This window comes from Talpa occidentalis, unplaced genomic scaffold, assembly GCF_014898055.3.
Source record: "Talpa occidentalis isolate TD23 unplaced genomic scaffold, MPIMG_talOcc4v2.1 talOcc4.2, whole genome shotgun sequence".
NCBI lineage: Eukaryota > Metazoa > Chordata > Mammalia > Eulipotyphla > Talpidae > Talpa > Talpa occidentalis.
This window is the reverse complement of record NW_023602073.1, coordinates 26912261-27054433: the sequence shown is the minus strand read 5'-3', so window position 1 is coordinate 27054433 and position 142173 is coordinate 26912261. Positions and strand designations below refer to the sequence as shown.

General features: G+C 49.0%; 4 protein-coding genes across 7 annotated transcripts; all 4 read left to right on the top strand.

The window, feature by feature from the left end:
• Positions 1-12569: 12569 nt before the first annotated feature.
• Positions 12570-15487, top strand: LOC119251071 (popy Class I histocompatibility antigen, A-1 alpha chain-like). The gene is made up of 7 exons (XM_054698446.1): positions 12570-12753; positions 13062-13340; positions 13480-13755; positions 14316-14591; positions 14712-14828; positions 15108-15140; positions 15270-15487. Exons 1-7 carry the CDS (start codon positions 12690-12692, stop codon positions 15311-15313), a joined length of 1089 nt encoding a protein of 362 aa, XP_054554421.1. The 5' UTR covers positions 12570-12689; the 3' UTR covers positions 15314-15487.
• Positions 15488-42968: 27481 nt separating this feature from the next.
• LOC119253123 (patr class I histocompatibility antigen, A-2 alpha chain-like) lies at positions 42969-45775 on the top strand. The gene is made up of 7 exons (XM_037520770.2): positions 42969-43085; positions 43392-43670; positions 43874-44149; positions 44739-45014; positions 45135-45254; positions 45532-45564; positions 45695-45775. Exons 1-7 carry the CDS (start codon positions 43022-43024, stop codon positions 45736-45738), a joined length of 1092 nt encoding a protein of 363 aa, XP_037376667.2. The 5' UTR covers positions 42969-43021; the 3' UTR covers positions 45739-45775.
• Positions 45776-60660: 14885 nt separating this feature from the next.
• Positions 60661-101124, top strand: LOC129146391 (uncharacterized). 4 transcript variants are annotated; one of them, XR_008553048.1, is made up of 6 exons: positions 60661-61651; positions 62435-62586; positions 86283-86359; positions 89889-89994; positions 94387-94485; positions 100800-101124. XR_008553048.1 is itself a non-coding variant. In XM_054698444.1 (6 exons), exons 1-6 carry the CDS (start codon positions 61641-61643, stop codon positions 100812-100814), a joined length of 465 nt encoding a protein of 154 aa, XP_054554419.1. In that variant the 5' UTR covers positions 60661-61640; the 3' UTR covers positions 100815-101124. The 4 variants fall into 4 exon arrangements, 3 of the variants coding, with proteins under 3 accessions (XP_054554419.1, XP_054554418.1, XP_054554420.1); XM_054698444.1 differs by having other exon boundaries at positions 62435-62591; XM_054698443.1 differs by lacking the exon at positions 100800-101124 and adding an exon at positions 96549-97343 and having other exon boundaries at positions 62435-62591.
• A 29858-nt stretch (positions 101125-130982) lies between these two features.
• Positions 130983-131900, top strand: LOC119251069 (olfactory receptor 14A16-like). The gene has a single exon (XM_037518570.1). It carries the CDS (start codon positions 130983-130985, stop codon positions 131898-131900), a length of 918 nt encoding a protein of 305 aa, XP_037374467.1.
• Positions 131901-142173: the final 10273 nt, after the last annotated feature.

Genomic DNA, 142173 nt, shown 5'->3' with positions numbered 1-142173 from the left:
CTGGGGGGAGGGGGGAATTGGAAACCTCACAGCCAGGGCAGGCTCCGGAGTCTCCTCTCCTCTGAGCCCTGATTCTCTGACTCCTCACAGAGCATCTCACCCCAGGAAGCCGCGCCAGGACCCCCAACTCTGCCCATCTCAGCTCCCGCACCCTCCTGGCGGAGCCACCAGAATCCGGAACAGCGCGGCAGCGCCCCCGTGTGGCCACAGGGCTGAGCACAGGAGCCCAGAGCTGCCCTTTCTCCTGCTCAGCCAGGCCCTCCCCAGGCTCCCTGGGTCCCCAGCAGCAGGACAGGGATCTGCACACAAGGGGGCGCCCAAGTCCAGTGTCAGGTCAGAAGTCCTCAAATTTTCTTCCTAGTGAGGCCTATGGTCTAAGGATAGAACCAAGTTTCCAGGTTTTAACAGCTGATTCCCAGATTATGGGCAGATCCTCCAAATATTCCTTAAGTCTTGGAATGGAGCCTTTGACTCCAGAGTCTCTGTAATTTGTTTCTGTTTACAAGGGTGAAAGCACCTCCTCCTGGGAATCAAACTTCAATTTCCCCAGGAGCCCAGGACCTCACCCAAGTAAAGAGCAAGTTTTCTAGAAAAAGGCAAAGCCCATGAGCTGACCATTGAGCCATGTCTTGCAGCAGGGGGCAGCGGAAATGATCCAACTGGGGAAGAGCTGGAGGTGGTATGTGGGTGGACTATTGGTGGGAGCACCACACCTAAGGGTAACAATAACTATAGAAAGATGACCCACTATGTAAGAAAATAAATAAATATATATATTTTAAAGTTCACCATCCTTGAATGAGGGGCGGACAGAGGAGAGCCCCCAGGGCATGGCTAGGAAGATGGGGAGGCTCCTGGAAATGGAGCAGAGGATGAAAATGGGGACTAGGGGATGGGCCCAAAAGGAGTGGTGGGGGCACCAGAGAGGATGGGGCCAGGACGGGCAGCATCGGGGACACTGCCGGGAGAAAGTCTGTGTGGGTGACACGGGCTCTGGCTGGGGGCTGGGAGAGTCTCTGGTTTCTCCTGGTAGAACTGCAGAGGGGTTGACTTTATAACTGACCAGTAAATTACTCGTTTGGGGCCTTTTCCTTTCAATGCAGGGCTTGTGTGACTCAAACACACATGCTCAGGCTGATGAAGGAGAGAGATGAAGAGAAGACAGATGTTTGGAGGAGGCCCCCATTTCCTGAGCCAGAACATCATCCTCAACTCCACCAATGCTAGGAGCCAAGAGGAGGGCAGAGCAAGGCCTGTGCTGCCCTGGAGGACCAGCCCTGGGGGCTGATTCTGGAGCTCCAGGACCCCACTCCCTGTAGGCGAGCCTGTATGAATTTTAAGAGGCAAGGAGCAAAAAGAAAAGACAAGGTTATTATTAGTATTGGCCCCAATAGTGGGAGGAGCCATGACACTATAGGAATTTGAAACCATGTCAGCGGAGAGTTGGAGCCCCCACTTTCCCTTTCCACGTCTTTGCATAGTTTCATTAAGGCTTCCACATTTTTTTTACAATCCCTGACTCACTGATATAGTAACAACATTCTTCCCTGAGAAACAGGCAGAGCCTGCCGGTTTTGGAGAGTGGCCTGTGCCAGGGAGTTGTAATGATGCTAAGGACACAGGTTTTTCTAAGGAGGTATCTATCCTTTAACCGAAATGTTAGAAGTGCAGGAATGAAAGCCTACAAGGGCGTCAGTTTGCAAGCAGGGTTAGCTGTGACTGGAGTCCCACAGGGGAACTGAGAGTTGGGGAGTCTGGCAAGCAGTGTCCGTTATCTTGGTCGTAGTGGTATTGAGATTAATTGGAGCTGCCGCCAGTAGAGGCCTCTGAAGGGAAGCACAGAGGAAACAAGAGGAGGTATTTGTCCCAAAAGAGTCATTTAGGAAGGGTATAACATTTTGGATTATATGAATCCAGGTTGAGGGTGTCTCGGTCTTTTCTGATGATGTTAGCTGATTTTATAGGACTTGTTCCAAATGGAGCATGTCCTGGGAGACTTGGACCATGGCATTTTGTATCAGGACATATTCCCTTGAGATGGGACAATGTTGCCACTGGGTAGAAATGCCAGCCAGTATACCTTGCGGCTTGGACTCCCTGTACCCAACGTTGGTCTCAAGGATCTGAAATAGCAGAGTTAACTTGATTCGTATTGAAAACGGTATTATGATGGACGGGAGAGAACATTCAGCCTTTGTCTGGAAGGTGCACTGTACACCTTCCAGTAAGGGTAAGGGCACCCCCCATATTACCTGTAGGTATTTTTGCAGTGATTTAAGGTTTGATGGTAAAAGAAATAAAAGAAGGTGTTCATAGGGTTAGTAATCGACGAAAGAGTTATGATGAGCATGATAGGTGCTGTGCATCCGGCCTGTGGGCACTCCGCAGTACCCACCAAGTGGGTAGTCTCAGTGGATCCTGAGACAAAGGTCTCCCTAACTTTGAATTTCCATACACAGGACACTGGGCTCCGGGAGATTTTGACAAGAAATGCGCATCCTAGTAGGACCCAGGTTACGACATGCATCCTGTTTGTCTTCGGGGGCACGTTTGACACGAGAGAGATGGTGCCAGGAGGGGTCTCCCAGAAGTGTTACTGCTGCAGGCGTGGTGAGAATGACCGTGTGCGGACCAGTCTACGGAGGCTGCAGTGGCTTTGGCTGAAGTGATTTGAGCAGGACTTGGTTTCCCGGATGCAGTGGTGGGGAAGGTCAGTTGAAAAGGTTGAGATCCAAGGCAGGACTGGGGAAGTACCGGTCTGCGTGTTCCCAAAGCAGCTGCGGAGCTCTAACAAGAGTTTAGTCAAGTGATCCTTGATTAGCCCATTGGCGCGCCCCACTTTCCCTGAGGATTGTGGGTGGTGGGGAATGTGAAGTTTTCAGGTGATACCCAGAGCTGCAGAGACCTGCTGAGTAATATTTGATAATAAAGCTGGACCATTGTGAGATTGGAGAGATGTGGGGAGGTCAAAGCACGGGATAATGTGGTTAAGAAGGGCCTCAGTAGGGTCTCCCCTGGTGGCGCAGCAGTAGAGCGCTGGGCTGCAAAGCTTCCTGCAGCCTCTGCAGCACCGGTTCGATCCCCAGCCGCCGGGCGAGGGTCCCACATGGCTCGTAGACCTCTTCTGCCGCCCCCTGCTCCCCTCAGCAGTGTACTTCAGTCCTTCTGCCTGTTCTGCCCCCTGCTCTGGCTCTGGTGAATTCTCTCACCCTCCCACACTTCTGATTGTACCCAGTGCTTGTATAAATAAAATAAATAAATCTTAAAAAAAAAAATAAAAATACATTAAAAAAAAAAGAAGGGCCTCAGTTACTACCTGAGCCATTTTTCTAGCTGCAGGAAGACCTCAACCCAACCTGTTATTGTATCAACCATTGCTAGCAGATATTTAACCTTTTTGTGAGTAGGGAGGTGAGTAAAATCAACCTGCCAATCCTGTCCGGGTAAGTGTCCACGCAGCTGGTGAGCTGCAAGGCTGCTAAAAGCTTAAGGATAAGTTTAGCGTTCATGATGGGGGACCCCTTGGTGGAGAGGAACCCTCTTTCCTGCCAAATCGCAGCATGACTGTGAGCCATAAGGAAGGCATATTTTGGATCCGTATAGATGTTGACTTTCTTATGGTTGCTGAGGGTCAGGGCCCTGGTTAAATGCTATGAGTTCTGCCTTTTGGAAGGTGGTTTCTCTGGGCAGCTTTCCTGCCTCAAGTACCTGATTGATGGTAACAATGGCCTAGGCAGCCCTCCTTGACCTCGCGCATTTACACAAGAGCCGCCAGTCTACACACACAGTAGGCATCTGAAAAGGGGAGTCAGTTAAACCCAGTCTGGAGGTTTGCATTTTTTCCCCCAGGATTTCAGGACACGAATGGGCCACAGAAGGGGGCCAGAGACAGCCAGAGGAGTGGCTGGGTTGAGAGAATTAGACTGAATAAGACTCACCAGAGGGTTTGCGATAAAGAGCACGTGGAAGTCCTGTGAGCGGGAAGGAGTGAGAGTGAAGGCCGTGCGGGGAATGTGCTTGGGTAGGTCTTTTCAGAATAAGTTTGAGAGATTCCTGGGTGAGTAGAGCTGCCGCCGCCAGGGCTCTAAGGCAAGGTTGCCAGCCCCTGACGGTGGGATCCATCTGCTTGGAGAGAGAAGCGACAAGACACAGGGCTGGGCCCAGAGGCCAGGAAAGGACACCTGCCGCCATACCCCGACGTGCGTCTGTGAACAGGAGGAAAGGCTTTTTTGGATGAGGAAGGGCAAGGGCAGGCGCCCTAAGGAGGATATGCGTGAGTAAAAGGAAGGCCCTGCTGACCTCCCGGGGGATTAGAGACATCCTTTGGGGGAGGCTTTTGCTTCCTCATACAGTGGCTTGGCTAGGAAAGCAAAATTAGAGATCCAAGATGGAAGAATCCAACCAAACCTAAGAAGGAAATGATTTGTTCTGCCGATTCAGGGGAGGGAAGGTCCCGGATGGCCTGTTTGTGGTCCACCGTCAGCTGTTTGGAGGAAGGAGTTAGTCGAAGAGCCAGATAGACAGCTGTGGGAACTGAAAGTTGGGCTTTGGATGGGGAGACACGGTTTCCTTTTGAGCACAGGAAGGTGAGGAGTTGTGCAGTGTGTTGCTGAGATTGTGGAGAAGACTGCAGAGGAGGAGGCCAGCACATCCTGGAGGAGAGTGCTGGGTGGAGTATGACATGACAAGAGATCACTAGCTCATGCCTGACCAAACAGATGAGGGCTGTCCCAGAACCCCTGAGGCAGGACTGTCCAGGCCAGTTGCTGGGAGGCGTGTGTGTCCAGATCTTCCCAAGTAAAAACAAGTAGAAAATAACATTGAGGATCCAGAGGGATGGTAAAAAAAAAAGGCATCTTTGAGGTCAAGTACAGAGAAGCGTGTGGTAGAAGATGGTATATGAGATAGGAGGGTGTAGGGGTTGGCACTCCGGGATGGATAAGCACCACTGCCTTGTTAATGAGGTGAAGGTCTCGCACTAGGCAATTAGAACCGTCAGGCTTTTTTAACTGGGAGGATGGGAGAATTACAGGGCGGGTTGGTACGAGTAAGGAGTCCCTTTCCCAGGAGTTGTTGGATGATGGTTTGAGACCCTGACGGTGAGTGAGGGAGATTGGAAACTGGGGGCGAGAGGGGAAAGAGGGATCCTTGAGGCGAATGAGGACGGGGGTATGATGGGTGGCAACAATCAGGATAGAGATATTGCAGACCAGGGGGTGACAGTGGGAGGAGAGAGCAGGGAGTCCTGAGGAGGATCAGGAGATGTTTGGAGCAGTGGGAGGATAAGAGCAGCTCTAGGATCTTGGAACCATGAGTAGCCCTGAGTTTGGTCAGGAGGTCGTGACCCAGGAGTGGTGTGGGGCAAGAAGGCATGACTAGGAAAGAGCGGACCAGTGGTCCTGGGCTGAGAAGGAAGGCCGTCAACACCCGGAACCGAGACCTGAGGATAAACTTGACCGAATTAGGAGGGGAGGACAGAGAAGGTAACCCCCGTGTCAACCAGAAAGGAGATTGACTCACCTGCTACCTTGACAGTTACCCTGGGCGCCTCGAAGGTTATCGGAGTCGATGAGTCCGGGTCTCTTCAGTCCTCAGCCGCCAAACCCAACAGCGCCGGTGGAAGTGTAGCAGGGGCTGGAAGGACTGGCCCACCACAGCCAGGCGTGGAGGTGTTAGGGGGAAAGGATGTCCTGAGCTAATCCCATACAGGCTTTGTGGACCCCACCCCCACTCCAGACCAAAGCCATCAAGACATTAGGAGAGACAAATCCCGTCACCACCAAAGGGAAGGTGGCTGGGACCTGAGGGTGGAGTTAAGCAGCCAGGTTGGATATAAAAACCAAACACGTGGGCCTTGGGGTCTCTCGCTCTGTCGCTCGCCTCCTGGCTTCATGGCTGGTGGCTCACGGCCAGCTCTCAGAGTGCCATTTGGGATTCCTGATCAGCGGATCGGGTAGGACGCATTTAAAACTTTGTCTCCCGTTTTTCACCCAGAGCTGTACATTTCCTCATTTGCCCTTCCCTTGTAAATAAACCTTTTATTAAGCTTTCGCGTGTGCCTGCAGTAGAGTACTGGTAAGTCCTTTTAAGCGCGGGGGAGAGGACCCACAGTCAGGCACCCCGTTTTGTATCAGGGCTGCCCTATAACAGAGGGACAGTCACTTTTCCAGTGACCCTGGATGTTGTAGATGGGGCATGGTCCTGGCGGAGAGTCGGGGTTGGGCATTGTCTGGACCAGTGGCCTTTTCGGACACATTTGAAGCAGGCTCCCAGCGGCGGACGGTTGGGGCCCATTGTCGTCCTCTGTCGGGCGGCAGGTGCTGCGGTCGTTGGAGGAGCTGGGCCTGGCGGTCTTAAGGCAGCTACTAGGGCCTGAGCTTGAAGCTCAGCCTTCTGGTGATTACGGAGTTCCCTCTCTGCCCTGTCCTGTTCCTCCAGGTTGTTAAATACTGTAAAGGCCATATTCAGCAGATCCTGGATAGGGGTTTGAGGACCTACATCAGCCTTCTTAAGCTGTTTATTAATGCCTGGGGCTGACTGAGATATAAAATGCATAGCCAGGACTGTGGCGCCTCCAGGCAAGTCAGGGTCAAGCCTGGTATAGCGCTGGAGCGCCTCCGTCAGGCTAAGGAGGGCAACAGGGTTTTTTGATGCAGACTGGGTAATCTTTGTGAGCTTAGTAAAGCTTATAGGTTTAGGTGCTTCCTGTTGGAGACCAGCTAGGAGACAGGTAATAAAACAGTCTAGGTGAGCCCAGCCCCGGGGGTCCTGCCTGTATCAGTCTGGAAGTCCCACCTTGGCTCTGGGCTGGGAACTGCTGCAGAGCCTGGGGGCAAGGTTGTGTCAGTCAAAGGGACCTGATCTGCATGGTCTTGGGCCGACCTAAAAACACATTCCCTTTTATTAGAAGTCAGGGTGGAAGAGAAGATCACATGTAATCATGACTTGTAAGGTCATAGACTTGGGTAAGATAACGAAATTTGTGGGTGTAGGGAGTTAAAGAGCCAAGACGCGTTTCAGTCTGGGAGAGGTCAGACAGAGAAAGGAACATGGACTCTAACTCCTCCTTGAGTCCCACCCACTTCCCTGAGGAGAGGGACAAGAGGATAAGCACAGAGAGGGTGGGGAGGTTAGGAGGTGAAAAGAAAGGGGAGGGAGGGACTGGATTGGGGAGCTGGAGGAGGAGAAGATAGAGAATTTGGAGTATCAGAGAACGCGGAAGAGGGGTTCGGAGAGGGTGTGAAGAGTCTGAGAGGAGTCTGGAGACTTAGAAAGTATGGCAAGTTCTCAGGAGGGAAGGAAGGGCCGGAGCACAAGAGAAAGACAGCCTGGGCCTAAGGGAATTTCGGGCCACTTTTTCTGCCTACAGCAAAGGTTGTTTAAGTCAGTTAGAATTTTGGGGTCAAAATGTTAGGGGGAAAGGATGTCCCAAAGCTAATTCTATACAGGCTTTGTGGACCCCACGCACACTCAGACCAAAGCCAGCAGGACATTGGGAAAGACAAATCCTGTCACCACCACAGGGAAGGTTGTTGTACCGGGGTTGCCCTGTAACAAAAAGAGCCCATTTCTGGCCACCTAGAGCCATTGTCCAGTTCATATATGGGCCAGGCCGTGGTGCAATAAAAAATTGTTACAGGACAGGGAGAGGGGCAGCCCAAACCCCGCAAACCTGCCTATTCTAAATGGGTTCTGCCATCCGCCGCATCAACAGAAAACATAGGAGACTTTAAGGGGAAGGAACTTTAATAAAACTAGGAAACAATACAGGTAAGGCAGAGTCTAGTTTCTAAATGAAGCACCCAAAGTTACCCGTCCCCTCGTGGGTAAAAGTCCATCCATATGGGATCGGCCCAGAACAAGGCCCCAAAGCCTGCTACAAGTCTAAAGCATCTTCCAGTGGGGACCCACAGCAAAGGGTCACAAACAACCGGACAAGCCCGGAAGGAAAAGAGCAAAATCAACATCAAGATAAAAGCTGCCATTGTCACCTCCCCACAGGTCTCACCCACATCTGTGTCACCCAGTCCACGACCAAAAGACAAGTGCAGTTTCTTTACGTGTCTCTAGGCTCCATGCACCTCCTCCAGGTCTCCTGGCTCCATCCTGCTTCCTTCCTCAGTCTCTTCTGCAGCTTCTCCTCTTCCTGCTCAGCTCCACCCTCCCTTGGGTGGGGCAGGGAACCTCCCCCTTTCCTGGGGACCACCCTGTTACAAAATGAGGCGCTTAGATCTCACATCCGGCTTTAAATGTAGAGGGCCAAGGGCCTTTAGGAGGCACCCCAAGGGGGTGTCTGCCAGAATGGGGGATTGTGTTGACCCCATAGTGAGTGTCCCTCTTAGGATCTCAAACGGAGGGTCGGGGAGGGAGGCTGGAGTCCCAGTGTCCCTGGCCCGATCCTCAGGGAATTGAGCAGGAGAGTGAAAGAGGAAGGCGGCGTCCTGCCGTCCTCTTTACCTCCAAGAAATAGGACAGGTCGTGCCCCTGAGGAGACGTCTCACCTCAGAGGGAGCCCCAAATGGAAAGCGCGCATCAGGAAGGGGTAGTGATCGCTGAGTGAAAAGAAGAGACCCCCATGATCCAAGGGATCCTAGAGGCAACAGCTCACCCTGGGAGAGTCAAGAGCCAGGCGCTGGTGGTCCACAGGCCGGCCGGGTCTTTTCGTTCTTCGCGATTATTTGGCAAAGTGCCCTAGGAAGAGAAGGTGGGCCGACAGGAGGAAGAGGAGGATGGCCCCTCCAAGGGAGATGGGAAGAAGTTAAGGCGGAAGTGGCCACATGGATTGGAGTTACCAGGGAAGCCCGGTAAGGGACTCGAGCAAGTCCCTGCTCCGCTCACGTGGCATGAGAGGCAGCGAGGGCCCGTTCTCCCGCAGGGAGGGTGCCCGGGTCGTGCAGAGGCCATTAAGCCTTAGTGAGCTTGGAGGGGTTCTTGGCTTCCAGTTCCACAGGGAGAGGTAGAAAGAGGGAGTGAACAAGAGGGAGAGTGGAGGGTTTGGGACGGGGCAGGGTCCCCACGCGGGATTGAACCCCATTCCCGGCCAACGCACCAGATGAAAGATTCGGCGCAGTAAAGAAAAGGAGAGCCAGGCTAAATTTCTCAAAGGAAGGGAAAATTTATTGCGCCGCTGGCGGACCTTGGGACCCAAGGTGGGAGTCCGTGAAGCCACACACATTGTCAGGGGGATGCAGGCTTTTATAGGGTGAGGAGGTCAGACAGGGAACTGGGTTTGTAGGGTGGGGGGAGTTTCTTTGTCTGAGAAATGATTTGTAGGGCAGGGGGAGGTTTATTATCTGAATTCTCTAGGCAGGCTTCAGCATTCCTGTTCCCAGGTGGGCTTCCTGGTGGGTTTTTGCATTCAGGCCTCCTGCATGGACCTTTCAGTAGTGAAACAATAGGTAACTTTTTTTAAAAAATCATACAATTGTATGATTATCCTTACATTTACAGAAAGTTATTTTCTTAAAAATGCTTTGTTAGCATACGTTGGTTATTAATATTCTAAAGTAAAGAAGTAATAATGCCAGGGACCAGCCTTGGCAAACTATCCTGTCAGGGGTTCCTGTAAGGATGAGAGGGCATGGGACAAATCTGGGTTAGGGAGGGTTAGGGACAAATCTGAGAGGGTTAGGGACAAATCTGAGGGATTAGGGGGAGGGGGAGTGAGGAGATGCAAACACTTGATCAGGGTACAGACATCATCCTGCTGAGGGTCTCAGCAGCCCTTTATATATTACAAGCAAACCCAGTGTTAGGGGGAAAAGGATGTCTTAAAGCTAATTCCATACAGGCTTTGTGGACTCCACCCCCACCCCAGGCCAAAGCCAAAGACACTGGGAACTCCAAATCCCATCACCACCAAAGGGAAGGTGGCTGGGACCTGAGGGTGGGGTTAAGCAGCCAGGTTGGTATAAAGCCAGACAGGTGGGCTTTGGAGGGGTCCCCCATTTTGGCTCTCAGACAGCTCGCAGAGTCCGGCCAGCTCTGAGAGTGCCTTTGGGTTTCCAGGTCGGCAGACCTGGTAGGACACATTAAAGACTTTATTCCCTATTTTCTCCCTGAGTTGTACATTTTCCTTATTTCCTTTTCCCTTGTAAATAAACCTTTAATTAACCTTTTGTGTGTGCCTGTAGTGGAGTATTAATAAGTCCCTGTAAAGCGCATGGGTGAGGACCCACAGCCAGGAACCCGTTGAATATCAGGGCTGCCCTATAACACCAGAGTACATAAGCATATGTATTAGAGCAGGAAGATAACAATCATCACACCTTCCTCTAGAACAGCCAGGGGTTTATTTGTCTTTCAGCAGAGGTTGTAATATATTTTATTTTGAAGAAGGCACAGTTGCTAAACAAAAGTGTTCTTAGAATAGTCATTTATCTTAAACAATCATTTTATTACCAACAAAAACTTTTGTGACTGAAACTAACATTTCTGTGTTTACCATGGTGAAGGATTAACTAAGGGCTGGGGAAACAAAGGGCAGGGAGTTACCTGGGGGAAGGGCGACAGAGGGATTTTTTCTAACTAACCTATAAAGTTGAGACTAACATATAACCATATTGTTACAGGGCAGGGAGAAGGGCAGCCAGACCCCACAAACCTGCCTATTCTAAGTGGGTTCTGCCATCTGCTGCATCAACACAAAACATATGAGACTTTAATGGGAAGGAACTGTAATACAATTAGGAAACAATACAGAAAAGGCAAAGAATATAGTTTCTAAATCTAGCACCCAAAGTTACCTGTCCCCTCGTGGGTAAAAGTCCACCCAAGCAGGATTGGCCTAGAGCAAGGCCCCAAAGTCTGCCACAAGTCTTAAGCATCTTCCAGTGGGGATGTTATAGGGCAGCCCCAATACAAAACGGGTTGCCTGACTGTGGGTCCTCACCCGCGCGCTTAAAAGGACTTATCAATACTCTACTGCAGGCACACGCAAAAGGTTAATAAAAGGTTTATTTACAAGGGAAGGGCAAATGAGGAAATGTACAACTCAGGGAGAAAAGTGGGAGACAAAGTTTTAAATGCGTCCTACCTGATCCACCGATCTGGAACCCCAAATGGCACTCTGAGAGCTGGCCTCAAGCCAGGAGCCATGAAGCCAGGAGGCAAGCGAGACCCCCCAAGCCAACGTGTCTGGTCTTTATACCAAACAGTCCATTAGCTAAGCCAAAAGAAAAAATATCTGGGGCATTAGAAGCGCGCGGTTGAGGACCCACAGCTAGGCAACCCGTTTTATATCGGGGCAGCTCTGTAACAATATGATTAAAGCAAAAAACAGAAGGCTTTTATATAGAAATCATCATCTAATAGTATATTGTTTTAATAAGATATTGATTCAATATTAAGGAACCAAGGGTCTGGAGGGTGACAATGCCAGACAAGCCACACTGACTCTTCCCTAGCCTCAAGCTCTCAATTAAGGGAGGAATTCTCCTAATCTAACAGAAGAGTTTTTCTACCTATTACTCCTATACTTATCTAGTCAGCCTAGTTTCCATATCTAACTTTAAGGTCAAGGGAAAATTCCTTTTTTTGTAAGACTGTTGATTGTTGTTTTAAGGAACTACAAATATTTCATCAGAGGCAGGGCCGGAGATGGTTATAGCTTTTGGTTCTCAGAATGGTTAATACGTGACATATCAGTAGTGGTAACATTGACTATTTCCAAGTGCATTATTTGTGCTGTCAAGGTTAGTAGCTTAACCAGTCACAAAATTGTTGTTGGCTTATTCTTGAATGCATACTCCAACAGCTACCATACCCATTGTCACTGAAAGGGAACTGTTAAAGGAAAAGGGAATCTTTCCCTGTTAAAGAGCCATAGACATGGAAATGTCAGTAAAAGACAAGCTTGCTTCCTTAACAAGCATATCTAAACAGGGCCTGGCAGCCTGCTAGGCTGGTTGTTCTCCTGGGCCAGTCTCAAAGATCTGCATCCTTCCCCTTTTCCTGTGTCAAGAATTTGTATGCTAACTAACCAATGTTATCAATGAATCATGCAGTGCCATTTGCTGTCAAATTGGTTATTCAGTAATTGATCAAACAGCATTTGCAGTTTTACTTTTAAATGCATATTTTAACAATGGTAGAAACTAGCCATAAACAAATGAGAATCTAGCAGGAGTCAGCTAAAGAGATTCCTGATTTTTCAGGAATCTGCCCCATGCCTGGACCTTTGTAAGACGACAGGAGTAGCATGGCTCCCAGCATAATAACATCTTTTTGAAAGGTTTTATTCTAGTAAAGTAAATATGTAAAGCTATAATCCACATGAAAAAATTATACATGGGATCCATAATAATTTGTGAGACGGTAGAGACATCCTGAAAGAAAAACGTTTGAGAATCGCTGACCCAGTTCCTGGGCCTGGATTCAGGGAGGCAACAGTGTGACAAAGGTCTTGGTGCAGGAGAGGAGGGGCCTCGGGGTGTGGCTCTCAAGGTCTCAGTCTCCAGGGCACTGTAGGGTTACTGTTGGGGCTTCCTCATCTCCCCAGTTTCACTTCTTCTCACAACCTGTGTCTGGTCCTACTTCCTGGATACTGGTGAATCACCCCAGGGCTCACTCCCCATTGCCTGGAGGTCTCCAGAGCAGCCAATCAGCAGCCCCGCGGCTCCCGTTCCAAAGCCCTCGCCCGCCCGCCGGGACTCCGTCTCCCCAGCCCGGGTGGAGGCGCGTCCTGGGGGATGGGGGGCGCAGCCCTCCTGCTCCTGCTCGCGGTGGCCGCCGCCCCGAGGGAGACCCGGGCGGGTGAGTGCGGGTCGGGAGGGGACCGGGCGCTACCAGAGGCGGGAGCGAGGGCGTGGGCGGGCGTGGGAAAGGCGCGACCTCGCCGCCGCCCTAGTTGTCCCCCCATCTCGGCCCCGCCCCGTCCTGGCCCCTTTCCGTCCCCCCGAGACCCCAGCCTCCTCTGGCCCCCCGAGTCTTGGCCATTTTCGTCCCGCAGGCGCTTTCCACTCTCACTCTTCTTTTACCCACTTTTGGTCTCGTGGGCGTCCCTTGGGACTCGAGCCCCCGAAAGGGAGAAGAATAGCCCGGGTCTCCCCTCCCGCCCCCAGGCCCCCACTCCCTGAGGTTTTTCCACACCGCGATGTCCCGGCCCGACCTCGGGGAGCCCCGCTTCATCTCCGTGGGCTACGTGGACGACACGCAGTTCGACCGCTTCGACAGCGATTCCCTGGGCCGGAGCTTGGAGGCCCTGACGCCCTGGGCGGAGCAGGTGGAGCAGGAGAAGCAGGAGGAGTGGGACGAGGACACGCGGATCCTGAGGGGCCACGCACTGTGGTACCGCGCGCAGCTGGACACCCTGCGCGGCCTCTACAACCAGAGCGAGACCGGTGAGCTGGCGCAGGGCCGGGCCGGGTCAGCACTCCCATCCCCACGGACGGGGGTCGCTCAGGGTCTCCCCCTCCAGGCTTCTCTGCAACCTGCCCGGGAACAGCCTGCGGGACTTTCACCCCTTTTCATTCTGGACAGGCTCTCACACCTTCCAGAGGATGTCTGGCTGCGACGTGGGGCCCGACGGGCGCCTCCTCCGCGCGTACAGACAGTTCGCCTACGATGGCGCCGATTACATCGCCCTGAACACGGACCTGCGCTCCTGGACCGCTGCGGACACGGCCGCTCAGATCACCCGGCGCCAGTGGGAGGCCCAGGGAGAGGCAGAGAGATTCAGGAACTATTTGGAGGGCAGGTACTTAACGTTGCTGCGCACATGCCTGGAGTACGGGAAGGAGACTCTGCAGCGCACGGGTAAGAGGGGCCTGGGGGCCTCCCAGTCCTCCCCTGCCTGGAATAACTGCGGGTAATGAGTCCTCTCTCGGGGGACTCCCCTGGGTTTCATGTTCTGCACCAGAGAGACTCCCAGAGACTCCTGCTTCTCCTGAAGGACAGTGAAGGGATCCAGTCTCTCCTGAGACACAGACAGTCCCTGACATCACATGTCACCGGGTCCTTTTGACCAGGGGCCTGTTTGAGAACCACAAGTTTTTCTCTCAGTCTTGTTGCTGGTCTGAGAACATTTTTAGTTATGTGATTCCTGCTTTTCTGTGTCATTCACCTTCCACCCAGGTCAGGAATAAAAAGTCTGTGTTCCACTCCCTCTGCTTCATCCTACCCTGGGTTTTCATCCTCATTCTAGGACTTTCAAGGTATAGGAGAATCGCACAGATTCCTCCAAATTAGCCTGTTTTTTACATTTTGTGCTTCTTCTTGCCACACCAGTTGTCTTGTCCATTGTGAGGATGGTCTCATGAGGATTCTTCAGTGTCCATAGGGAAACACAAAGTGAGTTTTCTGATTTACCACCTCAGATCCCCCAAAGACACATGTGACCCATCACCCCTCCACTGACCATGAGGTCACCCTGAGGTGCTGGGCCCTGGGCTTCTACCCTGCGGACATCACCCTGACCTGGCAGCGAGATGGGGAGGACCTGACCCAGGAGATGGAGCTGGTGGAGACCAGGCCTGGGGGAGATGGAACCTTCCAGAAGTGGGCTGCTGTGGTGGTGCCTTCTGGAGAGGAGCAGAGATACACATGCCACGTGCAGCATGAGGGGCTGCTGGAGCCCAGAGTCCTGACTTGGGGTAAGGAGAAGGATATGGGCACTGAGGCTGTTCTCAGGGCCATTAGGATCCCTTCTGGAGACCTTCAGAGGGTCAGGATAAGGTCTGGGGCTCAGGGTATGATCTTCCCTTCCCTTCCAGTGTCCCCTCAGTCCTCCATCTCCACCGTGGTCATCATTGCTGGCCTGCTTCTCCTTGGAGCTGTGCTCACTGTTGCTGCTGTGGCTGCAGCTGTGATGTGGAGAAAGAAACGCTCAGGTAGGAAAGGAACTGGGGGGATCTTGTCCACTGGGGGCTTTCAAGTCCCAGGGAGAACTTACCCTGCCTGGTTAATGGGAAGTACCATCCACACACACGTGTGGTGCCCAGAGGGTATTTGGTCCAGTCCCCCCTCACCTCCTTTCTTCATTTTTCCCAGTCCTGACCTGGGTCTTTAGTCACAGTTCTGGAAACTTCCCTGTTGAGCAGGATTAAAAGATTCCTTTAGGTCTTCTGACCTGACTGCTTCCTGGTCTCACATGATGTTTCTTCCCACAGGAGGACAAGGAGGAAGCTACACTCCGGCCACAGGTAAGTGTGGATCAGGGGTTTGATCCCTGAGCCCCTGGGGACAGTGTAAATGGACTCCACGGGGAGTCACCCTCATCAGTCCCTCCTGTGGTCTCATCTCTGACCAGGTTCTGTTCTGTTCTCAACCAGGCTGCGACAGTGCCCAGGGCTGTGATGTGTCTCTCAGCCCCTAAGGATCTTTAACAATGAACCTGATGAAGCTTCTGTTCTGCACACCCTGGACAGCAGTGGGATGGTGTCACTGTTGTTCTTAACTGTGATATTGAGCCTTTGTTCATATTTTTATTTTGCTATGTCTACATATGTTGCTATGTCTATAAATAATAAATATAAATATAATAAATAAAAAGATTTATTTATTCATGCATACAAGAACTGGGGTACAGGCCACATGCATGGGAGGTGATAAGATTCACCAGAGACAGAGTGGGGAACAGAACAGGCAGACTGATGAAATACACTACTGAGGTGAGCAGCGGGTGAGACAGGAGAGGTCTGCTGTGCCATGTGAGATTTGTGCCTGCCGGTCGGGATCAAACCTGCACTGCAGAGACTGCGGACAGCTTCACAGTACTGCACTGAACCACCAGTACCACCAGGAGAGGCCCGGAAGTCAATTTTTTTTTATACTGTTATATTGTTATAGTTGTGTTGTTTACTTCTGTGGGCCATGACTGCAGTATTGAGATATTTCAGGAGAGAGGCAGGAGAGAGAAGGGGAGAGAAAAACGCCAGAGTAGCCCAGAGTCAAGACTTACCTGGGGTTTGGAGGCCTCAGGCCTCCTGGCCCCCGGACACCCTTTCCTGCCTTGTACCTGATTGCTGCACTGTGGCCCCGTCCCCTGTAATAGGAGAACAACAAGGAATGTGACCCAGGGGCTCCAGCATACTCAATAGCTGCTGCACAGGAAGGCGCCATAATGCAGAGACCCCTGCGGAGAGAGAGGAAGCACGTTCACACCACACCCCTGACAGCACAGACAGCAACTGTTGGTGGGATAGGCCTGGGTGCTGCTGCCGTCACCCCCAGAAAGCCATAAGCAAAGCCAGGAATGGAATCTACAAGCACTTTCACTTTTCAGATCACTGGCCATTGATCTGAGAGAATGGGGGGCATCGCACCCTGAAGGGCCCGTTCCCCCATCTCATCTCCAGCTGGCCTTGTTATAATCAGTTACACACAGACAGTCACAGCAAACAGTCCATGTGAATAGCCCATCACAGTTGCTGCTCCTGGTATCCAGCACCTGAGACTAATTATCAGCTCCTGGCCTCACCCAGACATACACTATCATAGTGAGTTTGCATGAATTCAGCAAGAACAGAGATTATTATGCAGACCTTTTAATTTTGCTTTGTTGGAACTTATAGGAACCTCAGACCGAGAGCTTCTAAAGCCAGGAGTCAGGGCTCAGGACCACACCAAGATCTCACCATCAGACTTGGCCTGCGGTACCTGTATCTTTGGGGAAATCCCTCTCGAGTCTCTCAAGACATCTGGGGTTTCTAGCCCTGTCAAGGGGTTGCCTTCTTTACCTTCATGATAGATCCTTTGTACCCCCAAACAGGTGCCAGGTTATTGTTTCCTTATTGGCTCTGAAATCAGTCTGTTTTCTGATAACACTACATTCCAGACAAAGCCTTGATAAAACACCCATATTTCCAATTGTCTATTAAAGGGAGGCGGGAAATAACATTATTAGGTCTATACAAACACACATTTTGAAATTAGAAATCAGAATATTTAGTAAAAATTTTACATTTTGGGGGGAAGAGAGAGAAAAGCAGTTGTTTCAGCTTGCTCATAAAAAGATGTAAGATTTATGAATTAAGTTATGCACTTTTCTTTAGTTTCATGACAATCTGTATTTTTTTTCATAGTGTGAGAGAACTTTGAAAGAATTAATGCACATAGAAAGAAGAGAAGAGAGAACACGGGGAATAACACACCCTAAGTTACCCATCATCTCATGGGTAAAGACCCAACCACACAGTCTTGGCTCAAAGTAGGGCCACTTGCAGCCTGAAAGATCTCCCGAGTCTGAGGCGCCTGCAGGTGGGGACCTGGGAAGTGGATGAAAGGAGCCAGCAAGTCTGGGCCAAAAGGAGCAAAATTAAAGTACAAGGCAAGGGAGAGGTCGGTCTCCCCATGGGTCTCTTCCAGGCATCTCCTTCCACGTTTCTAAGTTCCTGGTTCAAGTCCAAAGCCAAGAAGCAAGGCGGCTTCTCCTGTGTGTCTCCGGTGCTCTCTGCACTGACAAACCTTTATGTTCTGAGCAAATTGTCCATCAGAACAGCCCGTCACAGCTGACACCCCTGGTGTCCATCATGAACTTGCCCCAGAACTTGCCGTCAGCCTCCCGGTTATCCTGCCTCTGGTACATCAGAGGGCGTCAGTGTCCGGCACTCTTTGGGACATCAGCAGGGCAGAATCTCAGTTTAAAACCAGAGCTTTAGTTCAAAGAAAACAGATCATGAGTCATGTAGCATGTACGTGCAGCCTGAGTGTGCAGGTTCCTATACCAGGTATGGGTCCCTCCTCCCTGGCCCCATCTCAGAAGGACAGAGCTAAGGTAGAGGACAGGGCACTGTCTGTGGTTCTCACCTGCCGCAGACCAGCCTCCGGCAAAATGTTGTGTCAGGTTCCTGAAAGGATGAGACAGCATCGGCGAAAACGGAAGGGCTAAGGGGAAGGGGATGAGGTAGTGAGGAGACACTGACACTGGATGAGGTGCAAGTATCTTCTGCAGAGAGACTCAGCAGGTCTTTATTTATTCATTTTTAGTAATCAGAAAAAAATGCATTATCATGTGTAAAGCAGAGACAATCAGCGTATTTTATTCCCATGGACTACTGGCTCCTACAGTTTTCAGCTAGATGGTAGCCATCAAGGTTGATAGATTAAAAAACCAAACCTAACACTAAAACTTATTATTTCAGCTAGACAATTACCTAAGACAGTGGATAGCCGCCAGTACATCCCTATCAGCTAAAGCCTAAGCATCAAAAGACTCTTCTATTCATATGGCCTTCAGCCAGAGACCAGCTTCTTCTCAGCTATCAGAACTTTTTCTACCTACAAACTTCTTAACACAGTAACTTCATTTAAAAACTTTCCTAAGAAACTTCTAAATAAAAAGGAACTTCTAAAAAAGCAAAAGAAGGACTTACTACAATAGTTGTGCCTGATTGCTTGTCAGATATGTACTATAAATCATCTCCCATTGTCAAGTGGGACAAATTGTTTAATAACTAATTTCTAAACAGATAATTGTCAATGCCAATTGCTTGCAGTATGCTGATACATATAATTTATTGCCTAATGTACTTTTCTGATAAATTTTTCTCCTTTTATGACCAAGAACAAAAAATAAAGGGATGTCAAATCTTCAGCCCCACGGTGTAAGGCACAAGGAATCTTCAGCCCCACGGTGTGAGGCCCTTTAACTTCGGCCCCAAGGTGTGGGCCCTTTAGCTTCGGCCCCAAGGTGTGGGTCCTTTAGCTTCGGCCCCAAGGTGTGAGGCCCTTTAGCTTCGATGCTTGCCAGTATCTTATCTGGCTGGGGCATCAAGGCCTCCTGCAGCACTCACCAGTGTGCTCAAGTGCAAGACCACTCAGGCTCAGGGAACAGCATTGAGCTTTCTTTTCTTTTTTTTAAAGATTTATTTAATGATGCATGCTAGAACAGGGGTGTAAGCCAGAGGTGCAGGGGTGAGAGGATTCACCAGAAACAGAGTTGGGAGCATAGCAGGCAGACTGAATGAAATACACTGCTGAGGGGAGCAGCGGGCAAGACAAGAGAGGTCTACTGTGCTATGTGGGTAGCTCCCTGGCCAGCCTGGTATCAAACTCATGTTCCAAAGCTGCAGATAGCTTCACAGTGCTGTGCTTGAACCCTTGCGCCACCAGGGAGTTCAGAGTTTCTTTAACAAACAGGAGAACAGGGAAATAAAGAGTTTCTAAGGCCTCCGGGGCCAGCTGTGTCACCTCACATAGTGTCCACAGTGTCCAATAGTCACAAATTAAGGCTGCCCGTGTGAGGTGGTACAGTCCCGTCAGGGAGGGCCTTGAGCTAGTGGCACAGCCACAAGCACTGGACCAGGATCCAACTCACAGTGGCATTGGGAGGTGCTCCAAGGGGGTGCTCATCTCTGAGGAGACACCCAGCAGGCACAGACACAATCTGAATGCTGGGCTGGATGGGAAGGAGGCAAAGTACCAGGAGGTGGTGTCGGACAGTCAGCAGCAATGAAGGTCTCAAAGGGGACCTTGCTGCTGTAGCCTAAGTGGGCTGCATGCCTTGGGGTGGTGTGGGGGTGACAGAGAGCCTCTGCTGCCAGATTGCCTGCTGCCTTTGTCCATGACACTGATGGGAGCTGGTGGTAAAGTGTTCACCCACTGTCACCCACTGCCACTCCCGCTAGCTGTCAGGGTGGCCTGGGCCCTGTTCTCAAGCAGCGGCCTCCTGGAGCCTGCCAGGGTGGGTGGGGTCCATTCAAACCCAGCTGTGTCCCCAGCTCTCATCCCTAGTCCAGTGAGGTGGCCTCATCAAAGCTGTCTTGTGGCACCCACTGCGGGCGGTCTTGGTGCTGCCCAGAAGCAGCTCCTCTGGGGGGCAGGGGAGTGGGAGCCTAAGCCCTAGGGGCTCCTGTGCTTAACCCTGGCTTGCTCTGGGGGAGGGGCCCTCAGAAGGCTGCCTGCCCCCTGACAGGAAACCCCCCTCTGCCACCCCCTCTCAGGCTGTGCCCACCAGCTCCCACCTGCACACGCAGGTGCCAGGGCAGGAAACCCCCACTGCTGCTGCCAGCCCTTTCAGATTCCTGTTCCAACTGGCCTCTGGCTGTGCCCACAGGGGCAACCCCACCAACAAAACCTGCATGTGCCACCACTCAGGGGCCAGGAAAGAGTTGGGTAAGCCATAGGGGTCTGAAGTTAGTGTCACACACTATACCATTATACACAAACATATACATTCACATGTATCTATTAATGCCTTTAGTAAATTTTACTTGGAAAATTTGTGTTGTGAATTTGTATCAAATGAGTGAGAAATCCAGGCCCTGCACATCTCTACTTCACAGTCTGAAATGTTGGGTGGCATCCTGACCCCTCTTTCTCATAACCCAGATGTCACATTAGGAAATGCTATAAAGTCCATCTCTAAATATATCCAGCTCCAGCGACTTCCTATTATTTTCCTGATCACAGCCCATAAAGCTACCGAATTTTCCATCTTAGAATCTGTGCATGTTTCCTGCATTTATCTTCCCACCTCTCACCCTGCACTGTTGATTCCACACAGCAGCCAGACTGGGGCTTCTAATGAGAAGTTGCAACATGTCACACTCTGTCCAGAAAGGTCCAGGATTGATAAGACATCTTACTCAGAGAAAAGATTATGAATTCCAAACCAATCTGCAGAGTCAAGCTAAATATTTGGCAATTATTTTCTTTTATAGAAAAGTATAGTTTTTTCATTTTAAAACATAGCAAAAGCACAGTGTATCAGTTTAGTTAAAAATCCAGTAGCCAAATATACAACTTAGGCATGAAGTTTCCCTTTGTAAATACATTTAGAATCACATAATTCTACGCTTACTACATAATGGTTTTAAATAAAAACCATCAAAATCTTTAGTGAAGAATTCCCACATCTGGATTTGAATCATTGTAGTATGGATATTTTTTAGAAATTCCAGCTTATTTCTTGATCAGTAACCATGTAACATTTGACAATGTCCCCAGAGAAGAAGCTTCTTGCGTGTGGGGAGATGACAGTGTCATCACACCTGCTAGGATGTGGGTCACTTGCATAGTCACTACTAGATTCTGTCAGATCTGCTGTCATGCTGAGGTTTCCCCGTGAACAAAGTACGACAAGTGGTCACTGCCGGACCCACACGGAAGATGGAGCTCACTCCTGACACCAGGCACCACCTGAATCCTGTATTTGTGTTTCCTTGTTATGGTGCTGAGCCTTGGTGTTATTAAACACAATGAGTTTTCCTTAATGAATGTGGTGGGTTAAAGCAAAAGAATATAACCTGGTCCCCTCAATCATTTACTTTCTCTCCACCTTTTTAAAAATTATTGATGGGACACTATAAGTTACAGGTTCACTGGCTGGAAAGACACAGTCATCTCTTAGGTCACCCCTGGTATTTATGCAGGAGGTTGGTTTCCCTTGGTCTCTCAGCATGACCATCCCTCAGCAGGGCTCTCAATGTGGAGTTTCAGACACTACCATTGCTATGTCCCCTGGCTGGGTATAGGTTATTTTCCCTCATTAAAAATATTTAATAATTGTGTGATAATCTGCTCAGCCTTTGTAACTTCTCCTTGGAATAACTTAATTTTTAAAAATATTTATTTATTTATTTACTTATTTGCTTATTAAAGATTTATTTATTTATTTATACAAGCGCTGGGTACAGTCAGAAGTGCGGGAGGGTGAGAGAATTCACCAGAGCCAGAGCTGGGAGCAGAGCAGGCAGAAGGACCGAAGCACACTGCTGAGGGGAGCAGCGGGCAGCAGGAGAGGTCTGCTCGCCATGTGGGACTTTCCTCCAGTGGCCGGGGAGCAGCCAGGGATAGAACCAGCGCTGCAGAGGCTGCGGGCAGCTTCGCAACCCAACGCTCAACCGCCGCACCACTGTGGAAGCCCTAACTTTTAATTTTTTACCATTCCCTGCTGGCTGCTGTGCTTTTCTTCTGTCTCCTTCTTCACATAACTGTGGGCCTTTCCCTTCAAAAGAGAAAGAATTTTTGAATGAGCCCCCAATTCTATCCCACAATGTAAAATATTGTCCTCAGTTGTAGTCAAAGAAGAGATGAAGGTGTGTATGGTGAGCTGAGCCATTAATAAATGGCCTTAAGATTTGAAGATACGAAAATCCCCATCATGAATGGAAACTGTCCAGTAATTGATCGAGATGTACACCCTAAATAAGCCAGCTTGTGGGATGAAACATCATGTGAGACCAGGGAGTAGTCGGGTCAAAAGTCCTAAAGGAATTTCTAATCCTGCACCGCAGGATAGTTTCCAGAACTGTGACTAAAAACCCAGGTCAAGACCGGGCGTGCAGGGGAGCACGTCCCCGCATTGGCATTTTAGAACAGGGACCTTTCTTCAGTAAAGACTGCTTGAAACCAACAGAAGGCTCCCGGAGGAGCCAGAGGTGAGCTGGAAATTTCGCCCAAGATGCCAGCCAGTACCAGCAACACAGTGTCCCAATGCACACGACAAATTAGAAAATAGGCAGAAGGGAGTAGAAAAACCACATGCAACCCAGCAACTCCTCAGGAAAAAAGCACACCACAAAAAGAAAACCACTCGCCAGATTGCAATGACAGTAACTTGGAAGAACTTCTGAGCCTTCCAGAAAGAGAATTTAAAACTGCCATGATTAAAAAACTGACAGAAGTAATAAAGGAAAACAATGATAAGGGAAAAATAATCAACAATCAGAAGAATGGAATTGAGTCCCTAAAGAGGGAAGTAAAAGAAATGCAGGAGATCAAAGAATTAATGGAGGCACTAAAGAACTCTGGGAAAATCAATGAAAGCAGAATAGATGAAATGGAAGAACAAAAAATACTCTTGAAGACACAGAAATAAAAAGAACCAAAACAGAAAAGGAAAGAGAAGTACAAAGGAAAAAGAATGAAAAAAGACTTTGGGAACTATCTGACTCCATGAGGAAAGGAAATATAAGAGTTATAGGAATTCCAGAAGGAGAGGAGAGAGATGTAGAAACAGAGAAAATATTCAAGGAAATAATTGAAGAGAAATTCCCAAACGTGAAGAAGGAGCTGAAAATTGATATACAAGAGCAAGAAGAACACCAAACTTCCATGACGAAAGGGAAAACACAGCAAGACACATAATAGTAAAGTTCCCAAGAATCCAAGACAAGGAAAAAATAATGAAGCTGACAAGAGGGAAGAAACAGAAAACATTCAAAGGAAAAACAATCAGACTGACATCAGACTTCTCCAAAGAAACACTATGGGCAAGGAGAGAGTGGAGGGACATAGTCAACAGACTCCAAGAAAACAGATGCCAACCAAGAATACTCTATCCTGCAAAGCTCTCCTTCCTCTATGAAGAAAGAATAAGGACCTTCCCAGACAAACAGAAACTCTGGAATTTCATTATGACTAAACCCCCCTCCAAAAAAATACTACAAGGAATCCTAAAGCCAGAACCTCAGAGGGACGAATGACAATGAAAGAAGGCCAAAAAAAAAAGTTATTAAAAGAATAAATAAATAAAATCAAAGGAAAGACAAACACAATGGCAAATACAGATGCTAACATATCATTATTAACTCTAAATGTAAATGGACTAAACTCTTCAATAAAAAGACACAGAGTCACAGGCTGGATTAAGAAACAAAACCCAATCTTTTGCTGTCTCCAGGAAACACATTAAGCTGCAAAAGATAAAAATAGACTCAAAGTTAAAGGATGGAAAACAATCCTACAAGCAAATGGACCAAAAAAGAAAGCAGGAACAGCTATACTTATATCAGATAAAACAGATTTCAAACTCAAAAAGATAAAAAGAGACCCCAACGGTCACTACATTATGATCAAGGGGACAATACTTCAAGAAGAAATAACACTCATTAACATATATTCACCAAACGAAGGAGCACCAAAATATATTAGACAACTATTGTCATCTCTGATAACAGACATCAGAGAAAACACATACGTAGTGGGAGACTTCAACAACCACTATCAACAATGGATAGATCAACGAGACAAAAAATAAGTAAAGACACTAAAGCTCTAAATAAGGATCTGGAGCACTTGGGCTTAACAGACATCTATAGAACACTAAACCCAAAAAAATCTGAGTACACATTTTCTCAAGCGCACAAAGATCATTCTCCAGGATCAATCACATACTGGGACATAAGACAAACATCAACCAAGATTGATGGCAGATAAACCAAGATTGAAATCATACCAACCATCTTTTCTGACCATGAAGGCATCAAACTAGAAATAAACCATAAAAAGAAGGCAAGGAACTCTCCTACCTCATGGAGATTGAAAACCACACTACTGGAAGACCACTGGACTAATGAGGAGATCAAAGAAGAAATTAAAAAATTCTTTGAATTGAATGACAAGGAGGACACCAATTTCCTAAATGTATGGGATGCAGCAAAAGCAGTAATAAGAGGAAAATATATAGCAATAGAGGCTCACATCAAGAAACAAGAAAGAACTCAAAGAAACAACCTAATCTCGAAGCTCAAAGATCTAGAAAAAGAACAACAAAAAAACCCAAAAACCAGTAGAAGAAAAGAAATGATAAAAACCAAAGCAGAAATAAATGAAATCAAAACTAAAAAAAGAATCCAAAATCAATGAAACCAAGAGCTGGTTCTTTGAAAAAAATCAATAAAATAGACAAACCCCTCGCCAGGCTCACAAAGGAAAAAAGGGAGAAAGCACAAATAAACAGGATCATAAATGAAAGAGGAGAAATCACAACAGACACAGCAGAAATCAAAAGAATAATCAGTAACTACTATGAACAGTTATATGGAAACAAGTTCAACAATTTAGAGGAGATGGACAAATTCCTACAACTCTACAATCGCCCAAAGCTAGATAAAGAAGAAATAGAACACCTAAACAGACCAATTACAAGCAGCGAAATTGAAATGGTAATCAAAAACCTCCCCAAAACAAAAGCCAAGGACCTGATGGATTTAGAAATGAATTCTACCAAACATTCAGAGATGAATTAGTGCCTATCCTTCACAAACTCTTCCAAAAAATTGAGAAGGAAGGGATAACACCAAACACGTTCTATGAAGCCAACATTACACTAATACCAAAACCGAACAAGGACAACACAAAAAAAGAAAACTACAGGCCAATCTCCCTAATGAACACTGATGCAAAAATCCTCAATAAAATTTTAGCTATCAGAATCCAACAATGTATCCATAAGATAATTCACCACGACCAAGTAGGATTCATGCCAGGGACACAAGGATGGTTCAACATCTGAAAAACAATCAACGTTATCCAACACATCAACAAAAAGAAATATAAAAACCATATGATAATATCAATAGATGCTGAGAAAGCTTTCGACAAAGTGCAACACCCATTCATGATAAAAGCCCTTGAAATTCTTGGGATACAAGGAACATACCTCAACATCATAAAAGCCATCTATGACAAGCCAACAGCCAGTATCATTCTCAATGGTGAAAAGCTGAAAGCAATTCCATGAAAATCTGGAACAAGATAAGGATGTCCACTCTCACCACTGCTTTTCAATATAATACTGGAAGTCCTAGCCAGAGCAATAAGACAAGGGGAAGACATACAAGGAATCCAAATAGGAAAAGAAGAAGTCAAACTATCACTATTTGCAGATGATATGATAATATACATAGAGAACCCCAAAAACTCCACAGAAAAACTAATTCAACTCATCAATCAGTTCAGTAAAGTGGCAGGATACAAAATCAACACGCAAAAGTCAGTAGCCTTCCTATACACAAACAATAAATCTGAAGAAGAAGAAATAAAAAAAAAACATCCCTTTTGTTATTGAAACACCATGACATGACGATTCACACAAGGGTGACTGGACAGAATATAGACGGAGCACACGGAACCCGGAAACATGGAGAGAAGAAAGGAGAGAAATGATAGCACAGAGTAGAGGCTCAGATGAAGATAGGAGGGAAGACTGAGAGTAGAAGGAATCTAGAGCCAAGTGCAGAGGAAAGGAGACAAATGATAGTTCATGGAGAAGGTTCAGATGAAGAATGGGGGTGCCCGGGGGCTGCACTAGATCTAAAGAAGCCCATTAGAATAACCCCCTCAGAGCCCCGGGTAACACTCGCTATGGGGGATCATCTGATTGATTTCTTGGTGGACACTGGAGTGACATTCTCAGTTCTGAATTCTAAATTGACGAAAGTGAGCAAAGAGTCCGCAGCAGTCACTGGGATCACAGGAAGGCCACAACAGAAAGCCTTCCTACAACCTCTGGAGTGCCGGCTGGGCACCACACAGCTCCAGCACAGCTTCCTCTACATGGAAGAGTGTCCAGTCCCTCTGCTTGGTCATGACCTTTTAAGTAAGCTTAACGCACGAATTATGTTCTCACCCAAAAATCTGAGGCTTCACCTACAGGCACTTCCAGAGCATGCTCTGCAGTTCCAGATGTTATTTACTCAAGATGTTCCACCAAAAGGTGAAGTTTTACCTTTAGAAATCGTTGAATGAGTAAGTAAATGGGTATGGGCTGGTGGGACCCCAGGATATGCGAAAAATGCAGAGCCTGTAAAGATAGAAGTGATTGAAGGGGGCCTCCCTGGTGGCGCAGCATGTTGAGGGCTGAGCTGTGAAGCTGTCCGCAGCCTCTGCAGCACTGGGTCGATTCCTGGCCGGCCAGGGAGATGCCCACATGGCGGGGCAGGCCTCTCCTGCCTCGCCCACTGCTCCCCTCAGCACTGTATTTCAGTCTCTCTGCCTGTTCTGTTCCCCTCTCTGTCTCTGGTGAATCCTCTCACCATCCCTCGCTTCTGCCCTGTACCCCAGTTCTTGTATAAAAATAAATAAATCTTAAAAAAAAAAGAAGTGATAGAAGGGAACAAAACCCCAAGGAGGAAGCAATACCCCTTAAAGGAGGAGGCCTTGAGGGGAATTGAGCCAGTGTTAAAAAGATTCCTTCAATCTGGACTCATTCGGCTCTGCCGCTCACCGTACAACACTCCGATGTTGCCAGTGAGGAAACGCCATGCAGGCGAGTACCATTTTGCCCAAGATTTAAGGGCCATCAATGACATTGTCCAGGATTTATATCCCAACTGTGCCTAATCCCTACACCTTATTAACTGCTATACCTGGTGACTTTGGGTAGTTTTCCATATTAGATCTTAAGGATGCCTTTTTCTGTGTCCCAATAGATGTTCAGGATCAACTGCTTTTTGCCTTTGAATGGCAAGACCCTAAGTGCAAGAGCACCCTCCAGTATTGCCGGACTGTGCTTCCACAGGACCTCCCTGGTGGTGCAAGGGGTAAAGACCAACCTATGAAGCTATCAGCAACTACTGCAGCAGGAGTTCTAGCCCCAGCTAGGGAGTTACCCACATGGCACAGCAGACCTCTCCTGACCCGCCCGCTGCTCCCCTCAGCAGTGTATTTCAGTCAGTCTGCCTGTTCTGTTCCCCACTCTGTCTCTGGTGAATCCTCTTGCCCCCCACGCCTCTGGCCTGTACCCCAGTTCTTATATGCATAAATGAATCTTTAAAAAAAAGAGTTACAGGTATCCCAGAAGGTGAGGAGAGAGACCAAGACACTGAGAAACTATTCAAGGAAATTAAGCATGGAGTTTGGTAATTGCATCACCATTGCTTCATTAACTATTAAAAAAATAACAACTTTAGTCATGTAAGATGTTAACAAAGTGGAATTGGTGTGGGATAAACAAGAACTGTACTACCTTTGTAACTTTTCTGTAAATTTAACAGTATTCTTTAAGTGTTATTATTTTTTTTAATGTCCTCAATACTAAATAGGCTGTAGAAGGAAACAATAATCTACTTCCCTGTTTTCCCAGGTTTTGTTATCCAGGGACTGGAGAGAGGGGTCCTGGGAGAAAAGTTGGAAACCTCACACACACGGCAGGCTCCGGGAGTCTCCTCTCCTCTGAGCCCTGCTGCTCTGACTCCTCACAGAGCATCTCACCCCAGGACGCCGCCCTCCAGCACCCCCAACTCTGCCCAACTCAGACCCCGCCCCGTCCTGGTGGCTCCACCAGAATCCGGAACAGCGCGGCAGCGCCCCCGTGTGGCCACAGAGCTGAGCACAGGAGCCCAGAGCTGCCCTTTCTCCTGCTCAGCCAGGCCCTCCCCAGGCTCCCTGGGCCCCCAGCGGCAGGACAGGGATCTGCACACAAGGGGGCGCCCAAGTCTGTGTCAGTGTCAGTGTCCTTATTTTTAGTTTCCAGTGGACATGACAACTGGTTCCTAGGTTCTGGGAAAATCCCCAAATATAAAGGTTGCCTCAGTCTCTTGGGATGGAAACTTAGATTCCAGGGTCCCTGTAATTTGTTTCTGCTTCTGCTTCCAAGGACGAAAGCCCCTCCTCCTGGGAATCACTTACATTCTCCATCCTTTGGATCAGGGGAGGGGCCCAGGAGAACCCCCAGGACACTGACTAGGAGGATGGGGAGACTCCTGGAAAAGAGAGCAGAGGATGGAAATGGGGGCTTTAGGGGACAGAGGTGGAAAGAGGTGCGGGGGAGCCAGAGAGGACTGGGCAGGGAAGGGGCAGCATGGGGGACACCGTGGGGGGAAGGTCTGTGTGGGTGACACGGGCTCTCACTGGGGAGCTGGAGCATCTGTCTCACCTGGGGGGATGCAGCAGTGCTGGCCTGTGACTGCCCAGGGAACTGCGCACATCTGGGGCCTTGCCCGTCCTTGCAGGGCTGGTGTCACCCACACACATGCACATGCTGGTGATAGAGAGGACTGTAACAGGGGGCCCCCAGGGGAGGGTCCAGGTTCCTGCCCCACCCAAGGAGGGTGAAGCTGAGCAGGGAGAAGCAGCTGGAGTGGAGGCTGAGGAGGAAGGAAGCAGGATGGAGCCAGAAGGAAACCTGGGAGAGGCACATGGGGCAGAGACACGTGAAGAAGCTGCACTTGCTTCTTGGCCTTGGACTGGTTAACACAGACGTGGGTGAGAAATCCATGTGGAGGTAACAGTGGCAGCTCCTATCTTGATTTTGCTCTTTTCCTTCCATACTTGTCAGCCTGTCCACCCCTTTTCTATGGGTCCCCGCCAGGAGGTGATTTAGACTGTGACAGGTTTTCACGCCCTGTTTTGGGCCAACCCTGTTTGGCTGAACATTTACCCACAAGGGGATGGTGACTTTGGTGCTTGATTTGGAAACTTTATTCTTTCCTTTTTCTTTGTTGCACACTAATTGCACTTAAGCTCCTTTCCATTAAAGGTCTTACATGTTTTGTCTTGATGCTGCAGTTGGCAGAGAGATGGGGGAGATAGATAGCTAAGGGGAGTCCTCCTCCTCTTCCAGAACATCCCGTTCAGTTCCCCAATGCTGGGGTGGCAGGGAGATTCAGGGAGCCAAGAGGAGGGCAGAGCAAGCTTGTGCCACCCTGAAGGACCAGCCCTGGGGGCTGATTCTGGGGCTCCAGGGCCCCACTCCCTGCAGACAGTTGAGTCAGCCCTGCTCACAGCTCCAGGCTGCTGACAGCCCCTCTGTGCCGTGACCCTGCAGACACTGCTCTGGGGATAGTGTGAAAAATTAATGAACAGCAAAATTAAATGAAATCTTAAAACACTAGGAACAATTTTTTAAATTCAGGTTCATTTTGAAGGACACTTGTCTGCTATCAGGACCTTGACTGTCATGTGACTTACTCAGTCTCCACTATTTCTTGTAAGAAAACAGCCACTGATCACTTTATTGCCTTAATTTTTTAATAGTTTTTTTTAAAGTTTTTTTTTTATTATAGAGGCATGTTATTTATTTATTTGTTTGTTTGTTTGTTTTGTTTATACAAGCACTGGGTACAGTCAGAAGCGCGGGAGGGTGAGAGAATTCACCAGAGCCAGAGCAGGGAGCAGAGCAGGCAGAAGGACCGAAGTACACCGCTGAGGGGAGCAGCGGGCGGCAGGAGAGGTGTGCGCACCATGTGGGACCCTTCTCCAGTGGCCGGGGAGCAGCCAGGAATCGAACCAGTGCCACAGAGGCTGCGGGCAGCTTCGCAACCCAGCGCTCAACCGCTGTGCCACCGGGGAGGTCCTTTTTTTTAATAATTTGTACCAATCACTTCATCCTTTGCACCTAAAACAAAGATCTGGCAACTCGCAGTCTCTGAGGGGGAGGCAGCAGGAGGGGCCTCACTCAGACTCAGGCTCCTGCTCTGGGTCTCAGGAGGCTGTGATGGGGAAGAGATGTTGGCGGATCTGAAGGGCCGTGATCAGCGTGATTAGCGTGGAAGTGTTAGGGGGAAAAGGATGTCCCAAAGCTAATTCCATACAGGCTTTGTGGACTCCACCCCCACCCCAGGTCAAAGCCAAAGATAATGGGAACTCCAAATCCCATCACCACCAAAGGGAAGGTGGCTGGGACCTGAAGGTGGGGTTAAGCATCCAGGTGGATATAAAAGGCAGACACGTGGGCTTTGGGGCCCCCCATTTTTGGCTCTCCGCCAGCTCGCAGCGTCCGGCCAGCTCTGAGAGTGACTTTGGGTTTCCAGGTCGTCGGATCGGGTAGGACGCATTAAAGACTTTATTTCCCTATTTTCTCCCTGAGTTATACATTTTTCCTTATTTCCTTTTCTCTTGTAAATAAACCTTTTATTAACCTTTTGTGTGTGTCTGTAGTAGAGTATTCATAAGTCCCTTTAAAGCGCACGGGTGAGGACCCGCAGCCAGGAACCCGTTTAATATCGGGGTTGCTCTATAACAGAAGGATCATCCCTTCCCCAGACGTGGGCAGCCAGAGCCCACTCTCTGCTTCTGGGAACAGGCTTGAGAACTTCTCTCTAAATACACCCCAGGTGTCCCTGATGGCACAGACTTGCAGTCAGGCATTTGGGGTCCCCAAGCCCAATGCATGCTGGTGCCCAGGAACATACGCCACAGGGTGCTGGGGTCACAGAGAACCACGTGACCCCGCCCTGGAGGCCCTGCAGCCTGGGGTGTTTGAGGAGAGAAGGGCTGTAGTAGCTGCCTAGAGGGGGCCAAGGCAGAGCTGGAGAGTTTCCTTCCGCAGCAGGAAGAGGACATGGGAGCTGGGTCTTGAAAGCCAGAAGTGGGCACAGGAATAGAAGTGGCTCAGGGAGCTGATGGAAGGCCGACTATGTGACCTCAGCAGTTACTTTCTCTGTGTGACCTCGGGGATTCCTCCCCAGCACTCTGTGAATTGGGAATTGATACTGTCCTGACACCCCTCCCCCACATTCCCCTTCAGAAACAAGGACATGGCGACTGAGGGGTTATGGCAGTGCCCAGCTCAGAACCCCAGCCACCTGGCTAATGTCTGGCCTCCCGCCTGACACCATCCTGCAAACTGACCAGGGGACCAAGGAGGCAGTGACCCTGGAGCCCTCACCACCCGCTCCAGATACCACACATTTCTGGGCTGGATTTGACTAAAGACAAACGAGCAGTAGTAAGTCATCATGTCATCACCCTTTATGGAAATGAATTGAACTCACCAAAGAAAAAGACACAGAGTGACTGGTTGTACCAAAAAATAAAACCCAACTTTATGCTGCCTCCAGGAGACAGGATCAAAACAGTTCTTGGGAAAAACACAAGAAAATGGGGCACCCCAAAAATTGCAGGGTCTGCCATTTAAGATAAAATAAGCTTCCAGCAAAAAAGGTAACAAGAGACAAAGATGAACATCATACGATTAAGGAATCCTACATCAGGAAGACATAACACTCATCAATACACATGCACCAAACAAAGGAGCAGCAAAATACATAAGGCAACTATTAACAAATCTGAAAACATATATTGGCAGCAACACAAGAGTGGTAAAGAAATTCAACACAATTGAATTTCAAGGACACACCACCTGACAGAATTCCGGGAAACTATATCTTTAAGTGAGAAATTAGACAATCTGGGCTGAGTAGATATTTATAGGGTGCTACACTCCAAAAAGCTAAATAATATTCTTGTCAGGTGCACCTGGAATAGCCTCCAGAATACATCACTTGTTGGGTCACATAACAAGTGTCACAAATTCATGATGACTGAAATCATATAAGTATCTCTCTGATCACAATGGTATCAAACTTGAAGAACTATAAAAGGAAACCAGGGGGAAAAATAACATGTGAAGATTGAACAACACACTACCAAATCACTCTTGGGTTAAGAAGGAAAGCAACCAAGAAATTTAAAAATACCTTGAGACAAATGACAACCTATTAGTGGGCACAACACTAGCAGCACTAAAAGGAGAATATAGAGCAATACAGGCCACACCTAGAGTCAAGACAGAGCTCAGGTAAAGAATCTAAACAGCTAGAAAGAACAAATGAAACCAAGAAACAGTAGAAGGAAAAAAAATATTAAAGCAGAAATAAATGACAGAGAAATCAAAGACAGATTAAAAAAAATCAATGAAACCAAAATATGGTTCTTTGAAAAAAATAAACAAAATAGACAAGTATTTTACTACACTTTCAAGGAGGAAAAAAGGAAAAAAAAAATAATAAATAGAATAAGAAACAAAAGGGAAGAAGTTACAACAGACACATTAGGATACAAAAGGTCATAATACCAAATCTATATGTCGATAAGTTGAATGACCTCAAATAGCCTTGAAGGAAGTGACAAATTCTTAGAAGTATACAACCTTCTGAGACCGAGTCAGGAAGACTAAAACATGAATCAAAAGTTTCCTGAAAATCAAAGTCCAGAACCAGACATTTTCAGTCACTTCTACAAACCCTTTAAAGATGAACTAACACCTGACTTCTCAACTCTTCAAAAAAACAGAGGAAGAGGGAATGCTGCCATCACATCTCATGAGCCCAACATTCCCTTGATACCAAAAGCAGAGAAGGACATCACACAAAAAAGAAAGCTACAGACCAATCCCTGATGAACATAGATGCAAACACCCTCAACAAGACCTTAGCAAACCAAATTCAATTACACATGAAAAAGGATCACACATCATGACTGAGTGGGCTTTATCTCAGCAACACAAGGATGGGTCAACATTTGAAAAAAATCAGTTAGATTTCCGCTCACACCAGTAAAAATGTCTATTATCAAAAGTCAAGAAATAAATTCTGTGAGGAACAAGGGTTAAAGGACCCTTGTGCACTATTGGTTGGATGTAACTGGTGCAGCCATTTGGGAAAACAATACGGTGGTTTTCAAAAAAATAAAAAATAATTGCAATATGATCCAGTATTTCCACCTCTGGATATTGACCTGATGAATAAGAAAACACTTATTCAAAACGAGACAGGGCCCCTATTTTCATTGCAGTGCTATTTACAATTGCCAAATAGGGAACAACCCAAGTTCTAAAGAACAGATGAAAGGATTAACAAAATATGATTGACATATATCATACACACGCATAATGGAATAGTACTCAGATACTGCAAAAAAGAAGAAATCTCGCCATTTTCAACAATGTGGATAGAATTTCAGGGAATTATGCTATGTCAAATTGAGAAAGACCGATACCATAGGATTGGACTCATTTGTGGACTATGAAGCAATCAACAACCACAACAAAATGGCAGTCACCAGAGGGGACGGAGGGCGGAGGGAATATCTTGGTGAAGGATTGTGATTGGACTTTTGCTAGTGGGTATGTGTGAAATATACAGTTGCCTGCTGAGAAGCGCTACACCTCACATCTGTGCAGTGTGTAAATTAATGTTACCTCAATTAAAAAAAGAAGAAAAAGCTTCACCCAGCCTGCTCCCCAGTCAGAGCCCTCCACCTGATGAGGCCTGGGAAGATAGGACAGGACTGTGCTGTCCTCGGGAGCCCCCTGCATCTCCAAGGAGCCACTTCTCACCTGTGCTGCCCCAGCTTGGCCTGAGCCCCCTCTCTCTCACCTGGAGACACAGACTAGAGTCTTCTGCCACCTGGGAGTTGAACCAGGCCCTGGTCTGCTTACAGCGTTGAATAATTTCTCTCTCTCTCTCTCTTTTTTAAAGATTTATTTATACAAGAACCGGGGTGCAGGCCAGATGTGCGGGAGGGTGAGAGGATTCACCAGGGACAGAGTGGGGAACAGAACAGGCAGACTGACTGAAACACACTGCTGAGGGGAGCAGCGGGCAAGACAGGAGAGGTCTGCCGTGCCACTGCAGAGGCAGTGGACAGCTTCACAGCACTGCACTCAACTGCCTGCACCACCAGTGATGCCCTAATTTCTCATTTTTACAACCATTTCCTGATCGCTGCTGTGCTTTTCTTCTGTCACCTTCTTCACATAACTGTGATCTCTTTCCTTCAAAGGAAGAATGCGCCTCCAACTCTACCCCACAATGTAAATTATTGTCCACAGTTGAAGTCAAAGAAGAGATGAATGTATGTATGGTGAGCTGAGTCATTAATAAGTGGCCTTAAGATTTGAAGACATGAAAATCACCATCATGAATGGAAACTGAATGGCTTCATCAACACTATCCCCAGGGCCTCAGGGATCAAACCCCTGATCCACACTTACCTGCAACCTGAGTGTCACTTCCTCCTTGTCTACCTGTGGGAAGAATCATCATGTGAGACAAGGGAGGAGTCAGCCCACGCAGTCTTAAAGGAATCTTCTAATCCTGGAATACTGTGACTAAAGACCCAGGTCAGGACTGGGAAAAATGAAGAAAGGAGGTGAGGGGGGACTGGACCAAATGCCCTCTGGGCAACACACATGTGTGTGGATGGTACTTCCCATTAACCAGGCAGGGCAAGTTCTCCCTGGGACTTGAAAGCCCTCAGTGGACAAGATCCCCCACTCCCTTCCCCACCTGAGCACTTCTTCCTCCACATCACAGCTGCAGCCACCACAGCTCCAGTGAGCACAGCTCCAAGGAGAACCAGGCCAGCAGTGATGCCCGCAGTGTGGATGGAGGGCTGAGGAGGGGCACTGGAAGGGAAGGGAAGGGGAGACCCCAGTCCTTAGTCTGACCTTTAGAAGTTCTCAGAGGGTTCCTGATTCTCCTGAGAAGAGGCTCTGTGCCCAAGTCCCCCTAGTTACCCTATCTCAAAATAAGGGGCTCCAGCAGCCCCTCATGCTGCACATGACACCTGTATCTCTGCTCCTCTCCAGAAGGCACCACCACAGCCACCCACTTCCAGTAGGTTCCATCCCTCAAGCCTGGTCTCCACCAGCTTCATGTCCTGGGCCAGGTCAGGGTAATGTTAACAGGGTAGAAGCCCAGGGCCCAGCACCTCAGGGTGATGTCATGCTCAGAAATGGGGTGCTGGGTCACACGTGCCCTTTGGGGGCCTGAGTGGGAAGAATTGGACATTTATGGTTTCTATTTCCTCTATGGTCACTGAAGCAGCCTCATGACCATCCTCAGAATGGACAGGAAAACATGCTTGGAGGGAGGAAGCACAAACCCCAGAAACCAGCCTGGTCTGGGAGTCCGGGATAGCAGGTGAGAGCCCAGGGTGGGATGCAGGTCTCTAAACATTTTGTTGCTGACTTGGGTGGAGGGTGATGACACAGACAGGCAGGAATGATATCCCCAAAAATGTTCTCTGACCAAAAAAACAAGATCTCGAGAGAGAAACTCATTGTTCCTACGATGGCTGCCGGTGAAAAGGGTCCTGTGCAGGGTGATTTCAGGGATGGTCTTCCTCTTTCTCAGGAGAAACTGGATTCCTTAGCTCTCCTTCAGAAGCAATAGGACCCTCAGGGCCAGTCTCTATGCAGAGCTTGAAAACTTGAGAGACAGTTCTCTCTCTGACCAGAAGGGGGCGCTTTTCTGACCATTCAGTGTTCCCTGTGGGGTTTGAGCCTCAGGGAGATCAAAGGCCCCACAGCCCCTCTTACCTCTGAGCTGCAGCGCCTCCTTCTCAATCTCCAGGAGACTTGGGATCCACTCCAAGTACCTGCCCTCCGGGTTGTTCATTTCATGCTTTACCCAAACTCCCTCCTCCACTATGGCAGGTGCCATAGCCTCTGGGATCACCGAGACCCTGACTAGGGGCAAAGGTCTCTGGGGAATGGGAGCTGTGACCTGGCCCTGGGCAAGCATTGTTCACTGTCCTAGCTCTGGTTGAAGCAGCCATGCAGGTCCTCCAGGAGCCATTAGGGCAGCTTGAACCTCTGTGCCTATTGTCTTTGGTTCTGTCTCCTTGTCCAGGTCCTCCTGCCCCACCTGCTCTGCCCTGGGCTCCAGCATCTCCACACTGTGACCTGGAGAGTTGCTATCAAACCGCCTGAACTGTGCGTGGTCCATGTAGCCCACTGAGATGTAAGGGGGCTCCTTGAGGCTGGCCTGGGAGGTCTTGATTTCTAAAAGCCTTAAAGAGTGGGAGCCCGGGGGCAGGAAGGGGTGAAAGTCGGCCTGAACCTCCTCCCTGCACTGGTCCTGAGTCCCAGGGAGATGGGGCATGAGAGGAGAAAGTGTTCAGGAAGGGAGGAGGCTTGAGAGCTTGAAAAGGGGCATCAGGTGAGAAGGAGTGGGACTCAGGGGGACAGAAGAGGGCGCTAGGGTGGGGGGACAGAAAGGGACTAGGATTGAGAGGAACCCTGGGAGGACAGAGGAGCCTAAGGCAACAGCCTCTACCAGAGAAGCCTTTTCCCTCCTCCCTGCTCTCACCAGCCCAGGTTTGGGCCACAGCCCTGGAGAGAAGCAGCAGGACAAGGGTTGGGGGCCCCATGACCAGCACTACTGGGGCCAGGGGAGCTTCTGACTCTAGGCTGGTGGGTGGAAACTTACCTGGGGGCCATGCTGATTGGCTTCCCTGGGAACCATCTAGACACTGGGGACTGAGAACGGGGATGAGCATTCACAAGTGTCCAGGGCCCAGCACAGGTGGTGGAGACAGAAGTGAGGCTAAGGGGGCAGTGGGGTATCCCCAACAGTAACCTTCCTGCCCTACACACAGCCCTGGGGCCTGGAACTATGAGAACCAGACTAGGGGACCTGGGGCTTTGCTCTGGCCCCTCCTCTCCTCACCCAAAGCTTCCTCACCCTGTCTCCGTGACCCAGGCACTGGGTCTGCGATTCTCAGTCATTTTCCTTCCAGTAAATAAGTGAGGACACCAAGTATACTTTTGTGTATGAGATATCGCTCCCCATATTTACCACACTGGGAATAAAGCTGTGTTTAATCATGTAACTATTTCATTTGGAATAATATGAATAACCCAATGCATGTTAACAGAAATTATTTTTTTAATAAATTACTTTATTTTATATACTTCTTACATCATTTTTCACTTTTGCATAATGTATGCATTTTCATTTTGGTTATATTCCCCATACAATTCCCAGCCCTTTTTCTGACCCTAATCCCTCTTCTCCTTCCCCTGCCCCCCACTGTAGTGTGTCTCTGGTCTATAGTTGCTTGTTCATTTTGATTTTCACTTTATTGCAATTAGACTGTTTCCTGGTCTCTTATTTAGGTTTTCTAAATTCCTTCTATGAGTGAGACATCCGGTACTTTTTTTTCTTTCTGGCTTATTTCGCTGAGCATTATCCCTTCCAGCTCCATCCACATTGCTGCAAATTGCATGAGTTTATCGTTTTTGATTGCTGAGTAATATTCCATTGTATATATATTCCACATCTTTTTGATCCAGTCATCTGTTTTGGGCATTGTTCTAAACATAGGGGTGCAGGTGCCCTTTTGAATTAATGTTTCTGTGTCCTTTGGGTAAATACTTAGGAGTAGAATTGCTGGATCATACAGAAGCTCTATCTTTAGTAGGTAAAGAAATCTCCACACAGCTTCCCATAGTGTTTGGACCAGTTTGCACTCCCACCAGCCGTGCAGGAGAGTTTCTTTTTCTCCACAACCTCACCAACATTTGTTGTTGCTAGTTTTTTAATATGTGCCATTCTCACTGGTGTAAGATGGTATCTCATGGTAGTTTTGATTTGCATTTCCCTGATTACAAGTGATGTTGAACATTTTTTCATATGCCTGTTGGCCATTTGCATTTCCTCTTCAGAGAAGTTTCTTTTTAGCTCTTCTGCCCATTTTTTGACTGGATTATTTTCTTTGTTTTTGTTGAGTCTCATCAGCTTTTTGTACATTTTTGTGATCAGTCCTTTATCACTCCTAACAGTGTTGTGTGCAAAAATTTTCTCCCAGTCGATGGGGTTTCTCTTTGTTTTGGTTATTGTGTCTTTTGCTGTGCAGAAGCTCTTTAATTTGATGTAGTCCCAGCTGTTTGTCTTTGCCTTCACTATCTCTGCTTTGGGTGATGATGTCTGTAAAGATGTCTTTGAGGTGCATGTCATGTAGTGTTTCATCTATATTTCCTTCTATATATTCTATGGTTTCCAGTCTTTTGTCTAGTTCTTTAATCCATTTTGAGTTGGTTTTTGTGCATGGTGTGAGGTAGTAGTCAAGCTACATTCATTTGCATGCAGTGACCCAGTTTTCCCAGCACCATTTATTCAGCAAACTTTCTTTAAATGAGAAAGTATTCTTTTTTTTTTTTTTAAGATTTATTTATTTATTTATATAAGCACTGGCTACAGTCAGAAGCGCGGGAGGATGAGAGAATTCACCAGAGCCAGAACAGGGAACAGAACAGGCAGAAGGACCGAAGTACACTGCTGAGGGGAGCAGCAGGCTGCAGGAGAGGTCTGCGCGCCATGTGGGACACTCGCCAGGCGGCTGGGGATCAAACCGGCACTGCAGAGGCTGCGGGCATCTTCTCAACCCAGCGCACAACTGCTGCGCCACCGGGGAGGCCGGAGAAAGTATTCTTAACAAAAATAACATTTCTGAAAATAATCAGGCCAATGAGAAGTGTGGATCTTTTGCATTTTATATTTTTGCAATTGTCTTTCTTGTCTGTCTCATTAGAAGACCTTTGGATTTTCTTCATATTTTCTTCTCCATTTAGTCTGTTGTTCTGGTTGAAGTCTATGAAAAAGTATATACTGCCTTACTATAACTATGCAGACACTGCCTTACACAAATATGTCGAAGTAGTGTTTTCAGACAATTTGGAATATTCCACTTTGATACTACATTAAAACTATACAGGTGGTGTTTTGGTGTTTTCTCCAAGGTTAATTGCAAAGTGAAACCTGAAACAATATAATTGAATATTTCTTATTTTGTTACATTTCCATAGTCCTCTTGTTGTAGAAATAAATTCTGGCCTTTTACCCAGGCAGAGGAAGAACAAGGGGTACTTCATAATGGTGAGGTCAGAAGCTTTATTATTCATGCATGAGGTCCCAGACCTGGGTAGCCCCATAAGTCAGAGCACCAGTTTAAAGACCAAGGGTTCTTTTTATACGCAACTGTGTCCCTATCTGTTACATTGATAGTGACGTGTTTTTTGTGGAGTCTGTGGGTCCTTGGGGTCACTCTGGGAAAGATTTCACCAGAGCTCCTCTTTCAGCGACACGTGGTGAGGTCCCCAGCGAGTTTCTCTACGAGACAAAGACACTAGTTATATTTAAAGGATAGGTTTATTAGGGAAAGGGACAGAAGAGTAGAAGACACTTACATAGACACAAGCGGGCAGGAAGAGCTGCCCCGAAAAGGACAGGTTTGCTGAGAGAGGCCTGCGTGGTTCCAGGCGGGCAGTCTTGAGGAGAGCGGCCTTCGCTGAAGGAGGTCAGTGCAGAGAAGTCCAGGCATGGTGCAGGTCACAGGCAGGCAGGCAGGAAGCTGCTGTCCTGCGGAGGGAGAGAGTTGGTAAAAAGAGGCACCTGCATAGACACAGGTGGGCAGTGGGCGTGCTGCCCTGAGCCTGTGCAGAGACTGCACTGATATAGTCCTTTGCTCTTTGGGAGGGGCCACTCCTTGTGAGCTTCAGGGTTAGTGGCTGATTTTGGATAACTAAGCAGAATCTGAAAGGGACAGCAGATTCCACAATGGGCTCACTCTCCACATCTTTACCTGTGGATGTGTGCTCTGATACCTGCTTGGATGTTATGTAATCCAGACACTGGTGCCTGAAGATCTTAGTTTTCACAACTGTGTAGTCTGTGCCTAAGGATCCTAGTTTCCATAACTGTGTTGACAGTTATGCTAATCTCTTCCAACCCCATCTTCTTGTGAGAGCCACATTTCTGGTCATGTGGTGCTTCCTTTTTCAGTTTATTTATTTATTTTTTTCATTCCTGTCCTCCATCAATAGTATTGTTTTTTCAGAAGGCACAACCATTTGCTGCAAAGTCCCCCGACAAGGGGGGCCAGGCAAGGGGGTAAAGATGCAGGCATTTGGGGATGCCCTTTAAGAGATAGGCCAGCGGGTTGACTGCCCAGCCTTGTAGATAAGAGTGCTGAGGCCCTGGCCATGCATCTTGAAAGGGAAAGAGCTGTGAGTAAGCAAACTTGTTAATTATGCCTGCATGGGAGTGTTCATTGTGTTACAGGGCAAGGAGAGGAGCACCCCAGGCCCCCCAAACCTGCCTGCTCTTAATGGGCTCTGCCATCCACTGCATCAACACAAAACATGTAAGACTATAATGGGAGGGAACTTGAATATAATTAGTAAACAATACGGAAAAGACAAACAATATAGTTTCTGAATCAAGCACCCATGTTACCCATCCCCTTGTGGGGAAAAGACCACCCGAATGATCTTTTGGGCCAGAGCAAGGCCCGAAAGCCTGCCACAAATCTAAAGCATCTTTTAGTGGGGACCCACAGAAAAGGATCAGAAATAACCGGACAAGCTTGGGAGGAAAAGAGCAAATTCAAAATCAAGATAAAAGCTGCCATTGTCACCTCCCCATGGTTCTCTCACCCACATCAGTTTCAGGACCAAAAGGTAAGCGTAGTTTCTTCACATGTCTCTCTGTTCCATGTGCCTCCTCCAGGTCTCCTTCTGGCTCCATCCTGCTTCCTTCCTTCCTCAGTCTCCTCTGCAGCTTCTTCTCTTCTCTTTAGCTCCACCCTCCTTTGAGTGGGGCAAGAGAACCTGAAACTTCCCCTTTTCCTGGGCACCCTGTTACAATTGCACCAAGATTGGAAATTCTGCTGGAATCTTTATTATATTCATTTGCTCAATAATATATTTTCTCATCAGTTTCTTGCATATTGGTTGGGTATTCTGCTATTGTGTGATTTTTTTTAAAGTAATATATTGCTCCACTAAGTTATAAAGATCTTCAGTATTCATTACACTGGAATCAAATTATTAAAAAAAAATTTTCACTTTATTTTTCACCACAAATCCCGAAAGTACAAGTAGTACCGGAAGTTGTCAAGTTAGTGAAAGATGGAGGACAGCAATAGAAAAAGACTGGAAAGGAGATGGCCCAAGACCAGAAATCTGGCTCACACAAGGAGTAGGGGATAGAAGGGATTAACCCAGCCATTGACTCAGATCTAGAAACCAAGATCCTTAGACTCCAAAGCCTAGATTACAAAGCAGAAAATCCAAGTGGGTATCAGACTGCTATCTAGAGCACAGGCCCAAGGGTAAAGATATGGAGATTGAGCCCATTGTAGAATCTCCTGTCCCTTTCAGATTCTGCATAGTTATCCAAATTCAACAGCTAACCAGAGGGCTCACAAGGAGTGACCCCTTCCAAACAGAAAAAGACTATGTCAGTGCAGTTTCTGCACAGGCTGGGGGCAGCAATCTCTCTGCCCACCTGTGACTATGCAGGTGCATCTTTTCACCAACTCTCTTCTCTGCAGGGCAGCAGCCTCCTGCTTCCCTGTGACCTGCATCATGCCTGCACTTCTCTTCATTGACCTCCCTCAGTGGAGGCAGCTCTCCTCAAGGCCTCCCGCCTGCAACCATGCAGGCCTCTCTCAGCAAACCTGCCCCTTGGGGGAGGGGGGGAGGGCTTCCTGCCCGCTTGTGTCTATGCAAGTGTCCTTTACTCTTCCATCCCTTGTCTAATAAATCTGTTCTTCAAATATAACTAATGTCTCTGTCTTGTGGAGAAACTCTCCTGGGGAATTCTTCGTGTGTCGCTGAAACAGGAACTCTGGTGAAACCTTTCCCAGAGTGAACCCAAGGGCCCCGCACTCCAAACCCACTGACTCCAAAAACTCATTAATTAGCATACCATAGGTTATTTATATTATTATTTTTTAAAAATTTATTTATTGGGCCTCCCCGGTGGCGCAGTGGTTGAGCGCAGGGTTGCGAAGCTGCCCGCGGCCTCTGTGGCGCTGGTTCGATCCCCGGCTGCTCCCCGGCCACCAGAGGAGGGTCCCACATGGCGCGCAGACCTCTCCTGCTGCCCGCTGCTCCCCTCAGCAGTGTACCTCAGTCCTTCTGCCTGCTCTGCTCCCCGCTCTGGCTCTGGTGAATTCTCTCACCCTCCTGTGCTTCTGACTGTACCTAGTGAGTGTATAAACAAAACAAATAAACAAATAAATAAATAAATAAAAACATTCCTCTATTAAAAAAAGATTTATTTATTTATGCATACAAGAACTGGGGTACAGGCCAGAGGTGTGGTGGGTAAGAGGATTCACCAAAGACAGAGTGGGGAGCAGAACAGGAAGAACTACAGAAATCCACTGCCGAGGGGAGCAGCAGGTGAGGCAGGAGAGGTCTGCTGTGCCATGTGGGCTGCTCCCTGGCCATGGATTGAACTGGTGCTGCTGCAGCTACAGTCACTTCATAGTTCTGATGCTTAACCCCTTGCGCCACCATGGAGGCCCCAGGTTATTAATATTCTAAAGTAAAGAAGTAATAACATCTTTTAAAAAGGTTTTATTCTAGTAAAGTAAATATTTAAAGCTGTAACCCACATAACAATATTATACATGGGATCCGTAATAATTTGTGAGACTGTACAGAGTTTCTGAAAGAAAATTGTTTGAGACTTGCGGACCCAGTCCCTGGGCCTGGACTCAGGGACACGGTGTGACAAAGGTCTCGGAGCAGGAGAGGAGGGGGCGGCAAAGACCCAGGTCTCGGGGTGTGGCTGTCTGGGTCTCAGTCCCCAGCGCGGGGTGCAGGGCTGGAAGGTGACTGCTGGGGATTCGCCCTCTCCCCTCGGTTCCGCTTCTGGGCTCACAGCCTGGGCGGGTCCTCCTGCCTGGATACTGGTGACTCACCCCAGGTCTCACTCCCCATTCCCTGGAGGTCTCCGGAGCAGCCAATCAGCAGCCCCGCGGCTCCCGTTCCAAAGCCCTCGCCCGCCCGCCGGGACTCCGTCTCCCCAGCCCGGGTGGAGGCGCGTCCTGGGGGATGGGGGGCGCAGCCCTCCTGCTCCTGCTCGCGGGGGCCGCGGCCCCGAGGGAGACCCGGGCGGGTGAGTGCGGGTCGGGAGGGGACAGGGCGCTCCCAGAGGCGGGAGCGAGGGCGCGGGCGGGCGTGGGAAAGGCGCGACCTCGCCGCCGCCCCAGTTGTTCCCCCACGTCGGCCCCGCCCCGTCCTGGCCCCTTTCCGTCCCCCGAGACCCCAGCCTCCTCTGGCCCCCGAGTCCCGGCCATTTTCGTCCCGCAGCCGCTTTTCACTCTCGCTCGTCTTTCACCCACTTTCTGTCTCGTGGGCGCCCCCTGGGACTCGAGCCCCCGAAGGGGAGAAGAATAGCCCGGGTCTCCCCTCCCGCCCCCAGGGCCCCACTCCGTGAGGGTTTTCTACACCGCGATGTCCCGGCCCGGCCTCCGGGAGCCCCGCTTCATGGCCGCGGGCTACGTGGACGACACGCAGTTCGGGCGGTTCGACAGCGACTCTCCGGGCCAGAGCGTGGAGCCGCGGGCGCCCTGGGCGGAGCAGGTGCGGCAGGAGGAGCAGGAGAACTGGGACGGGGAGACGCGGCTCCTAAGGGAGCGCGCACTGTGGTACCGCGCGCAGCTGGACACCCTGCGCGGCCTCTACAACCAGAGCGAGACCGGTGAGCTGGCGCATGTCCGGGCCGGGTCAGCACCCCCATCCCCACGGACGGGGGGGTCGCTCAGGGTCTCCCCCTCCAGGCTTCTCTGCAACCTGCCCGGGAACAGCCCGCGGGGCTTTCACCCCTTTTCATTCTGTTTAGTTTATTCCCGGCGGGAGGGGGTGCGGGCGGGTTGACGCGGGGTGACTGGGGGTCGGGGACAGGCTCTCACACCTTCCAGGGGATGTCTGGCTGCGACGTGGGGCCCGACGGGCGCCTGCTCCGCGCGTACAGTCAGTTCGCCTACGACGGCGCCCTTTACCTGGCCCTGAACCGGGACCTGCGTTCCTGGACCGCGGTGGACATGGCTGCTCGGATCACCCGGCACCAGTGGGAGGCCGAGGGTTTGGCAGAGGGATTCAGGAACTATTTGGAGGGCAGTAACTTGAGGTGGCTGCGCACATTCCTGGAGTACGGGAAGGAGACTCTGCAGCGCAAGGGTAAGAGGGGCCTGGAGGCTCCCGGTCCCCCCCTGCCTGGAGTCACTGCGGGAAATGAGTCCTCTCTCTAGTCCCGAGAGGGGGACTCCCCTGGGTTTCATGTTCCGCACTAGAGAGACCCCCAGAGACTCCTTCTTCTCCTGAAGGACAGTGAAGGGATCCAGTCTCTCCTGAGAAAGACAGACAGTCCCTGACATCACACGTCACCGGGTCCTTTTGACCAGGGGCCTGTTTGAGAACCACAAGTTTCTCTCTCAGTCTTGTTTCTGGTCTGAGAACATTTTCAGTTATGTGATTCCTGCTTTTCTGTCATTCATCTCTCCCCTCCCCCCTCGTGGGAAATAAAGTCTGTGTTCCACTCCTTAGAGACCTGCATCATCCTAGCCTGGGCTTTTATCCTGATTCTAGAACTTTCTAAGGAATAAGGGAATCTCATAGATTCCCCCCACCACTACCACCCTGCTTTTTACATTTTATGTTTCTTCCTTCCAAACCAGTTGTCTTGTCCATTCCGAGGATGGTCACATGAGGATACTTCAGTGTCCATGGAGGAAACCCAAGATGTGAATTTTGTGATTTACCCCCTCAGATCCCCCAAAGATACACGTGACCCACCACCCCACCTCTGAGCATGAGGTCACCCTGAGGTGCTGGGCCCTGGACTTCTACCCTGTGGACATCACCCTGACCTGGCAGCGAGATGGGGAGGACCTGACCAAGGAGATGGAGCTGGTGGAGACCAGGCCTGGGGGAGATGGAACCTTCCAGAAGTGGATGGCTGTGGTGGTGCCTTCTGGAGAGGAGCAGAGATACACATGCCATGTGCAGCATGAGGGGCTGCTGGAGCCCCGAGTCCTGAGATGGGGTAAGGAGGGAACATGGGAACTGAGCTTCTGCTTGGAGGAATCAGGACCCCTTCTGGAAAACCTCTAGTGGCTCAGGATGAGACCAGGGGCTCAGGGTCTCACTCTCCCTTCCCTTCCAGTGCCCCCTCCTCAGTTCTCCATTCCCACCGCAGGCATCATTGCTGGCCTAGTTCTCCTTGGAGCTGTGGTCACTGGAGCTGTGGTGGCTGCAGCTGTGATGTGGAGGAAGAAGCACTCAGGTAGGGAAGGGAGTGGGGGATCTTGTCCACTGAGGGCTTTCAAGTCCCAGGGAGAACTTACCCTGCCTGGTTAATGGGAAGTACCATCCACACACATGTGTGTTGCCCAGAGGGCATTTGGTCCAGTCTCCCCTTACCTCCTTTCTTCATTTTTCCCAGTCCTGACCTGGGTCTTTACTCACAGTTCTGGAAACTTCCTTGTGGTGCAGGATTAGAAGATTCCTTTAGGCTTCTGACCTGACTCCTCCCTGGCCTCACATGATGTCTTTTCCCACAGGTGGAAAAGGAGGAACCTTCACTCAGGTTGCAGGTAAGTGTGGATCAGGGGTTGGATCCCTGAGCCCCTGGGGACAGTATAGGTGGATTCAATGGGAGAGTCACCCCCATCAGTCCCTCCTGTGATCTCTTCTCTGACCGGGTTCTGTTTTGTTCTCCCCCAGGCAATGACAATACCCAGGGCTCTGATGTGTCTCTCAGCCCCTAAAGTGTCCTTCAAAATAAATCTGATTGAATAAAATTATTCCTATGGTTTTCAGATTCCATTTAATTTTGCTGTTTGCTTTATTTTATCCACACTATCTCCAGAGCGGTGTCTGCAGGGTCACGGCACAGAGGGGCTGTGAGCAGGGCTGAATCTGCAATGCCTACAAGGAGTGGGGCCCTGGAGCCCCAGAATCAGCCCCCAGGGCTGTTCCTCCAGGGCAGCACAGGCCTTGCTCTGCCCTCCTCTTGGCTCCTAGCATTGGTGGAGTTGAGGATGATGTTCTGGCTCAGGAAATGGGGGCCTCCTCCAAACATCTGTCTTCTCTTCATCTCTCTCCTTCATCAGCCTGAGTATGTGTGTTTGAGTCACACAAGCCCTGCATTGAAAGGAAAAGGCCCCAAACGAGTAATTTACTGGTCAGTTATAAAGTCAACCCCTCTGCAGTTCTACCAGGAGAAACCAGAGACTCTCCCAGCCCCCAGCCAGAGCCCGTGTCACCCACACAGACCTTCCCCTCACAGTGTCCCCGATGCTGCCCATCCTGGCCCCATCCTCTCTGGTGCCCCCACCACTCCTTTTGGGCCCATCCCCTAGTCTCCATATTCATCCTCTGCTCCATTTCCAGGAGCCTCCCCATCTTCCAAGTCATGCCCTGGGAACTCTCCTCTGTCCGCCCCTCATTCAAGGATGGTGAACTTTAAAAAATATATATTTATTCATTTTCTTACAATGTGGGTCATCTTTCTATAGTTATTGTTACCCTTAGGTGTGGTGCTCCCACCAATAATCCACCCACATACCACCTCCAGCTCTTCCCCAGTTGGATCATTTCCGCTGCCCCCTGCTGCAAGACATGGCTCAATGGTCAGCTCACTGGCCTTGTCTTTTTCTAGAAAACTTGTCCTTTACCTGGGTGAGGTCCTGGGCTCCTGGGGAAATTGAAGTTTGATTCCCAGGAGGAGGTGCTTTTACCCTTGGAAGCAGAAACAAATTAGAGAGACTCTGGAGTCAAAGGCTCCACTCCAACACTTAAGGAATATTTGGAGGATCTGCCCATAATCTGGGAATCAGCTGTTAAAAACTGGAAACTTGGTTCTATCCTTAGTCCATAGGCCTCACTAGGAAGAAAATTTGAGAACTTCTGACCTGACACTGGACTTGGGCGCCCCCTTGTGTGCAGATCCCTGTCCTGCCTCTGGGGGCCCAGGGAGCCTGGGGAGGGCCTGGCTGAGCAGGAGAAAGGGCGGCTCTGGTCTCATGTGCTCAGCCCTGTGGCCACACGGGGGCGCTGCCGCGCTGTTCCGGATTCTGGTGGAGCCGCCAGGACGGGGCGGGGGCTGAGGTGGGCAGAGTTGGGGGTCCTGGAGGGCGGCTTCCTGGGGTGAGATGCTCTGTGAGGAGTCAGAGAAGCGGGGCTCAGAGGAGAGGAGACTCCGGAGCCTGCCCTGGGTGTGAGGTTTCCAATCCCCCCTCCTCCCCCCAGAATCCCTACTCTAGTCCCAGGATAACAATACCTGGGAAAACTGGAAAGTAGAAAAAATTTTCCTTCTCCAACCTATTAAATATTGAGGGCATTTAAAAAATAACATTTAAAGGATACTGTTAGACTTACAGAAAAGTTGCATAGGTAGTACAAGTCTTGCTAATCCCACACAGGTCTTGTTTATCCCATCTTCAGTGTTAACATACTACATGAGTAAAATTTTTATTTTTACAACTAAGGGAGCAATGTTGACATAATTACTAAACACCATGCTTTCATTAGTTTTTGCTAATGTGTATTTTATGCTCCATAATCCCATCCAGTTTGCCTAGAAGGCGATTTCTCAGGCTTTCCTTGTTTTTATAACATTGACACTGCTTAGGAGTGATGTTTGGGAGAGGTGCTGGGGTCACAGATGGCGGTTCTTGGGTCACCTCTGAGAAAAGTTTCTCTAGAGTCCCCCTTTAAGTGGCTCGCATGTGCGTGCATACACACACACACACACACACACACTCACACACTGAAAGAAGATGCTTGTGCAGACACAAGCAGGCAGGAAGAGCTGCACCTGGAGAGGGCGGGTGTTTTAGCAGGAGCCTGCAGATCCCAGGCGGCTGCCTTGGGAGCAGAGCTGAGCCTTCCCACAATGCACTGGTTTAGTGTTCTAGTTGGGAGGGCTTCATTCCCCTGTGCAATTGTTATCTGTCTTTAATTACTTCTATGGTGTGACTAGGCTGATTTGTCAGGAGCAGTGATTCTCTGCAATGGCTCCATCCCCATATCCCATCTCTGGTCTGTGCCTCCTTATACTTCCTATAGTATCTGATACTTGCGATAGCAGTTGGCCCAAAGTGTTTTTCATTTCTATAGTGGGTTTAATGACGATGTTAATCACTTCTCTCCCCTCCTCGTTTCTGGTCATGTGACCCCTCCATCCTGCATTTTCTACTCTTAGCCTCCATCACAGAGTCCTGCTCAGGAATATTGTCCCTTAATTTAGTTTTTTTTTTTTTCTTTCTTTCTTTCTTTCTTAGTGAGACTGTTGGTTTGGGGAAGTAGACCACAAGGATGCAGGGTCATTCTCCACTCAACACAAAAAGGGCACATCATTTCCATCTGACTCATCACTGCTGGTGTTAACCTTCAACACCAGGCTAAGGTAGTTTCCCAGCTGTCCTCCTGCAAAACTTCTCTTTTTTCCATTTCTTTAGATATTGTAGTCTTTGGAGGGGTCTCAGTGTGGCCCTCAAGTATATGTGTCATTTCCAATGGGAATTTTTTTGCACATTTCCTAATTATTAGATTCTGGCTCACAGAAGACCCTGTAGGATGAGAAGTCACATCTACTTTGGTGTGATAATTGGTATTGTTTAGGATTTGATAACAGCAATGCAGGTACATTTTTGGGAATTATTTTCTAGAATTTAGATTTGTATCATTTTCTGCTATATCTTAAGGAACCGGAGGGAACGTGTCAGAGGAAGGTGGTGGTGTCCGTGCAGGCCCTTCCCTCACAGCCCGGCCCAAGGAGAGTCCCCGAGTGTCTCCTCAGGGGCCTCTGCTGCCTCCTCAAGTGAGCAGAAGACTCATGTCATGGAGGATGGAGACCTTCCCTGTCATGTCTTCCCTCCTTGGGATGAATGTGGGGAGTGAGCCCCCAAGCATGTGCGCATGTGTGCAGAGCCCCCAAGCATGTGTGCAGGGGGTTCCTAGGACCCTTTTTGGCGGAAAGGACTTGATGAATAGCTAGAAGAGCACCAGAGCAGTATCTGCTCCTCTGCTGTGAGTCTAAGGTCTAAGCTCCAGGGACAGCTGTGGGGTGTCTCTCAGACGGGGCTGGTTCTAAGTGACTCACCTGGTGGTTTTCTTCGCCCAGCCTAGGCCTGCCTTAGGCCTTGTCCCTAGCTCAAGATTTTCACCTATTCTTGGATCTACGAGCAGGAAAGGCCCCTGTAGGGAAAGTGATTATCAGGCTTTTCTCCCCTCCAACCACTAGGACTGATGATGGATCCTGCAGTCCTGAATTGCATGCCTGATGGCGGCCCCTGGAATGGGGGGTGGGCACAGTAGGGACACCTGGGCTGAGACTGGCTTATAAGGGTGGTGTCCCGGGGACACCAGCAGAACACCAAAGGAGAAAAGAATAGAAAGGAAATGAGAACAAGTAGAAGAACAAGAGCAGAAGAGAGAAAGAGAAGCAGAAGAGAGAGAACGAGACCACGACAGAACGCTGGAAAGTCCAGGAAAAGTGAAGATTCACCAGGGGCTGCGAGGCCTGCCAGCTCCCTGCCCCCCACCACACCTGCCTGCCGTGTACCTGGCAGATCCCAATAAAAGCCTGAGAAAGTCACTGAGGGCTCCAGGACTCTCCTTTACCCATCTGCACAGGGTCTTAGAGATCCTGCTCTGTGCCTTCCTGTCGCTACAGCCCCTTTCCCTGCACAACATGTGCACACGCCCATTTTCACTTGGGAGTTCGGTTGCCCATAGACCCTCTCAGCACCCAGGCTCCTTCTGTGAGGACATCCTGCAGCATCAGGATCTGGGCTGTGGCTGGAAATGGGAGATGATTAGGACCTGGAGCGCCTACCGGGGCTCCTACTAGCAGATCTGGGGACACGTGGAGAACACAGACCTCCCAAACTGACTGTGCCATCCTCCCTGTCCCTGCACACTGACTCTGGGCCACTTCCCCACATCCTTACCCACCTCTAACCAGACATGCCCCTTATTTACTGTCACAGTCTCCAGTCTCCCCTTCCCACCAGGACACGCGCTCCACAGGCCAGCAAGTTGGGCTGTATTTAGTTCATTGAGGTTTCCTAGATGCAAAAACAGCCTGTCACACATCTGATGCAACAATTAATTTATGAATGATCAGGGATCAGGGTAAAGCACCTCCCCATTGCAGAGACAGTGTCTTTACTAAGATAGCCTCAGACCATATTCTACACACACCTCCACTCTCAGAGACGTCAGTGTCCCCTCTATTTTTATCACAAATACTGCTCCTTCCCCCCCACCCCCATCTTTTTCTCCCACACCAAACCTGCACACCACAGCTCACAAGAATATTTCTCCATTTAGAAAAGAAGATCCTGGGTGGCACAGGGATTAAAGACACAGCTCTATCAAGCTATCCACAGCCACTGCAGCACAAGTTCGATCCCCACCATGAGGTGACCCACATGTTGCCCCAGACCTCTCCTGTCTCACCCGCTGCTCCCCTCAGCAGTGTATGTCAGTCAGTCTGCCTGTTCTGTTCCCCACTCTGTCTCTGGAGAATCCTCTCACCGCCCCCCCACCTCTGGCCTACACCCCAGTTCTTGTATGCAAAAATAAATAAATCTTTAAAAAAATCTATAAAAAAAAAGAAGATCCTAAGTTTATGGGTCTTATTGTTAACCAGCAGTGAACATAACTTAGATCTGGGATATCAGACCTGAGGGTGGGGAGAGGGGGCAGCTGCAGAGAAGACAGAAACCCAACAGGGACTCATCTAAGAAGAGGAATTATCTGATCCTCCTCTCTACTAATACCCAAATTGGGTCCTTTTAAATGGTGGGGAAAAAGATGGAAATCTTTTCAAAAAGTGTTCCAAAACGGAGCCTCCCTGGTGGCACAGGGGTCAAAGACAGTGCTATCAAGTTATTGCCAGTCACTGCAGCACAAGTTCAATCCCCAGCCGGCCAGGGAGCAAACCACATGGCGCAGCAGAGCTCTCCTGTCTTGCCCACTCTCCCCTCAGTGTGTATTTCAGTAGATCCTCCTGTTCTGCTCCCCACTCTTTCTGGTGAATCCTCTCACCCCCCACACCACTGGCTTATACCCCAGTAATTGTATCCATAAATAAATAAATAAATTAAAAAAAACAGTCCCAAAGCTATTTGAGTCTGGACATTAATTTCTAACACCAGATGCTCCTGTGAGCAAGGGCTGCCCTGCGCCATATGGGGATAATGACAGATGCTCCTGCTACTGTCAGAGACAGGGATGCCCAGAGGACATAAGCCCTAGTCTGTAAACATGAAAAAGAACAGACATAAAGCAACAAAACCCAGGAAGTAAAATCATAAACACAGAGTATGAGGACTAGGGAACAAACTCTCACCTGAGCCTAGGCTGATGAGGCCCCATGCAACCTCCACCCACATTACTGGAGACAGGACAGGCCCAGGTGGGGTCTGAGTCTCTGTGATCACAGGCCCTGCCGGGACAGGTGCTGCTGAAGGACAAGGACAAAGGAGCAGAGAGATGACCCCTGAGGAGTGACCACATCAAAGCCCAAAACACACTGAGCACTGACTGGACACAGGCCCTGTCCCCCTCGGCTCCTCACAGCCTCTCCCTCCCCCACCTGCACAGACTCAGCACAGCAAACCTGCAGCTGTGGCTGGTCCTCAGGACTCTTTATTTCCTCTTAAATCTTTCTAATTAACCCATCAACCCCACATGATAAGGTAAAAAAAATAATTTCATATGTGGATGGTTATTTTCAACAGGGAAGTAGACATTATTCTCAGGAAAACACAAAGTACAGGCAGGGGTGGAGTCAGTCCCGCCTTTGCTGGAGCAGGAAGGTCATCAGGGAGACAGACACACAGGTCAATGTGGGGAGGGGCCTGGTGGGCAGGGCAGGGCCAGTCTCCCCACCTCCTCACATTACGCTGATATGAGCTCATATATATATGAGCATATATATATATATACATATATACATATGTATATATATAAAGTAATGCTGGTTTACATCATTGTTGGAAGTGTAAGATGAGCCCCTTCAGGTGTTTTTAATACACCACAGGCACCACCCAAACCCCCATAATCCACCACTGTGCTACTCCACACTTTGTTCTTGCTCTTCCCACTTCCCCTCTGGTAGCTGCAGTTCTAGTCAGATTTCAAGGGTTAGTTTTTTAGTTTGACTTTATCTGAGCTTTTGTTTGGTTTCTCTATATTCCACATAGAAATGACACAAGTAGTCTTTGTCTTTCTCCCTCAGACTTAGTTTGCTTAGCATAATCCCTTCCAGCTCTGTGTTTGGCCTGAAGAAAATACACTGCTGAGGGGAGCAGCGGGCAAGACAGGAGATGTCTGCTGTGCCAAGTGGGTTGCTCCATTGCTGGCCAGAGATCAAACTCGTGCTGCAGAGGCTGTGGATTGCTTCATAGTGCGGTTCTTAACACCTTGTGCCACCAGGGAGGTCCTGAGTTTATCTTCTTTGAACACTGAGTAGTATTCCACAGTGTAGACAGACCATATTTGTTTTGGGGAATTTGAGTTGTTTCCACAGCTTGGCTACTGAAAATAGTGCTGTAATCAACATGGGAGTGCATGTCTCCCTTTAAATTATTCTTTTTATATTCTGGAAGTAGATGCTAAGGAGTGGAATTGCTGGATGACATGGCAGATCCATTTTTAATCTTTTTTTTAAAACTTTTTTAATTTATTTTTTCTCTACATAGAAGAACTGGGGTGCAGGTCAGGGGTGCAGGGGTGAGATGCTTCACCAGAGAGAGTGGGGAGCAGAACAGGTGGATCTACTGAAATACACTGCTGAGGGGAGCAGTGGGCGAGACAGGAGAGGTCTGTGCCATGTCGGTTATCTCACTGGCCAGGGATTGAACTCAGGACACAGCAGTGATAGCACTGAGACTTAACCCGTAGATCAACAGGGAGGCCCCATTTTTAATATTTGAGAAACCACCATTTCCTTTTCCATCGGAGCTGGACCAGTGTGTATTCCCACCAGCAGTGTAGAACTTTTCCCTTTTCTCCACATCCTGTTTCTGGTCTTTTTGTTATGGGTCATTCTCACAGGTATGAGGTTGTATCTCATTGTGGATTAACTAGGGGATACTGAAGTCACAAAATGGGGATCAGAAGAAATCTGCATATCTTAGTCCATGCAAGGTAGCTATGTCACACTGTAAAGGAAAAATTATCAGGAACACATTCAGGTGAGGCACAAATGTGTTGACATTCTCTCTTCTTTTTAAAAAATTTATTTATTCATACAAGCACTGGGTACAGTCAGAAGCATGGGAGGGTGAGAGAATTCACCAGAGCCAGAGCAGGGAACAGAATAGGCAGAGTGATGAAATACACTGCTGAGGGGAGCAGCGGGCACGGCAGGAGAAGTCTGTCGCGCCATGTGGGACCCTCGCCAGTGGCCGGGGATCGAACCGGTGCTGCAGAGGCTGCGGGCAGCTTTGCAGCCCAGCGCTCAACCGCTGAGCCACCAGGGGAGGCCCATGTTGACATTCTCAATAGTCCACCACATCCTCAGAATGTCCCCCTCACAGCTTCCCCATAACCTGGCCCCATCCTCTTTGCCCCAGCCCCTCCCACTGCAGGCCTCCAGGGTCTCACCTATGCTATGAGGCACAACAGGGCCCTGGGCACTGTCATGCCTGAGGTATAACAAAACAGAACCAGGTCAGGGTCCACAGGAGATGAGAATGAAGGAGGAACTGATGGGTCATCTTATCCTATGGGCTCCATCTACACTATCCCAAGGGTCTGAGTAATCATAAACCTGATCCATTTACCTCCAGTCTGGGAGTAGCTTCCTCCTTTCCAGCCTGTGGGAATAAAACATCATGTGAGACCATGGAGAGGTCAGGTCTTGAAGTCTTAAAGGAATCTCCTAATCTGGACCACAGGGACATTTCCAGAACTGTGAATGAAGACCCAGGTCAGGACTGGGAAATATGACAAAAGGAGATCAAGGGAGACTGGGCTTACTGCCTCCTGGAGCCTGTCCAAGGCAGGAAACTTGCCCTCTGATATTTTCTGGGAATCAGGTCCCTATAACAAGAACTATCAATGAGAACAAGTTGATTCACTTTCACATGTGCTTTACAAAGACTAAGTGTTAGCAATCAGCTCCAGTTTGGGCAATAGGTGTGTGGATGGTATTTCCATTAACCACATAGGGCAAGTTCTATGTGGGACTTGAAAGTCCCCAGTGGACAAGATCCCCTACTCCCTTCCTTACCTGAACACTTCTTCCTCCACATCACAGCTGCAGCCACCGCAGCTCCACTGAGCACAGCTCTAAGGAGAACCAGGCCAGCAGTGATGCCCGTGGTAGAGATGGAGGACTGAGGAGGGGGCACTGGAAGGGAAGGGAATGTAATGGGAGACCCCGAACTCCAAGCCTCAGTCTGACACTTTGAAAGTCTCTAGAAGGGCTCCTGGTTCCCTTGACAACAGGCTCTGCACCCATGTCCCCCTCCTCACCCCATCTCAGGACTTGGGGCTCCAGCAGCCCCTCATGCTGGACATGACATGTGTATCTCTGCTCCTCTACAGAAGGCACCACCACAGCCTCCCACTTCTGGAAAGTTCCACTCCCCCCCGCCTCAACCCGGCCCCAGGCCTGGTCTCCACCAGCTCTGTGTCCTGGGTCAGTTCCTACCCATCTCACTGCCAGGTCAGGGTGATGTCCGTAGGTAGAAGCCCAGGGACCAGCACCTCAGGGTGACCTCATGCTCAGAGATGGGGTGGTGGGTCACCTGTGCCCTTTGGGGGCCTGAGTGGGAAGAATCGGAAATTTCATGCTTTTTGTTTCCTCCATGGACACTGAAGCAGCCTCATGACCATCCTCAGACTGCACAGGACAACATGCTTGGAGGGAGGAAGCACAAACCCTAGAAACCAGCCTGGTCTGGAGTCGGGGATAGCAGGTGAGAGCCCAGGGTGGGATGCAGGTCTCTGAGCATTTTGTTGCTGCCTTGGGTGGAGGGTGATGACACAGACAGGCAGGAGTGAGAGCTCCAAAAATGCTCTCTGACCAAAAAACAAGATCTAGAGAGAGAAACTCATTGTTCCTATGATGGCTGCCGGTCAAAAGGATCCAGTGAAGGGTGATTTCAGGGGTGGTCTCCCCTCTTTCTCAGGAGAAACTGGATTCCTTTACTGTCCTTTGGAAAAAGTAGGAGCCTCTGGGCCAGTCTCCATCCCAGAGCTGGAAAACGTGGCCGACAGCTCCCTCTCTGGCCAGAAGAGGGCGCTTCCTCACCATGATTCCATTTCCCTGCGGGGTGCGCGCCTCAGGGAGATCAAAGCCCCGCAGCCCTCTCTCCTCTGAGCTGCGGCGCCTCCTTCCCCATCCCCAGGAGTCTGGGGGCCCCTCCACGCACCCGCCCCCCAGGCTGCTCCCGTCCTGCTCTGCCCGACCTTCCCCCTCCCCCTCGCGCCGGGGAGTTGAGCCGCGGGCCCGCCGGGTCCAGGCGCGCAGGTCCCCGCCCAGGGCGCGTCCGCGGCGCCGTCGTGGGGAGCTGGTCGTGCCCGCGGGGGAGGCGCCGTCGGGCCCCGCGTCGCAGCCCAGAGTCCTCCGGATCGTGGGAGACCCTGAGCCCCGCCCTTCAGTCACCCCGTGGTCTCCGCCCGCACCCGATCTCCCTCCCTGAATAATCCGAAACTTAAATAAAACCTAAAGGGGGAAAGTCCCGCGGGCTCTTCCCTGGTCAAGGGACCTTGCAGGGGCCACGGCCTCGGGGGTCACGGGGCCCCGAGACTCGGGGCGGGGGGTGGGGCGGGAGCGGTGACCCGCCCCGGCCCGCGCTGCTCCCCGGCCCGGCTCTGGCTGCGGCGGCCGCGCGGGGCCTCCAGGAGCGCTTGGAGCCTCCGCGCCGAGTGTCTGCGGAGCCGCGTCTCCTCGCCCGATCCGCCCGCCCAGGGGCCCGCGGCTCCGCGCTCTGGCCCGGGGAGTCGCTGTCGAACCCCCGAACTGCGTGTCGTCCACGTAGCCCCCGCGATGTATCCGGGCTCCCCGAGGCCGGGCGGGGCATCACCATTTCTAAAAGCCTCAGAGAGGGGGAGCCTGGGGGCGGGGAGGGGTGAAAGCCGGGCGGACCCTCCTCCCGGGGCAGGTCCTGAGTCCCAGGGAGATGGGGCAGGGGAGAAAGTGTCCAGGAGGGAGGGAGCTCCAGAGACTGAACATGGGCAGCGGGTCCAGAAGGGGCAAGACTCAGGGGACAAAAGGAGGAGGCAGGGTGGGGGGGCAGAAAGGGACCAGGACTGAGGGGCGCCATGGGGGTGACAGAGGGGCCTAAGGCAGCAGCTTCCTCTGCAGAAGCCTTTTCCCTCCACCCTGCACTCACCAGCCCAGGTGTCTGTCTGGGCCAGAGCCCTGGAGAGAAGCAGCAGGAGGAGGTTGGGGGCCCCATGACCAGCACTGCTGGGGTCTGGGGAGCTTCTGACTCCAGGCTGGTGGGTGGAGACTTACCTGGGCAGGCAGTGATGCTGACTGGTTCTCTGGGAACCTCCAGGCACTGGGACTGAGAACTGGGGAGGAGTCACAAGTGTCCAGGGCCCAGCACAGGTGGTGGAGACAGAAGGGAGGCTAAGGGGGCAGTGGGGTATCCCCAACAGTAACCTTCCTGCCCTACACACAGCCCTGGGGCCTGGAACTATGAGAACCAGACTAGGGACCTGGGGCTTTGCTCTGGCCCCTCCTCTCCTCACCCAAAGCTTCCTCACCCTGTCTCCGTGACCCAGGCACTGGGTCTGCGATTCTCAGTCATTTTCCTTTCTGGGTCCGTGTCCAGTCTTACAAAATAGGGAGGACGCCAAGTATAATCTTGTTTAGGAGGTATCGCTCCCCATATTGACCACACTGGGAATAAAGCTGAGTTTGATCATGCAGCTGTTTATTTAGAATAATCGTAATAATCCAATGCATGTTAATAGAAAATGTTCTTAAGAAAAATAACTTATTTCTGAAAATAATCAGGGCAATGAGAAGAGTGGATCTTTCACGTTTTTGTTTGCAGTTGTCTTTCTTGTCTGTCTCATTAGAAGACAGTAGGATTTTCATGCTTCCTTCTGCATTTAGCTGTGGTTCTGGTTGAAGTCTACGAAAAAATGTCTACAGCCTCACACAAATATGTTGAAGTAGTGTTTTCACATAACTGTGAATATTCCACTTTGATACTAAATTAAATCTATACAGGTGGTTATTTTCTCCCAGGTTATTTGCAAAGTGAATCCTAAAACCATATCATTGAATATTTCTTATTCTGTTACATTTCCATAGCCCTCTCTTGCATAAAACTAACTGCAGTTAGTTTTAATGTGTGATTTTTTTAAGTAATATATTGTTTCACTAAGTTATAAAGCTCTTCAATGTTCATTACACCGGAATCAAATTATTTTTAAAAATTCATTTTATTTTTCACCACAAATCTAAAAAGTAAAAGTAGTACTGGAAGTTGTCAAGTGATAGGACACAATTTTCCATGATTCTGGTTTTTTCTGAGCACTTATATTTGGTCAAGGTGAAGTTACTCTCAGTTATCAATTTATTTATTTACACAAGCACTGGGTACAGTCAGAAGCACTGGAAGGTGAGAGAATTCACCAGATTCAGAGTGGGGAGCAGAACAGGCAGAAAAACAAAATACACACCTGAGGGGAGCATCAGGCAGCAAGAGGGGTCTGCATGCCATGTGGGACCCTCACCAGTGGCCAGGATCACAGCCCAAACCTCAACCTCTGTGCCACCAAGGGAGGCCCTTGTCAGTTGATTTTCTTAAAGGAGCACACACTCATTTTCAGGACAATGTCTGCTAATTAACCAAATCAAATAGCCACAGATTTTGTTACTCATTCCTTCATGTGAAGATGGTATTGCCTACAAAAAAATAAAAAAATAGTCTAATTCATCTCATACAAATATTTTTCTTGGCACATAATAGCTGGGAACGCAGCAGGAGTGTGGTGTGTGCACTTGCGTGTCATCGCATCAGGTACTGTAAAATGTGGATTTGAGGATGATAGAATAATGAAGATAATTTTTAATGCTTCAACCAAGACATTCTGAAATGAAACTGTCTTGGAGTTGTGTTTCTGAGGTAAGTAATTGTGAAGAATAACTGCAGTTAGTAACTTTTACCTCAGCAGATGGCAAAATAGTGAAAAAGTCAATGGTGTCTAAGTGACATTTTGAAAATAGTTTTGACCTCGTGGCTCCTGTGACAGGCTCTGGGTGACTTCAAGGATTCCACAACCACACTTTGAGAAAAGCTTTTCTCAGTGAACCAGGGAGTATCTCCCAAGTGTTCTCTGCCTTTGTCTCCTCATCACTTCCCAGCATCCCTCTCCCTGGCTGGCTCCTGCCTCCCCAAGCTGCCTCCCCTGCAGACACAATGGGGAGCAGAGAGAGGACCCTGGAGACTTGGAGCTTGCACTGTCAGGAGAGATGGACACTGGGTAAAGGTGACAAAGACACATGTAAACCTGACCTGAGCCAAAGGCTGGGAGGAAGGAGCGTGTTTATTATGAAAGTAGAGCAGTAGGAGTGCTTCTATTATTTTAAATAATATCAAAAGATGTAAAAAATATATAAAAACAGGGCCTCCCTGGTGGCATAAGGTTTAACTCTGAGTGCTATCACTGCTTAGAACTGAGTTTGATCCCTGGCCAGGGAGCGACACACATGGGGCAGCAGACCTCTCCTGTCTCACCCACTACTCCCCTCAGCAGTGGATTTCAGTGGATCGGCCTATTCTGCTCCCTACTCTGTGTCTGCACCCTCTGCACCTCTAGCCTATACCCCAGTTCTTGTATGCATAAATAAATAAAAAATGAATCTTAAAAACAAACAAAGAAAAAATTACATGCAGCATCCAGTACAAGATCCATCTCAGACCCAGTAAACAGCAGAGGCTGGGGACCCAGTGGTGGTGCAGGTGAATCAAGACACAATGGGGGATTCAGTCAGCTGGAGTCAGGCTTTGTCATCAAATGAGTCTGATGTCAAACTAGAGAAGGTCAGTCCACCATCCAGCTGCCAGGCCAGAAAGTCTAGGCTGGTCTGCAGGCCCAGCCAGTAGTCAGGCACCACCTGGGAGACTCAAGGGACAGCTTAAACTAGCCCTTTGTTTAAATATCTATATCTAAGTGATATATTTGTCTTTCTCCTTTGGGCTTATTTCCATTAGCTCCATCCATGTTGCCCCAGATGGCATGAGTTTATGTTTCTTGATGAGTAGTATCCTATTATCTATGTACCATCCCTTCTACAGCTCGGCTACTGTAAATAGTGCTGCAGTGATCTGGGGGGGGGGGTTGCCGGTTCCCTTTGAAGTAGTGTAAGGTCCTCTGAGGGTGTGCTGGCACCTGCTGCCCTAAAGGGAACCAGAGTCTCTGAGAGGACCTACTTACTTTGCACAGGGGGTTCCAGGAGGTTAGAATTTCTGCAAACAGAACTTCTTTTTTTTTTTTTTAATTTTATTTATACAAGCACTGGGTACAGTCAGAAGTGCAGGAAGGTGAGAGAATTCACCAGAGCCAGAGCAGGAGCAGAACAGGCAGAAGGACCGAAGTACACTGCTGAGGGGAGCAGGGAGCAGCAGGAGAGGACTGTCGCGCCTTGTGGGACCCTCGCCTGTCGCCAGGGATCAAACTGGCATGGCAGAGGCTGCGGGCAGTAGAGGCTTCAAGCAGCTTCACAGCTCAACACTCAACCACTGCGCCACCAGGGGAGGCCCCCAAGGTGGTTGTTTCCAGAGCCTGAAGTCTCTTGCAATTGTGCACACGGTTGAGAACCACAGTGATGAGTCCCCTACTGGGCACTATCCTTCCATCGGCTCCAGACTGTAGGCCCCTATCATATGGGTACTGCATTGCTCCAGCCCTTGGTTTTGGCTTTGGGGCTTTTTGGCAGCCCTCTTGTCTTAGAGCCCTGGCAAGTGGGTGCCACTGCGGCCTATCCTGGCATCCCATCCTCATGCCCCGTGAATACACATTTCAGTTGGGATCCCAGCCGGTGTCAGAGACACCAAGGGTTAAAAGCTCTTTGTGAGTTGCTGGACAACACCAACAACAAACAGCTCTTTCAGACATGAGGCCTGGAGTCTTGGGTGCTCCTTTCTGGTGATGTCAGACACAGGACTGGAGGCCCAGTCTCTGACAGAGGTCTTCATCCTCTCTTCCTCCCGCAGAGGTTGGCTACTGGATGCTGCTTTTCTTCTTTCAGCTTCTGGTTCTCCTTTCTTCAGAGGCCAGGAACAGAGTCTTCCCCTTCTTTCTTTGGAGGTTGGAACAGAGCCCCTCAGCTCCCTCTAACCCTGGCTTATATCACTCTTCAGGGTGTCCCAACATCAAGTCTGGTTGGACCGTTTGTCTTTTTTTGTGCAGAAGAACTGGGGTATTGGCCAGAGGTGTAGAGTGAGCAGAACAGGCAGACTGACCGAAACACACTGCTGAGGGGAGCAGCTGGCAAGGCAGGAGAGGTCTGCTGCGCCTTGTGGGTCAGCTCCCGACCAGGGGTCAAACTCAGGCAGTAGCGGTGATGATGCTGAGACTTAACCCTGAGGCCACCAGGGAGGCCCTGGACCATGTTTCATCCTTGACTGACTGGGCCACTTAGCACCAATCAGCTCATAGCTTGCACCTGATTGGTCCTGTCCATAACCCAGGAAGCTTGCAGAAAAGGGCAGTTCTGAGGAGCAACTGCTACAACGGACTTGTGGTTGGGCAGCAGAGTGGAGACCACCGCTGCTGCTGGCTCCCGCCACCGAGGCACCTCCCAGATCTGAGCCACAGATGTGGGGGAGAGGCACGGACCCCTCTTCCTGAGGCAGGCACTGTGGGACTTTGCCACCTGCCCAGGCCCCTTCCTTCACCACAGCAGAACTGCTTTCTAGTGCTCTCTGAAGTGAAGGATGCTGAGGCTCAGCCCTGTTCATTGAAGCGCGACCCAGACCCAAGTCTGGAACCAGGATGTCTCCAAGTCGCCTCGTCTCTCCCCTACTGGCTCATGCCTCAGCAGGGAGGTGACCTGCAGTCCCGAGGAACCCACCACTTCATGTCAGAGCCTAGGGCACAGGTGATCACGGACGTGGCAGGACTGCAGGGTCATCAGTGCCCCCCAGCCCTGAGTTGGAGCTATCTCTGTCCTGGCCTAAGGACCTCCCTCCCAGAGGCCTCCGAGCCCTTCCCAGCTGCTGCAGGCCTTACCAGCTCCTTCAGCTCTGCCAGCTTCTCCTGCAGCTGGCCGAGATTCATGGCCAGCTCGCTGTTGGTGTGCTGCTCTGTTTGGAGTGAGCCAGTCACCTCCATGTTCTGATGAGCCTGGATAGACAGAAGAAACAATGAGGCGCCACTCAATATAGCTGGAGACCCAGAGCTCAGTGTCTCTTCCCACATCAGGATGAGGTCATCCCCCAGGCCAGGGCACCCCAGGCACCTTACCTTCTTGCCAAGCGCTCTCTGGGCTCCGAATCCTGATCATCTCCTGCACCCACCCTCTGCCTGGGACTCCCACGTCACCCGCTCTCCACGGGGATGAACACTGCCCACCTCTACACATCAGTCTCAAAGGCACCCCCTCCAGCCTCCAGACCCTTCAGAGCCAACTGCTCCCTCAGTTGCCACATCCCACCTTGCCGCCTGCTGCCAAGGGCCCATGGGAGATGGGTAAGTGTCCAGTTGATTTTTAAAAGACAACAGGGAAGAATGTCCCAGTCACTCATCGCTGGTGAACCTCAGGTACTTTGCAGTTCTGCTACAAAACCCACCTGAATCCTGGCACCTATAACAAAAGCCCCCTTTCTCCTAAGCCTGCATTTCCCACTCCTAAGCTAAAATGAATTCATCACTTTGAAAAATCAACCGCTATGTGCACTGTTGTCTTTGGGAGACATGCCCAGAGGGCAAGCCCTGTGTGTGTGTGTGTGGGGGGGGGTGTTATTGACACTCTCCCAGTAGGACGGGCCTCTGAGCATTCACCCTGGAGGCTTAGAAGGCCCAAATCTCACACCCCTGCTCTGGAAGCTCTCCCCAAAAGACCTTTCACCCTTTACCTTTCACCCTCCAAGATGATAAAGATGTGTGGAAAGGAAAACAACAATCAACCAAGCAGGTGAAATAGCAGATGTGGACTCACCGAGGGTTAATGATGGCAACATAAAATCAGCCAGAGGCCAAGTACCCTAACCAGACTAGCCTCAGGCATGTATGCTGGGAGAGGCCAAGCCAGAGAGGGGTGTCTCTGCACGGCCTCACCTTCCTCCTGTCCAATGAGGGCAGCGCTACCCCATTGGAGCGGTTAAGGTCGGACACATGCTCTTCACTTCTCACTCGGCTGCCCCTGGAGCACTCCTCTCCCAGGAAGCCTGGCCGAGCAAGACTTACATCTTCAGGTGACTTACAACCACTGGCCTACTGCCATGTTTCTTCTTTTTTTCTTAAATCCTGCAGAAGACCCCAAGATGTTTTTCCTTTGGCATTCTCTCAACTGCGGAGAGGAAAAAGAGAGTTGAGGCTCACGAGAACTGCAAGCCTCTGTACTCACACCCCACTTTACAAGTTAGATTTGCCATCTGACTTCATGCCACCAACATCTCCACCAGGTGCTGTGAGTAGTCCCCCGTCCCATCCTCCCAATGACAGAAGAAATGAACTGATAACTTGGTTTAAAGAAAAAATGTTTAGGAATTTTCACTCAGTCTTCAGACTCGAACTTCTGGGATGCCATGACTCAGTAGCTGCCAGCAGGCAGCGCTGCTCAAGCTCCTGCACCAATGGATGCTGATGGCAGGAGGCAGTGAGGAGACAGCCAGGGGGACACAGGCACATTTCAGAGCAATCTGTTACAATTTCACATATGTCTGCATATGTTCATTAACACAGAGGCTTTTTTTCTCAAAAGACTCAAGCAGAATTGATGCTTCAGTCACCTGTTTATCCTGTGGCGTGCTGAGCAACCCATGTTGAGACGACTGGGGGAAGATTCCCAACTGGGAAGTTCAGTTTGCTGGGATCTGATCCACAGAGGATAAACAGATCACTCCAAAGAGCACTGATTGGGGGGCACTGTGGCCCCAGGGTTATAAGGAATTAGAATGTGAGATGGAGGAGTCAGACAAAAATTGGAAAGTCTCCAAAGAGAAGTAGAAATCCCGCAGAAAACCAAACTAAACAATTCTTCCCAGTGTCACCCAGAGTGGTTGTCAACACTTCAAGTTTACTAGGGAAGCGTAGGCTTTGTAGGCACTCAGTGTTTAAAGGTGGGGTACAATACAGAGCAAGCAAGCCTGAACCCTCTCCCATGGTTGGGTCCCATGATCTCGAGTCCCCTTCAAGTTGGTAATCTGAGGCCACAAGGGAAACCTGAAAGGGGGTTAGTCCTGGGTTGCTGGGGCAACAAATCAAGCACCCAGCTCTTGATGTGACATAAGAATGGTTCCCAGGGATTGTGACGTAACTACATTCCACCCCTTGCCCCGCCACGCACATTTGCCGCTCCTCTTTGTCCTGGGCCAGCCCGTTTATGAACCCCTTCTCTCGGTGCTCCCCCCTCGTCACTGCTCTCTGGTTCTGACAGAGAGCCAAGGGGGTGGCTCAGGCCTGGTTATGAGGGTCTTCTGCAGGGATGCGAGAATATGGGTGGAGAAGGGGTTGGTTAAAGGTGGTAGGAAACATTTCCTGAATGTGAGCCTGTGTGAATTTTAGGAGGCAAGGAGCAAAAAGAAAAAAATAAAGTTATCATTAGTATTGGCCTCAAGAGTGGGAGGAGCCATGACACTATAGGATTTTGAAACCATGTCAGTGGAGACTTGGAGCCCCCGCTTTCCCTTTCCACGTCTTTGTGTAGTTTCATTAAGGCTTCCACATTTTGTTCTACAATCTCTGATTCATTGATATAGTAACAACATTCTTCCCTGACGAACATGCAGGTGCCCCTTTATCGGTTGTTAACAGATCCAGAGCCCGCTGGTTTTGGAGTGACCTGTGCCAGGGAGGGGAGCTGTCTTTGTGATGATGCTAAAGACACAGAGGTTTTTCTAAGGAGGTATGTGTTCATTAACCGAAATGTTAGAAGTGCAGGAATGAAAGCTGACAAAGGCATCAGTTTGCTAGCAGGGGTAGCTGTGATTGGAGTCCCGTAGGGGGACTGAGAGTTGGGGAGTCTGGCAAGCAGCGTCTGTTATCTTGGTCGTAGTGGTATTGAGATTAATTGGAGCTGCCACCAGTAGAGGCCTCTGAAGGGAAGCAGAGGAAACAAGAGGAGGTATTAGTCCCAAAAGAGTCATTTAGGAAGAGTATAGCATTTTGGATTATAGGAACCCAGGTTGAGGGTGTCTCAGTCTTTTCTGATGATGTTAGCTGATTTTGTAGGACTTGCTCTGAATGGAGGATGTCCTGGGAGACTTGGACTGTGGCATTTTGTGTCGGGACATAGTCCCTTGAGACGGACAATGTTGCCACTGGGTAGGAATGCCAGCCAGTGTACCCTGTGGCTTGGACTCCCTGTACAAAGTGTAGGTCCCAAGGATCTGAAAAAGATAGTTAACTTAATTCGTATTGAAACCCGTATTATGACAGACCAGAGAGAACATTTGGCCTTTGTCTGGAAGGTGCACTGTACATGACGGATAAGGGCACCCCCCATATTCTTTGCAGGAATTCTTACAGTGATCTAAGGTTTGATGATAAAAGAAGCAAGGAGTTCATAGTGTTGGTAATCAATGAAAGAGTTAGGGTGAGAGTGATAGGTGCTGTGCATCCGGCCTGTGGGCACTCCGCGGTACCCACCAAGTGGGTAGTCTCCGTGGATCCTGAGACAAAGGTCTCCCTAACTTTGAATTTCCATACCTAGGACACTGGGCTCGGGAAGATTTTGACAAGAAATACGCATCCTAGTAGGACCCAAGTTACGACATGCATACTGTTTGTCTTCGGGGGCATGTTTCACCCGAGAGAGATGGTGCCAGGAGGGGTGTCCCAGAAGTGTTACCGCTGTAGGCGTGGTGAGAATGACCATGTGTGGACCGGTCCATGGAGGCTGCCGTGGCTTTGGCTGAAGCGGCTTTGGCTGAAGCGATTTGAGCAGAACTTGGTCTCCCGGACGCAGTGATGGGGAAGGTCAGTTGAGGAGATCGAGATTCAAGGCAGGACTGGGTAAGTGCAGGTCTGCGTGTTCCCGGAGCAGTTGCAGAGCTCTCAGGAGAGTTTAGTCAGGTGACCCTTGATGAGCCCATTGGCGCGCTCCACTTTCCCTGAGGATTGCGGGTGGTGGGGAATGTGAAGCTTCCAGGTGATACCCAGAGCCGTGGAGACCTGCTGAGTAATCTTTGAGATAAAAGCTGGACCATTGTCAGATAGGATAGAGCTGGGGAGGCCAAAGCGCAGGATAATGTGGTTAAGAAGGGCCTCGGTTACCACCTGAGCCATTTCTCTAGCTGCAGGGAAGGGCTCCACCCAACCTGTCATTGTATCAATGATTGCTAGCAGATATTTAACCTTTTTGTGAGTAGGGAGGTGAGTAAAATCAACCTGCCAATCCTGTCTGGGTAAGTGTCCACGCAGCTGGTGAGCTGCAAAAGAAGAAGGTGGGTGAACTCCCCCATGAGGTGATCCACGAGCACAGGTTTGATGATGGGAACGTATCTGCCAGACTTTTGCACTCAAGGAGGGGTGGAAATGAGGACTCAGGAATTGGCGTTCATTAGGCTCCTAAGTCGGAGTGATGGAGGGGACAGATAGAGAATAGGGGCAGGGTCTGCAGCAGAGTCAGTGGTGGGAACCCTTGCTGCTGCATCAGCCTTGTTATTCCCTGTGGTCACGTAAGAACTGTCCGTGTGGTGTCCTTCACAGTGGATAATGGCGACTTCAGTTGGAAGCTGCAAGGCCGCTAGAAGCTTAAGAATAAGTTTAGCGTAAATGATGGGGGACCCCTTGGTGGAAAGGAACCCACTTTCCTGCCAAATCACAGCGTGACTGTGAGCCATAAGGAAGGCATATGTTGAATCCGCATAGATGGTGACTTCCTTATGGTTGCTGAGGGTCAGGGCCCAGGTAAGTGCTCTGAGTTCTGCCTTTTGGGAAGTGGTTCCTCCGGGCAGCTTTCCTGCCTCGATGACCTGATCGAGGGTAACGATGGCCTAGGCAGCCCTCCGCTGACCTCGCGCACCTTCGCAAAAGCTGCCGTCTACAGACAGAGCCCAGTAGGCATCTGACAAAAGGGAGTTGGCCAAACCCAGTCTGAAGGTTTGCATTTCAACCAGGATTTCAGGGCATGAATGAGCAGCAGAAGGGGGGCCAGAGACAGAAGAGGGGCTGGGTTGAAAGAATTTGACTGAGTGAGACTCACCAGAGGGTTTTTGATAAAGAGCACGTGGAAGTCCTGTGAGCGGGCAGGAGTGAGAGTGGAGAGCGGGCGGGGAGACAGGAGGGCCTGAAGGCGGTGCGAGGAATGTGCTTGGACAGGTCTTCCCAGAGTAAGTTTGAGGGGTTCCCGGGTGAGTAGAGCTGCCGCCGCCAGGGCACTAAGGCAAGGTTGCCAGCCCCTGACGGTGGGATCCCTCTGCTTGGAGAGATAAGTGACAGGACGCAGGGCTGGGCCCAGAGGCTTGGAAAGGCCGCCTGCTGCCATGCACTGATGTTCGTCTGTGAACAGGAAGAAAGGCTTTTCTGGATCAGGAAGGGCAGGGCAGGTGCCCTCATTCTCTAGACTGAGAATCTAGAGGATCAGAGAACGTTGAAGAGGGTCCAGAGAGGGGAAGAGTGAGTTAAGGAGGATATATCTGAGTAAAAGGAAGGTCCTGCGCACCTCCCCGGGGGATTGGAGACGTCCTTCAGGGGAGGCTTTTGCTGCATCGTACAGTGGCTTGGCTAGGAAAGCAAAATTAGGGATCCAAAATGGAAGGATCCGACCAAACCTAGGAAGGAAAGGATTTGTTCTGCCGATTCAGGGGAGGGAAGGTCCCGGATGGCCTGTTTGTGGTCCACCGTCAGCTGTTTGGAGGAAGAAGTTAGTCGAAGACCCAGACAGACGGCTGTGGAAACTGAGAGTTGGGCTTTGGATGGGGAGACATGGTATCCTTTGGAGCACAGGAAGGTAAGGGGTTGTGCAGTGTGTTGCTGAGATTGTGGCGGAGAAGGGCTGCAGAGGAGGAGGTCAGCAACATCCTGGAGGAGAGTCCAGAAAGGAGATGGACTTACCTGCTACCTAAACTGTTATCCTGGGCTCCTTGAAGGTTATTGGGGTCGACGAGTCCGGGCCTCTTCAGTCCTCAGCTGCCAAACCCAAGACCACCAGTGGCAAGTGTTGCTTGGGGCTGGAAGGACTGGCCCACCACAGCCAGGTGTGGAGGGATAGTCACTTGTACAGTTGCCCTGGTCATTGCAGATGGGGCATGGTCCTGGCAGGGGTTGGGGAATTATCTGGACCAGTGGCCTTCTCAGCCACATTTGAAGCAGGCTCCCAGCGGCGGTCAGTTGGGGGCCAGGGGGCCCGTTGTCGTCCTCTGTCAGGTGGCAGGTGCTGTGGTGGTTGGAGGAGCAGGGCCTGGTGGTCTCAAGGCAGCTACCAGGGCCTGAGCTTGAAGCCCAGCCTTCTGGAGACTACGGAGTTCCCTCTCTGCCTGTCCTGTTCCTCCAGGTTTTTAAAAACTGTCAAGGCCATATTCAGCAGATCCCGGATAGGGGTTTGAGGACTATCCTCAGCCTTTTTTTTTTTTTTAAAGATTTATTTATTCATCTACACAAGAACCGGGGTACAGGCCAGATAAGTGGGAGGGTGAGAGGATTCACCAGAGACAGAGTGGGGAACCGAACAGGCAGACTGACGAAATATGCTGCTGAGGGGAGGAGTGGGCACAACAGGAGAGGTCTGCTGTGCCATGTGTGACCCTCACCCGCCGGCCGGCCGGGATCAAACTGGCGCGAGAGCCTCACAGCGCGGCGCTTAACCACTGCGCCTCCAGGGGAGGCCCCTCAACCTTCTTAAGCTTCTATCTAATGTCAGGGGCTGACTGGAATATAAAATGGGTAGCCAGAACTGTTGTGTCTCCATTTGAGTCAGTGTCAAGCCTGGTATGGCGCTGGAGTGTCTCCGTCAGGTGGCTAAGGAAGGCAGCACGGTTTTCTGAGGCAGACTGGGTAATCTCCCTGAGCTTAGCAAAATTTACACTTTTGTGCACAGCTGCTTGGAGACCAGCTAGGAGACAGGTAATAAAGTGGTTTTGTGGTTTTGGTGAGCCCTGCCCCGGCGGCCCTGCCTGTGTCAGTCTGGTAGCCCACCCTAGCTCTGGGCTGGGAACTGCTGCAGAGCCTGGGGGCATGGTTGTGTCAGTCACAGGGACCTGATCTGCTTGGTCTTGGGCAGACCTAGAAACCTGCTCCCTTTTGTCAGAGGTCAGGGTGGAAGAGAAGATCACATGCAATCATGACAAGTAAGGTCATAGGCTTGGGTAAGATAAGGAAACTCTTTGGTGTAGGTGGTGGGATTGTTAGTGAAAGAGCCAAGAAGCTTTTCAGTCTGGGAGAGACCAGACGGAGAGGAAGGAACATGGACTCTAACTCCTCCTTCAGTCCCCGCCACTTCCCTGAGGGGACCCAGAAGAGGACAACCCAGAGCAGGTGTGGCAGCTAGGAGGTGAAAAAAAAGAGGGGATGCTGGATTGGGGAGCTGGAGGAGGTGAAGACTGAGATCTAGAGGATCAGAGAACGTTGAAGAGGGTCCAGAGAGGGGGAGAGTGAGAGGAGTCTCAAGACCTGGAGAGTGTGGCAGGTTTTCAGGAGGGAGGGGCTAGAGTGGGGGACTGGAGCGCAAGAGAAAGCCAGCCTGGCCCTAAGGGATCTCTGACCATTTTCCATTGCGGTGACAGAACTCTAGGTCTGCAAGGATGGAGAAGTCAAAAGCGCCATGCTCGGCCCGTGGGAGCCATTGTCCAATTGGTATTGAGGCCACGCAGCGCTGCAGTAAAAGATGAGACGCTTAGGGCGTATATCTGGCCGAAGCCCCAAGGGACCGAGGTTTGAGAGAAGGCATCTGTTGCCAACGTGATAGATAAGCTTCAGTCAGAAGTTGGCTCTCAGAGACAACTTTATTCCTATATTGGTCACACACACACTTACGTTCATACAGGCAAGCCAACCCCAAGTTCCCAAAGTACCTTTGACTGTAGACAGTGGCTGCTACGTGTCTCAGCCGGGCCTTCCACCTAGGTGGAGGTCCTCTGGCTGTGGAAGTCTCTAGGCTCGAGGGCCCACAGTGCAGATGGTCACGCAGGGTGTTGAGCTGATAGGCCGCTTGTGCCGCTGTCAGGGAGCAGGCCGTCAGGGAGCCTTCGAAATTCATCCTGGGGGTGCAGCCCCCATCCCCCTATGTGAGTGTGCTGCTGGTGCAGGGCAGCTGCCTTGGGAGCTTTGGAACCAGATCCACCACAGGGCAAAGAAGGTCTGAACCCTCCTCCTTATTGTGGCAACTGAGTCGCCTTCAGGAAGGCTCAGGTTGTCTGATGGCTTTGGAAAGCCTGAGGGTCCAAGCCACACCTCGGCCCAGAGCCACCTTGCAACCAGGCAGGTCACAGAGCGCCTTGCCCTACGTGCCAGTGTTGTTGTGCCCCAGGTAAAGCACCGAGGCCCGCCTGCAGGCCTGTGGACCTGGGCCTGTTGCTCCTTAGGGTCACCTCCCCTTTTCAGCCAGGGGAACTCAGTGTCTGCTGACCCGGGCAAGTTGGCTTCTCTGAGTTCTGCTCCAGTTGGGCAGTAAAACTGTGGCAGTAAAACTCACCACAGACCTGCCTGCCCCGCATCCCTCCACTGATGCTTGCTCTTCTGCTTTTCCACACCAGGAAGGGCCCAGCCTCACCTATTCAACCTGCAGTCCCCCGGCCAGCTGAGGCTCCCCTCTTAGACTTATAAGCCTGTGGCCACTGGCATCCAGCCTCCTGCCCTCCCTGCCTCCCCAGGGTCCGTATGGAGGACTCCTGGGCTTTCTGCCCACCCCAGGGGGGCCCCCCGGTGCTCCCTCCAGCCATCCTCTCAGCTCTGCCCTCCGGGTGCAAACAGTGGTATTCCACCTGTCTTTCTCCATCAGAAATGGTGGTGTCGCGTGGGGCCCGAGGCCCCCTACTCCTGACATTAAGGGTGACCCTGGGCTGGGGGGTTGAAAGACAGGGGAGCAGAGAGGAGGGAGCCGGAGGGGGCCGATCACATGCTGGCCCACGGGTGCACTGTCTTGTGTGTGTGAGAGGCCGGCGAGCGTGCAGAGAGAGGCTCCAGTTCCTGCTCCTGCATCCCCCCTCCCTGTCCCCCCTCTCCTCTCATCCAGAACCCCTGCCCACACCCTCCCCTGCTTCGTCTTCCCTCCCCACCTCCCCCCAGTGCTGCAGTCCAGGCTGCACCTGCCTTCCCAGCTCTCCCCCTTCTCTCCCCTCCCCTGTTTTCTCTCTGCTTCTCTCCAGCTGCCAGCTGATCGGGTCAGGCAAGTCCATCCCGTCCTGAGAGCCCCAGGGCCCCCTTCGGCTTCTAACCAGATCCCTCCTCTTCCGGGAACACCTCTCTTCCCAGGCCTGCCTGGGTGGCTGTTCTGTGACTTGGCCCCCAGCCCCCAAGCCTCCCCCTTCATCTGTGACTTTAGTCTGTTGTGGTGGTGAGCTGACACCCCAGGTGTGACCTCGGTGACTCTTGTGCCCCCTCGGTGGTATTGCTCCTGCCCTGCTCTATACATGTCTATAAATACACGGGCAAACACACGTGCGTGCGCGTATCTCTAGTGTTGGGAACCGCTGTGCCGTGCTGTCCTTCTGAGTCTTGTGGCCCAACTACAAGCAAACGCTGTCACCCCAGCCGCCCCCGCCAACACGTGCCACCTCCGACGAGCCTCCCTGCCATTCCTGGCCTGTGCCTATTCAGCACCCCTGCTACCTTCCTGCCCCTTCCCCGAGCATGGGGGTGCTGTCCCGGCAGCTGTGTGCTTCTGGCCACGACCAGTCCTGCTGTCTCTTGGCTGAGAATGAAACCCATTTCTGAACAATGGGGAGCAACGTGCTGTGTGCTGGTTGTGTTCTGTGGCGTTCAGGGGGAGGGGAAGTCTTAAGCATGGGGGCGCAGGGGTGCCTGGGATGCCCCAGTCCTTCCCGGGCTGCCCTGGAAAGCACCTGGATGTTAGCTGGTCTTCATCTGGACCCTGCTGTGGATACCAGGGGTAGAGTGCCAGCCTGGAGGACTCATGGGGCCTGGGTGCGGGCCCCAGAGGAACAGGGTGAGAGGAGAAATGCCTAGGCTGGAAGCCAGTACTCTGGGGTGCTGGCACCCTGCTTTCCTCCCACAGAAGTAGACCAGGTTTCCCTGTCTTGGTCATCAGAGCAGGAGCTGGCCCTCCCGGGGTGGCACGCAGTGGGTGGCACCTGTAGGGCCTGAGAGCTGAGCTGGGTTGGATGCCTGACAGGCAGCCACAGTGCGCACCTTGCACCCCGAAGCCTGCCCTCTGCTGGCAGGACCCACACCCAGCGCAGCACCTGAGCCCAGATCCCAGGGCCCCACCACGTGGTGAGTTCGGTTTATTCAGAAACAGAAGTGAAACACCAGGAACCACTCCCTGTCCTTGCCTCCTTCCTCTGTCCTGGGCGATCTATAAATAAGTTTCCTCGATGTCAAATGATTCACAGAAACCTCCTCTCCTAGGGGCCACTGCAGCCTCCGCTGTGATACAGGGGCTGTCTCAGCCCCATGTACACACGTCCCAGCACAGTATGTACACCGCGGGGCTCCCGCGCACCTTCCGCCTGGCCTCCACCAGCCACCCAGGCCCGGCTTCTGGCCAAGCCCAGTTTTCCACAGGGTTGGGGGAGTAAGTGTGTACCCCCAAATTGCCTGAGTAAGCCATGCATCCCCTCTATGGGGACTTTTTATTAAAGAAGCAGTGAAGGCCACTCTGCAAATCCTGGGTGGCCTCCAAGATAATCAGGCACAGAGATCCACGGGACTTTTGTAAAGACAGCAAGTGGAGGCCACCCCTTTGTGGACTGTGGTGGTTTCATACCTGCAGGATATTTGAGAGGAGGGAAGGGGAGGCCACCCTTTTGTGGATCGGGGTGGCCTCATGCCCACGGATCTTTTGGGAGGGGGGACAGGGTACACCACCCCTTTGAGGATTGGGTTGGCCTCATGCCCGCGGGTCTTTTGTGAGGCGGGTCTTTTTTGAGGGGCGGGATGGGAGAGGCCACTCCTCTGTGGATTGGGGTGGCTTCATGCCCATGGGCCTTTTGTGAGGGTAGAAGGAGGAGGCCACCCCTTTGCACATTGGGGTGGCCTCATGCCCACGGGACTTTTGTGAGGGGGCACAGGGGAGGCCATCCCTTTGCACACTGGGGTGACCTCATGCCCGCGGGCCTTTTATGAGCCGGGACAGGGGAGGACACCCCTTTGAGGACTGTGGTTCCCTCATGCCCGCGGGACTTTTGTGAGGGGAACAGGGTAACCTCAAGCCGTAAGACTTGCGTAGTGAGCAGAGCTCCCCCCCTTAACAGGTGGGTGCCTACAAAATAATCGGGCACACATTCCCATGGGGACTTTTGCTAGGTAGTAGGAGAGGCCTCCCCTCTGCATATAGGGATCACCTCCAAAATAATTGGGTGCAACAAAAAGTAAAAAGAAAAAAATAAAGAAAAATCAAAACAATTACTGAGTCCAACAAAAAATTGAAAAAAAAAAATTGGGTGCAAAGGCCCACGGGGAAATTTCAAAAGGGAGCAGGGGAGGCCACCCCTTTGTGGATCTGGGTGGTCTCACTGCTATCTCTTGGCTACACTCTAGACAGGTGTAGGTGCCCACCTGCACCAGCTGGTATCTCTGTCTGGACTTAGCCCCCATGCCGGGCCTTCAAAATGCTGCCCCACTCCACATGGTTGGGGTGAGGTGGGGGGGCACGTGGCCCCAAATTGCCTGATATAACCTAGGCCCTCTGCAGGAAGGCCTGGTAAGGATTCAATTGGTCATCAAGGAGCCCCTATGTTGTAGAAGGGAGCCCCCTAAATAACTAGTTGGATGTTTCTAGCTCCTTGTCTCTGGAAGTATGATTAGCCCAGAGATTGAGACACAACCCTGACCTAATAGGCTAGGGTCTGCACCTGTTTCCCCCTATTAGATAGAGGAGTTGTTGTACCCCTTTTTTAAGCCGAGGGATAAAAGGACGACTGGGAAGGAGAACCAAAGGATGGAGGGGGGGAAAGCTTGGGGAACAGGGATGGGTTGGTGAGGGCCAGGTGGGGGCAGAGCCCCCGCCCCCATGCCAGTGGCCTAGATCTCCATTATCTTCACCTTGTTGTCATCAGCCTGGTAGAAGAAGGGAATGCATGGGCTGTTTCCAATGGTGATGCCTTCCTGGGGGTTCTGCATTTCTTGAAGCAGCTGAATGATCTGCTGCACAGAGGTGTTCTCGAGGGGAGTCAGGCCCAGCTGGGCCTTGCCCTGGGTTGGCTGCACGTCATGGACGAGGCTCACCTCACTCCGTGCTTTAGAGAGACAGAGACAGAATGCTGTGTGCCTGGCGCAGTGTGCTCCTCCTGCCTAGATGCCCGTGCGGGGCTTTCCTCACCTTGGCCGCTGGCAGCGCCAAGCTCCTTGGGGGCTAGGCATGCACTAGTGGGCTCAGCAGCAGGGTTCTGGGCAGGTGCTCAGAGCTTCACCCACCATTCGTTGTGTACCTCCACCAGCCACAAAACCAGCTTTTGCAGCTCTAACAGCTTCACCTAGAAGCAGAGATGCTCAGAAGCCCGCCCCGTGCCCAGCTGCACCACCACGGAGCCAGAGCTCTGACTACCTTCATCTCCTCTTTGCTCTGGGCCAGCTGGCTTATGGACTCCTCCTTCTCTCTGTGCTCCTTCCTCATCACTGCTTTCTGGGTCTGGTAGAGAGCGATGTATTGTCCTAGGGGGAGGGTGCATAAACAGCTCAGCTGCTGGGGTCTCCCCAGCCTTTGCATAACACCCCAGCTGCAGGGCACAGGCCTCCCCACTCACCGATGGTGTCAGTCTCTCCAGACATCTAGATACATCGATGCTTCAGCTCCTCCATCCAGTCCTATAAGTCTACTTTCTCCTGAATGAGCTCGGTAAAGTGATCCTGCAGCCAGACAGCGGGCTCAGGGGCTCAGCAGTGCCAGCCTGCCCTGCACCCAACCCGCCCAGCCCTCCGGAGAACCACACTGTAGGGTAAGAAAAAACTATCAGGCTTTTCTGCCCTCCTGCCATTTGGATAGAAGACGGAACCCTATGGTTCTGAATGCATGTGTGGGCATATGTAGATGGGATTCACCTGGGCTAAGATGGGCTTTTAAGGGTGGCATCACAGGGACGCCAGCAGAAGCAGAGAAGCAGAAGCAGAACCGAGAGCAGAGCAGCAGAGACCACCAGAGAACACCGGAGAGCCCAGAAAGAGTGAAGACTTGCTGGGGGCTGGGAGGCCTGTCAGCCTCCCGGCCCCCCAGCACCCCTACTTGCCATGTACCTGGTAAATCCCAATAAAAGCCTGCAAAAGCCACTGAGGCTTCCAGGACTCTCTTCTCCTAGACCCGGTCTGCTGGATCAGAAGACCTGCCCCGTGCCCATTCCTTTCTGCCTTACAATTGGTGTAAGTCGGCAAGGTGATCCATGCAGACGGTATGGAGCCCTCCGAAGACCGGGAGGGACTGAGGAGCAACAGACTATGTTTTCCTGTGACAGCGCTGGACGTGTCATGGCAGCACAGGAGATGGAAAAGGTCCGGAAGCTGCGGGATGAGACCTCGCCTGGAGGAGGAGACGCCCGAGAGGACCAGCCAATGATCCCCGAGGCAGCAAGAATCGTTCGGGAAGAAAGGACCACGATTCAGAGCTCCCCAGTGTGGACAAAGGGAAAAGCCGATGAACTTGGACTAATGGACTAACAATCCTGCCAGAAGGCGGAGGACCTTGGCAAGTTTGATATGTTTTGGGGACCCTGGGGGAAGATGGGATTGTACACCCCCAGAGATGGGAATCTGGGGGTGGCCAGTGGGCCTTGGTGGCCAAAAGCAGCCAGTGTATTTCCCAGCATCCAGGCAGAGGAGAAAAAGCCAACTGAGAAGGCAAAAGCTGGTGCTAAGTTCGGGAAGCCCTGAGCGGCTGTTAAGCACTACATAAGCTAAAGAAGGCCAGTGAGTCTCTTAAAATCACCTGTGGGTATTGTCCTGTTCATTGCTGAGTGAGTGTGAGGAGCTGAGGAACCCGTCCTTGGGGGACAGGTGGGGAACGTGGCTTGTGGTGGAGCCCACAGCCGAAGAGGGGACCCAAGGGAGGCTGCATGTGGAGCTTGCATCCACGGATCCCCGACCCATGTGCTTGTGCAGTGGGTTGGCCTGAGTGCAGGGGCCTGCATGTTGCATTAGTGACTATGAAAGCTGAGTGTTGGAGTGACTGTAGACAGAAACCCTGAGGGTTGGGCGATTACCCCCAAAGAGTACAGAATCGCCAACCCAAGAGTGAGTGCATCCTGGGGGTGGATGCGGTGTGTGGCTTGTGGCCGAGACCCCAGCCGGAGGGGGCCGGGAGGCCTGAGGGCTCCTGGCCAGTGACGGCAGATGCCTGAGTGGTTCCCTCTCTCGCATGAGCAGTGTCTTCGGCAGCCGAAGTGAAGTGGTGGATCACGTACTGGTGCCAATAGTCTTTTGCCCCTAGGTCAGTGCCCTGCCTGGATTTATTTGTGTTCTGTTATATTACATTGTGATGTATTTCATTTGCTTTTGTGGGCCATGGCTGCAGTGTTCATATTCGCCAAGAGAAACGTGTGTATAACTCGTATAGACTGTCTGGCAGGTAAAAGTATCAGGTTTTTCTGCCCTCCCGCCATTAGGATGGATGACGGAACCCTGTGGTCCTGAAGGCATGCCTGATGCAGACACTTGGAGTAGGGTGTGGGTATAGGTAGATGGGATTCACCGGGGCTAAGACTGGGCTTTTATTTATTTATTTATTTTTTTAAATGAACTTTGTGAAGTCACTCTCTCTCTCTCTTTTTTAAAAAGATTTATCTATTTATTTATTCATACAAACACTGGGTACAGTCAGAAGCGTGGGAGGGTGAGAGAATTCACCAGAGCCAGAGCGGGGAGCAGAGCAGCAGAAGGACCGAAGTACACTGCTGAGGGTAGTAGCGGGCGGCAGGAGAGGTCTGCGCGCCATGTGGGACCCTCATCCGGTGGCCGGGGAGCAGCCAGGGATCGAACCAGCGCTGCGGAGGCTGCAGGCAGATTCGGAACCCAGTGATCAACCGCTGCGCCACTGGCGAGGCCCAAGACTAGGCTTTTAAGGGCGGCATCATGGGGACGCCAGCAGCAGCAGAGAAGCAGAAGCAGACCCGAGACAGCAGAGCAGCAGAGACCACCAGAGAACACCGGAGAGCCCAGAAAGAGTGAAGACTTGCTGGGGGCTGGGAGGCCTGTCTGCCTCCTGACCTCCCAGCACCCCTGCCTGCCATGTACCCGGTAAATCCCAATAAAAGCCTGCAAAAGTCACTGAGGCTTCCAGGACTCACTTCTCCTGTACCTGGTCTATTGGATCAGAAAACCTGCCCTGTGGCCATTCCTTCCTGCCTTACACACACTCACCTGCAGTTTCTCCATGGCTCCCTGAAGGGCCTGGTGGGTCTTCCCAGGCACACTCTCCCCCCAGAGTGGCGGGGGCTGGGGCCTCCATCTTCTTGGGCTCCTGGTCCCATGGGGCTGTCTGCTGAGCCCGGAACTGGCAGAGCAGCTTTTGCTCCTTGAGCTGCCCGCGTAGCCGCGCCGCTCTTCCTCAGCACTGGCCAAGGCCGAGTTACAAAATGCCACCTGTGTGCCAGAGGAGCAGGGTGTCCCTGAGGGTCGGGCAGGGGGCTGGGAGGCACACCTCTCAGGGCCTCCGTGGGCACAGCTGAGATTCGAGGATGGTGTTGGTGTCTGCCCACTGGTCCCCAGCAGAGGTGGGGGGAAGCTTAATCAAAGGGAGGGAAACCAAAGAGAAGGGTGGGAAGGGGAAGGTGGGGCAGGGAAGGGGCTCTGGGGCCGAGCTCACCATGGCCTCGTGGCTGTCTAGGTCATCAGGGATGCTTAGCTTTGGCAGGGGACCCTTGTTCTCCTCTTCCTCCTTCTCACTGCTCAGTCCATTTACTGTTGGGGGGCAGCCAGAGGGGCTCAAAGAACACCTGGGTTCTGAAGCAGCCCTGAAAGCCAGCAAGCTCTGCCCCCTCCTCTCTGTGCAATCCTGCGCCAGCAGTCCCCAAAGGAGAAAGATCCAAATTGTCCTAAGGGTGGCTTCCACTCTTGCAAACCCCTCCTCTGCTAAGTCCCACTCACTTTCTCCAGTCTGAACCATGAGGTTCAGTGGGGCCGGCAGGAAAGAGTGAGAAGGGATGTTACTTGCAGGTCTTCCTGCTTGGGTGGCCACAGGGTGTCTGGCACTCCAACTGCCCCACCTGTGTTTCCAGTAGCTCTTGGCCGGCCAACTCAACCTCCATCTTGCCCTGCTCTTCTTCGTGTTCCATCCAGTTGACAAGCTGGGTGTTAAGCAGCACCTGCTTCTGCAGGACATCCTTCTCGTTGGCCAGCTGCTGGTAGGCGGCCACGAGCTGCTGGTAGGCGGCCATGTACTCTGAAGGTGACTAAAGTACTGGTCCCGCTGCTGCTGCAGCTCCTGAGCCTCTTGATATTTCTCCCCCACCTGCAGGGAAGACATGGGGGGTGAGGGCAGGTGGCAGTTGGCCTCCAAATTGTCACTGGAACCCAGCTGCCTCTGCTAGACACTACCTCAAGGAGACCAGTAGTGACCATCACTACTGACCAGTGCTGCTCAGCACTCCTGGTGACAGGGGATTGGAACCCTACTTGTACTTCTGGTGGACAGTACCTGGCTGAGGTAGACACCACTTGTGGCTACAGTAAGCTCTGTTTCCCATTTGTAAAATAAACCCCAAGGTGGTTGTTTACAGAGGCTGAAGTCTCTTGCAATTGTGCACACAGTTGAGAACCACAGTGATGAGTCTCCTACCGGGCACTATCCTTCCATAGGCTCTAACTTGTAGGCCCCTATCGTATGGGGTTTGTATTGCTCCAGCCTTTGGTTTTGACTTTGGGGCTTTTTGGCAGCTCTCTTGTCTTAGAGCCTGGGCAGGTGGGTGCCACTGCGGCCTATCCTGGCATCCCATTCATGCCCGGTGACTACCCTTTTCAGTTGGGATCCCAGCTGATGTCAGAGATACAAAGTGTTAAAAAGTTCTTTGTGAGTTGCTGGACAACACCAACAACAACAGCTCTTTCAGACACGAGGCCCGGATCCTTTGGTGCTCCTTTCCGGTAATGTCAGACACAAGACTGGAGGCCCAGTCTCTGACAGAGGTCTTCATCCTCTCTTCCTCCCGAAGAGGTTGGCTACTGGATGCTGCTTTTCTTCTTTCAGCTTCTGGTTCTCCTTTCTTTAGAGGCCAGGAACAGAGCCTTCCCGTTCTTTCTTTGGAGGTTGGAACAGAGCCCCTCAGCTCTCTCTAACCCTGGCTTATATCACTCTTCATGGTGTCCCAACATCATGTCTGGTTGGACCATTTTTCTTTTTTTGTGTAGAAGAACTGGGGTATTGGCCAGAAGTGTAGAGTGAGCAGAACAGGCAGATTGACTGAAACACACTGCTGAGGGGAGCAGCTGGCAAGGCAGGAGAGGTCTGCTGTGCCCTGTGGGTCAGATAGCAGAAAGGGATCAAACTCAGGCAGTAGTGATGATGGGTGCCAAGACTTAACCCCTACGCCACCAGGGAGGCCCTGGACCGTTTTCATCCTTGGCTGACTGGACCACTTAGCACCAATCAGCTCACAGCTTCCACCTGATTGGTCCTGCCCATAACCCAGGAAGCATGCAGAAAAGGGCAGCTCTGAGGAGCAACTGCCTCAACAGACTTGTGGTGGAGCAACAGAGTGGAGACCACCGAGGCACCTCCCAGATCTGCACCCACAAATGGGGGGGGACAGGCACTGTGGGACTTTGCCACCTGCCCAGGCCCCTTCCTTCAACTGCAGCCGAACTGCTTTCTTTTTTTATTTATTTATTTATTTATTTATTTTTAATAGAGGCATGTTTTATTTATTTATTTGTTTGGTTTTTTTTTGTTTGTTTGTTTATACATGCACTGGGTACAGTCAGAAGCGCGGGAGGGTGAGAGAATTCACCAGAGCCAGAGCGGGGAGCAGAGCAGGCAGAAGGACCGAAGTACACTGCTGAGGGGAGCAGCGGGCAGCAGGAGAGGTCTGCGCGCCATGTGGGACCCTCCTCTGGTGGCCGGGGAGCAGCCGGGGATCGAACCGGCGCCGCAGAGGCCGCGGGCAGCTTCGCAACCCAGCGCTAAACTGCTGCGCCACCGGGGAGGCCCCGAACTGCTTTCTAGTGCTCTCTGAAGTGAAGGATGCTGAGGCTCAGCCCTGTTCAGTGAAGCGCAACCCTGGAGCCAAGTCTGGAACCAGGATGTCTCCACGTCTCCTTGTCTCTCCCCTAGTGGCTCAACCTCCAGCAGGGCAGGTGACCTGCAGTCCCGGGGAACCCACCACTCCATGTCAGACCCTGGGCACAGGTGGTCGCGAACCTGGCAGGACTGCAGGGTCACCGGTGTCCCCCCAGCCCTGAGTTGGAGCTACCTATGTCCTGGCCTAAGGACCTCCCTCCCGGAGGCCTCTGAGCCCTTCCCAGCTGGCACAGGACTTACCAGCTCCTTTAGCTCTGTCAGCTTCTCCTGCAGCTGGCCGAGTTTCATGGCCAGCTCACTCTTGGTGTGCTGCTCCATTTGGAGTGAGCCGGTCACCTCCATGTTCTGATGGGACTGGACAGACAGAAGAAACAATGAGATGCCACCCAATGCAGTTGGAGACCCAGAGCTCGGTGTCCCCTCCCACATTGGGACAAGGTCATCTTCCAGCCCAGGGCACCCCAGGCACCTTACCTTCTTGCCAAGTGCTCTCTGGGCTCCGGATCCTGATCATCTCCTGCACCCACCCTTTGCCTGGGACTCCCATGTCACCCGCTCTCCACAGGGATGAACACTGCCCACCTCTACAAATCAGTCTCAAAGGCACCCCCTCCAGCCTCCAGACCTTTCAGAGCCAACTGCTCCCTCAGTTGCCACATCCCACCTTGCCACCTAGCAAAGTGTCTGCTGCCAAGGGCCCATGGGAGATGGATAAGTGTCCAGTTGATTTGCTTCCCCCCATCCCTTCAGTTTGAGTCTCCACAGAATTTCCTTCCCCAAGGCACCAGTGCACCATCACCACAGTCCCTGTGCACCTCTCTCCTTCCCTCTGACGCCTCTTCCTTCTCCTCTCCTGCAGTATATCTCTGATTTATAATTGCCTGTTTTTGTTTTGTTGTCTTTTGTATTGCTTTTTTTTTACACTGATGTCTTATTAGGCTCCCCTATATTCCTGTTATAAGTAAAACCATCCAATATTTTTCTTTTTCCTTCTGTCTTATTTCACTGAGCATAATTCCTTCTAGCTCCATCCACATTGCTGCAAATGGCATGAGTTTATCTTTTTTTTGATTGCTGAATAATATTCCATTTTATGTATATACCACATCTTGTTGATCCAGTCATCTGTTTTTGGGCATTTGGGTTGTTTCCGGTTTTACCCATTGTAAATAGTGCTGCAACAAACATAGGTGTACAGGTGTTCTTTTGAATCAATGTTTTTGTTTCTTTTGGGTAGATTCCCTGGTAGTGGAATTTCCGGGTTGTATGGTAGTTCCATTTTTAGTAGACTGAGGAAACTCCAGATAGCTTTCCATAGTGGTTGGACCAGTTTGCACTCCCACCAGCAGTGTAGGAGAGTTCCTTTTTCACCACATCCTCGCCAACAGATGTTGTCGCTTGTTTTTTTTTATGTGCCATTCTTACTGGTGTAAGGTGGTATCTCAGTGTGGTTTTGATTTGCATTTCCTTGATTATAAGGGATGTTGAACATTTTTTCATGTGTCTGTTGGCCATTTGCATTTCCTCTTTACAGAAATGTCTTTTAAGTTCTTCTGTCTGTTTCTTGACTGGATTATTTTGTTTTTGTTGAGCCATGTGAGTTCTTTGTATAAATTTGTGATCAGTCCCTTATTAGTTGAATGGAGTGCAAAGATTTTTTCCCAATCACTGGGGTGTCTCCCTATTTTGGTGAATGTCTCTTTGGCTGTACAGAAGCTTTTCAGTTTGATGTAATCCCAGGTGTTTATCTTTGTTTTCACTATCACTGCTTTGAGTGATAAGTCTTCAAAGATATTTCTGAGATGTATGTCTTGCAGTGTTTTACCTATATTTTCTTCTATATATTTTATGATTTCAGATCTTATGTCCAGTTCTTTTATCCATTTTGAGTTGATTTTTGTGCAGAGTGAGAGGTAGTGGTCTAGTTTCATTTTTTTACATGTGGAGGTCCAGTTTTCCCAGCACCATTTATTGAACAAACTGTCCATGTTCCATTGCATATTCTTTGCTCCTTTGTCAAATATTAGTTGTTCATAAAAGTGTGGCTTTATTTCTGGGCTCTCTATTCAGTTCCATTGGTCTTTGTGTCTGTTTTTGTTCCAATACCAAACTGTTTTAATTATTATGGCTTTGTAGTATAGCTTGAAGTTTGGAAGGGTGATACCTCCTTTCTCCTTTGTTTTCATCAGTAGGACTTTGGCTATTCGAGGTTTTTTGTGGTTCCATATAAATTTCATCAGTATTTGTTTTTGTTCTATTTCTTTGAAGAATGTCATTGAGATTTTTGTTGGAATAGCATGGAATCTTTATATTGCTTTTGGGAGGATGGCCATTTTAATAATTTTAATTCTTCCAATCCATGAGCAGAGACTGTCTTTCCATTTCTTTGTGTCATCTTCAATTTCTTTTAACAGTGTTTTATAATTTTCTCTGTATACGTCTTTCACCTCTTTTGTTAGGTTTATTCCCAAGTATTTGATTTTTTTTTGTTTCAATTATAAAAGGATGGTGTTCTTGATTTCTTCTTCAGATTGATTGTGTATAGGAAGGATGCTGATGTTTCTGTGTTGATTTTGTATCCTGCTACTTTACTGAACTGGTTGATTATTTTAAGTAGTTTTTCTGTGGAGTTTTTAGGGTTCTCTATGTATACTATCATATTGTCTGCAAATAGTGATAGTTTTACTTCTTCTTTCCCTATTTGGATTCCTTGTATCTCTTTCTCTTGTCTTATTGCCCTGGCTAGGACCTCCAGTATTATATTGAAGAGCAGTGGTGAGAGAGGACATCCTTGTCTTGTTTCTGATCTTAAAGGAAAGGCCTGCAGCTTTTCGCCATTGAGAATAATATTGACAGTGAGTTGTTGTATATGGCTTTTATCATGTTAAGGTATGTTCCTTCTATCCCGAGAATTTCAAGGGCCTTCATCATAAATGGATGTTGGACTTTGTCCAATGCTTTCTCAGCATCTATTGATATGATCATATGGTTTTTCTTTTTCTTGATGTGTTGGATTACACTTACCAATTTTCATATGTTGAACCATCCTTGTGTCCCTGGGATGAATCCCACTTGATTGTGGGGTATTATTTCTCTGATGCATTGTTGGATTCTGTTGGCAAGGATTTTCTTTTTTTGTGCTGTCTTTGTTTGGTTTTGGTATTATTGTAATGTTGGCTTTGTAGAATGTGTTTGGTAGTATTCTTTCTTTTTCAATTTCTTGAAAGAGTTTGTGTAAGATAGGTACTAATTCACTGCTTATTTTTTGGTAGAATTCATTTGTGAAACCGTCTGGGCCTGGGCTTTTGTTTTGGGAGAGTGCTTTGATCACTGCCTCAATTTCACTGCTTGTAATTGGTCTGTTTAGTTGTTCTATTTCTTCTTTGTCCAGCTTTGGATGATTATATCATTCAAGGAATTTGTCCATCTCTTCTAGGTTGTTGAATTTGTTTGCATATAAGTGTTCACTGTGATCTCTGATTATTCTTTTGATTTCTACTGAGTCTGTTGTGATTTCTCCTATTTCATTTATAATCATATTTATATGTGTTTCTCCCATTTTTTCTTTGTGAGCCTGGCTAGAGGTTTTTCTATTTTATTTTTTCAAAGAACCAACTTTAGGTTTCATTGATCTTTTGGATAGTTTTTTTTTTTAAATTTCCAATTTGTTTATTTCTGCTTTGATTTTTATTATTTCCTTTCTTCTACTGGCTTTAGGGTTTTTTTGTTGTTCTTTTTCTAGCTCTTTAAGATGTGAGATTAGGTTGTTTCTTTGAATTATTTCTTGTTTCTTGATGTGACCCTGGATTGCTATACATTTTCCTCTTATTACTGCTTTTGCTGCATCCCATACATTCTGAAAAGTGATGTCCTCCTTGTCGTTCAACTCAAAGTATTTTTTAATTTCTTTTTTGATCCCCTCATTAGTCCAGTGGTCTTCCAATATTGTGGATTTCAATCTCCATGAAGTGGGAGTGTTCCTTGTTTTCTTTTCATGATTTATTTTTAGCTTGACGCCTTTATGATCAGAGAAGATAGTTGGAATGATTTTGATCTTCATGTATCTGTAGATGTTTGTCTTGTGGCCCAGTATGATCAATTCTGGAGAATGTTACATGCACACTTGAGAAAAATGTGTACTCAGATTTCTTTGGGTGCAGTGTCCTATAAGTGTCTGTCAAGTCCATGAGTTCTATGTCTTTATTTAGGGTTATAGTCTTTGTTTTTGTCTCATTGATCTGTCCATTGGTGAGAGTGAGGTGTTGAAGTATCCCACTATATATGTATTTTCTTTCATGCCTGTTTTCAGAACTGATAATTGTCTAATATATTTTGGTGCCCCTTCACTTGCTGAGTACATGTTGATGAGTATCTTCCTGAGGTATTATCCCCTTGATCATAATGTAGTGTCTGTCTATGTATCTTTTTACCTTTTTTTATTTGAAGTCTATTTCAACTGATATAAGTATGGATGTTCCTGCCTTCTTTTTTGTTCCATTTGCTTGTAGGATTGTTTTCCAATCTTTTACTTTCAGTCTATGTTTATCTTTTGTGGTAAAATGTGTTTCCTGGAGACAGCAGAAGGTTGTTTTTTTTTTTTTTTTAATCCAGCCTGCTACTCTCTCTTTTTATTGATGAGTTTAATCCATTTATATTTAGAGTTAATATTGATATGTTGGCATCTGTATTTGCCATTTTGTTTGTCTTTTTTGTGATTTTTGTTCCTGGCTTTGTTTTGTTCTTCTTGTTCATTCCACTGTTGGTTTTGGCTTTAGGACTTGTAGAATTTTTTTGGAGTGGGGGTTTAGTTGTAATGAATTTCTGGAGTTTCTGTTTGTCTGAGAAGGCCCATATTTTTTTCTTTGTAGAGGAAGGAGAGCTTTGCTGGGTAAAGTATTCATGGTTGGCATTTGCTGTGTTGAAGTTTGCTGAATATGTTACTCTAATCTCTTTTTGTCCGTAATGTTTCTTTGGGGAAGTCTGAAGTTAACCTGATTGGTTTTCCCTTTAAAGTTATATTTTTCTTCCCCTTGCCTGTTTTATTATTTTTTCCTTGTCTTGGACTCTTGCAAGCTTTACTATTTGGTGTCTTGCTGTAGTTTTCTTTTCATTGTGGTAATTGGGAGTTCTTCTCACTTCTTGTATGTCTATGTTCGTCTACTTTTTCATACGAGGGAAGTTTTCTTCAATTGTCTCCTTGAATAATTTCTCTGTTCCTTTGTCTCCTCACCTTCTGGAATGCCTGTAACTCTTATGTTTCCTCTCTTCATGGAGTCTGATAATTGTCTAAGAGCATCTTCATACTTCTTTATTTGTTCTTCTATCTCTTTTCTTTTGACTCTTTTCATTTCTGTACCTTCGATAGTACTGATCCATTTTTCCATTTCATCAATTCTGTTTCCATTGCTTTTCCCAGAGTTCTTTATCTCCTCTAGTAATCTTTTAATCTCCTGTGTTTCTTTCTTTCCTTTCTTAAGTTCTCAATTTTATTCTTCAGTGATTATTTGTCTCAAATCATTTTTTCCTTTTTATTTTCTTTGTTTTTTGATCATGATGAGCATTATTTCTCTATCCGATAGGCCGAGAAGTTCTTCCATGTCATTGTTGAGCTCTGGTGACTGTATTTCTTTTTGTGTTGTGTCCTTCTCCTGCAGGCTTGCTTGGTTATTTATGTTTTCTTCTCCCTGTTGTTTGCTTTCTATTTAGTTCTATGCATTGGGACGTTGTGCCACTGGTGTTGGCGAGCATCTCTTTGGAGTGCTCCTTTAGGGGTGTCGGAAACTGTTCACCAGACTGAGACTAGCACTGGCAGACCAAAACTCCACCAGAGTGTTGATGCTGTGTTGCTGGGCACTGTCCCTTACAGTTCCCTCCCTCTGTATTTACTTAGTTCCAACAGGGAATCAGTTAGTTGGTGATTTTGTTCTGGTGATTTTGTCCTACGGTGGCACCAGAGACCTGTCCTTGCTGACCTTTGCTTTTTCCCAGTGGTTCTCGGCTGGCCTTAGGCTATTTGTAGGTCACTGTGGAGTCCTTGTCTTCCTCTGATGGCACCCGGAGCCACTCGATCACCTCTGTGGTGATTTCTTCACCATTCTCCACAGTTCCCATTTGTGGGATGCGGTGCCTGAAATAGTTCCTCTCTACTCAGTGTCCCACTTGATCTGTGGTTTATTCTTGCTGGTTTTTTTTTCTCCCTCCTTTCTGTTGGTCAGAGAGAGCCTACTCAGTGGGTGGAGGAGGGTAGCAGGGTTCTGACTCTTTCCCTTTAAAAAAAAAAAAAAAGAAATAATAAAACTTCTCTTTGGCAGAGACTAAAAGTCTCTGTCTTGTGGGGAAACTCACTGTGTATGTGAAAGGGGGAATCTGGTGAATCTTTTCTCAGACATGACCCAAGAACCCCAACTGTGAACCCAACACCTCTCCAAAATATTACTCCTCACCAATGTCAATGTTATAAAAACAAGCAAAGTCAGAGAAACAGTCAGCAAGAGGCACATCGAAGAAAACTGGCTGTAATTGAATGAGGCAATTTGGATTATGGAACATAAAATGTACATTAGGAAGAACTAATGAAATTAAGCACGGAGTATGGTAATTGTGTTAATATTGCTTCATTAGCTGTAAAAAAAATACAAAAAAATTCACTTAAGATGTTAACAAAGTGGAAATGGTGTGGGATAAATAAGAACTGTACTATCTTTGCAACTTTTCTGTAAATTTAACAGTATTCATTAAATGTTATATATTTGTTTTTAATGTCCTCAATACTAAATAGGTTGTAAAAGGAAAAAATGATCTACTTTCCTGTTTCCCCAGGTTTTGTTATCCAGAGCCTGGAGAGAGGGGTCCTGGGGAGAAAAGCTGGAAACCTCACACCCAGGGCATGCCCCCAAGTAAGTCTCCTCTCCTCTGAGCCCTGCTTCTCTGACTCCTCCCAGAGCATCTCACCACCAGGATGCCGCCCTCCAGGACCCCCAACTCTGCCCATCTCAGAACCGGCCCTGTCCTGGCAGCTCCACCAGAATCCGAAACACTCCACCAGAATGGGGAAACAGTCAGACAACCCTTTTTATACCGGGGTTGCCCTGTAACAGTTTGGCACAGTAAAGAAAAGGGGAGCCAAGCTAAACTTTCTCAAAGGAAGGGAAAATTCATTGCACCCCCGGGCGAGTTTTGAGGACCCAAGGTGGGTGGTCCCTGAAGTCGTGCCCGTTGTGGGGGGAGATGTCATTTTATAGGGTGAGGAGAGGTTAGGTGGGAAAACTGGGTTGGCAGGGGGGAAACAGGCTTAGGTGGAACAAAGCTTTTTTTTCGTGGAGCCGAGTTGTTTTCTCCTGCTTATGGCTTCAGTTTTGGTTTGATGGAATCAGGGGTACTGGTGTCAGGACCATCTTGTTTGTATGTGGGCTTCCCCATTCCTGGACCCTGCATCGAACTTTCATACCAGCCTTTTGTTCAAAAGGGGCAATGGTTCTTTCTTTGGCTACTTCCTGCTGGACAGAGGCGAAGACCAGGGTGGGGGCTCAGGCCTGGTTATGAGACAGTCTTTGCAGGGACGTGAGGATATGGGTGGAGAAGGAGTTGGTTAAAGGTGGTATGGGACAGTTCTTGGATCTGGTGTTGGATGAAATGGAGTAAGCATGGGGCAAAAAGAAAAAATGAGGAGATTAGGATAAGAGGCCCTATGAGTGGTAATACTTTGTCTGAGGCTGTGCTGATCTGGAATTGCGGGCATAGACAGAAGAATGGGAAGTGGCTTGAAGACATGGGATTAAAAACAGAGGAAGGAGAGGGGCCTCCCCGGTGGCGCAGTGGTTGACGGTTGAGCACTGGGTTGTGAAGCTGCCTGCAGCTTCTACAGCACTGGTTCTATCCCTGGCCTCAAGGTGAGAGCCCCACATGGCGGGCAGACCTCTCCTGCTGCCCACTGCTCCCCTCAGCAGTGTGCTTCGTCAAGTCTGCCTGTTCTGCTCTTCGCTTTGTCTCTGGTGAGTTCTCTTACACTCCTGTGCTTCTGACTGTACCCAGTGCTTGCATAAATAAATCTTAAAAAAAAAAAAAGAAACAGAGGAAGGAGAATCAGAGGGCCTCTACTCTATAGGCTGAGTGGGATGTGGACCAGGGAAGCATTGATGCATACCCGAGTTGGGCCCAGCACTCGCATACATACTGCTTGTCCACAGGGACCAGTTTGACCCTGGACAGCTGATGCCAGGACGTGTTGCCCAACCTTGACAGCCATTGGTGTAGTCAGGATGATCATTTGTGGACCCATCCACTTTGGCTGAAGTGGTTTTGGAGAGATGACTTTCAGAAGAACCTGGTCTCCAGGACACAGCAAGTTGACAGGTGCATCAGGGGACGGAGGCACAGGTTGTGGCAGACAACTATCTGCGTGTTCTTGGAGCAGCTGTCTGAGCAAAGAGAAGTATGGAAAATATCCAGCCAATGGTGTAGGTTGGACGGGGAGCTCATGGTTAGTAAGAGGAGGTCTGCCATACATCCATTCAAGGGGGCTCAGGAACAAGGGGCCACAGGGAGTGGCTCGGAGGTGCATTAAAGCCAGTGGGAGCAGCTCCACCCAGGATTTGCAGCCTGAGTGGAGAGTTTGGTTAGGTGGTCTCTGGTAAGACCATTTACCCATTCTACCTTACCAGAGGGTTGCGGTTGGGAGGGAATGTGTAGTTTCTAGGTGATGCCCAGGGAGGAGACCTGTGGAGTAATCTTTGAGATAAAGGCAGGTCCATTGTCCGACTGGTGATGGTGTGCACCATAGTAAGAAGAGGGTGTTATCTGCGTTAGGGAGTGGAACACCCATGAGGCCTGGCAGGATGGAGCGTCGAGGATTGGGAGAAGGAGATGAGAGGATCTTTGACAAAGAGAGTAGAAATCTAACAGACAAGAAGGTGATGGAGGGAAGAGAGCCTGGTGAATCAGTAGGTCCTGGAGCCGATGTGGAGAACTAACATTTACAGGTTGGCCCAGTGTGGGTTTTAAGGCCTGTCTAGCGAGATGAGCAGCTGCCGCAGGGCTGCCATCCTCTTACAGTGGGATCCATTTGTTTAGAGAAATAAGCAACTGGTCGCTGGACTGGCCCAGGTTGGCCCAGAACCCCTAGAGCAACGCCCTGTTGCTCATCTGTCAATAACAGGAATGGCTTTCCCGGGTCTGGGAGAGCGAAGGCTCATCTCAGAGAGCTTGGCCTGGATAAAGCAGAGAAAACAGGGTGTAGAAACAAAGAAAAGCATGATCATGATCACTGGGCCTACTAGGGGCAGGATCCATGGCAGTAAGGGAGAGCTGGTCCAAGTTTGGATGTCCTGACCACAGCTTCGGCTGACGAAGGGTCAGTCAGAGGGGGCTTTGCTGGTCAAATGAGCAAGCCCATGAATGTGTTGGAGGAGGGGGAGACACCTTAGTACACACGATTTCTCACCAAAATCTCTCTCTCAGACCTTCAACACTTTCTTTTGCTTGCTTTCTTTCTAATGCCATTTCATTTTACCCATCCTGCTTTACATTATCTTAAGGACCTTCAGAATATCCCTCTTCCATATTTTCTTTTTTTCAAACACACATACCTCACCTCACTTGCATTTACCAGACTTAGCAAAACCTTAGTTTTATAAGGGAATTGAACACCATCTAAACAATGATGAAAAAAGGTAGATAGCCCCTGTAGCTTTTCGTTCCTGTATCCAGTGATTTAATTGGTAGAGAATGTTGTCCAAAGCCTGCATCTGTGAGGTGATATTAATGTTTCCAATTTGGCTAAGGTCACCCTGCAGGGTTTGAATCCAGGGAGGAGGAGGGGTGGGTGGCCATCTGGAGAGGATTTTTAAAAGGAGAAATTCCAGCTGGACTGACATTGTGTAAGAATCCCAAGCTGCAAAATCTCTTCTGCACATACTCCATGACGAGCTGCAGCTTCGGCCCAGGGGACACTGGACACCTAGGTGTGCTCGCTGCGGGACTGAGATTGATCATAGCCTAGGCTTTGTGGAGCAGGAAGATGTGCGGATTTTCCAGCTGAGCAGGTCGTGGTGGAGTAGGGCTGCTCTGCAAATAACCTCTGCCCACCTTGGAGAGTCCCATTTGGATTCTAATATACTGGTCCCCGAGTCTTTCTTAAGGGGAGCTAGAGAGCCTCTCTATCTGCTCCTTGCAATCTGCATGTTTTACCACCTGGGCCCAAGCCTTTGCAAGAGCTCCTGCATCCTCTGCACCATCCGTGTGCCCAGGGATGAGCAGCAGGTCTCTCCCACCAAGGGGGCAGAACCTAAGATGGGGGAGAGAGGTCCAGGGTTCCCCGCCTCTGGCCCTGCGGCCTCTGGAGGCTCTGCCCACACAGCCCCACACCCCTCTCCTGGTCCTGTACCTGCTCAGCTCTCCCCACCCCTCACCCACTCTGCTCCCCTCCAGGTGCTTCACCAGTTTCGTTACCCGCCTGGCCCTTCACCTGCTCTGCTCCAGGGACATCTGTGCTCCAGGGACATCTGTGCTGCCCAAATTTCTGTGCTGCAGTCCTGTGAGTCTCATGCTGCTCCTGGCCCCTCTGACTGGGCCCAGCCCCTGAGCCTCTCCAGAGCCTCAATCTTCCCTGGTGTGCTCCTGTTCACCATGGCCACTGAGTGGTTGTGCTTTGGGGATGGGGGTCTTCTGCCGGGTATGGCGCTATTTTCAATCTTTGTTGCTCTCCAGTTCCAATGCTGCACAGCAGCAACAAAATTCCAGGATAATTTCTAATACTCTATCTCTGGCCCTGATGATTGCTGAAGGGGCCACTGCACTGGTAGGCCAGCCACATCTTGGGGGAGATCCTAGCGGGGTGCTGGAGGGCTGGGGAGCTGGACAGATTGTGTTGGCCCTGCTTTCCTGGTCCCTCTCCAGCTGGAGGCCTGTCTCAGTTGTGCTGCCGTGCTCCCCAGCGTCCTCCAGCTGGAGGACTGACACTGAGATGCTGCTGTGCTCCCCGGCGTCCTCCTGCTGGGGTCCGGCCACAGAGGTGCTGGTGTCCCCCCAGGTGTCCTCCAGCTCTGGGCCTAGCGCGGAGGGTCTGCCCTTTGGGGTGTCCTCTAGCAGGGGGCTTGGACCTGCAGCAGTGGTGTGCTCCTGGGTGTCCTCAAGCTCAGAGACCTGGCGGAGATGACCCTGTTGCCCGGGGTGGCATCCTTTCCCCTCTTTCGGACTTCCTGCTTTCGCAGGATACCTGGCCTTTGGGTATTCCCCAAAACCTCAGGCTGCAGGAGGTGGGGTGGGGGCATCCTTTCTGCTCTTTTCAACTGGGTACTTTCTCAGGATAACTGGCTTGGGGTATTCCCCAAAACCTCAGGTTGTGGGGGGTGGGGGGCCAGTCCTTGGAATCGGGGTCACCAGGCTCCCGGAAGGTGATATGTCTCGGCCGCTCCTCCCCTTCTTCCTCGTGGTCCTCCTCCCCTTCCTGCTTCCTGGAGCAGAGGATCAGGTAGGTGGCCATGACCTCATCGTACTTGTTAGCATCAATGGCCTCCCGAATTTCCTGCCTCTGGTAGCCCAGGTGCTCCATACCTTTGGTTATGGCCGGGTCCTGGGGGCAGAGCGACAGCTCACTGAAGGGCAGGAGTCCCTTGCTCATTTCTGCTACCCAGGCGTGCTGCTGGATGCTCTCCAGGGGGCGGCGCCTCCAGGGGGGGTCTCGTGTCAGCATTTTGGCCAGCAGGTCCCCGCCCTGGATGGTGAGGTAGGAGGTCAGGTGGACGTTCCCGCCCAGGACATGCTCCCTGATCGCCCTGAGGCTGGGCCCCATGAAGGGCAGTGTGCCGGTCACCATTTGGTAGGGCATGATGCCCAGGCTCCACATATCCACCTTGGGGCCGTTGTACCACTGGCCAAGGTAGACCTCGGGGGCCCTGTGTTCTGGGCGACAGCAGCACGTGCTCAGTGCCTGGGGGAAGCCTTGGACGCTGAGCCAGAAGTCTGCCAGCTTGACTTTTCCTTCTCAGATCAGCACAACGTTCTCAGGGCTTCACATCCCGGTGTGCAATGCCCTTGGCACCGTAGTATCTGAGGGCCACGAGGATTTGCTGAAAGAGCTGGCAGGCCACGCTCTCCTCCAGGCGCCCACGCTCGCTCAGGAAGTCCTGCAGGTCTTTCCCCTGCACGTACTCCATGACATGCTGTAGCTTCGGCCCAGTGTCCACCACCTGGAAAAGCTCCACGATGTTCGGGTGATAAAGGGCCTTCATGCACCCCATCTCGTGGGCCAGGAGGTGGAAGTCAGGCAGCTCGGATTTGCGGACTTCCCGGATGAGCACCTTCGTGCCCGTGAGCGTGTGCAGTGCCAGCATAACCTTGGTGTGGGTGCCCCGCCCCAGCGCCTGCAGCGCCTGGTAGCTTTTTACTTTATGTCCCTGGGGAGTGAGGCGATTGCACATAGCGCCTATGCACTTGGACTACGCAGACTACACTCACCAGCCCTGACTGTGCTCACAGCCCTTGCGCTACCTCCGCTGACAGCTGACTCTCCTACGATATTAACAAATGTACTAGTATTAATAGTACTCAAAAAGTATTCACTAAACCCCACTAAATACTAACAATGCTAACTTAACCCGCAATACTAACTTCACTAACCTTACCAGCAATACTAACTACACTACAAATAAATAAAAATACACAATCAAAAAAATTATAAATGAGACAAAAATGTAAAAATATGATAACAATAAACCAATTACAAACTAACCACTAAATTGAAGAATAAAACAGAACAACAAAGACCAATAGAATGAACAGAACAAACCACAATTAGAAACTAAAAACTGGAAAAAACAAACAAAAAAAAAAAAAAACAGAGAAATGACAAAGGGGAAGAAAGAACAAACAACGAAACAAGAACAGAAGGGAAAATGGGGGAGATCACTCAAAAAATAAAAACAAGGGCCTCCCCAGTGGTGCAGCGGTTGAGCACTGGGTTGCGAAGCTGCCTGCAGCCTCTGCAGCGCTGGTTCGATCCCCGGCTGCTCCCCGGCCACAGGAGGAGGGTCCCACATGGCGCACAGACCTCTCCTGCCGCCCGCTGCTCCCCTCAGCAGTGTACTTCGGTCCTTCTGCCTGCTCTGCTCCCTGCTCTGGCTCTTGTGGATTCTCTCACTGACCCAGTGCTTGTATAAATAAATAAATAAATAAATAAATAAATAAATAAATATTTTAAAAATAAAAAAAATAAAATAAAATAAAAAAACTAAAAACTGAAATAAAAAAGAAAAAAAAGCCAATAGCAAAACAATAAAGGAAAATAAAAAAACAAGGAAATAAAAGGAAAAAGAAAAAGTAGAAAAAAGTATAAGCAAATACAAAAAAAAAAAATATCAAGGAAAATAATGGAAAAAACAAAGAAAGAAAAATAAAGTAACTTAAATAAATAGCCTAAACAAATAACTAAATAAGTAAAGCAATAAATAAACCAAAAGAAAAACAAATACCCTAAAATACGCTCTCACTCTCTCTGTCGGCGTCCGGAGTGCACAGGTCACTGTCCAAAGCTTCCGGGCTCCTGAGGACACAGGCGCAGTCCAGGCGGGCCTGATGGAGGCGGTGCCGGTGACGTCACAATGGCTCTTTGTGGCGTCAGAGCCAGAGGCCACAGCCATTGGCAGAGGGAAGCCCCAGCGGTTTCTCAGCCTTAATGAAAAAGCTGCCGCTTGACGACCACCCTTGGAATGCCTGAGAGGCCCTTTCATTTGTCCTGAGCAATCCCGTCCTGGGTTTTGGCTTTTCCAGGCGCCCCCATCCTGGCCCTGCCTTGTGCAGATGCTTTACTGTCGCGCTCACACTGTGGAGAGAACAGCAAACAGGGGGCGCCGGCGGTTGGGCGCGCGCTGGGGAGCTGCCCACAGCCTCTGCTGCGCCCGCGAGGGGCCCACGTGGTGCGCAGACCCCTCCTGCCCCGCCCGCTGCTCCCCTCAGCAGTGGATTTCAGTCAGTCTGCCTGTTCTGTTCCCGGCTGTCTCTGGGGAATCCTCTCACCCTCCCGCGTATCTGGCCTGTACCCCTGTGCTTGTATAAATAAATAAAATAAATCTTAAAAAAAATTAAAAAAAAAGGAGGCACAGTTATTACTGTTGGAGTGAACTAGTAAGGTTTAAATTCTAAAATTTTCAAGAGGTAATTTCAGGATTCTTTTTCAGCCTGTCTTTCTTTTTTTGGGGCTATAATTGTGTCATGGAGTCTAGTTTAGTAGAAAAATAACATTAAATAATAATACTATATACACAATAGTTCCTTTGAGAAGGAACAAACTACAAATACAATAAGTCATAACAATACCAATGTGCTTAAATACTAAACAAAAATTTTAGGTAATTCAGAATACTTCGTTTTTTAGGTTGCTTTTAACACTTTTGCCAAAATTGATTTCATAGTAATAAATATCAGGAAGTATAAGTATCATTGTTTTAATTCTATATATATTACATATATCAATATGTGCACTTACAAATACATTAATAAGTATCTGAGGAAGGAGATTTTGAGAAGAGAGGTCAATCATTTTTTCCAAGGTTACCTATATATGATATTCACTCAAAAGAAACAATGACTAATTATTGAGAAACTACACTCTACTTTTGTAGAATTGATAGTGTTCTAGTGATTAAGATATAGAGAGAATGTGATAAAACTGACTTTTCAGTGACAGGGAAAAAAAAGCAATATAAATAAGTTTTAAAATAATCCAACAGAGAAATACCAAATGGTGATAGGATCTGTAAAAAGGATCGAAACAAACCAATTGAATTTTCAATACCATTTAGGATAACATCAAAATATGAAACCCTTAAGGATATTTTTAATACAATGTATGTATCTGTAAAGCTATGAAAACATTCTTTAATGGAAATTATAAGACTTCAATAAATGACAATATGAATTCTATTTACAGACCAGGATGCATACAGCAAAGTTTGGGAGAAAGCACAATTGCAGAGGGGAGCACAGAGAGGCAGAAATGACTGAATCACCCTGCAGTAAGAAAAAGGAGGTCAGTGTTTCATGTGGACAAAGAAGAAAGAATTGTGAGATAAGGTCAAAGATATTCACAGAAACTAGTCACTCAGAACTTCATGCTAATTGTGAAAATGGAGAGAGGTGTTGGCAAGTGGAGTGAATTAAATAATTTGTGTTTGAGAAAAATCTCTTTGCATTGGGGAAACTAGATTGTAGGAGAACAAGAATGCAACAGGGAAAACAACCGAGATACTTGCAGTAGACAAAGAGAGAGGAGTGGGTCAGAGTGGTACGTTGCTTAAGATGTTAGCTAATAGGGCTGATTTGGATGGATATAGAAAGTGAGGGAAAGACAGAAATCAAAGATGCTGCCAAACTTTCTATCCTGAGCAACTTGGTAGATGTAATTGCTATTTGTTTTTTTTTTAAGTTTTATTTTTATTTGCTGAATTCAGAGAACAAATAGTAGAGGTTTGGGTAAATAGAAGATTGGTGTAGTTGAAGAGGTTGGATTCCATCTTCTTTTATAAGAAATCACACCACTCTATCTAACAAAGATTTATTGATATATAATGTTGTGGGGAAGAATCAAGGTGTAGGTTATGTTGCAGGTGTGAAAGAATTCACCAGAGACAGAGGAGGACAGACCAGTTGAATATTGAAATACACTGCTAAAAGAAGCAGAGGGAGAAATAGGAGGGGTGTACTGTTCAGAATTTGGGTCCCAAGTCTCTATTTATACTCTAGACACCATTGACTGGTTAGGGTGACTAGTCTTGGGTGTGTCCTGACTGATGATCCAAATCAGCATAGAGGGTCATCAGTTCTGGGCTTCACCAGCTCAAGGACCATGTTTCCATGACAGTCCCACCCACTCCCTTTATCATTCCAGCCTCCCATACTTGCCTGCTGGGTAAGGAGTGGGGGCTAGTTTTTCAAATTCTTAATGATACTTTTACAAGCCAGAGGTGCAGGGGTGAAAAAATTCACCAGAGGCAGACTGGAGAACAGAAAAGGCACATTTGTTCAAATACACTGCTAAGAGAAGCAGCTGGGGAGACAGGAAAGATCTGCAAGTGAAGAAAGATTTGGGGCTCCCTTTTATTACTGGTTTTGTCAGTTTTGCTTTGGGGAGTAAGTTTTGGGCTGGTTAGTGCAGGGGTGTCTGATCCTGGGGGGTTGATCTTTGACCCAGAATGTGTCCTGGCCTTTCCTCCACATTCCTGGTCAAAGGGATCCATCTTACGGTTTGGGACCCAGAGCAGCATTATCAGTTCTCTCTGTGTTCAAGCCTCCCAAACCTTCCTGCTGGGCAAGGGGTAGGGGCTTAATTTTAACCTTATTTAACACTACCCCACCAGATACCATTTGGTTTATGTTTTCCTCCCACAGTGGATACTTTCCTATATGCGATTTACATTCCCTCTTCCTGGTCTTCACCTGTCTGCATCTGTTAAATTCGGAAGTCTCTACTGACAGAAACAATTCAAAGCATGCACTTTATGACTTAACTCTCTTATATCAATAAGTGTCACATAAATTACCAAAAAGAGAAGCCCATATCCCCAAAGGCTAAACACGGAAGCAATTCTACATTTTCTTAAGAGAGAATTTCTGACAATTAAATTGTAAGTTATGGTGAAATCTAAAGTAGCAAAAGGGGTGAATAGGGTTGCTTTATGTTTTATTGCTAATTCCCTGTCAAAGCCATATGCTTATGCTTAATTACCAAATATTAAAACATGTGCCCATCAAATTGTTAGGGGGAATGGAAGTCCTGAGCTAATTCCATACAGGGTTTGTGGACTCCATCCCCACTCCAGACCAAAGCCATCAGGACACCGGGAAAGACAAATCCCATCACCACCAAAAGAGGGTTGCTGCGACCTGAGGGTGGAGTTAAGCAGCCAGGTTTGATATAAAACCAGACACATGGATCTTGGGGGCCCCCTTCTTGGCTTCATGGCTCTTGGCTCATGGCCAGATCTCAGAGTACCATTGGGTTTGCAGTTCAGCAGAACGGGTAGTATGCATTTAAGACTTTATCTCCCTATTTTCTCCCTGAGTTGTACATTTCCTCATTTCCCCTTTCCTCAGAGTGCACTCATCCCTCTTGTGGACCTGACTCAGTATGCTCCTGACTACACTGAGCGGGATGAGGAGAGAGCTCTTGCATGGGGATTTACTGAGTTTGACCCCAGCTCCACTTGGAGAGTAACCTCCCATGGGACGATACTCCTCCTGGAGGCCCTGGTATATCTGGTGCTAAAACATCTTCACGAAGGATCTCACTATGGGAGAGATGTCTTATTAGAAACAGTGCGCCCATATTTGAAGGACCCATATTTACATAAAATAGCACACCTGGGGCTGTCAACTATGTGCCAGGAATAACCCCAAGACTGACTCCCACCCTAAAGCCATTGGGGTTCAATATCGGGGCAAGTGCCCTTTTGAGGACTGGCAGGTGGACTTTACACAAATACTTAGAAAAACAGGCAGTTTCAATGACATACTGGATTTTGTGGACACCTTCTCCGGATGGGTGGAAGCTTTTCCCACAAAGACGGAGAAAGCTTCCAAGGTGGCAAAAGAGCTGCTGAAGGAGATAATCCCTCGCTTTGGGTTGCCCAACTCCATCCAGAGTGATAATGGGCCAACATTCATCTCTGACTTTACTCATGCAGTAAGCAATGTGTTACAGATCAACTGGAAATTGCATGCTGCATGGAGACCACAGTCTTCTGGAAAAAATGAACCACACCTTAAAGAAAATCTTGGCAAAACTGTGCCAAGAAACACACCTTCGTTGGGACCAAGTACTATCCCTTGCCCTCCTCCAGATAAGAGTGGCACCTAGAAGTGGGCTACAATTAAACCCCTTTGAAACTATGTTTGGAAGACCTTTCCAGGCCTCAGTTCGGAAAGGCGGTCCAGAAATAGCACAAGATTGCCGCAGCATATAATATGCGAAACATATCCAGGAGGTTCTGGCACAACTTTGCAACCTCGAGGATCTCTATGCCTCCTGATCAACCATTGTATCCCTTCAGACCTGGAGAGCAGGTCTTACTCAAGACTTGGCAGAGTGGGGATGCCAAAAACCAGCTGTCAGAAAAATGCACTGGTCCACAAGACGTTTTGCTGAGCATACATACTTCTTTGAAGCTTGCAGGCATAAAACCCTGGGTACATCATTACAGAGTTAAGCAAGCACCAGAAGGAACTGACCCAGAGATAGAGTCCCACTGGTCTTGTGAACCCATTGAGGACTTGAGATGTTTATTTAAGAAAAAGACAAAAACTTGAATGTTACTGACTTCTTTTCCAGTTATTGTTGCAGGATGTACAAAGATTCACTTTTCTGGATTTTTTTTTAAATATTTATTTATTTATTTATACAAGCACTGGGTACAGTCAGAAGCACGGGAGGGTGAGAGAATTCACCAGAGTCTGAGCAGGGAACAGAACAGGCAGACTGATGAAATACACTGCTGAGGGGTGCAGGGAGTGAGGCAGGAGAGGTCTGTCATGCCATGTGGGACCCTCTCCAGTGGCCGGGGATTGAACCGGCACTGCAGAGGCTGCGGGCAGCCCCATAGTCCAGTGCTCAACCGCTGTGCCACCAGGGGAGGCCTGGATTCACTTTTCTGAAGAAACCATAAGATGACTAACATGCTCAAACCAATCTTCTTCCTTTCAAAATTTAGGAGATGTGAAATAACATCTAGAATCACGCATATGCTGGCAGTATTTTTTTTTTTTTTAACACAGAAAGGCTTTCAATCTTGATTTTGGTATTTCCTTTTAACTCTTTGCTTTTTTTTTAAACTTCAAGGTTTATTTTCTGCTTGTTTTTGTTACTTTGGCCTATGAGTGAAACTGCAGTTGTATAAGATACCCCACGCATGATAAATCGTTACTAAAGAGCTCTTTGTGTCTATATGTTGTATGTCTGTATGTCCTTTCCTTGTGTCCTTGTCTTGGCCTCTAGTGGTTGACAAATTGGTATGCATAGTGCCTATAGACAGTGAAAAAATAAAAAAAGTCTCCAGTTATGAGGAAAAGCTAAAGGTTATGGTTTGATTGTCAACATTGTGATACTGAACTAAGCCGGTGCCTTCATAGAGATTGAATATTGTTGTTTCTGCTGCTTTCTGATATTTATGGCAAAGCTTCCCAGAAATCTAAACTCAAGTACAAATTTGGTAGCCTGTCATTTGGCCTATGCAAGGAAATTTTGTGGAACCTTAGTAGAGCTCCTGAGACACTCCAAATTTCCTCCCTTTCCTCCTGGGAAAGGTATTGGATGAATTTGTCCTATTTGGCTTACCTAGTAGAGAAAACTAGAAGGGAAGCATTGTCACTTGGGAAAACGGGTAACACCTTGACCTGATTATGTATGTAAATTGTCAATGGTGATTGTTGCCTTGTAATATTGTACACTTCAATTGTTTATCGACAGAAATTGTTTCTGGAGAAAATAGTGGTAAAAGGCCTCAACAGATTCCTATTGATGGAATTGTTGAGAGTAAAAATTTCCTACAAAGGACTGAATAGATCTGGAGACTCACCTGATTTTTACTAAGTTTTGACATAGTACTGGTATTTTTTTTTTTTTTTTTGCCTTTCGTTCTGAATCCACAAAACTTTTCTTGTTTTGACTGACCAGGACGTGCAGCGATGTTGAATTTTTTTTTTTTTTTTAGCAGAGCTAACTTGTATTCACATTTTCTCTCCCCTTCATACCAACACAGCATAAAAATAGTGGTAGTAATTTTTTTTTACTACTTATCTCAGAGACTGTTTTTGCATAACTTCCATAGGGATTTTGTCTGTTTAAACTAAAAAAATTGGACATGAGTTTCATTGTGTGGCTTTGAGTGGAGTTCTTCCAGGAAGTTGAAGCAGAGCTGAACCAAGAAGAGGAGAACCTGTTGCTTTGTTTGTAGTGTTCCAGAGACCTCCAAAGAAGGTGAGGAAGCTTGCCTCCATTGGCAGGACTGGACAACCTGTCAAATGAAAAAGTCCTGGTACCCTCAAGAAGAGGAAAACTCAGGTGGAGTGTGATGAGACCAACTTTGTTCCTGAAGCCTACATGGACCAAATGTTAAGAGTTCACTCTGATCCTATATGGAGTATTCCAAAAGCCAGCTAAAATTGCTGTTTAGTTATTCTGCCCTATGATTTTATGCAAAAATAGGTAATATGGCTTACAAGTAGATTTAGTTTGCAAACTTTTGCTATGCCGTCAAAAGAATTTGGTCTCAAGGTTGAGAGAACATGGTTTTTACATAAGTTGAACCAATTTTAAGATTTTTTTCTTGTGATTTTGACGTCTTTGCTGTCTTGTTTTGGCTAATGCCTCCAGATTTTTTTTTGTTTTTGTTTTTTGTTTTGGCTTGCACTGATGAACTCTTTTTTCCAGGAATGGAGGACTTTTGCTTTCCACAATGGACTATACCTGGAAAGACTGGTTTTCTTTCACACTGGAACCCTGAAAATTTTACATCTGAGACTGTATCCCAGCATCCATATATTTGATCTTCATCACCATGGAAATGGTGGCAAAAAGTGAAAGGGGGGAATTGCTAGGGGGAAAGGATGTCCTGAGCTAATTCTATACAGGCTTTGTGGACTCCACCCCCACTCCAGTCAAAGCCATGAAGACACTGGGAACTACAAATCCCAACATCACCCAAGGGAGGGTTGCTGGGACCTGAGGGTGGAGTTAAGCATCCAGGTTTAGTATAAAACCAGACACGTGGGCCTTGGGGGTGGGGGGCCCTTGTCTTCATGGCTCTTGGCTTGCCGCCAGTTCTCAGAGTGCCATTGGGATTCCAGGTCAGCGGAGATGGGTAGGACACATTTAAGACTTTATGTCCCTCTTTTCACCCGAGTTGCACATTTCCTCATTTTCCCTTCCCTTGTAAATAAACCTTTTATTAACCTTTGTGTGTGCCTGCAGTGGAGTATTAATAAGTCCCTTTTAAGCTCACGGGTGAGGACCCACAGTCAGGCAACCCGTTTTATATCGGGGCTGCCCTGTAACACTTCTCAGATCACAGGCCATTGATCTGAGAAAATGGGGGGCATTGCACCCTGAAGGGCCTGTTTCCCCATCTCATCTCCAGCTGGCCTTGTTATAATCAGTTACACACAGTCACAGCAAACAGCCGTCAGAACAGCCCGTCACAGCTGGTGCTCCTGGTATCCATTACGTTCAGCCTCCAGTGAGCCCCGGCCTCACCCAGACACTACACTGCCACAGTCAGTTTGCATGAATTCATCAGGAACAGAAATTATTATGCAGACTTTTTAATCTTGCTTTGTCGGACCTTCATACAGGAACCCTCAGACTGAGAGCTCCTAACAGCCAGGAGTCAAGGCTCAGGACCACGCCAAGTTCTCACCACCAGAATTGGCCTGCAGTACCTGCCAGTATCATTGGGAAAATTCCTCTTGAGGCTCCCATGACATTTGGGGTTTCTGGACCTGCCAAGGGGTTGCCTTCTTTACCCTCATGACAGACCTTTGTACCCCTTAAATAGGTGCCAGTTTGTTGTTGTCTTGCAGCCTCTGAGATCCCTCTGGTTTCTGGAAACACAACATTCCAGACAAAGCCTTGGTAAAATATCTGTATTTCCAATGGTCTATTAAAGAGAAGGGGAAAAAGAACTTTACTGGATTTATGCAAACTTTTTTTTAATGATTTATTTATGCATAGAAGAGATGGGGTATAGGCCAGAGGTGGTGGGGAGGCTGGTGAGAGGATTCACCAGAGACAGAGTGGGAAACAAAACAGGCAGATCTACTGAAATACACTGCTGAGGGGAGCAGCGGGCAAGTAGGGAGAGGTCTGCTGCACCATGTGGGCAGCTCCCTGGCAGGGGATCCATCTCAGGCCATCACAGTGTCTCTTCCAGGTGTTTCATTCCACGTCTCTAAGTTCTTGGTTCAAGTCCAAAGCCAAGAAGCAAGGGGCCTTCTCCACACGTCTCTCTCCTGTGTGTCTCCGGGTGCTCTCTGCACTGACAAACCTTTATGTTCTGAGCAAACAACCCAGCAGAACAGCCCATCACAGCTGACACTCCTGGTATCCGTCCTGTTCAGCCCCAGAACTTGCCGTCAGCCTCCTGGGTATCCTGCCCCTGGTACATCAGAGGGTGTCAGTGTCTGGCGATCTTTGGGTCATCAGAAGGGCAGGATCTCAGTTTAAAACAAGGGATTTAGTTCAAAGAAAACAGATCATGAGTCATGTAGCGTGTGCGTGCAGCCTCTGTGTTTGCAGGTTCCTGTCCTAGGTATGGGTTCTTCCTCCCTGGCACCCTCTCAGAAGAACAGAGCTGAGGTAGAGGACAGGGCACTGTCTGTGGTTCTTACCCATGTGCTCAATTGCAAGCACTCAGGCTCAGGGACAGCAATGAGGTTTCATTAACAAACAGGAGAGCAGGGAAATAAAGAGTTTCTAAGGGCTCAGTGGCAGTTGTTCACCCGATAGTGTCCACAGCATCCAATAGTCCCAAATTAAGGCTGCCGTGTAAGGTGGTACAGTCCCTTCAGGGAGGGCCTGGAGGTGGGGCACAGCTGCAAGCACTGGGCCAGGATCCAACTCACAGTGGCATCGGGAGGTGCTCGCAGAGGGTGCTCCCCTCTGAGGTGACACTCCAACAGGCACAGCACAGTCTGAATGCCAGGCTGGACTGGAAGGAGGCAACAGCAGGGGGACGTGGTGCCACACAGACAGCAGCATGACAGGTCTCCAAGGGGAACTTGCTACTGTAGCCCCAGTGGGCTGCATGCCCTGGGGTGGTGTGGGGGTGTGCAGAGAGCATCTGCTGCCAGATTGGCTGCCGCCTTTGTCCATGACGCTAATGGGGGTTGGTGGTGAAGTGCCCACCTACTGTCACCCACTGCCACTCCCGCTGCTGGTTGCAGTGGACACAGCTGTCAGGGTGGCCTGGGCCCTGTCCTCAAGCAGCGGCCTCCTGGAGCCTGCCAGAGTGGGTGGGGTCCATTCAAACCCAGCTGAGGGTTTCATCCCCCCCACAGCTTTCATCCCTAGCCCATGAGGTGGCCTTAGCGAAGCTGTCCTGTGGCACCCACTGCAGGGCGGCCTTGGTGCTGCCCAGAAGCAGCTCCTCTGGGGGCAGGGGATGGGGAGCCTAACCCCTAGGGGCTCCTGTGCTTAACCCTGGCTTGCTCTGGGGGAGGGGCCGTCTGAAGGCTGCCTGCCATTGGCAGGAAACCCCCCTCTGCCACCACCTCTAGAGCTTGCCCACCAGCTCCCACCCACACACACAGGGTGCCAGGGCAGGAAACCCCCACTGCTGCTGCCAGCCCTTTCAGACTCCTGCTCCCACTGGCCTCTGGCTATGCCCACTGGTGCAGCCGCACCAACAAAGCCCGCATGTCCCGCCACTCAGGGGGCAGGACAGAGCTGGGTTAGCCACAGGGTTCTGGAGTCAGTGTCACACACTATACTATTATATACAAACATACACACATTCACACATATCTATTAATGCCTTTAGCAAATTTTACTTGAAAAAATGCATCATAAATTTGTATCAAATGAGTGAGAAATCCATCTAGGGATAGTAACAGGCCCTCCGCATCTCTCCTTCACATGCTTCACTGTCTGAAATGTTAGGTGGCATCCTCACCCCTTTCTTACAACCCAGATGTTACATTAGGAAACACTGTAAAGTCACCTCTAAATATATTCAGATCTAACGACTTCCAGATTTAACGACTTTCCTGATCACACCCCATAAAGCTACCAAATTTTCCATCTTAGAATCTGTGCTGGTTTCCTACATTTATCTTCCACCTCTCACCTTCACCTCTTGATTCTGCACAGCAGCCAGACTGAGGCTTCTAAAGAGAAGTTGCACTGTGTCACTCTGTCCAGAAAGATCTGTTAATCCCACATCTTACTCAGAGAAAAGATGATGAATTCCAAACCAATCTTCAGTGACAAGCCCAAATATTTGGCAATTATTTCCTTTTATAGAAAAGTGTAGTTTTTTACCTTGAAACATAGCAAAAGCCCAGCAAAAGCTCAGTTTAGTGAAAAATCCAGCAGCCAAATATACTACGTGGCCATCAAGTTTCCCTTTGTAAGTACATTTAGATTCACATAATTTTAAGCTTATTACATAAAGGTTTTAAATAAAAACCATCAAAATCTTTAGCTAAATAATCCACATCTGGACTGAATCATGGTAGTATGGATGTTTTTTAAAATTCCAGTTTATTTATTGATCAGTAACCTGTAACATTTGACAATGATCAGAGAAGAAGCTTCCTGTGTGTAGGGAGATGACAGTGTCATCACACCTGCTAGGAAGTGGGTCACTTGCACAGTCACTACTGGATTCTATCAGACCTGCTGTCATGCTGTGGCTTCCCCGTGAGCAAAGTATGACAAGTGGTCATTGCCGGACCAGCACGGAAGATGGAGCTCACTCCTGACACCAGGAACCACCTGAATCATGTGTTTGTATTTCCTTGTTATGGCACTGAACCTTGGTGTTATTAAACACAATGAGATTTTCTTAATGAACGTGGTGGGTTAACAGAAAAGGACATAACCTGGCCCCCTCAATCATTTACTTTCTCTCCACCTTTTTAAAAATTAGTGTTGAGACAATATGAGTTACAGATTCACTGGCTGGAAAGACACAGTCACCTCTTAGGTCACCCCTGGTGTTTATGCAGGAGGTTGGTTTCTCTTGGTCTCTCAGCATGACCATCTCTCAGCAGGGCCCTCAATGCGGAGTTTCAAATGCTACCAAATCTCCCGGCTAGATGTAGATTATTTTCTCTCATTAAAAATAGTTATTAGTTATTATTTTCTCTCATTAAAAATAGTTAATAGGGCCTCCCCGGTGGCGCAGAGGTTGAGCGCTGGGCTGCAAAGGTGCCCGCAGCCTCTGCAGCGCCAGTTCGATCCCTGGCCGCTGGGCAAGGGTCCCACAAGGCGCACAGACCTCTCCTGCTGTACCCGCTGCTCCCCTTAGCAGTGTACTTCATCAGTCTGCCTGTTCTGCTCCTTGCTCTGGCTCTGGTGGACTCTCTCACCTTCCCGCGCTTCTGACTGTACCCAGTGCTTGTATAAATCAATAAGTAAATCTTAAAAAAAAAAAAAAAAAACGCTAGTGTTACACTTTCCAGTCCCAAAACAGTAATGACATACATGTGAGTCGGGGAGAAGACCATGGGCTCTCTGAGGGGCCATTTCCTGCTCGGTTTAGCTCTCACTGGATGTGGTGGTCAGCAGTGGAGTCTGACCACCGGTGGACATGCATCTGGCTCTGTCATCAGGCCTGCTGTCGTCTAATAGGTCCTAATGTCTGACAAGGATGCACCCCATCTCATGTCTTTGCTGCAAAAAAGATTTAAGTCATTCAAGACTTTTATGTCTCTGACTAGAATTCATCCCATGTTGTTTTGTTGTTTCAGTACAATGTGACCCGTTGGGTCCTCTAATAATTATAACCATTTCATGTCACAGCTTCCTCTGACCCACCCACCAGCACCTACTGTCGCTCCCCACGTCCCATCGAGCAGAGAGCTCGAGCACAACATTCGAGGGTCAAACCGTAAAGAGAGGCAGGAATGTCACATAGCACAGGATTAACACCTCCCTCACTTATGTGTGGGCGATACTGAAAGCACCTGCACATGGGGGGCCCTGGGCCCTGTGACCTGCAGGGACAGCCACACACACAGACCATCTGGCTCAGCCCCGGAGCAGTCTCCTCCCTGCACAGATGTGCATGAGTCTGAGGGGGACAAAGGGGCCAGGGAAGGACCCGGGGATGGACGAGCCCATCCTGCAGGAGGGACGTGTGGGTGTGACCCAGGAGGAGACTCTGCAGGAAAAAGTTGTTAAGGCATCAGAGATGGGAGGAAGGTTGTTTGAATGGCAAAATAACAAAGTGAATTACTTAGTGTCCAGGGGTCCAGCAATCTCAGCTCAGGGAGTGTGGAATTGTAGGGACTCCAGTGCCCAGAGAAGCGTGACAGGGATCTGGACATTAAGACAAGCCATTTCAGGAGAGGCTGTGTGCTGCAAATGAGGAAGACACAGCTACATAAATCTCTCTTGATATTTTGGATGTTAGAGTTTCTCTAAATTGAAGCTTTGAGGATACTCAGTAAATGAAAGATTTGGGGGGAGAGACTGAGGGTTCTGTGATAGCTCATGGTCCCTAAGCCTTGTTGACAGTTTAGCTTCTTGGACATTGTGCTGACCTCGGCTGTTTGAAGATGGGAGAGGATATGGGGACAGGAAGATCGGGGCACAATGTTGCAGTGGTGGTCGCCCCATCATTTTATTGAAAGAACTGGGAAGGCTATGCTAAGGTTCTGATGGGGTGGGTTGAAACTTCATAGCCTTCGGTGCCTTTCGCAGACTACACTGGACAAGCAACAGTGCATAGCTCAGCAGAGCACCGCTCAGGTGATGAAAGGTGCTGAGGCTCAAGGGAAGGAAGGAATGATGAGTGGTGAATGGATAGTGAGGTTATCACATAGACATGCATATTTAGGTCCAACATGGGGAGACTGGAAGGTGGCATTTTATTCCTCTTTGTTTACACAGATTATGGCTCCAGTGGTGCCGAATCTCACAGCTGTGACAGAATTCGTCCTCTTGGGGTTCCCCACCCAGGGGTCCATGGGCTTCTTGCACCCACTCCTCTTCTCCCTGGTCTACCTGTGTACCCTGCTGGGGAACAGGCTCATCGTCCTCATCAGCACCCTGGACCAGCACCTCCACACCCCCATGTACTTCTTCCTGAGGAGTCTGTCCTTCAAGGACAGGCCTCATCACGGCCACGTCCCCAAGTCCATTGCCAACTCTCTGAGGCACAGCAGCTCCATCTTGTTCCTGGGCTGTGTCCTCCAGGTCTTCATGCTGGTTATTTCAGCAACTGCGGAGCTTCACCTGCTCACAGTGATGAGCCTTGACCGCTATGCTGCCATCTGCCACCCCCTGCACTATGACATCATCATGAGCAGGGACAGGTGTGTGCAGCTGACAGCTGTGTCCTGGCTGGGTGGGGGTCTCTATGCTGTGATGCACACAGCTGGAACCTTCTCCTTGTCCTACTCTGAGTCCAACGTGGTCCACCAGTTCTTCTGTGCTGTCCCCCAGTTATTGGCTTTTTCCTGTTCAGGAGATGTAATTAACAAACTTGTCCCCATTCTCATTAGTGTGATATTGGATATGGGTTATTTTATTTTCATCATCATTTCCTATGTCCATATCTTCTCTGCTGTCAGGAAGATCCCATCCACAGAAGGGAAGGCCAAAGTCTACTCCACCTGCCTTCCCCACCTGCTGGTTGTGGTGCTATTTGTCTCCACTGGACTCTTTGCTTATCTGAAGCCGACCTCAGGGACCCCGTCCATGTCTGACCTGGTCATTTCTATGTTCTACACGATGGTGCCCCCCACCTTTAATCCTGCCATATACAGTCTGAGGAACCAAGCCTTGAAGACAGCTGTGGGGACTCTGATGAAGAGGAGACTCACCTATATGTAATAGGTGACTATTACATAATATGTTGACTTCATGAATCCATTATGAGACACATATTTTAAGTTTTCACATTATATGCCTCTTCATATTTTTTTTAGATTTTTTTCTTTATACAAGAGCTGGGGTACAGGCCAGAGGCATGGGAGGGTGAGAAGGTTTACTGGAGACAGAACTGGGAGCAGAACAGACAGACAGACAGACCGACGACACTGCTGAGGGGAGCAGTGGGGAGACTGGAGAGGTCTGCCGTGCCATGTGGGACTCTCCCTGGCTGGCTAGGAATGGAACTCGCAAGCAGAGGCTGTGGACAGCTTCAGAGTGCTGCGCTCAACCCACTCTGCTACCTGGGAGGCACACGCCCCTTTATATTCTTATAATTATATGTAATTCCATTGAATAATTTAAAATATATGCTAGTTTTTAAAATATGTAGTAAGATAACTTCATATGGTCTTGGTTTCAGTCGTTGCTTTAGTTGTTGCTGTTGTTAACTCTTTGGTGCTCTTCGACAGTCTGTGGCGGGAGGGCACTGAGCTTCAGCCTTGTCTGCTGTTCTCCATTCTGTGCTCAGCCGAGAGAGGCGACAGTGGGGTGTCCTCTCAGGGGTCCGCAGAAGTGCCCTCACGGGCAGCCTCCCGGCCTCTGATGTAGCGACCCCTGCGGTCACGGTGGGACCTGGGCCAGGGAGGCCAGAGGCCCTCCACGTGGTGAGTGGCGCCCTCCCAGCATGAGAGGGGCTGAGGGTCAAGCTGGAATCTGTGCGGTCACGGCCTCTGTGGACAAGGACCACCCGTTAGGGCAGCCGCCCTGGAGCTCCCGGGCGGGGTCGCGGGCATTGCGAGGATCAAGCTCAGGGGCGAGGGCTGGACAGGGCGCCTGGGCGGGGTGCAGGGCTGGGCACCCGGAGCCAAAGGGGCACCTCTGCGCACCGGGGAGCTCATTCCTGGGCGTCCCCCTTCTTCCCGGCGGCGAGTGGCTCCCGCCGCGGCCAGCACGCGCTCCGAGCCGCCGGCCTCAGCTCCGGCTCCTGCGGCCACCGCCCCGGCCTCCTTGCCCGTCCAGCGCGTGGTCATGTCCTCTCCCCGCTGAGTCTCCGTTTTCAGGGGCTCGCAGCTGCAGGACACGTCCTGGCGGGCGCCTGCGGCCAGCGGGGTCCCCCAGGGCTGTCCACAGGAGCAGCGCGCAGGCCCCACCTGCCCGTGGGCAGCGGCTGGACACGCTCCGCACTCTGTCCGCGTAGAGGCGGGACCTGGGCCGCTCCATGAGGCCCAGTGAGGCCCGCGGGCCCTGCGCCTGATGGACACTGTGGCTGGAGCCCCGCGGCGCGGAGGTCGCTCAGGTGCGCTCAGACACACAGGCCCCCCCCCCCCCGCCCTGCACCCCGACAGGAGGCCCCGCGGGCGCACACAGCACAGCCCCGGGGGAGAGTGTCCCCTGGAGGATGAAGCCCGGCTTGGGCCCCCGAGGGAGTGGGGCTTGCGGGAGCTCCACCCCCCCCCCTCGCATCCCCGCCTCAAGCCACCCCTGGACCTTTGTTGCCTCTCCCTGGGCAGCGTCACCCCGGCACGCCCCTTTTATTCATGCTGTGGGGAAGCAAGGCCTGGACCCGACTCCAGGTGCAGGAATATAAACCCGCGTCTAAGTGACCAAAATATCATTTAAGTATATTTAAGTATATTAAGTATATTTAGGCAATATGTCTGTTTTTAGCATGATAAATCTCTTGATGCAATAACATTTCTGGACTCTCAGGGACTTAAGAGAATTATTACATCTCAAGAAAAAGTACTGTATTGAACATAAATACAGTTTCTTTGTTGATTTTAAGAAAATAGCTAAAAATCATTAAATAAAAGAAGTATTATCCATCAGCAAAATGAAACTGTAACTGATCAAATAGGGGGAGGTATTTGCAAATTATAAATTTCATAAGACATAATTTCCAAAAATATTAACAACTCATACACCCAGTAGCAAAGCCTCAACAATCAGACTAAAAAACAGGCAGAAGATCTGAACACACATGGCCAACAGGCCCTTGGGAAAGTGCTTGACATCACTCATCCCCAGGGAACACAGTCAAATCATAAGGCAACCGCAGGTCATCTGGGAGTCAAGGGATGTGGGGAGAAGGGAGCGCCTGGACACTGCTGGTGAGGGAACAGATCAGTGCCCTCATGTGGAAAGCTGTGGAGGTTTCTTTTAAAAATTAAGAACATAAATGTTATATGACCCAGTAATTCCACTCTACAGATATATGCATATTGGACAATAAAGAGACACAACCCCCTGTGTCAGTACAACAACTAAATGAAATAGATAGTAGAAAAAAATACACAAAAAATGAGAGCTTTTCTTTGAAAGATAAGATAGGCAAGCCCTTAGTGAGACCAGGGGGAAAAAGACAGGAGCTGAGTAAAATAAAAAATAAAAGGGGGATTTCAACTCTTACCACAGAAATAAAAAAAGAGAATAATGGCTGATTGTGAACAATTACGTATCGTGTAACCTGGCAGGAATGCCTGAGTCCCCGAAGCATGCTTTGTGCCAACATTGAATAATGGAAAAATGGACCAGACAAGCCAATTAAGAGAACATGAGATTGAGGGCCTCCCCGGTGGTGCAGCGGTTGAGCGCTGGGTTGCGAAGCTGCCCGCAGCCTCTGCTGCGCTGGTTCGATCCCCGGCTGCTCCCCGGCCACCGGAGGAGGGTCCCACATGGCGCACAGACCTCTCCTGCCGCCCGCTGCTCCCCTCAGCAGTGTACTTCGGTCCTTCTGCCTGCTCTGCTCCCTGCTCTGGCTCTGGTGAATTCTCTCACCCTCCCACGCTTCTGACTGTACCCAGTGCATGTATAAACAAAACAAACAAAAATAAATAAATAAATAAATAAAACATGCCTCTATTAAAAAAAAAAAAGAGAACATGAGATTGAAGCACTAATCAGAAAGTTCCTCAAGAGGAATGAAAACCAAGTGCAATTAAGTGAAACAGTTCTCGAAATGACAGAGGTGGCAGCAGAAAACAGCCTTGGAGACACCAGGCTTTGCAAAGTGGCGGCAGGTGTGGGTTATCCACAATAGAGGTCTTCATTGAAAAGAGACTCTATCTTGAAGCCCTTGGTTGCATCTCAAGATCTTTTACAAAATTCAACTGAGCAGCTTTATATTAAATTGTTAAAATAATGGGTGGAGGTCCTTTCTGGAAAAAAATGGCTCCTTTAAAAATGAGTATTCGAGACCTTTTAAAACCTCTGCATCCCTTCCCAAGGAAGCTCAGCTGCGCACCAGCTCTGCCCATGACGCAGACTCCCCTGCCAATGTCCCACCTCCAGTTATGAACTGAGAGAGTAGGGTTGCACAGGAGTGTGTGAAGCTTCTGATTTGAAAGTAAAGGGAAATGTAACTTGATATTAACTGACAGAAGAAACCCAGTGGAAACAATGTGTTGCAGTGAACTGAAGAAAAAGGCTTAGAAAAGTGTATTCATATTCCTTGTCTCTTCTAAGTGGGGAATTTAGCTTTTCCCTGCTGAGTTGTCAAGATCCTTCTACACTTATATATTAATCATTTATCAAATATATGGTTTGCAACCTTTTCTCCCACTCCCTGGAAGCCTTCACATTCTGCTGATGCTGCTCCCTTTGCCATGCAGAAACTTTGTACTTTCATGTAGCCCAGAGTGTTTATTTTGTTCTTGCGGATTGTGCTTTTGGTAGCACTTTCCAGAGATCATTCCCAACACCAATGTAAAGATTGCTTTCCCGTGTTTCCTCTAGGATTGTTACAATTCCACCTCTTATGTTTAGTGTTTAATTCATTTGAGATGACTTTTATGTACAGTTTGAGATTAGAGTCCAATATATTCTATTGATTGTGGATGTTGCATTGTGCAACACCACACTGATAAAGAAGGGGAGTCATGGAGCAGGCTGCACAAGGCAGGATGCTATTGAGAGCAAGATCCTGGCCGTTTTTATTGATAGAATAATCTTAGAGCATCAGCTACGTGTGTTAGGAGGACAAGGAGAAAAGGGTGGGTGAAACTCAGGAATGTTATCTAGAGTTTGGGGGGACACGAGTCTGCTGAACATGTTATCAGCTTGATAAGCAGGTTTTGTAATTGAGATTAGACCCGAGACCTGCGGCCATGGTCCTAATCATATCAACAAGGCATTCCACTGATCAGCTTCTGGGGTCCCTTGTTATGCATTAGTCCGCGGGTCCCTGGGCATTCCTGGTCATACCTCATGATGTATTACTTGGGAGTAAGTTTATGCATCTGTCCTCAGCCCCCTGGGTGTTCCTGTCATATCTCTTGATGCACACACTTCCCAGAGTGATCAAGCTTTCTGCTCTTGATTGATATGAAAGGCACCTTGTAAGTTTTGGCTTCTATGACTGTGACTGGACAGTTCTGACCTTTGTATAGGAATGCAGAACTGCAGGTACCCATAATGGTTGCTGAGCAGGCCACTTAAGTCTAGCAGACCCTCACGTCCCCCTTTTTTATTTTATTTAAAGAGAGGAAAGACAAGTGGAGGGGGAGTAGGATGGACGATAGGCCAGGCAAAGCATCCTCATTGCTTGTTCTTGTCTTCTGACTTGTATCTGGCGATAGCAGGAGCATCCTATTAAAAAGAGGATAACAGCAAGAAAAATAACGAGCAGCAATTGAATAAGTGATTGCAGGGATAGGCTGGTCAGCCAAGTGTTTGGATTTGCAAGGGACGAAAAAACCAAAAGGCCATCAATGGTTTCTTGAGATGTTTGCCTTTTAAACCGGTCCAACTGGATTGACAATCATTCTTGCAGATCATCAACAGAGGAAGCCAGTGGAGAGCTGAAAGCTCTTAACAAATCCTTTTCATGAATATCCCAGGAATATGAAGCTAAATTTTTAGCAGTATAATTAGGGATGCATAATCAGGTAAATCCGGAATCACATCTCAGAAGAGAACGAGTCCATAAGGCTTGTTGATGTTCACCAAGCCATAGCACTGCTGATTCAAGAGCATCTATTCTAGTTCAAATCTGCTGGTCAATGTGTGCCTGTTCCAGCAAGTCCTGAGTAGTATTGATATACCTCACTGGCAGTTTGTAATGATTTGGCCAATGCAGTAGATGCCATTGCTGCAGTAGCAGCCAAGGAGACTAAGAACATGATCCCAGCAATCAATGTGCCTAAAAAGCGTTGCACATGGCAGACTCGGTCTAAAGCCTGAACTAAGAGATTTAAAGGGGAGCCACCATCCCATGGATGGGTCAGATTGACTGGAATCCCTGCATGTTTATGTTGTTTAATAAAGAAAATTGAATGTTTGGATAAAACCGAAGAATCAATACATGAGGTGACTGCAGTACCTTTTGGAAAAGATATACTATCCTGTGAGCATAAGGGCAAAGGAGGAGATAAGCAAACAAATAGGGATGGGAGGTGCAAACTTCAGCAAAGTTGCGTTTGACATCTCCCCATTAGGGCCGGAGAATCAGGATTTTTGCGCTTCCTTTTCGAAGACTGGTTCTCCATCGATGGAAAGGTGAGTCTCAGGTTCTGCATGTTTGGGACTAGATTGTTCGTGGGGTTGTGCCGAATCATGGTAGGGTTTAAAGCACTGGGCGGGAATCCACTGGACACCCTGTGGAGACATAACCGCTGCATACCCTCTCCCCAGGAGAGTAAAGGAGCTAGGCCTAACTAGTGAGGATTAGGCAACTGTTTGTATAACAGTTTATGATCATTTTCTTTAGGTGTGGAGAAATGGAGTGTAACTGGAGTGACTAGGTTCCAATCTGTGCCTCTATACTGTAGATGATTTAATGTGAATAGAGCTTTCAAAAGTTGAGCATGAGGGAAGGATCATTCCCCCTTTTGTTTCGTAAGGAAAAGTTTAAGAAGTCCATTAGCTCGTTCCACAATAGCTTGACCTGTGGTGTTATAAGGAATCCCGGCAGTGTGGTGAACGTGCCACTGAGATAAAAAGGTAGTGAGATTTAGAAGTATAAGTTGGGCCATTATCAGTTTGAATAAGGGGGAAGCCGGCCCATTACTGCAAATGCCGAGTAGAGATGAGGAATAACATGAGAAGAACGTTCACCGGGCTGAGCCGTGGCCCATAGAAATCCTGAAAAGGTATTTACTGTGGCATGGAGACAAGATAAGTGACCAAAAGAAGGGAAGGGGGTGACATCCACCTGCCGTAAGTCAGTGGTTTGAGCGGCCCGCAGGTTAACAGCCAAGGGAAAAGTAGGGCCGGGACACTGACCAACAGGCGAGCTCCAACAATGTCCCGTGCCTGTGCGGGGGATGTTCCATGTTTTGCTCGACTGCGAGCTCCTTGGTAACAGAAGGAATAGCAAGGTATTCTGCAAACACGTTCCACACCTCAGGGCTGCATCAGCCCTGTCATCACCCCAGACAGGGGCCTGGGAGGCCGGAATGACGCGAATGTGAGCAATAAGAAGGGGATGGACACAGTGACGAAGCAAAGTTTGTAAAGAGATAAAAGCCCGTAACGGGGCTTCATCAATGTCAGTGTTAAGCAGAGCAGAGGGGCCATCTAGTACTGGGAGGTTACAGATGAGGAGTCCGAAATGATACTAAGTGACTGTGAAGGAAATGAAGAAAGAGCCAAAATAGCAGCTGCTCATTCAGCGCGTGGGGCCGAAGGGGAAAGCGCGGGGCAGGCAGTCGGCCGCCGGGCAGCAGCCTGGGCACCGGACCCTGACCTGGCGGCCTGGGGCGGAGGCTGCGTCCACGAGGGTCAGGAGAGCCTGGGGATGGGAGAACTGACCACGGCATTGAAGGAATGACGAGGGAGAAGCTGTGGGAATTGAATGCGTTTATCAGGTGGGGTGGAAGAGAAGAATGAGCTGACATAATCCTGGACAACAATCTGAAATTGCTTTGACTGAGCGAGGAGCCATTCTGTGTCCTGCTCGCAGAGGCCTGTGTTAATAGAGCCAGGATCGCAGCCGGATAAGGACTGACAAGGGAAATGGCCTTTTTGTAATAAGGAACATCTTTGAGAGAAATAAGTAGATAGATGATTTTTTGGCTGGGAGGGAAGGAAAAGCCGTTCAATAATGTGAAAAGGTGAGGTCACAGTTTTTCCACTTATTGAAGAGACTGTTATTTCCCCATGGTGTATCTTACTGGAAGGCCAATAAGGCAAGAAAAAAATAAATAAATAAAAGGAATTCAACATCAGAAAAGAAGAATTAAAATTATGTCTCTTTGGAGACAGAATAGCCTTCTATAGACTGCCCAAGAAACTCCCTCCAAAGACAATCAGAACTGATAAACTCAGGAAGGTTACGGGATACAAAACCAACTTACAAAAAATAGTTATGTTTCTATACTAATGATCCAAAAAGAAAGAAAGCAATTCCATTTGGACAAACCTCAAAAAGAGTACATATTGAGGGAGATGTTTAACCAAAGGGGTAGAAAATCTACATGCTAAAAACTATAGACACCAACAAATAAAATTAAAGGAGACACACAGCATGGAAAGACACCCCAAGTTTATGAATCAGAAGAAAGTGTCAAAAGGCCAAGAGCCATCTACCAATTCACGGCACACCCTGTGAGAATTCTGAGCCCTTTCACAGATCCAGAATAAATAATTTGAAAACGTCACAGAAGCACAACCCTGGGCCGGTCAAGGCAATCCTGAGAAAGGATGAAGCTGGAGGCACCAACTTCTCGTCTTCAAATCCAAAGCTGACGTCATCCGGGAGGCGGTCATTGGGGTGCAGGGGTCACCCATCACCGGCCGTGCCCTCCTGCTGGCCACCTCTGAGTCTCCCACCATTCTGTCCCGCCCCCTGGTCTCGGCCTCTGGTGACCTCACAACCCCATTTCGGACACAGGACACTGTAAGTTTTGCGAGGCGGTGCCACGGGAGGGTCTGGCCTCAACCTGGGATGAATGAAGCAGCTCCAGGAAACTGGGGCCCACTGCAGACCTGCCCGCAGGAAAGAGCACAGCGGTGATAGGAAGCTGGGAGGGCCCCGCACGTCAACCACTCGCTGAGATTTACTGTAGGTGGCTGCCACTGAGCAGCCCACGGGTGCAAGGGGCACCGTCCTGAGGAGCAGGTCACGTGGTCACTGAGGGCCGTTCCAGAAAGTGTTCAGGGCCGGGGGAGCAGCAGGAGGGTGAAGTAGCCGAGCGCTGCAGGCCCTGTGTCTGTCTGTCTGTCTGGGTGTCAGAGAAGCCAGAATTTTGAAAATCAAGAGTTTTCAGAGGAATCAAGCACGTCCCTGCACTGGCACGTCTTAGGGCCCCACACACATCACTCTCAGCGCCCTCTCAGGGTGCCACGCTCTGTGGGTTTAGACAACCCCACTTGGCCTTAGTCGGCATCCTAATATTACAGGAGGCCCACGGAGCTCTCTGCTCCCCATTTCTCCCCCCCCCCCAACCCGGCCTTTTGATTGTCTTGGTAGTTTTGCTGTTGCAGGATGTCACGGAGTGGGAAGAGCTGGACACACGACCGTCCCGGCCTCTGAGCCTCCCTAGCTCCTCTGCCCCCGCTGCTGACAGCTCGTCTCCCCCACGGTCTGCCTGGCCTCAGGCCTGTCCTCTGGGACCTGGGCCCTTTGCATGCAAGCTCGCCTCTGCCTCCCCTGCCCCCCTGCAGCAGCAGGTTCTCCAGCCCAGACACGAACACCCTCCCCGCGTGGGCTCAGAGTCCTGTTGCCAGTTCTTTGTTTTCCCATGTACCTCAGTCTTTAGTTTGCATTTTAACTCATATGAAGTCACTAGCTTTGCACTCAGATATCTTCTCATTCCACGTGGATTAAAACATTCCGGTAACGGTCTCCGCTAAATAAATCCTTTCCCAAACTAAATGAGCACATATGACACTTGCAGAATTATTTTGCAAGAGAACCCAAGATTTTACAAATTCATTAATATTCAGCTGTGGCCTTAACGCACAGTGCACGCGTGCTCACTCTCAGGAGAGGTTCTGAGGCCACCGGGGCTCCGGTGTCACTGGGGTTCTGGGGTCACTGGAGTCCAGGGGTCACTGGGGTTCAGGGGTCATTGGAGTGCAGGGGTCACTGGGGTTGTGATGTCACTGGGGCTCAGGTGCCACTGGGGTTCCGGGGTCACTGGGTTTCTGGGGTCTTTGGAGTGCAGAAGTCACTGGGGTTCAGAGGTTGGGGCTGCAGTGGTCACTACGGCTCAGGGCTCACTGGGGTTCAGGACTCACCCTGACAAGGTCCTTTCTTACTGGCCCTCGGCGACCACGCAGGATGCGGTGCCGATGGTCACGACACCACCCCGGGGCCTGTCACCATCCAGGCCAACAAGTATCTCCAGTGTCTGGACAACTCCTGGGCATGTCCCACGGCGGGAACCACAAATAAGCCCCATCCAGATGCACGCAGGACCCGACGTGACACCAGCCCAGGGAGAGCCCAGCGACGGCCACCCTGGGGCCCACACGCAGGCCGCGCTGGCCAAGGGGAGACACACCCGCCAGGCACAGCTCGGCTCAGGCTCTGGTGGCGCTGAGGCGGCAGCGCGGGGGTGACACAGGGTTTCTACAGTGACAGGAACATTTCCCGTCCCAGGCGTCGACTCCATCCTGCTGCCCTCCGGTTCTGCTGCCCTTCCTGTCTCTCCCCAGCATTCCTCCCTGTGCTCCTTCCTTCCTGTCTATTCCCTCCTCCTGCCCCCCCCAGGACCCCAGGAGGATGCACAGGGGGTGGCGGTGACTTTCCAGCTCCCTGTGGACGAGGCTCATCTGTGGCTCTAACGGGGCCACACCCAGATCCCCGCGGCGATCAGGGGAGGCTGATGGGGCTGAGAGGGGACCAGGTCCTGCTCACGGAGTCCCCTCGGAACCCCTGATGGCACCACTGACTCAGGAGGCTCATTATTGGAGACACCGCCAAGAAGTCCACGGGGACAAGGGACACCCGGGCCCCTCGGGTGAGGTCCCTGAGGAAGGGGAGCCGGGGACGGTGTCAGGGCCTGGGGGGTGGGGGGGGGGGGATGGAGAGAGAGCCCTGCGGCCTGTCTGTGGAGTCAGTGAGCCGGAGGCCTGGACCCGGACGTCAGAGGCCAGCACCGCAGAGGGCAGCGGGTGACCGGGCCATCGAGAGAGGTTTGCGTTTCCTCCCGTCTCTGTGAGGGCGAGTTTTGTGGGAAGCCACTTCTGGGCCCGCAGGCACGTCACGGCAGACTGGACGCATCTGTCAAATAAGGTGGAGAAGTTCCCCTTATAATTAAATGTTTTATATTCAGTATAAATATATATTCCATTGAACTGCATTTTAAAGTGTTAGCATTTCAATATGAACAACTGACCTTATTTTTTTGTCCTACAAAAGGGAATTTTTTTTTTCTCTTTTGAGGTAACGTGTTTTACAACCCAGTATCATTTCACAATGCATTTTGCATTTCAGAGACTCAGTAGTTAAAATATTCATCTTATAAATGAAAGCTAATATTTAAAACTGCACAGTTCAATTTCACAGTGCCATATTTTCTGGGATGAATTTCAAAGAAGGAAAATATTTTTTTACTTTTCTTCAACTAAAGGAGTTCTGCAGCTTAGGTTTTTAATATATTTGTGGTCATATAATATTTTAATTATGGTCTATCTGACAATTATTGTTCATAGCCATGATATTTCGGCATTGAGAACTCTGAGATGAAAGTGCATTACATGTTGAATATCACACGTACGAGAGCTATTTAGGAACAGTGAGGAAAAATCTTAAGAGGAAGTTAAAATTCACACTAGTAGTTTAAAAGGGAAAGCTTCACATGTTCATCCCCAGAACATAACACAATCGTGAGTCACATAGAAATTCATAAACTTTTGAGGCGATAAATATTGATCCTTTTTTCCTTCACACTGAAGTGATAGCCACATGGAGAAATCAGTCTATCATGGATGTGAACATTTTACGTGACTCCACACAGCAACACAGCTATATAAAATATAGTATTATCAATATTAAATATTATTTTAAGTCACTGAAAAGGTTTTGGCAGAGGGCACAAAACAGCAGGTTCTGAATTTATTTTCTTGTTTCCATTACAATAGCAAAAATTGTTCCTCTAGTCTCATACAATAATTATATATCACCACATTCTCCTAAAAATCCTGCCTCACCAGGGCCTCCCATCCGTCATCCCATGGGGGGTGGGGGAGGATGAGATCAAGGGGAGGAGAGCGGGCAGGGCTGCCCTATGTCCAGACGTCCCCACTCACACATGGGCCTGGGGTGAGGAACAAACCTGCAGACGGGAGACCCGGGTCCCTGGGACCGGCAGGGACAGCCACACGCACAGACTCTACGGCTCAACCCCGGAGCAGCCTCCTCCCTGCACAGATATGCATGAGTCTGAGGGGGACAGAGGGGCCGGGGAGGGACCGGGGTGGATGAGCCCATCCTGCAGGAGGGACGTGTGGGTGTGACCCAGGAGGAGACTGTGGGAAACGTGGTCTCTGATTCCTCAGATGTGGGGAGTCAGGTACAGGGAGATGAGGAGATGAGGGGACAAACCAGGAGTCAGCAGTGAGGCCACAGGGACAGGAATCTGACAGAGGAGGCGTCAGGACACGCTGCACGGGGACGCTGAGCCCAGATCATTCAGTTCCAGGACAGTGTCGGGTCCTGGGGAGCAGGAAAATAAGGGCACGGGCACCCCATCTCCCTGCACACCCGTCACTGTGGGGCCTCCCCAGACCAGGGCTGTGCTGGAGGAGCAGGGACAGGCTCTCTAGGGTGGGGAGGGGCTGGGCATGGTTACGTGTCCTCTGGGACTGTGCCCTGGACAACCTCTGGGAGGTGTGCTGGGCTGAGACGCTGGGGCCTGGGCAGGAGGTGGGAGAGCAAGATCGGGGCAGTGGGGAGGGGCTGTCAGTCAGGCTATGAGATCAACTAGAGCAGAATCCCATGATGAGCCTCTCCACTCCACACCCTGAGAGTGACTGCTGGGACATGCCTGTGACTGTCCTTGTAGGTGTCATCTAGACTCAGACTGGAAGGCTTCACTCATGTTGTATTCTGCTCGGTATTTTTATGCAGATGATGACTCAAGGGGTGACCAATCTCAAGGCCGTGACAGAATTCGTCCTCTTGGGGTTCCCCACCCAGGGTACCATGAGCTTCTTGCACCCGCTGTTCTTCTCCCTGGTCTACCTGTGCGACCTGCTGGGGTACGGGCTCATCGTCCTCATCACCACCCTGGACCGGCACCTCCACACCCCCATGTACTTCTTCCTGAGGAGTCTGTCCATCTCGGACCTCTGCCTCATCTCAGCCACGGTCCCCAAGTCCATTGCCAACTCTGTGAGGCACAGCAGCTCCATCTCCTTCCCGGGCTGTGTCATCTAGGTCGTCATGATGGTTATTTCAGCAGGTGCAGAGCTGACCCTGCTCACAGTGATGAGCCTTGACCACTATGCAGCCATCTGCCACCCTCTGCACTATGATGTCATCATGAGCAGGGACAGGTGTGTGCAGTTGACAGCTGTGTTCTGGCTGGGTGCGGGTCTCTATGCTGTGATGCTCACAGCTGGAACCTTCTCCTTGTCCTACTGTGGGTCCAATGTGGTCCACCAGTTCTTCTGTGACATCCCCCAGTTATTGCCTTTTTCCTCATCAGGAGATTAAATCAACAAACTTGTCCCCATTCTCATTAGTGTGATATTGGATATGGGTTGTTTCATTTTCATCGTCATTTCCTATGTTCACATCTTCTCTGCTGTCAGGAAGATCCCATCCACAGAAGGTAAGGCCAAGGCCTACTCCACCTGCCTTCCCCACCTGCTGGTTGTGGTTCTATTTCTCTCCACTGGGCTCTTTGCTTATCTGAAGCCAACCTCAGGGACCCCGTCCATGTCTGACCTGGTCATTTCTATGTTCTACACGATGGTGCCCCCCACCTTTAATCCTGTCATATACACTCTAAGGCATAATGCCTTGAAATCGGCTGTGGGGAGACTGATCAAGGGTCCATTCCCCATCAAATGAGATATCACATTGTACAATTATACTCCATCATTTATATAGATTCTCCCTCTAACTTTGATACGTCATCATTACAATGCAATGACTCCTGTCACTAGGTTTTAATCCTTTGGCAGATATTTATTCTGATATTCTTCCATAAGCTATAGTTTCTAAAAATATTGCAATCCTTTGCCAAACCCCTCCCTGCATGATGTTCATAAACTGAATCCAGCTCAGGACTAAAAACATGTACATGCTGTAGAAAGAATGTACTAGAACTCACACATCACCAGCATTTACGTGAAATGAAACAGTGGTAAAAGGCGTCTCTCCTGGGGAGCACATGGGGAAGGGACCTCAGTCCTGAGCATTGGTTCCCTCAGTCTGCGTGTGTCCACTGAGGGTCCTGCCCTCATGGAGGGGGGCAGACATCTGAGTGGGGGCCCCACCCCTCACAATTCCTAATGGGGCGTCTTCCTCTAAGAGACATTCATGCTTCTGTTTAAAAGAAAAAGAAACTGCACTTGAGGAAGGATGGAAGGAGGAAGAGATGAGAGGCCCTTTCTCTCCCTCCCTCACCTCCTGTTGTGTCCAGTCTCTGATTGCTCCCTGCTCACGGGTGACCACTCACTGTGGCTTGGATCTGTGTTGCCCCTAGAATTACTTATGTAGAGCAGGTTTCATGGTTAAAGTCTGGATAAGACACAAAACCATAAAACACCAGAAAGAACACAGGGGAAGCCCTACTGCACAGCCCCCCACAGGTGGACTTGGGGACAAAACGCCAAGGACAGAGAAACTGGCAAAAACAAGTGGCCTCACCACATTAGCGAGCTCCTGTGCCTCTAAAGATGCCATCACAAAACAGACACCTGCTCTGGGGGAAATTGTGTGCACATCACACACCTGGCAAGGGCGAGTGTCCGAAGTACACAAACCTGACAAATGCAACAACAGGAAGGACACCCCAACCCAACATGGCCTCAGACCCCCAGAGACACTTTCCTCACAGGTGGAGGCCGCAGACTCTCACACTTACTACTGCGGTTGAAACAGCCCCGCTCCTGAGCCGGTGACCGAGTCACAGATGCCGGTTTGTGCTGCATAAAATCTCCTGCATTCCTGATGCTTCTTTTGATTTTATCATTGGATAGAATCTGAGTGTCCTGAATTAATCCTGTCATGTCATTTCCTGTGGCGTCTGACTGTGTCTGGGGGAGACAGAGCACCTGAGTTTGCTTTCTGAGACTCACACGTGGGCGCCCAGGGCTGGATGCCGCTCAGCTGGGACAGCGGGAAGGATGGACATTCTCTTCACTGGCTGAGAAGTTTCAGCTAGAAGTTTTAGTGAGGACACGGGATCCCCACGATCCCCACAAGAGGCACCCCAGCTCCTCCAGCACCTCACAACCTTCTCCCTGAGCCCCTAAAGGACACCCTGCCTGGGTGCTAGCACCCACGAGGAGCAGGACAAAGGGGGTGTCATCTCCCGGGGGTCATAGGGGTCCAGAGCATCAGAGGTCACAGTGCCCACAGGCCAGATTCCCCCCAGGCACAGGGCAAGGTTCGTCCTCTGATATTCTTCCATAAGCTATAGTTTCTAAAAATATTGCAATCCTTTGCCAAACCCCTCCCTGCATGATGTTCATAAACTGAATCCAAGGGGGACGGACACGGGGCCGCAGTGTCTGTCCCCCTAAACGTGCCCGCAGGGATCCCCAGAATTGTGAGACACGCCAGGCGCCCTCCCCTCTGTGGCCACGGCCCGTCCCTGCTGGGCAGTGAGTGTCCCTCACCCAGGTCTCAGCCAGGCCCGGGCTCCAAGCAGACGCCCCCTGACCCTACCCTGCCTGCCCTCAGGGCCGCATCCGCCTCGCAGAGCCCTTTGGCCACAAATACCCACATTTCAGGTAAAGGGGAACACACATCGGAGAAGTTCTGGGGTTTGTCCTGTGTGTCCTCCCAGCCCCATGGGCCCAGCCAGGACCACACATGAAGGAGTCACTCCCGTCAGGGGAGGCAGCGGACTTTGGTCACTACGTGTCCCCCACACCTGGCCTCATGGTCCATAAAGCTACCCTGGCGCAGCCAACTCTGCTCCGACCACTGTCCCGTTGGCTCCCATGCCAGAGAGTGATTCCCGCCGGCCGCTCGTCTGGAGGAGGCTCCTCGCACCCCGCGTGCCTCAGCGTCCCTGAACCCTGTCCTCCCTCTGCACGGCTGCCCAAGGGTCCCCCGGCTGCTGCCCCGGACTCGGTCACCTGAGGTGGACCCGGACCCCACACCCCCCTCCCTGCTGCCCATGCCCTCGGCCCCCCAGGGGACCCCAGCCCGGCCATGTACACCCCAAGCCCCAGACAGGATTGTCCATGTGAAGGCGATGTCCAGGCATAGTCAGCAGCAAGTCAGACTCTCAGGCACTAGAGCAGCTGGCAGGAGCGTCAGGACAGGGATCTTCTTGTGGCGCCAACAACTTGTGCATCCCGGTCCTGCTTCTGCTCCGTCTCGTCCCCATCCGGGGTATCTGCTTATTGCCCTGCACTCCCTGTCCCCCACTCTGCCCTCCCACCCCTGCCAGTGCCTCCCTCCACCTGCCAGTACCAGGAGGGCACACGGGAGTGGTGGTGACTTTCCCACTCCCTGTGGACAGGGTCATCCTGGCTCTGACGACAGGAGCACCCCGGTCCCCGCGGAGGTCAGGGGAGGTGATGGGCCTGAGGGGGGACCAGGTCCTGTCCTCACAGGAGTAAAAACTAAGGAAATCACATCTGACACACTCAGGGCACTAATGATCACTGGGATGTGCCGCTGGACGACGCCAATTAAGACAGTGACCTGAAAAATGGTGTTTGTCCCTCTGGAGTAAAGTCACTTGATGGATGAATCTTGGACAGTGTCCAACACACGGACACCAGCTCCAGAGCTCAAATAGCCCAGCCCTGAGGCCCTGCTCTGTCCATGAGGTGGCGCAGGATGGGGTGGAACATCCTGTAAGTGCTCAGAGGCGTCCCCACGAGCCCCGACCATGGAGTGAGAGGCCGGGACACCCTCTATCCGCGCCATGGGGACAACCTCAGGAGAGACAGAACACGGCAGCGGGAACTTCCCCCCCAGACTGCAGGTATCTGCCCCCAGCTGTTTGCAGGGGAGAATCCACTCACACTTGGAAATTTTCAGATTCAAGCCTCATTTTCGACTTGAGAAAGCGATGTAGGTAAACTATTCATTTTAAAAATAATAAAAGCTAATGAATTCTAAATGAGCATAAGTCACTCAATGTCCCACTGCTGGATCAGCCTGGGGAGAAACTCAATGAGAGAAAAAAATAATATATATATATATATATATTTAAGATGATCAAAAATATTGACTTTTAATACATTGATCACATTAGAAGATTTTGATTTATGGGATATGTGACGGTTTTTGCTTCATACCTGGATTTTAGCATTCAGGACACTGAGTATGTTTTTGTACTGAACAAAATCACAACAATTAATGAGATTAGACTATAACAAAGAAAGTCCAGAGGAGGTGCAGCAGACCTCTCCTGTTTCCCCTGACTACTCCCCTCAGCAGTGTATTTCAGTCTGTCTGCCTGTTCTGCTCCCCACTCTGTCTCTGGTGAATCCTCTCACCCCCACACACCTGGCCTGTACCCCAGCTCTTGTATGCATAAAAATAAAAAAAGAAAATTCAGAGGAAATTAAAAATAAATATTGTTAAATTCAGAACATTATGTCTTTTCGTCCTAAATAGTATGACAGAGAGGAGTCAGGTAGAAAATCAGTAACTCTTACAGCAACATGTTGACCGCTTCATAGCCCTGACACAAACGTGAGGCTGGCAGGGACGTGTGACTATTTATGGACATGAACTTGGGATTTTTCACCAACTCCATCACTCAGGAATTGTTAGCGATTTTGTAAAACAAAGTCACAGTATTTAAAGAGGGTCAGGAGGAGATAAATGTCAAAAATTATTCATCATTTTAAATTTGTATGCAAAACACTAAATAGATGTCAAAATTCTTGACCAACACGTATCCTGATTTATTTCCCTGTTTTCATTAAATTATTTGGTATTATTCCCAACAATGTGCTGCAAATATTTTATATGACTACATGCTCCCCAAATTCCTGCTTTAAGTGGAATGGGACGAGGAGCAGAGCGGGCAGGGCTTCCCTGTGTCCAGACGTCCCCACTCACACACAGGCCTGGGGTGAGGAACAAACCTGCACACAGGGGACCTGGGTCCCCGGGACCGGCCAGGACAGCCACATGCACAGACCGTCCGGCTCAGCCCTGGAGCGGCCTCCTCCCTGCACAGATGTGCATGAGTCTGAGGGGGACAGAGGGGCCAGGGAGGGACCCTGAGGGTGGGTGAGCCCATCCTGCAGGAGGGACATGTGGGTGTGACCCAGGAGGAGACTCTGTGGGAAACGTGGTCTCTGAGTCCTCAGATGTGGGGAGTCAGGTGCAGGGAGATGAGGGGATGAGGGGACGGGACCATGATACCCACCAGGAAACTCTGGTGTGGGTGGCGCCCTCATTTGCCATAATCACATTCACCCAGGGTGGACACCAGAAATAAGAAAGTTAGGTTCATGTGCAGTATAATTACAAAAAAATTTCAAAAAAATTTCAAAAATTTTGAGATACAATAAGAGAACTTAACAAGTTATAATGGTCAAAATAAAATGATAGCTAGTAGCCTGCCTCGTATCTAATATTTCCAGAAAAGTGTTAGGATTGCCATCCATGACCTCACACCACACTTTACAGGAGTGTTGTCCCATTTATTTCATCCCCTAGAGTGGGCGGGAATGGCAGCACAATGCCCTGGCCGGGCAAGTCATCAAGAGAAATCGTACCTAGAATGTCTGCATTTTTCACAAGCACATTGAAATGAAAAAACTCATCAGATTTATGTGCAATGAAATGATACTATCATTTAGTATACTTGTAAAGACATGTAAGGAATTGAAGGAGATTTCAACTTGGGAAGTGGAATGCCCCCATGATTGTCACTTGCTGTCTGGCCTCAGCTCCTCTCTGCTGACTGCATCCACCTTTGCTTTCCCGTCTGTGATGGCCAATATTTGAAAACTTCACATGAAAATATTTCATGATAAAAATGTAGTTCCAACTGGATATCAGACATTTAACTCAGTATCAAACAGTTCACCTTGCAAGGAGGCTATTCAGGCTGACCTTGCTCAAGTGAGATCCATGCAGGCACAAAGTAAATATGGTGGCTGTTAATAAAGGTTAGAAAATGGCAACATCTGATTAGAGAAAGAGAAAGACTCCCGGAGACCTACAGACAGCCCCAAGCCAGCCGGTAAGCTTGTGTGGAAAAGAGGTGCACTTGAAAAGGATATGCAGATTGAGGCTGCCCAGGGCCCCACGCCTGCAACCTAGGCTTGCGGGGAGACTCGCGGGGGCCCTCACTGAGGTGAATGTCCCTCACTGACTAATCAGAAACCAGGCACCTGGACACAGGAGCGGGGTGCAAAAGGTGCCATTTCTGCAGACACTGAACTGGGCTACAGCCCGTGTTCTGGACCTGAGGGCTTTGAAACTGAGACCCGGGGCAGGAAATTCGGGGCGTGGTTTCCCCACGACTGTGGGGCACAATGCAGACACAGCACTCCAAAGCCATTGAGGCTTTCTCCATCACTCCCACTCTGTTACCCACTCCCATGGGGTAAAAAAAAAAAACAGCTCCCCAAGGACACTAGGAGAGATCTCTGGTGCCACCTAGTGACCAGAAAAAAAATCACCAACACCCCATAGAATAGGGACCTTTCTTCAGTAAAGACTGCTTGAAACTGACAGATGGCTCCTGGAGGAGCCAGAGGTGAGCAGAGAAGTTCACCCAAGATGCCGGCCAGTCCCAGCAACACAGTGTCCCAATGCATACGGCAAATTAGAAAACAAACAGTAGGGAGTAAAAGAACCACATGCAACCTAGCAACTCCTCAGGAAATAAGCACACCACAAAAAGAAAACCACCCCCAGATCGCAACGACTGTAACTTGGAAGAACTTCTGAGCCTTCCAGAAAGAGAATTTAAAATTGCCATGATTAAAAAACTGACAGAAGTCATAAAGGAAAACAATGATAAGGGAAAAATAATCAATGATCAGAAGAATGAAATTGAGTCCTTAAAGAGGGAAGTAAAAGAAATGCAGGAGATTAAAGAATTAATGGAGGAACTAACGAACTTTGGGAAAAGCAATGAAAGCAGAATAGATGAAATAGAAGAATGAATAAGTACTCTTGAAGACACAGAAATAAAAAGAACCAAAACAGAAAAGGAAAGAGGAGTACAAAGGAAAAAGGCAGAAGAAAGACTTCAGGAAATATCTGACTCCATGAGGAAAGGAAATATAAGAGTTATAGGAATACCAGAAGGAGAGGAAAGAGATGAAGGAACAGAGAAAATATTCAAGGAGATAATTGAAAAGAACTTCCCAAATGTGAAGAAGGAGCTGAAACTTGATATACAAGAAGCAAGAAGAAGACCAAACTTCCATGACAAAAGGAAAAATACAGCAAGATACATAATAGTAAAGCTCCCAAGAATCCAGGACAAGGAAAAAATAATGAAGCTGACAAGAGGGAAGAAAGAGATAACATTCAAAGGAAAACCAATCAGGCTGACATCAGACTTCTCCAAAGAAACACTATGGGCAAGGAGAGAGTGGAGGGACATAGTCAACAGACTCCAAGAAAACAGATGCCAACCAAGAATACTCTATCCTGCAAAGCTCTCATCCTCTATGAAGAAAGAATAAGGACCTTCCCAGAGAAACAGAACCTCTGGAATTTCATTACGACTAAACCCCCACTCCAAAAAGAACTATGAGGAGTCCTAAAGCCAGAGCCTCAGAGGGACGAATAACAATGAAAGAAGGCAAAAAAAAAAAAGTTATTAAAAGAATAAATAAATAAAATCAAAGAAAATACAAACACAATTTGGTAAATACAGATGTTAACATATCAATATTAACTCTAAATGTAAATGGATTAAACTCTTCAATAAAAAGACACAGAGTTGAAGCCTGGATTAAGAAATAAAACCCAACCTTTTGCTGTCTCCAGGAAACACATTTAGCTACAAAAGATAAAAATAGACTCAAAGTTAAAGGATGGAAAACAATCCTACAAGCAAATGGACCAAAATAGAAAGCAGGAACAGCTATACTTATATCAGATAAAACAGATTTCAAACTCAAAAAGATAAAAAGAGAACCCAATGGTCACTACATTATGATCAAGGGGACAATACTTCAAGAAGAAATGACACTCATTAACATATATTCACCAAAGGAAGGAGCACCAAAATATATCAGACAACTATTGTCATCTCTGAAAACAGACATCAGAGAAAACACATACGTAGTGGGAGATTTCAACACACCACTATCAACAATGGGTAGATCATCAAGACGAAAAATAAGTAAAGACACTAAAGCTCTAAATAAGGATCTAGAGCGCTTGGGCTTAACAGACATCTATAGAACACTAAACCCAAAAAAACGGAGTACACATTTTTCTCAAGCGCACACGGATCATTCTCCACGATCGATCACATACTGGGACACAAGACAAACATCAACAGATACACCAAGATTGAAATCATACCAACCATCTTTTTTGACCACAAACAGCCAAAACAGTCTTGACGAAAATGAGTAAGAAAGGAGAAACACACTTTCAGACTTAAAACTATATAGTAAAGCTCTAATAGTTAACAGCATGGCATGGGGACAAAAGCAGACACAGACCCTGGAATATAAAGAGCCCACCCTCATCAGGATGGACAGTGACTCTATGACAGAGGAGCCAGAGCAGGCACTGGAGAGGGAAAGTGGGGAAATGGTGCTGGGAAAAGCAGACAGACACACGCGGCAGAATGAAGCAGGTCCTGCCCCACACCCTACAGAAGAATAGACTCAAACAGGTAAACGCCTGTTTCCATGTGTGACGTCACCATCGTCACACAGCAAACCAAAGTATATAACACCATGAGCAGAAACCCTAAAATACTATTTCCTAAAGATTAAAAGCAAATTATCCCAACAAAAGGACAATTTTAATGTAAGTGCAGTGACAGGTGTTGTGGAAAAGAACTGCAGGAGACACAATTTCAGAGACGAGTAAAGTTTCTCTTCCCGAAGGGCTGGTGATTCCCGTGGTCAGTCACTTCTGCTGGACGTCCATTGTCTTTCCTCCCCACTCCCCTCCCTTGGCTCCCTCCTGCCTTTCTCCATGTCCCTTCCCTCCTGCCTCAGGCCTTTCCGCATCCCCCTCACGGGCCCCTCCAGGGCCTCTCTGTGAAGGGCACACGGTGGGTGACAGGCGACTGTCCAGCTGTCTAGACAGGGACTCAGGGCACTGTTATGACTGATGGTGCCCTCCACGGTGGACACGACAGTTGGGGAATGGAACCTGGAAATGAGGATTTGTCTATTCACGTCCATAGAGGTGTGAGCCAGACACAAAATCACATCTACACACCGAGTATGATAATTACTCCCCGAGAAGCACTGCAGGACACTCCAGTTAACACAGTCAAGTAAACACACACTTTCCTATGGAGGAAGGTCCCTGAGGGCTGGAATCTGGACAGTGTCCAACACACGGACACCAGCTCCAGAGCTCAAATAGCCCAGCCCTGAGGCCCTGCCCTGTCCATGAGGAGGCACAGGACGGGGTGGAACATCCTGTGAGTGCTCAGAGGTGTCCCCAGGAACCCCGACCATGGAGTGAGAGGCCGGGACGCCCTCTGAACGTGCCACGGCGACAATCTCAGGACAGAGACTCGACACAGCAGTGAGAACTTTCCCCCCAGACTGCAGGTATCATTCTGGACTTGAGAAAGTGCCGCAGTTAAACTATTCATTTTGTAAATCATGACAACTAATGCTGACAGTGCCCAAGTCGTCATGTCCCACTGCCCTGTCAGCCTGGGTGAGACTCAGTGAGAGAAAACATTTTCTCTTATAATTTACGATGGTCAAAGATATTGACTTTTTTAATACATTGAGCATCTTAGAAGATCTTGATTTATGGGATATGTGATAATTTTTGCTTCATACCTGGATTTTAGCATCAGCACACTCATGTGTTTTAGATACCAAACAAAATAACAAAATTAATGGAAACAGATTTTATCAAATGAATTTCAGAGCAAATGAAAAAAATAATACTTATTGTTAAATTCACAATGTTATACCTATTTGCCCTGCACATTATGACAGATATGAGTAAAGTAGAAAATCAAAAACTCCTATAGCAGCATGTTGACGGCTTCATGGCTCTGACACGAACGTGAGGCTGGCAGGGACGTGTGACTATTTATGGACGTGAACTTGGGATTATTCCCCAACGCCAAGGCTCAAGGATTGTCAGTGATTTTGTAAAACAAAGACACAGTATTTAAACAGGGCCTGGAGGAGATATATGTCAAATGTTATATTATTTTAATTTTGTATATAAATCACTGAACAGATCTCAAAATTATTGACCACCACATATCCTGATTTATTTCCTTGTTTTTATTAAATTATTTGGCATTATTCCCAGCAATATATTGCAAATATTTTATATTACTACATTCCAAAAATCCTGCCATCGGGCCTCCCCGGTGGCGCAGCGGTTGAGTGCTGGGTTGCGAAGCTGCCCGCAGCCTCTGCAGCGCCGGTTCGATACCTGGCTGCTCCCCGGCTGCTCCCCGGCCACCGGAGGAGGGTTCCACATGGCGCGCAGACCTCTCCTGCCGCCCGCTGCTCCCCTCAGCAGTGTACTTCGGTCCTTCTGCCTGCTCTGCTCCCCGCTCTGGCTCTGGTGAATTCTCTCACCCTCCCGCGCTTCTGACTGTACCCAGTGCATGTATAAACAAAACAAACAAACAAATAAATAAATCTTTTTAAAAAAAAATCCTGCCATCACCAGAACTGCCCCTCCATCACCATCACCCCCACATAGAGGGAAGAGGATGACATTAGGGAGGGGGAGGAGAGAGGGCAGGGCTTCCCCGTGTCCAGACGTCCCCACTCACGCATGGACTTGGGGTGAGGAACAAACCTGCACCCGGGGGACCTGGGGCCCTGGGACCAGCAGGGACAGCCACATGCACAGACCGTCCGGCTCAGCGCCGGAGCGGCCTCCTCCCTGCACACATGTGCATGACTCTGAGGGGGACAGAGGGGCCGGGAGGGACCCGGGGGTGGACGTGTGGGTGTGACCCAGGAGGAGACTCTGTGGGAAACGCGGTCTCTGAGTCCTCAGATGTGGGGGAGTCAGGTACAGGGAGATGAGAAGAGGAGGGGATGGACCAGGAATCAGCAGTGAGGCCACAGGGGCAGGAATCTGACAGAGGAGGTGTCAGGACATGCCGCACAGGGGTGCTGAGCTCAGGTCATTCAGTTTCAGGACAGTGTCAGGTTCCAGGGAGCAGGAAAACAGGGACCGGCACACCCCATCTCCCTGAACACCTGTCACTGTGGGGTCTCCCCAGACAGGGCTGTGCTGGAGGAGCAGGGACAGGCTCTCTAGGGTGGGAGGTGCTGGGCATAGTCACGTGTCCTCTGGGACTGTGCCCTGGACAACCTCTGGGCGGTGTACTGGGCGGAGATCCTGGTGCCTGGGCAGGAGGGGGAGCCGTGGGCCGGAAATGACTGGACACTCGTGGTCTGTCAATTCAGTTCACTGAGAGACCTGATATTCAGGTTTTATCATGGTCATTTAAAAATTCATTTCTTCACGAATTTATGGACAAATGTTTGGACAATACATCAATAGCGCATTCACATGAGATAAAATACGAATTTGCTCAGATAACAATAAAGCATAAATAGATTGCATGATTATTATGTGTTGATAACACATAATAATGTTCAATATTTGTGTTCAATATTGGGAGATATGACAATGTTTTCTTCCTCTTTATTTTTTTATAATGATCATGGTTCCAGGGAGGATGAATTTCACAGCCGTGACAGAATTCGTCCTCCTATGGTTCCCCACCCAGGGGACCATGGGCTTCTTGCACCCACTGCTCTTCTCCCTGGTCTACCTGTGCACCTTGCTGGGGAATGGGCTTATCATCCTCATCACCACCCTGGACTGGCACCTCCACACCCCCATGTACTTCTTCCTGAGGAGTCTGTCCTTCACGGACCTCTGCCCCATCACAACCACAGTCTCCAAGTCCATTGCCATCTCTCTGAGGCACAGTAACTCCATCTCTTTCCCGGGCTGTGTCATCCAGGTCTTCATGATGATTATATCTGTAGGTACAGAGATGTACCTACTCACAGTGATGAGCCTTGACCGCTATGCTGCCATCTGCCACCCCCTGCACTATGACATCATCTTGAGCAGGGACAGGTGTGTGCAGCTGACAGCTGTGTCCTGGCTGGGTGGGGGTCTCTATGCTGTGATGCACACAGCTGGAACCTTCTCCTTGTCCTTCTGTGGGTCCAGTGTGGTCCACCAATTCTTCTGTGACGTCCCTCAGTTAATGGCTATTTCCTGCTCAGGAAATTTAATCAATAAACGTGTCCCCATTCTCATTACTTCAGTGTTGAGTATCTGCTGTTTTATTTTTGTCATCATTTCCTATGTCCACTTCTTCTCTGCTGTCAGGAAGATCCCATCCACAGAAGGTAAGGCCAAAGTCTACTCCACCTGCCTTCCCCACCTGCTGGTTGTGGTGCTGTTTCTCTCCGCTGGAAGCTTTGCTTATCTGAAGCCGACCTCAGAGACTCCATCTGTGTCTGACCTGGTCATTTCTATGTTCTACACGGTGGTGCCCCCCACCTTTAATCCCCTCATATACAGTCTGAGGAACCAAGCCATGAAGTCAGCTATGGGGAGACTGATGAAGGGCCAGTAAACCAACATGTGAGGTATCATTGTTTTCATTAATTAATTACACCATCTTCATTTATGGACCCTCAGTGATTTAGATTTTCCCTCTATTACCAGTCACCATTTTAAAGTAAAATAAGAGTTTTCATTACAGATTTCCTTGCAAATTTTAAAATTGCTCTAGTCTTCAAATCTCTATTTCCTAAATTAAGGCAGCCATTTCCAAAACACCCATCCATGTGACATACATGATATGTATTCTGTTCTTTAAATGTTATGGCTGGTATATAAAAGCATGTTCTAGAACTCACACATCCCCAACATTTTCATGAAATCCAACAGTGGTAAGGGGTCTGTCATCGGGAGCACAGGTTCACGGGACCACAGTCTTGGGGCTCGGTTCCCACAGCCTGTGTTTGTCTCCCCTGAGGCCCGTCCCTGTGGAGGGAGGGGAGACAGTTACGTGGGCCCCACCCCTCCCCCTCCTGATTCCTGATGGGGCAACTTCCTCTGAGAGACATTCATGTTTCTGCTCAAAGGTCAAGTAGAAATTACACTTGACGTAAATCTCCCGGAGATGGATGGAAGTTTCTGAAAGAATCTGAATCTATGAATGAAACTATACTTGATGTTCATTTATACGGCGTTCTGATCTGGTTCCAGCACCTTGAAAGTGTGGTTTTTTTAATGTGAATTATTTTTGTAGAACTATGTTTCATCTTTTAAGTTTTATAATTTTTAAGACAGTTGTTGCTGGTGTGTTTATTTTTAGGGGTTCCCATTTTTGGGGTTCTCAAAGTTGTCTGTTGATATCCTGCACCAGGTCCTCCTCTCCACCTTCTGGTACGTCTGCGATTGGGTCATTTTCTACATCATGTAAAGTAAAGCACGGCTATATCTGTAAATTTTTATTCTCCGGCAGCTTCTGTGCTATAAACGCCGGGGCCTCTCGGCTGCTCACCCACCCTGGGAACATGAGCTGGGGGGAGGCGCCTCCCTCACGTGTCCTTTCTGCAGCAGGACACTGTGTCTCCAAACAGGCCTGATGGATCATAGCAGACTAGGTCCAGAAAATATTTCTCTCATAAAATGTATGTTTTTTAACATTTAAGAATGTTTTTTAATATTCCTTAAAATGCACGTTAACCACCAGACTGAGTTTGTTGAGATTTCAGAATAAAATCTGTGTGGGGAAGTCTCTCAAGTTGCTCATCTTTCCATGAAAGACCCTGACGGCAGGTGTATCCCCCCTGGGCCTCCATCACTCTCGGGCCATGGCCTTTACACACTTTCTGTCTTGGCTTTGAGCGAAGCCTCTAGACTCTGTTGAGAAGAGGATTTGACCTCCCAAGTCGGGTGACGTGGGGTCATGGCGCTGGAAGGGATCATGCTCAGCGAAATAAGCCACAAAGAAAAAGAAAAATACCGGATGGTCTCACTCATAGCAGGAATCTAGAAAACTTAAATAAGGGGCCACAAAAATGAATAACTATAAGAAAGCGAAAATCAAAATCAACAAAAAACTATGAACCAGAGACACTTTTTGGGGGGTGAGGGGCGGGAGGGGAGGGATTGGGGTCAGAATGGGGGGTTGCAATTGTATGGGGAATATAAAAATAAAATTTATTATTTAAAAAAAAAAAAAAGAAAACTAAGTTATAGCCAGAAAGACTAATAACACTGCTCTTGGGTCCAAATTTGAAGGTCCAAATGGTAACATTGGAAGATAAACCATGTTCTTGAGAAAGAGTATAAATGATATGTGGGTATAAATGGTATGCACATATTTTTAATTATTAAATGACGCATAATAACTGATAAATGATTTTATATATTATTTTAATATTTTAGGCATAAGTATAAGATCTTAACATTTATTAATTTTGGAAATCTTTGAAATAATCCACAGAGAGAATTTTTGCTATAATGACTTAACAGAGATGCAAGCTGAAGCACAAAGGATTTAGATAACTTGCTGGAAAAGCATCAATGCCAAGATGGAAATGAGGTTGAAACCAGAGTCTGTGCTCTAAACCACAACAATATGCATTATAAGAAGAAATAAACCCATGTTTTATCCCCTTAACATAGACAACTCCTATTGTACAAATTATGTAATATATAAATATTAATAGTCAAAAAGTTTTCAAAAAAGAATAAACAGGGTAGAATAAAATAGCTTTCCCTTAACACACTATAAATCTTCAAAAACTGAGATTTTAATTAGTGACATGAATAGTCATAAAAATTTGAACAAAATAAAATATCTACATACATAATGCTTTAGAATGTAATAAAGGTTCATTTTTAGTACATTAGGTGAATTAGACTTTTGAATTTTAAAAAAAGATAAATTCTAAGTCATATATAGCCATACTGTACATCAGAATAAACTCAAAATGAATCAGAACTTAAATTAAAAATATAAAATAGCAAAAGTACCAGAAGTAATATGGACACATATTTAGGGGAAAATATTGGAACACTATAACCATTTTTTAAAATACGGTGGTCATAAATTAAAGACAGGAATTTTACAGCATTTAAAATCTAATAGAATATTTTCATCAAATAAAGATTAATAATATGTTCAGGCATAGTAGGGTAACGCATTACAGGCAAAATATTAATGTCTAATGTACACAGAACTCCAAAGAATGAATAAGAAAAATTCAAAATCCAATATTAAAAGGAAGAAAAGACATGCATGGACATTATGCAAACAAAAAAAGATAAATAGCTTAAAAACACATGCTTATATAATCAGAGAAATGCACATTAAACTCTATTGAGATGCCATTTGCCAATTAATAGGCTAGCAGACATATAAATTGTGATAATGTACCATTGACAAGTTTGTAAGGAGACAGACAATCTCATCAAATTTTGGGAATATGTGTAAAATGCAGCATGATTTGAAAAAAAAAAAAGTGATGAAATTTTACAAGTTTTTACCCACTTGACCTTACAATAGCACTTCTGGGAATGTATTGTCCATATACATGCAAATGAACAATGTGACATTCAAGATTATTTGTTGCCTATTCTTGTAAGACAATATTTTCTTTTATTATTGACATTTGTTTATGAAAAGATTAATCCTGTCTCTTGCATTACATAAGTTGTTGGCCTAACATAGTAGAAAATACTGCATTTTAAAATTTATTTTATAACAATATTTTATTATAGAGTTATGTTTATTAGAAATGATGACCTTTCATTTTCAATGCATTTTATCAATTATAATCTGGTGTATTTACACTCTATTGTGAATTAACATTGGCTAATGCCCAAGAATATCTCTGTTCCTACTATGATCATGAAGAGAAAATTATTGCATTCTTCCTGTACAAAATCAAAGCATTCAGTTGAAGAAGTTGATATTTAGTACAATTATTTGAATAGTAATGCAACCAACCACTCTTATCAAGATTTTGACTGAAGATCACGTTTTATACCTAAATGTGAGCTTCCAGACTTTAAGTTTTATTGATAGAACATAATGCAAAGGTCTGTCTCAAGTTATGGCTGTGAAAGGGAATGTATTTATTCTGTTTTATTACCATCATAGCTATGATGCTGAAAGCAGTCAGAATCTGCTTTTTGATGATAACATGAGTTCACTATTTCTTACTATAATTCTGGAATGCTGGTCATTTGAAATTCTAGAATAAAATGTTGATATATATGGGACCTTTTCATCATCTTGGAAAATCACCTGTCTCTTAATATTTGCAGTTAATTAAAACAGCATCTGAATTAGGGCCTCCCCAGTGGCGCAGCGGTTGAGTGCTGGGTTGCGAAGCTGCCCGAGGCCTCTGCGGCACCGGTTCGATCCCCGGCTGCTCCCCGGCCACCGGAGGAGGGTCCCACATGGCGCGCAGAGCTCTCCTGCCTCCCGCTGCTCCCCTCAGCAGTGTATTTCAATCAGTCTGCTTGTTCTTTTCCCCGTTCTGTCTCTGGTGAGTTCTCTCACCCTCCCGTGCTTCTGACTGTACCCAGTGCATGTACAAACAAACAAAACAAAACAAAACAAATAAATGAATAAAACATGCCTCTATAAAAAACAAACAAACAAACAAACAAAAAAAAAAAACAGCATCTGAATTAATGGACGGAGAGTGCTGAACTTACCCTCAAAAACAAATCTGCAGAGAAGCCTTGGTTCCTGCTGTATACGGGCATTACTATTAATTAACTTGTGGATGTCAGTGACCATGTATCAAAGTACTTTATGACAACACAATCAAAATATAACCTTGAAAACAATAAAATCCAAGATGATATGTTCTCCCCAAAGAATAGCAGTAATGCAGTTTTGATTTGATACAGAGAAAACTCTAGAAGCTCTGAGTCTTGACATAGACACATTCAGAATTTTAAATGTGCAGAGAAATTAAATTGCCTTAAGTGGACTTTGATCAGTTTTTTTTTTAAGTTATTTATTTATACAAAAACAGGGGCATAGGCCATATGCGCGGGAGGGTGAGCGGATTCACCAGAGGCAGAATGGGGAAAAGAATAAGCAGACTGATTGAAATACACTGCTGAGGGGAGCCGCGGAGAGGTCTGCTGCACCATGTGGGTTACTCCCCGGCTGGGAATCCAACCAACTTTTAAAAAAAGGAAAGATTAAATTGCTTTAAACCACAGACCACTTTGGAGTATCAGTTTATTTTAAGCCTCAGTGGTTATATTTCCAACATCACTTTTAGAAATTGGTCTGATATTTTTACCTGCTTTCTACAAATGTACTTGTCACTTTTGATTAAATTGAATACATGTATTTTTCAACTCAGTGAATTTTATTACCTTTAAATATGAGATAAATAAGTATTTTTTTGGTTTATCTTTTGAATCATTTTGAATGATTCAAAGTCTAGGGCAAAGTGAAAATAAAATTCTTCTGTTTTTATTTTTTTAAAGATTTATTTATGCATACAAGAGCTGGGGTACAGGCCAGAGATGCGGGGGTGGAGGTGAGAGGATTCACCAGAGACAGAGTGGGAACAGAACGAACAGACTGACTGGAACGCACTGCTGAGGGGAGCAGCAGGTGAGACAGTAGAGGTCTGCTTTGCCATGTGGGTTATTCCCTAGCCAGCTGGGGATCGAACTGGTGCTGCAGAAGCTGTTGTTTGCTTCATAGTGCGTTGCTTAACCCCTTGTGCCACCAGGGAGGCCCAAATTCTTCTGTTTTAAAAGACTAAAATAAATCACTGAAAAATAAATACATTTTTTAAAAGGAAAAAAAAATAATTGCCATTTGTCACGTCTTTGCTGTCTTGTTTTGGGGTTCCATTTCTGCCCCTTTGTGTGTGCGGTGCCCCCCTCACACTCCCAGGGAACACCCGCGTGAACACCCTCCTGCTTCCACAATTCAAGGACAGGGAACCCCAAGGGTAATAAACAAGTAGCCCCCTCACACTAGAGCGTGTCCTGACCCCCGCACGGATGTGTTTGTTCACATCCCGGGATGGGTTCATCCTGCGGGGCCAGCGGAGTCCAGAGCGTGATTGTGTCATTATTCAGCGTTAACGTCTAATAAGCTGGGCGGACTCTGTCCTGCTGCTTCCTGGGATCTCGGAGAGCCTCTGATGACGATGCTTCAGCTCCTCACACTCAGCCCACACTTTCCATCATGTCACCTTCCCTCAGCGTGTGCTGGACATGATGGACAGACTCGAGTCTGTGTCCGGAGAGACTTAAATGTGGAGAATGTGCTCCTGGGCTGAGAAGCTTTTCTCAGCCGAGATGAGCAGGAAGGACAAACCATTCTCTTCATTGGTTGAGGAGTTTCAACAAGAAGGGTTTAAGTAAGGATGCAGGATCTCCCAACCCCGGTGAGCAGCACCCCAGCCCCTCCAGGCTCCAACGACCTTCTCCCTGAGGCCTAAAGGACAGCCCACTCAGCGCTGACCCCACCTGCCTCTACCACACAGGCAGAGCAGGAGGATGTGAGTGTCATCTCCCGGGTGGTCTCGGGGGTCCAGAGCATCAGGGGTCACAGTGCCCAGAGGAAGGATCCCCCAGGGGCGATCATGTGTTAACCTCGATTCTAAGGGGGGGACATGCAGGAGCACTGGTGGTCAGATGGTGCAACAGTGTGTGTTCCCCTAAAGGTGACCGCGGGGATCCCTGGAGTTGGAAGAAGCGCCAGGCGCCCTCACGTCTGCGGCCATGGCCGTCCACGCTGGGCAGTACGTGTCCCTCACCCTGGCCTCGGCTAGCCCGGACACTGATTGGATGCCCCCTAACCACCCCCCACGCCCGCGCTGTCCTCGGGGCCGCGTCCACCTCACAGAGCCCTTTGGGCACAAATACCCACATTTCAGTCAAAGGCGAACACGCATCGGGGAGGTTCCGGGACTTGTCCTGTGTGTTCTCCCATCCACGGGCCCAGCCAGGACTGCTCATGAAGGGGTCACTCCCATCAGGGGAGGAAATGGACTTTGGTCACTCCGTGTCCCTCCCTGCCCAGCCTCATGGTCCACGCAGCTACCCCAGGCATGGTCAGCTCCACGCTGACCACTGTGCAGTTGGCTCCAATGCCAGAGTGATTCCCACCAGCCGCTCGTCTGGAGGAGGCTGCTCGCAATCTGTGAGCCTCAGCGACCGTGAGCCCTCTCTTCCCTCCGCACGGCTGTCCATGGGTCCCCCCTGCTGCTGTCCTGGGCTTGGGGATCTGAGGTGGCTGCCTGGATGCTACAGGGGGACACGGACCCCCCGATCCCCACCTTGCCCTCCTTAAGACCCCCATGGGACCCCAGCGCAGGCTGTGTCCACCCCAATGTGGGACCCGGATTGTCCACGTGAAGGTGACGTCCACGCGAAGTCAGCAGCAAGTCACTCTCAGGCACTAGAGCAGCCGGCAGGAGCATCAGGACAGGGAGAGTAGCTGTGGCGCCAACGCTCGCGCTTCAGGGGATCCAGCCTTTGCCCCGTCTCCACCCGGTCCGGAGTGTCTGCTCATTGTCCTGCTCGTCCTGTCCCCCACTCGGCCCCTCCCACCCTGCCAGCACATCACACAACACCTGCCAGGCCCGGAGGGCACACGGGGGTGGCGGCGACTTTCCTGCTCCCTGTGGACGCGGCTCGTCCTGGCTCTGATGACAGGAGCACCCCGGTCCCCGCAGTAGTCAGGGCGGTGATGGGCCTGGGGACCAGGTCCTGTCCTCACAGGCTAAAAACTAAGGAAATTGCTTCTGATACACTCAGGGCACTAATGATCACTGGGATGTGCCACAGGATGACTCCAATTAAGACAGTCAACAACAAAATACTCTCGTCCCTGTGGAGGAAGGTCCCTGAGGGCTGGAATCTGGACAGTGTCCAACACACAGACACCAGCTCCAGAGCTCAAATAGCCCAGCCCTGAGGCCCTGCTCTGTCCATGAGGCGGCGCAGGACGAGGTGGAACATCCTGTGAGTGCTCAGAGATGTCCCCACGAGCCCCGACCATGGAGTGAGAGGCCGGGACACCCTCTGTCTGAGCCATGGGGACAACCTCATGACAGAGACTCGACACGGCAGCGGAAACTTTCCTCCCAGACTGCAGGTATCTTCCCCCAGCCGTTTGCAGGGGAAAACCCAAAAATATTTGGAAAATTTTAGATTTCAAGCCTCATTTTAGACGGGAGAATCGTTGCAGTTAAACAATTCACTTTGTAAATCGTGACAACTAATGCTGACGGGGCCCAAGTCATCATGTCCCACTGCCCTGTCAGTCTGGGTGAGGCTCAGTGAGAGAAAACACATTCTCTTATAATTTACGATGGTCAAACACATTGACTTTTAATACATTGAGCATATTAGAAGATTGTGACTTCTGGGAGATGTGACGATTTCTGCTGCCTACCTGGGATTAGCATCAGCACACTCAGTCTGTTCTGGGAGCTGAATAAAATCACAGTAATTAATAGAATTGGATGGTGATGAAGACATTCCTGAGGGAATTAAAAATTATACTTATTGTTAATTTCAGAATGTTATGCCTTTTCTCCTAAACATGATGACAGATATGAGTCAGGTAGAAATTCAGTAACTTGTCAGTGACACTGTTGACGTCTTAAAGGCTCTGGCACTAACATGGTGGTGGCGCAGACATCTCTGTATTTGTGGATGAGAACTTGGGATTTTCCCCCAACTCCACACCCAGGGATTGTCAGTGTAATTGTAAAATGAGTCACAGTATTTAATCAGGGCCTGGAGGAGATATGTCAAGCTATTTTATCCATTTTAAGGATGTATTTAAGGTCACTCAACAGATGTCAACATTTTTCACCATCGCGTACCCTGATTTATTTTCTTGTTTTTATTAAATTTCTGAAATTATTCCCACCAAGGTGCTGAAATTATTTTATATTACTATATTCTCCTAAAAATCCTGCACTCCCCATGGCCTGCCCCTCACCTCCCAGAGAGGGAAGAGAGGGTGAGATTGTGGGGAGGAGAGAGGGCAGGACTGCCCATGTCCAGACGTCCCCACTCACGCACGGGTCTAGGGTGAGGAGCAAACCTGCACCCGGAGGACCCGGGTCCCTGGGACTGGCAGGGACAGCCACACACACAGACCGTCCAGCTCAGCCCCGGAGCAGCCTCCTCCTTGCACACATGTGCATGACTCTGAGGGGGCCGGGGAGGGTACTGGGAGGCACCCGGGGGTGGATGAGCCCATCCTGCAGGAGGGACGTGTGGGTGTGACCCAGGAGGAGACTGCAGGAAACGTGATCTCTGAGTCCTCAGATGTGGGGAGTCAGGTTCAGGGAGATGAGAAGATGAGGGGATGGACCAGGAGTCAGGAGTGAGGCCACAGGGACAGGAATCTGACAGAGGAGGCGTCAGGACATGCCTCACGGGGACGCTGAGCCCAGATCATTCAGTTCTAGGACAGTGTCGGGTCCTGGGGAGCAGGAAAACAGGGACCCGCACACCCCATTTCCCTGCACATCCGTCACTGTGGGGCCTTCCCAGACCAGGGCTGTGCTGGAGGAGCAGGGACAGGCTCTCTAGGGTGGGGAGGGGCTGGGCATGGTCACGTGTCCTCTGGGACTGTGCCCTGGACAACCTCTGGGAGGTGTGCTGGGCTGAGATGCTGGGGTCTGGGCAGAAGGGGAAGCTGCGGGCCTGGGAATGACTGGGCACTTGTGGTCTATCAATTCAGTTCACTGAGAGACTTGATATTCAGGTTTTATCATGGTCACATAAAAATTCATTTCTTCACAAATTTATGGACATGTTTGGACAATACATCAATAGCACATTCACATGAGATAAAATATAAATTGCTCAGATAATGATAAAGAATAGATTGCGTGATTGTATTTGTTGATAACCCATTTTGTGTTCAATTTTGAAAGATATAACAATGTTTTCTTCCTCTTTTTTTTTTTTTTTTTTTTGTAGAAATGATGGTTCCAGGGGGGATAAATCTCTCAGTCGTGACAGAATTCATCCTCCTGGGGTTCCCCACCCAGGGGACCATGGGCTTCTTGCACCCGCTGCTCTTCTCCCTGGTCTACCTGTGCGCCCTACTGGGGAATGGATTCATCGTCCTCATCACTACCCTGGACCGGCAGCTCCACACCCCCATGTACTTCTTCCTGAGGAGTCTGTCCCTCACGGACCTCTGCCTCATCTCAGCCACGGTCCCCAAGTCCATTGCCAACTCTCTGAGGCACAGCAGCTCCATCTCCTTCACAGGCTGTGTCATCCAGGTCTTTGTTCTGATTATGTCAGCAGGTGCAGAGATGCACCTGCTCACCGCGATGAGCCTTGACCGCTATGCTGCCATCTGCCACCCCCTGCACTATGAGGTCATCATGAGCAGGGACAGGTGTGTGGAGCTGACAGCTGTGTCATGGCTGGCTGGAGGTGTCTTCTCTTTGATGCACACAGCTGGAACCTTCTCCTTGTCCTTCTGTGGGTCCAATGTGGTCCACCAGTTCTTCTGTGACATCCCCCAGTTACTGGCTATTTCCTGCTCAGGAAATTTAATAAGCGAACTTGTCCCTATTCTCATTGGTGTGGTCTGGGGTATGTGCTGTTTTATTTTCATCGTCATTTCCTATGTCCACATCTTCTCTGCTGTCAGGAAGATCCCATCCACAGAAGGGAAGGCCAAGGCCTACTCCACTTGCCTTCCTCACCTGCTGGTTGTGGTGCTGTTTGTCTCCACTGGATGCTTTGCTTATCTGAAGCCGACCTCAGGGACCCCGTCCATGTCTGATCTGGTCATTTCTATGTTCTACACGGTGGTGCCCCCCACCTTTAATCCCATCATATACAGTCTGAGGAAC

What these genes read in the sequence shown, in the direction of transcription:
- LOC119251071 (XM_054698446.1), top strand. Translation starts at nt 12,690, where the DNA reads ATGGGGGGCGCAGCCCTCCTGCTCCTGCTCGCGGTGGCCGCCGCCCCG. An exon ending in CTACAACCAGAGCGAGACCG is followed by an intron (nt 13,341 to 13,479) that starts GTGAGCTGGCGC and finishes CATTCTGGACAG; the next exon opens with GCTCTCACACCTTCCAGAGG. An exon ending in GTGGAGAAAGAAACGCTCAG is followed by an intron (nt 14,829 to 15,107) that starts GTAGGAAAGGAA and finishes TTCTTCCCACAG; the next exon opens with GAGGACAAGGAGGAAGCTAC.
- LOC119253123 (XM_037520770.2), top strand. Translation starts at nt 43,022, where the DNA reads ATGGGGGGCGCAGCCCTCCTGCTCCTGCTCGCGGGGGCCGCGGCCCCG. An exon ending in GCCCCGAGTCCTGAGATGGG is followed by an intron (nt 45,015 to 45,134) that starts GTAAGGAGGGAA and finishes CTTCCCTTCCAG; the next exon opens with TGCCCCCTCCTCAGTTCTCC. An exon ending in GTGGAGGAAGAAGCACTCAG is followed by an intron (nt 45,255 to 45,531) that starts GTAGGGAAGGGA and finishes CTTTTCCCACAG; the next exon opens with GTGGAAAAGGAGGAACCTTC.
- LOC129146391 (XM_054698443.1), top strand. An exon ending in AATTTCTGTGCTGCAGTCCT is followed by an intron (nt 89,995 to 94,386) that starts GTGAGTCTCATG and finishes TTCTATTTACAG; the next exon opens with ACCAGGATGCATACAGCAAA. An exon ending in CCTGCAGTAAGAAAAAGGAG is followed by an intron (nt 94,486 to 96,548) that starts GTCAGTGTTTCA and finishes CCCTTTCCTCAG; the next exon opens with AGTGCACTCATCCCTCTTGT.
- LOC119251069 (XM_037518570.1), top strand. Translation starts at nt 130,983, where the DNA reads ATGAATTTCACAGCCGTGACAGAATTCGTCCTCCTATGGTTCCCCACC.